The sequence below is a fragment of the Ranitomeya variabilis genome, chromosome 1, assembly GCF_051348905.1.
Source record: "Ranitomeya variabilis isolate aRanVar5 chromosome 1, aRanVar5.hap1, whole genome shotgun sequence".
In the NCBI taxonomy this organism is placed as follows: domain Eukaryota; kingdom Metazoa; phylum Chordata; class Amphibia; order Anura; family Dendrobatidae; genus Ranitomeya; species Ranitomeya variabilis.
This window is the reverse complement of record NC_135232.1, coordinates 832,793,094-832,923,189: the sequence shown is the minus strand read 5'-3', so window position 1 is coordinate 832,923,189 and position 130,096 is coordinate 832,793,094. Positions and strand designations below refer to the sequence as shown.

The window sequence follows — 130,096 nt, the reverse complement described above, 5'->3', positions numbered from 1 at the left end:
CCATGCTTGGTAGTAGGAATGGTGTTCTTTGAGTCATAAGCAGCATTTATTTTCCTCCAAACATGGCGAGTTGAGTTAATGCCAAAGACCTCAATTTTTGCCTCATCTCACCACAGCACATTCTCCCAATCACTCACAGAATCATCCAGGTGTTCATTGGCAGACTTCAGACGGGCCTGCACATGTGCCTTCTTGAGCAGGGGGACCTTGTGGGCACTGCAGGATTTTAAACCTTTAATGTGTTACTAATGGTTTTCTTGGTGACTGTAGTCCCAGCTGCCTTGAGATCATTAACAAGTTCCCCCCCCATGTAGTTTTACGCTGATCTCTCGCCTTCCTCATGATGATGGATACTCCACGAGGTGAGATTTTGCAAGGGGTCCCAGATTGATGTCAATTGATAGTCATTTTGTATTTCTTCCATTTTCTTACTATTGCACTAACAGTTGGCTCCTGCCCACCCAGCGTCTTACGTATGGTTCTGTAGTGGTTCTGTAGCCCTTTCCAGCTTTGTGCAGGTCTACGATCTTGCCCCTGACATCCTTATAAAACTCTTTGGTTTTGCCCATGTTGTAGAGGTTAGAGTCTGGCTGACTAATTGAGTCCGTGGACAGGAGTCTTTTATAAATGTGACTGTAAGACAGCTGTCTTTAATGCAGGTAATGGTTGATTAGGAGCATCTAACTGGTCTGTAGGAGCCAGAAATCTTAATGGTTTGAAGGGGATCAAATACTTATTTCTCACTGCAAATGCAAATATATTTATATAATTTATACAATGTGCTTTTCTGGATTTTATTTTTTATATTCTATCTCTCAATGTTAAAATTAACCTATCCTTAAAATTATAGACTGTTCATGTCTTTGTCAGTGGGCAAACTTATAAAATCAGCAAGGGATCAAATAATTATTTCCTTCACTCTATGTGAAACCATAAAACCATTTTTTTTAAATGAGACAATTTGATCAAATAATTTATTATTTAGAAAAATATTTTTATATCTGAAAAAATAGTGACTATTCAGAACAAAAAAGTTCACATGAGTTCATGAAAAAATACACAATTACAAATGTAACAGCAGGGGGAAGTGATTTGGGCAGGAATAGTTGGATGGAGCATTGAGTTTGTAGGACATTGCTTACTTTCACACTTTGGCCACAATCATTATTCATTTCCACACCTTGATCAGCCAATGTTTACTTTTTACACATCACTAATTTAATTAAACTGTACTAATAAAATACCAGGGTATACTAATAGATCACAGACTGCACATGAGTCAACAGTGTGATGCAGTAGCAAAAAAGGCAAGCACAGTTCTAGGATGTATTTAGAGAAGCATGGAGTTTAGATCACATGTCACAGTTATTCCCCTCTACTCCTCCTTGGTCAGGCCTCATCTTGAATACTGTGTCCAGTTCTGGGCACCAAATTTTAAAAAAGACATTGAAAAACTGTAGCAAGTTCAGAGAAGAGCTACCAGGATGGTGAGCATACTGCAAAGTATGTCCTATGAGAAATGTTTAAAGGAAATAGGAATGTTTAGCTTGCATAAAGGAAAGTGAAGAGGAGACTTAATAGCTGTCTACAAATATCTGAAGGGATGTCACAGTGCAGAGGGATCATCCTTATTCTCATTTGTATATGGAAACAAGAGAAGCAATGTAATTAATCTGAAAGGGAGAAGATACAGATTACATATTAGAAAATTTTTTTTTGCCAGTAAGGCCATGTGCACACGTTCAGGATTTTTAGCGTTTTTTTCGCGTTTTTTCGCTATAAAAACGTGATAAAAACGCGAAAAAAACGCTAACATATGCCTCCTATTATTTACAAGGTATTCCGCATTTTTTGTGCAAATGTTGCGATTTTTTCCGCGAAAAAATCGCATAGCGGAAAAAAAAGCAACATGTTCATTAAAAATGCGGAATTGCAGGGATTCCGCACACCTAGGAGTCCATTGATCTGCTTACTTCCCGCACGGGGCTGTGCACACCATGCGGGAAGTAAGCAGATTATGTGCGGTTGGTACCCAGGGTGGAGGAGAGGAGACTCTCCTCCACGCACTGGGCACCATATAAGTGATCAAAAAATAAGAAATAAAATAAAAAATAGTCATATACTCACCCTCGATGTCCCGCGCAGTGTTCCCGCCTCACCGCTGCACGCTGCCGTTCGGTTCCTGTAGCTGATGTGCGGCGAAGGACCTTGCCGATGACGTCACTGTCCTGTGATTGGTCGTGAGCGGTCATGTGACCGCTCACGTGACCGTGACGTCACGGAAGGCCCTGCGCGCACACACCAGCTATAGGAAGACGAACGGACGCCGCTGATGAGATGTCTGGGTGAGTATAAGCATTTTTTTATTTTTTTAATTATTTTTAAACATTCTATCTTTTACTATAGATGCTGCATAAGCTGCATCTATAGTAAAAAGTTGGTCACACTTGTCAAACAGTATGTTTGACAAGTGTGACCAACTTGTCAGTCAGTTTTCCAAGCGATGCTACAGATCGCTTGGAAAACTTTAGCATTCTGCAAGCTAATTACGCTTGCAGAATGCTAAAAAAACGCGAAAAAAACGGGAAAAAAACGCAAAAAAAAAAATGCGGATTTCTTGCAGAAAATTTCCGGTTTTCTTCAGGAAATTTCTGCAAGAAATCCGCAACGTGTGCACATGGCCTAAGGGTGGTTGAAGAGGTGGGTGTGGCTTGGATGAAGACTGTGGTAAGGTTTGGAATGAAGTGGGACGTTATTAGGTCAAGATCGCAGGTGGTTATGCAAAGTCTTCAGCTGAGATGAGAGGAGCGTGTGGGGGCTGGTGGACGTAGGAGAGAACTTAAAGTACTGAATAGCTGTTTAGAATGGTGAGACAGTTATGATATGAGTCATGAGAAGTCGGTTTGTTTTGCTGCAGTGAGCAATTGCGCAGCATTTTTACAACTTCTGTTACTGGACGGGTTACTCCACTCCCTTTCTTTGGCAGCTGCACAGTGGTATGCTTTGTAGATGAGGGCCAGAAAGAACATGTACTCCAGTAGATGGCAAGCGCTGCATCAAGTGGCCTCTGCTCCTCTTCCTCCACCTTAACATCACACACAGTACAGTCCTCAGATGTGGCACCCCAATTACCCTTGTTTTCCCCCACATCACAATTCTCCCACCACCCAACTGACTGTAGGGAACCCTGGGAACAATGAGTCATCAAGGCAAAAACATTAGCAGCCTTGCAGCGCTGGAGTCCTGGGTTCCAACCCCACAAAGGACAGCATCCCCAAAGAGTTAGTATGTTCTCCCCATGTTTGCAAGGGTTTTCTCCCAGTACTCATTTTTCTTCTCACACTCCAAAGACATACTGATAGGAATCTGATGGATCTGTAGTGCGCGCCAGTTTTTTTGACTCCTCAAGTGCTTTCAATACCTTACAGCCGTCCTTACTATGTAATAAGTTGACTGATATGCCGGTAGATGAGGGGATGGTGAACTGGATAAGTGACTACCTGACAGACAGGCCACAGTTTGTAAGGATGGGGGAGGTGGAATCTGGCAGTGTACGGAGCAGTGTTGGAGCCCCTCAGGGTACAGTGTTGTTGCCCTTCCTCTTCACATTGTATATAGCTGACTTTCAGTATAAATCAGATTTTTGTCACCTCCAGAAATTCTCAGATGACTCAGTGATTGTAGGAGGCATTGTGGGGGGCCAGGGGGAGGAGGAATATAGAAGGGTGGTTTCTGACTTTGTGGATTGGTGCCAGACTAACTGTCTTGAACTAAATGTAAAGAAAACCAAGGAGTTGGTGGTGAGTTACAGAAAGAAAAAGGATAATTACTTACCGATCAATATTGCTGGCCAGGAGGTTGAGATTGTTGAGAGCTACAAATATTTTGGGGATTCACCTTGACAGTAAACTTGATTGGAGGTATCATACGGAGAAGGTTTACAAGAAGGGAATGAGCAGACTGTACTTTCTTCAGAAGCTCAGGTCATTCAATGTGTGCAATAAAATGCTGGAAATGTTCCACCAGTCCATTGTGGCAAGCACCATCTTTTTTGCTATCATATGCTGGGGCAGTAGTGTGCGAGTAGCTGACGCTAATAAGCTCAACAAACTTATCAAGAAGGCAAGCGCGGCTGTTGGCCTCCATCTGGACTCTTTTGAGGAGGTAGTGGAAGATAGGATTCAGATGAAGTGTAGGGCTATAATGATCAATAATACACACCTACTATACGAGCTGTTCTTGAAGCAGAAGAGCACATTCAGCAGCTGCCTAATCCTACTAAGGTGTAGGCAGGAGAAATTCAGGAAATCGTTTGTACCTACTGCTATGGGGATGTATAATAATTTCCTAAGGGTGGTAAACAATCATGACTGATTGCTGGTGTACTAATGTCAATTAACAGTGACTTATATACACCTGAACTACCCACGTTTATTTGTTTTGTAATGTTGGTATACCTGTGCAAGATTTGTGTCCTATTATTTTATGTACTGCTGTTTGTATTGCTGTTGTAATACTGTAATTTCCCCCCGGGATCAATAAAGTACATCGTATCGTAAATTTAGATTGTGAGTCTCAATGGGGACAGTGCTACTAATGTCTGAAAAGCGATGTGGAATTATTGGCGCTATATAATGATTAAAAAAAAATAGTAAATAAAAATTGATGCCACATTTTTGTGTTATCTGCCCCAAATTTTTGGAAATATTTTCCCTACAAGTTGGGTCTCCTTCATTTGTGTTGCCTGAATTTGGATACAGTAGAATCTGAGCAGAAAAGAATGACAACCTCAGATGTGGCCAAATTTTTGGAGCACAGTAGTAACAGAACAAATTTATATTTTAGCATGTGTACCCCTGTATAGAGAACAATACGTTCACCAAAGAATGAAAAGAGGAAATGTAGCCTGCTTTGGGTAGCATAATAGTAAGAAAGACAATTTTGATTTTATCATGTGTACCCCTGTATGGAGAACAATATCAGCACTCAAAAATTTCAAACTGACAATCTAGCCTGCTTTATAACTTTACTAACAGAAGAAAGCATTTTTTTTTTACACAGAAAAAAATTGTTGCTTTATTTTTATCTGCATGAGCTCTGCAGACAGCTTAATTTCACGGCTAAAAATTTACAACGTGGTAGATGGCGGGCTGTATCACATTCATCAGCATAAAATGTGTTTTGTTTTATAATCTGCATGAGTTATGCAGACAATTTCACCACCACTGAATGACAAGGGGATATAATTTTTCTTACTGTACAAGAGCTCTACACACAGAACAATTTCACTGTTACAAAATTACAACATGGGATATGGCGGGCTGTATCACATTTAGCAACATAATTTCTTTTTTTTTATGTGCATGAGCTCTGCAGACAGCTTAATTTCACCACCACAATATTACTAAGTGGGATATGGTGAACTGTATCACATTTAGCAACACATTTTTTAAACAAATCTGCATGAGCTCTGCAGACAGTTGAGTTTACCGCCAATAAATAACAAGGTGGGATATGGCATGGTGAATCATGATAGCAACTGACCCCCCCCAAATTGTTTTCCTTGCCAAAAGCTCAAATCACAGAACAATGTCACCACACCACTATATGAGAAGGTGGGATATGGCATACTGTATCACATTTAGCAAGTGAAAAAAAAAGCTTTAGAAAGGTCTACTCGTGTATGTAGCACAATAGAAGCAATGCACAACACACTTGTATGAAATGTGCCCTGCTGGCTTTATCTGTGGATCTCACTAATGGCACAAAAAAAAGACTGCTGGAAGGTCGATTTCACAGCCACACAGGACACTACCTAGCTAAATTATGTGACTAAGAAACAACCACCTAGCTAACTAGCTAACATCTTGCTGCTAACACTGCCAGCGTCAGGAGCAGCCTCTCTGTTACAGCATCAAAATAGCGGTAACACAAGATGTCCGCTCTTTATATGGAGAGGGACATGTGATTTCAGCAGCCAATGACACAAGCCGTTGTGTCAGGACATTGTGCATGTTTTCTACGCCCCAATTGGCTAGCCGCAATGTGCACAAATAAAGTTAGAAGGAAAAAAAAAAAGTTTACAAGCATGCCGCTCCTCTGAGCCTTGAAAATCCCATATCCTCCTCAAACACGTGCCCCATGCTTATCATACCACATCATTATCCTAGTCAAAGTGCTCAAAATACTTTAGTGGCAACGCAAATATTTTCCCGCACTTTTACCGAATGTTTCCAATTTTTTCTGATTTTATAAAATTTTGCTCGTGTTTCCAATCACGAATCCGAATGTGGCATATTTGTGCCGAATTTATGTTTGGCGATTGTTTTTCTAACAAATTCGCTCATCACTATATAATAATAATAATAATAATTTTATTTATATAGCGCCAACATATTCCGCAGTGCTTTACAAATTATAGAGGGGATTTGTACAGACAATAGACATTACAGCATAACAGAAATCGCAGTTCAAAACAGATACCAGGATGAGGCCCTGCTCACAAGCTTACAACCTATGAGGAAAAGGGGAGACACGAGAGGTGGATGGTAACAATTGCTTTAGTTATTTGGACCAGCCATAGTGTAAGGCTCGGGTGTTCATGTAAAGCTGCATGAACCAGTTAACTGCCTAAGTATGTAGCAGTACAGACACAGAGGCTATTAACTGCATAAAGTGTATGAGAACATGATGCGAGGAACCTGATTATGGTTATTTTTTTTTAATAGGCCACACAGGGATGGTTAGGTTAATGCATTGAGGCGGTAGGCCAGTCTGAACAAATGCGTTTTTAGGGCACGCTTAAAACTGTGGGGATTGGGGATTAATCGTATTAACCTAGGTAGTGCATTCCAAAGAATCGGCGCAGCACGTGTAAAGTCTTGGAGACGGGAGTGGGAGGTTCTGATTATTGAGGATGCTAACCTGAGGTAAAACTATACATGAGGAATAACACTATCTATAGCCATTATTTAGCTTGCATTCTGCATTTTCACCACTTCTCCCCTCTGCAAAATCTCTTTAAATTTTCAATTGAGTCTGAGCTGGAGGGGGGAAACTAGCTGCTATGAGCTCTCCCATACACAGCACACAGAGAAGGTTTCCTACACACTTTAATTAGGACACAGACTGAAGCAGCAGAGGTGTGGAGTAATGTAAAGAGCCATAAATCAGTGTATATGTGAATCCAGCTCTGGGATCAACCAAATCATTCACTAACTTTAGCACAATCTGCATGCCTTGTCTGCCTTTGCCTGATTTCTGACTCTGCAGAATGGAGACAGTGATTAGAACACTATGTCCTCAACTCATCGCCCATAAAGTGGCGCAAAAGCTTTTAAGAGTCATAAAATACTGACGCAACTCGGAGTCGCACCAAAATTTTGTGACATTTTTGACATTTTAACACCAGTTTCTTCCAGCTCCACCAACATGGGTGAAGCTGTGGTGAGACATGGAGTGCAGAGGAGGCATGGCACCACAAATTGTCTAATTGATCACGAGCTGTGGCATTCCCTACACCAGAAATCTCACTCCAGTTCATTCACTTGCCAATTTTCCTGCCGGTCCTGATGAGGAGACGAGGTGAAGGCAGACGCTCCTGATGAGGTGCATGCCTCTTCATGAATCTGGAGCATCTGCCTTCACCTTGTCTCCTCATCAGGACCGGCAGGAAAATTGGGTGTGGGGGCTTCATGGCTTCATAAGAGAGGCGATATAGGGAACATTGTTGCCTGATGGACCCCTTTTTTACGTTCAGGAGAGGTGGTAACATCACGAGTGGGGTCATGGTTGTCAGCCACCTTATAAAATCAGCCCCAGGACCCAAAAATGCCAGACAGCCATGGCAGCTACGCCCAAGTACAAGGATGGTCCATGCCCAGGGTGTAGTTACCTCGCATATGATTCTATGGCGCGTGCGGACTCTACAGGTTGATGATATTGTCAGGTTGTCAGGGACATTCTTTTATTCATACTGGAAGCATCATATGGTGCTAGAAATACTATTATAAACCACTGGTATCCAATTCAGAAGAGTTTGGATCTGATTTGTATAATCGCCTCCCCTGATCTGGCTTGGTGGAAGGGGTATAAGCCATCTAAATGTGAGAATTAATTTTAATGTATACTATTTCTCCCAAACTGTTTGTGATGTATTTTTTTTTTCACTTTTGCCCCTCCATTATCATCCTGAAAGAAATTCTGTAAATGTGCCTGATGATTGTGCCTTTGTGACCAACAAGATGCAGGAAACATAAATTCCCTACTATTTCCTTGTTCTGGTATCAGAGTACTGGTCATTGTACCAGGAGCAATTGTGACAGTAGGTTTACGCTGGGTTATAGGTTATGCTGAATATGCTGTCATTTTCTATGTGACCACTAGAGGGTAGTATTTAACCACTTAAGTTTACAAGCGTAACCGTGAGGCAAATTAAACGCGACGAAACCTGGTGACGTCATCATACATGCCAGCAGTTGCTAAGGCAGCCAAGTTGCCATGGTAACCAGCACGCGAGTGTATACAAACTGGTTAGTGCCGTGTACAGCCTAGGTATTGCAGAAGGACTCGCAGTATCCTTCCATGTGTGCTCCTTCTGCCCTGGCGGTATACTGTTAGCAAACTATGTGCCATCTCTAGCCCTAGTATAGCCATGTCTAGAGGGACAGGACTGGAAAGTATTTCACAACCTCCTCGTTATCCATGGTGAGTATATACTGTATGTATACTGATAATACTTTAATATTCTGCAAGATAAGTAGAAAGTAGTATTATTACTATTACTGTCTTATCACAGCGTACATTGTTCTATCCATATCTATCTATCTATCTATCTATCTATCTATCTATCTATCTATCTATCTGTCTATCTGTCTCTGTCTGTCTGTCTATCTATCTATCTATCTATCTATTATCTATCTTTCCCATATCTATCTATCTATCTATTCCATATCTATCTATCTGTCTATCATTTATCTATCTCTCTATCTATATGTCTATCTATCACATATTTATCTATATTTATAAGATTTAAAACACCTTGCAACAAGGGGTCCTCTCCAATTCCGTATGTACAATTTAATAATGATAAAAAAAAAATCACCACAAGAGACAGTGCTTCACAATTCAATAGCATATATTCTTCATTATTTCTTAAAGGGAAGGTGCCATCAAAACATTTTTTTTACAGCAATTGTAAAAATGTAAAGAATTAATGTTTACATTTTCTTAAAAAATATCATTTGTTTATAATTTAGTAAAATATGAAAAATAATTAGAAAAGTTTTGGAATTTCCACTTTTAAACACTAGGGGGAGCAGCTGCTGAAATTTCAGAAAAACCTAGTGTACAACTAGCTCACATTACTGCACTGCAGTAATCATGGGCGGAGTCTGCTGACGTGTGTGATGTCTCCTCTCCTTCCCTTCTAGGTGTTTGCTAAGGGATAAGAGGATGATATTCAGGAACCCAGTGAGCAGCCATTTTGTTGGTGACTGCAGAGTAAGGCTTCTTTCACACTAGCGTCGGGCCGAGGTTCCTGACGCTAGCGTTGTCTCCGCCGCACAACGGGGGCAGCGGATGCATTTTTCCAGCGCATCCGCTGCCCCATTGTGAGGTGCGGGGAGGTGGGGGCGGAGTTCCGGCTGCGCATGCGCGGTCGGAAAAAGCGGACCGTCGGGAGCAAAAAACATTACATGTAACGTTTTTTGCTCCCAACGGTCCGCTACAGCACGGCGCAACCGTCGCACGACGGTTGCGACGTGTGTCATTGCGTCGCAAATGCGTCGCTAATGTTAGTCAATGCTCAAAAAACCGCATCCTGCAAGCACTTTTGCAGGATGCGTTTTTTAGGCAAAACAATGCATTTGCGACGTATTGCAGTTAACGCCAGTGTGAAAGTAGCCTAAGGCTGCCGTCACACTAGCAGTATTTGGTCAGTATTTTACCTCAGTATTTGTAGTCAAAACCAGGAGTGGAACAATTAGAGAAAAAGTATAATAGAAACATATGCTCCACTTCTGCATTTATCACCCACTCCTGGTTTTGTCTTACAAATACTGATGTAAAATACTGACCAAATACTACTAGTGTGATGGCAGCCTTAGGCTACTTTCACACTAGCGTTGTTGGCTGTACGTTGCAATGCGTCATTCAGGAGAAAAAACGCATCCTGCAAAGTTGTCTGCAGGATGCGTTTTTTCCCCATAGACTAACATTACCGACGCATTGCGACGTATTGCCACACGTCGCAACCGTCGCCACAAAAAAAGTTACATGTAACGCATGCGCGGCCGAAACTCCGCCCCCTCCTCCCCGGACTTTGCAATGGGGCAGCGGAAGCGTCGTAAGACTGCTTCCGCTGCCCACGTCGGGCATTTCTTTCACAGCAAGCGTCGGTACGTCGGGCTGACGCACTGCAACGGGCCCCTACTGACGCTAGTGTGAAAGCAGCCTAAGGCCATGTGCACATGTTCAGGATTTTTCGCGGTTTTTCACTATAAAAACGTGAAAAAAACGCGAAAAAACGCTAACAAATGCCTCCTATTATTTACAGGGTATTCCGCATTTTTTGTGCAAATGTTGCATTTTTTTCCGCGAAAAAATCGCATCGCGGAAAAAAAAGCAACATGTTCATTAAATTTGCGGAATTGCGGGGATTCCGCACACCTAGGAGTGCATTGATCTGCTTACTTCCCGCACGGGGCTGTGCACACCATGCGGGAAGTAAGCAGATTATGTGCGGTTGGTACCCAGGGTGGAGGAGAGGAGACTCTCCTCCACGGACTGGGCACCATATAATTGGTAAAAAAAAAAAGAATTAAAGTAAAAAATGGTGATATACTCACCTTCGATGGCCCCGGAGGCATGCTGCCGCTTCCGTTCCTTTAGATTGTCTGTGTGAAGGACCTGCGATGACGTCGCGTGTTATGATCCTTAATGGCTGAGGATCACAAATAGACCAGCAAGTGAATAAACTAAGGACGAGCTCTAGGGAGATGGTAACTGGACTGATCGCGAATCTAAACCTATCCAACACAACTAGAGGTAGCCGGTGAACGTGCCTAAAAAATTCCTAGATGTCTCGAGCCAGCCTGAGGAACTAGCTACCCCTAAAGAGAAAGAAAGACCTCGCTTGCCTCCAGAGAAATAATCCCCAAAGATATAGAAGCCCCCATCAAATATTAACGGTGAAGTAAGAAGAAGGCACATACATAGGGATGAAATCAGATTCAGCAAAAGAGGCCCACTAGTACTAGAAAGCAGAAAATAGAGCAGGGGTCTATGCGATCAATAAAAATCCTTACAAAATATCCATCCTGAGATTTCAAGAACCCACACACCAACTAACGGTGTGTGGGGAGAAACTCAGCCCACTAGAGCAACCAGCAAGCGAGGGCATTAAATTTTAGCAAGCTGGACAAGAAAACATGATAAACACTGCTGATCAAAAAATGAGCAAACAAAACTTAGCTTATCCTGGATGGACTGGGAACAAGGTAGTCAGAAGGAATCTGAGTAGCACTGATTACATCGACAGCCGGCCACAAGTGGAAGTAAAACAGAGCTATATAGGAACCTCCCAGAGGATAACGAACCAGCTGATAGCCAGAGACCAGCAGGATAACAGACAAAGCCACCAGGGGGAGCCCAAAGCAAAAGTCACACCATACCACCAGTGACCACAAGAGGGAGCCTGAAAACAGAGCTCACAACAGTCGCGGTCTTGTGATTGGTCGCGTGACCGCTCACGCGACCAATCACAAGCCTCGACGTCATCGAAGGTCCTGCACACACACCGGCATCTATAGGAACGGACGCCGCTGAGGAGATCGGCTGTCTGCAGGTGAGTATAAACTTTTTTTAATTTTTTTTATTATTTTTAAACATTCTATCTTTTACTATTGATGCTGCATAGGCAGCATCTATAGTAAAAGTTAGTCACACTTGTCAAACACTATGTTTGACAAGTGTGACCAACCTGTCAATCAGTTTTCCAAGCGATGCTACAGATCGCTTGGAAAACTTTAGCATTCTGCAAGCTAATTACGCTTGCAAAATGCTAAAAAAACCGCGAAAAAAACCGGGAAAAAAACGCAAAAAAAATGCGGATTTCTTGCAGAAAATTTCCAGTTTTCTTCAGGAAATTTCTGCAAGAAATCCTGACGTGTGCACATACCCTTATACTGACAAGTAGACAGTCACCGAGGATGGCAGGCAGCAAGGATTCTTGGAGATATGTGGTGGAGGGAGCAGAGTGACAGCAGCACAGAGTATTTCAGGAAAGCAGTGTGCTGGTCTATGGGGGCACCATGTTCAGTGCACGGAGCAGCCAGGGATTTACATAGAGCGCTGTCTCTTATACACATGGATGGACCGTCTGCTTGTCTGCTCCACAGAAATCCAGGAAACATTTCTGCGGATTGATGGCCTGTTCTGATCCAGACATTGCATGCTAAGACCCCATTCCCCTCCTCAGATCCTGTCTTCTTCATCCTGTCCTGGTGATGTGTGAGAGCGAGGCGACAGGCGCAGTCTGGGGTGACGCTGGGAAGGAAATGTAGCCATATAGTAACGATAAAAATGAGACCCCTCTCTTCAGCTGCCTCACCAGCCTTCCCCTGACTGCACATAACTGGAGGTCATGCTGCCCCCTCTATTACCCCAGACCCGCGTGCAGGTGCTCAGCCAGAACCACCATAGAATGGGTCCGCTTTCTGAAGATAATACTGCCATAGTGTTCTCACATAATACCGCCATACAGATCACACATAATACCGCCATATAGATCACACACAATACCGCCAGTGTTCTCACATAATACCGCCAGCAGACAGTATCACAGTATAGAATTAGATACACAACTCAGCATAGTATCACACAGGATAGGATTAGATACATGGCTCAGCAGACAGTATCACACAGTATAGGATATACACGGCACAGTATAGGATATACACGGCTCAGCATAGAATCACACAGTATAGGATTAGATACACGGCTCAGCAGACAGTATCACACATTATAGGATTAGATACACGGCTCAGCATAGTATCACAAAGTATAGGATTAGATGCATGGCTCAGCAGACAGTATCACACAGTATAGGATTAGATAGACAGCTCAGCATAGTATCACACAGGATAGGATTAGATACACGGCACAGCAGACAGTATCATACAGGATAGGATTAGATACACTGCTCAGCAGACAGTATCATACAGGATAGGATTAGATACATGGCTCAGCACAGTATAGTCATAGATACATGGTCTGATGTCCTGTGAGGAGCTGCAGTGAGAGTCAGGGTCGGAGCAGCACAGAGATTCTCTCCCTCCCCCCTCTGTTACCTCTCTGTAGCTCCTGATAGAGGACATCAGACCGCAGCACTTCACCCTCTCTAGCGATTCTAGAGATTAGAGCCACACACCAGGCAGCATAGGACAGGGAACGGCCGCTGCTGACAGTGTGAAAGGAGAGGCAGCTGGAGCTGTCCCTCCTATAATAGCGCAGCTCTCAGTCACAGTGGAGCTCACAGGTACACTCACTGTGGGCTGAAGAAAGATGGCGCCGACCTCCTGCCTCTGCTGTGATGTGGAGACAGCCCAGGGGGCGTGGCCAGATCACAGCAGGGAGCAGCTTATAATGCTAGGTATCGGGTCGGACGCCGACCGCAGACTCCTATGCCCAGGGCTGCCGTATTTGCAGAGTGTAAGTGTCGTGCAGCTACACTTACACTCCTGCAAAGCAAAATGGCGGCGCCCAGTGGCTGCAAAAATAATTAATAATAAAAAAGATATTAAAGTTTAAAAAAATAATTTTGTATTAAAAATAATTGTTTATATAAACAATCATTTTTAATACAAAAACAAAATTGTGGCATCTTCCCTTTAAGCACACCAATTATAATGATACAAGAGGAGCAGTAAATATACTTAAATTTTGGTTGTTATGGTTCAGAAAGTCCTTTAGAAATACCTGTAAAGGGCTTCAAGGAGATGTTGGCAGAGGCACAGGTATATCCAGATAGAGATCATACTTGCTGCGTTCAGGGGCCATTCCCATTTTTTAAGGGGTGATCTCTTGCTGTATCCACCTGTGCCTCTGCCAGTGTCTCCTTGAAGCCCTTTACAGCTATTTCTAATGCCCCTTTCACACATACACATAAAACTGGTACCGGAAAAACAGTACCGGTGTCATCAGTGTGTCCAGTGTTTTGGATCAGCGTATCATCAGTGTGTCACCAATGTTTTTTTCAGAATGGCAAAAGAAACAGAAATCACAAAGCTTCTCCTATACTTTCCAATGCTAAACACTAACACCGCGGATGGCACAGGATGCCGTCTGTGTGCTGTGCGCGTTTTTCACGCACCTGTAGACTTATATTGGTCCTTGTCATTTGTGCTGCCGGAGAAAAAACAGAAAAACAGACATGTCTCCATGTGATTCACACAGACACACGGTCCATGCGAACACTCTGACATATGAAGATCAACATACCGGTAGGTTAAAATGGGTACGTGTGTCTTCTGTGAAAAAATCGGCTGCCACCCGTACTGCAAACACGGACATGTGAAGGGGGCCTATAGAACGACTTTCTGAACCATAATGACTGAAATGTAAGTATATTTGCTGTCATTGTCGCTTCATTACTGTTGATGTATCTGTGTCCTGGCGTTTTTTCACTTTTTTTTTGTTTTTATATTGAGAATTACAGTCAGCACAAGCATGCAATAGATGCAAAGTCTTGTAAGATTCCAACCTCTTCATGTATACTTCTCTAAGGGGAAGCACTCCAAACCCCAAAATCATGTGTAAAGGACTTTATTCAGCCCATGTGGCAATGTTTTGGCTTAAATACATCAGAATTGTTCTCAAAGCTTGAAAAAAGCATGGAGAAAGATTCTGATATATTGAACCAAAATATTACCACATAATAAAGTCCATTACACATTATTTCTGGATTTGGAGTGCTGCCTGTTATTAAATTATCTATCTGTCTACAGATCATTCGTCTATCTATCAAGAAGCCAAACAGTGTATCAGCATACTGTATGTGCGAATATGTATGCAAATATTATATATTTGTGAAATGTAACCCTTTCACAGCCTTTGACGTATATTTACGTCAAAGCTCATGTCCTTGCCTTTGATGTGGGCTCACACAATAATCCCACTTCTTTCCCACACATGATGGCTGATTTATATCAGCCATCATGGATGCTGCTCCGCCCGCGGCTGTTAACCAGTTAAATCCCCCTGTTAATCAATGACGCCAATTTAACACGCACTGGCTGGAAGTTTCTTCATTCATCCTGCCCATCGGCCCCTGTCATGTGATTGCAGGGCACTGATGTGTTGTTATGATGGAGGAGAGTCTGCTGATGACCCTGTGCCTGTTATTGCGGTCCTCCTGTGAACACTGGCCCGCTGCTGAAGCTCTGCTATGTGTAACACAAGCGATCCGACGATCACAGCTTCAAGTCTCCTAAGTGGACTATAAAATATAAAATAATAAAACACAAAAGTTTAATTCACCCCCTTTTTCCCTATTAAAAATAAAACAACAATAATAATAATAATAATAATAATAATAATAAAAAGTACACATATTTGGTATTGCTGTGTTCATAAAAGTCTGATCTATCAAACTATAAAATAAATGAATCCGATCGGTAAACGGCGTAGCGAGAAAAAAATCAAGCCACCAGAATTAATTTTTTTTGGCCGTTGTAACATTGCAATAAAATGTAATAAGAGGTGATGAAATTGTACCTACCCCAAAATGATATCAATAAAAACATTAGCTCAGGGGGCAAAAAAATAAGTTGTCACACAGCCCCATGTACTGAACAATGAAAAGTCTATAGGTCTCGGAAAATGGTGACATTAGCAACATTTTTTTATTACAAATTTCTGATTTTTTTTCTTTTTCACTACTTAAATGAAAAAAACCCACAAACCTATACATGTTTGGCATCTGCGTACTCGTACTAATCAGGAGAATCATATTGCCAGGTCAGTTTTACCATAAAGTGAATATGGTAAATAAAGCCCCCCAAAAACAATTGTAAAATTGCACTTTTTTTTGCAATTTCAATGCACTTGGAGTTTTTTTCTCCGTTTTCCAGTGCATCTCACATGATAAAATGAAAGGTGCCATTCAAAAGTACAACTTGTCCTGCAAAAATCAAGCCCTCCTACAGCTATTAGGACAGAAAAAAAGTAAGAGCTTTTGAAATAAGGGGAGAAAAAAAAACGAAAGCGTAAAAACAGAACATCGCAAGGTCATTAAAACCCCTTCATGACCGGAGCTTTTGTCAGTTTTGCATTTTCGTTTTTCGCTCCCCTCCTTCCCAGAGCCATAACTTATTTTATTTAATTTTCCGTCAATATAGCCATGTGAGGGCTTATTTTTTGCAGGACGAGTTGTACTTTTGAACGAGACCATTGGTTTTTACCATGTCTTGTACAAGAAAATTGGAAAAAAATTCCAAGTAAGGTGAAATTGCAAAAAAAGTGCAATCCCACATCATTTGTTTGGTTGGCTGTTTTGCTAGGTTCACCAAATGCTAAAACTAAATGCTAAAACTGCCATTATAATTGTCCAGGTCATTACGAGTTCATAGACACTAAACATGTCTAGGTTCTTTTTTATCTAAGTGGTGGAAAAAAATTCCAAAGTTTGCTTAAAAAAAAAAAAACCCTGGGTGAGGGCCTATTTTTTGTATTGTCTACCTGTGTGTGATTCTGTGGTATATGTATGCACTCCATTTCTATTGCAGGTATAAAGAGAGGCTGAAACAAAAATTTCTAAAAGAAGCCAGCCATAAATTGAACTATTCTGGTGCTCTCAATACCCACCAATGGAAATTCTTACCAAAAGGACTTGACGATTTTCGAGATGGCTTTCCCTCAACTATCGGTACTCTTCATGTTCCCACGACAAAGAGGCATGCTCTTTTCCTGCAGAATATTGATACTGACTCAGAAGCTTCTCAGAAACAAGAAAAGAAGTTTACAAAAGAGCAAGCTTACTTCTCTAAGCTTCTTCCACAGCAGCAAGCGCGCAGGGAATACATTGCTGGGATAGAATATGGCCTGGCGCAACACCCACTAGCTCTTTACCCTCACCTGGAAGAAGGAGTACCACCCGACGTAAGAACTATAGTCTACAGTGCAACTCGTTCAAATATCAGGGTCCAGTAAAGTCCATGACTGTAGGAAAAAAGGATCACGCCTTCCAATGTTAATGTTATTGTTACACATAATGAATCTCACTTTTTAGTAATGGGAGGAGTTTTTTAAAATGCTATTTTAAAGTTAGACAGGTAGAAACTAGATAATTTAATAAAACTAACTAGAATAGGTACACAAAGATAGAGAATTACATGAGGAAGTTCGACCTGGAAAGATGCTACAAATCCTATTGAAAAACAGGGAAACAGTTTAAAGTAGGGTCCCGATTCATTAAGGCTACTTTCACACTAGCGTCGTGCACTGCACGTCACTATGCGTCGTTTTGGAGACAAAAACGCGTCCTGCAAAAGTGCTTGCAGGATGTGTTTTTTCTCCATAGACTTTTATTAGCGACGCATTGCCATATTGCGTCGGACCATCGCCACCAAAAATGTTTTTTTGGTGCGTCATCTGCAGCATTTCCGACCGCGCATGCGCAGCTGGAACTCCGCCCCCTCCTCCTCGCACCTCACAATGGGGCAGTGGATGCATTGAAAAACAGCATCCGCTGCCCCCGTTGTGCGGCGCTTCCACATTATGCGTCGGTGCGCCGCAACGTTGCATTGCGACGTGCAGTGCACGACGCTAATGTAAAAGTAGTAGCCAAAGACTAGTGATGAGCGAGTGTGCTCGTTACTTGAGTTTTCCGAGCATACTCGGGTGTTCTCTGAGTATCTTGGGCATGCTCGTAGGTTGTTTTTGTCTCCGCAGCTGCATGATTTGCAGCTTAGACAACCTGAACACATGCAGGGATTGCCTGTTTGTTAGGGAATCCCCACATGTATTCAGGCTGTCTAGCAGCTGCAAATCATGCAGCTACGGGGACGCCCAAGATACTCAGGGAACACCCGAGCATGCTCGGAAAACTCGAGTAACGAGCACAATCGCTCATCACTAAGTAAGACTGATGTTTTGGAGTGGTATGCTACAAATTTATTAAGAGGTGCACGCCACGTAATGAATACAGCACATCTTCTAAGTGGCATGCGCCTCCTTGTGTCATGCCTGAAATGCTATTCCAGTAGTTGGAGTAACATTACTAGCGTAACTAACGCTAACATTGATGAATTTGACGGGCGGTTACTCCCCAACATCAAACAATTTTTGCAGATGAACAAAACTGGTGTGCAAAGGCCAAAAGTCACATTTTTTTCTAAGCAACTGCATGTTAAGCACACATTTTGGGACCTTTCAAAGAGTGTTATGCCAGTCTATGTGCTCGCAAATAGACAATCTTTATCAAAAGAATAAAAAAAAAAAGAAAAGAAATTGAACAGTTTGAAATTAATTTCCATAGGGGAGACAAAATATGTATGTAAATGAGGAGATAGCTCCATAATACTAATAAATGAAGAACTAATAGATGAAAGCGCAATCAGGAGGTGTAACTCAGTAAATATGAAAGTTATATATGTACAGCATAAGTATCTATTACAGCCGATAAACATATTAGCTCCAAGATGAACAAGTAAGTAAATAGCAAAGAAAAGTAAATGCTATTTGGAGTTCCACCACAAGGTAAGAATGGGGGTGGGCATATAATTGATGCAACCGGGGGCACAGGACGTAAGGGGGCCTACATCTACCTCCAAAGCAGTTGGAATTGTGCATTATGCTGAGCTATTGGACTGCAAAGGCCGCATATCCTGTTCTTGCACAGGGAATCTCTTCCGTCTGTGTCTGCCACTGGTTAAAGGGAACCTATCACCCCGTTTTTTTCGGTATGAGATAAAAATACTGTTAAATATGGCCTGAGCTGTGCATTACAATAGTGTAGTTTGTGGACCCCGATTCCCCACCTATGCTGCCGAAATACGTTACCAAAGTAGTCATTTTCGCCTGTCAATCAGGCTGGTCAGGTCGGATGGGCGTGGCTTCTTCCCCCAGATATTGCGTAGTTTTCCGTTGGTGGCGTAGTGGTGTGCGCATGTCCAACGTCCCCAATCCTGCACGGGGGGGGTGAAAATAGCAGCGATGTCCGTTATTCCATTGGTGGTCGGTGGGCGCGGCCATCTTCCTTTGGCCGCGCGTGCGCAGAAGCGGCGCTCTGCTGGCCGCGGCTTCAGGAAAATGGCCGCCGCGATCTCCATCTGCGCACGCGCGGCATCCCGCGGCCATTTTCCTGAAGCCGCGGTCAGCAGAGCGCCGCTTCTGCGCACGCGCGGCCAAAGGAAGATGGCCGCGCCCACCGACCACCAATGGAATAACGGACATCGCTGCTATTTTCACCCCCCCGTGCAGGATTGGGGACCTTGGACATGCGCACACCACTACGCCACCAACGGAAAACTACGCAATATCTGGGGGAAGAAGCCACGCCCATCCGACCTGACCAGCCTGATTGACAGGCGAAAATGACTACTTTGGTAACGTATTTCTGCAGCATATGTGGGGAATCGGGGTCCACAAACTACACTATTGTAATGCACAGCTCAGGCCCTATTTAACAGTATTTTTATCTCATACCGAAAAAAACGGGGTGATAGGTTCCCTTTAAGAAGGTATACATCTTTGAGCTAATGTACTTTTGCCATATATCTACAGTGGTGTGAAAAAGTGTTTCCCCCTTCCTGATTTCCTATTCCTTTTTTTCATGTTTGTTGCACCAAATAAATTTTAATATTAGACAAAGATGACACACATAAACACAAAATGCAGTTTTTAAATAAAGGTCTTTATAATTAAGGGAAAAATACATTTTAACCTACAGGGCCCACCACACTACCACCACCATATTTGATTGTTGGTATGATGTTCCTTTTCTGAAATGCTCTTTTACTTCTGCGCCAGATGTAATGGGACATTCCAAACAGTTGAATTTTTATCTCATCAATCCAGTATTCTCCCAAAAGTCTGGGGGGACATCAAGATGTTTTCTGGCAAAACTGAGAAGAGCCTTTATGTTCTTATTGCTAAGCGGTGGTTTTCGTCTTGGAACTCTGCCATGCAAGCCATTTTGCCCAGTCTCTTCCTTATGGTGAAATCATGAACACTGACCTTAACTGAGACAAGTGAGTCCTGCAGTTCTTTGGATGTTGTTGTGGGGTCATTTGTGACCTCTTGGATGAGTTGTTGCTGCGTTTTTGTAGTAATTTTGGTTTGTCGGACACTCTTGGGAAGGTTCACCACTGTTCCATGTTTTCGCCATTTGTGACTAATGGCTCTCACTGTGGTTCGCTGGACTCCCAAAGCTTTAGAAATGGTTTTATAACCTTTTCAAGAGTGATAGATCTCAATTAGTTTGCTTCTCATTTGTTCCAGAATTTCTTTGGATGATGTCTTGCTTTTGAAGATCTTTTGGTCTACTTCACTTTGTCAGGCAGGTCCTATTTAAAGGGAACCTGTCACTCCCACAGGCGTTTTTAACTAAAAGAGCCATCTTGTGCAGCACTAATGCTGCATTCTGTCAAGTGGCTCTTTTAGTTCTGGTCCCTGCCAACGCTGCAATAATCGCTTTTATAATGTGCCCCACATACCTCGATTTAAACCTGGGGGCAGGTCTTTCCCCCTAACTCACTCACCACAGCCGTTACTCAAAGCCTCTGCGCGCCAGGCGCCGCCTACTCTTCCTTCATTAGCGTCCCTGGTGGCTGTAAGTTCGAAGGGCGGTGCAACTGCGCATACCCGAAAAAAACCTTACGGCGCGGGTGCCGGGGATGCTAATGAAGGAAGAGGAGGCTGCGCCCAGCGCGCAGAGGCCCTGAATAATGGCTGTGGTGCGTCTGTGTTAGGGGGGAAAGACCTGCCCCCAGGCCTAATTTGAGGTATGAGGGGCACATTATAAAAGCAATTATTGCAGCGTTGGCAGGGACCAGAACTAAAAGAGCCACCTTGACAGAATGCAGCATTAGTGCTGCACAAGGTGGCAATCCCTTCAGATGGATTACATCGTGGGAAGTGATCTGACATCAGAAGGTATGTATCTTGTGCGTTTATTATTTTGCCAAGCGAGGGCCTGGAAATGGATTGAGAGAACAATAAATTATTACAACAACCGCTGTGTTTATTTCATTAAAATACTTTTAAATCATGTGTGTGTGTGTTTATTAACCCTTTCAAACAATTGGATTAATAATGGATAGGTGTCATAATTGACGCCTTTCCATTATTAATCTGGCTTAATGTCACCTTACAATAGCAAGGTGACATTAACCCTTCATTACCCCATATCCCACCGCTACAGGGAGTGGGAAGAGAGTGGCCAAGTGCCAGAATAGGCGCATCTTCCAGATGTGCCTTTTCTGGGGTGGCTGGGGGCAGATGTTTGTAGCCAGGGGGGGGGCAATAACCATGGACCCTCTCCTGGCTATTAATATCTGCCCTCAGTCACTGGCTTTACCATTCTGGCGGAGAAAATTGTGCGGGAGCCCACGCCAATTTTTTCCGCCATTTAACCCTTTATTTTAGCAGCTACAGCGCTGAAATTTTGCACATACACACTACTAACATTAGTAGTGTGGAATATGCAAAAAAAAAGGGGATATGAGATGGTTTACTGTATGTAAACCATGTCTCATATCCTGTCGGGTTTGTGCAGGAGAAATGAAAAGCCGGCAATTGAATTACCGACTTTTCACTAACACCGGTGCGTATTTCTCGCAAGTCACACTGCTGGTCCGTGTGGAATCCGTATTTTTCTCGCCCCCATAGACTTTCATTGGCGTATTATTTGCGCAATACGCTGACAAACGCAGCATGCTGCGATTTTGTACGGCCGTAGAAAGCCGTATAATACTGAACCGTAATATACGGCAGATAGGAGCAGCCCCATTGAGAATAATTGTGCCGTATGTTATGCGAGTTTTACGGACGTAGTGTCTGCGCTCTTACGTCCGTAAAACTCGCATGTGTGACCCCGGCCTGACAAACATGGAAAAGAATAGGAAATCAGGAAGGGACAAACAATTTTTCACACCACTGTATCTGGAGGTGGGTACCAATCCACCAGGAGGCAGTTTCTATAACTTCTTATTGTGTTTGACGTCCGATTTTGCTTGTTTATTCCTCTAATAATATTTACTGAGCTAACTTTCCATCTATTATTTATATATTGTAGTGCAGTGGTGTTCACACCGTGCAGTAATGAGGCAGTGACCCAATAAAGTTCAAAAGCAAAATGTCTTTAACCCCTTCACCCCCGGAGCTTTTTCCCTTTTTTCGTTTTCGGTTTTTGCTCCCCTCCTTCCCAGAGCCATAACTTTTTTATTTTTCCGTCAATATGGCCATGTCAGGGCTTATTTTTTGCATGACAAGATGTACTTTTGAACAATACCATTGGTTTTACCATGCCATGTAACAGAAAACGGGAAAAAAATTCCAAGTGTGATGAAATTGCAAAAAAAGTGCAATCTCACACTTGTTTTTTGTTTGGCTTTTTTACAAGGTTCACCAAATGCTAAAACTAACCTGCAATTATGATTCTACAGGTCATTACGAGTTCATAGACACCTAACATGTCTAGGTTATTTTTTATCTAAGTGGTGAAAAAAAATTCCAAAGTTTGCTAAAAAAAATATATAAAAAAAAAAAATTGTGCGATTTTCCGATACCCGTAGCGTCTCCAATTTTCATGATCTGGGGTCGGGTGAGGGCTTATTTTTTGTGTGCCAAGCTGGCATTTTTATTGATACCATTTTGGTGCAGATAAGTTTTTTTGCTCGCCCGTTATTACATTTTAATGCAATGTCGCGGCGACCAAAAAAACGTAATTTTGGCGTTTTGATTTTTTTTCTCGCTACGCCATTTAGCGATCAGGTTAATCCTTTCTTTTTATTGATAGATCGGGCAATTCTGAACGCGGCAATACCAAATATGTGTAGTTTGATTTTTTTTTTTAATTGTTTTATTTTGATTGGGGCGAAAGGGGGGTGATTTGAACTTTTATATTTTTTTTATTTTTTTTATATTTTTAAACACTTTTTTTTTTTAATTTTGGCATGCTTCAATAGCCTCCATAGGAGGCTAGAAGCATGCACTACACGATCGCCTCTGCTACATAGAGGTGAAGTACAGATCACCTCTATGTAGCAGAAATGGTGGTGTACTTTGAACGCCGACCACAGGGTGGCGCTCAAAGCAATCGGCCATCAACAACCATAGAGGTCTCAAGGAGACCTCTGGTTGTTATGGCAATGCACCGCTGACCCCCGATCATGTGACGGGGGTCAGCGGTGCGAGAACTTCCGGCCGCACGGCCGGGAGCGCTAGTTAAATGCCGCTGTCAGCTTTTGACGGCGGCATTTAACTAGTTAATCATTGCGCGCACATGTCAGCTGTACAAAACAACTGACATGTCGCGGCTTTGAGGTGGGTTCACCGCCGGAGCCCACCTCAAAGCGGGGGATCTGCCAACTGACGTACTATTCCATCAGCTGGCAGAAAGGGGTTAATGTCCAAAAACTCACAAATGAAAAGCAAACGGTATCCTCTGGATTGCAGCCAGAGCATCAAGGCAGTCCGTATCCGAGACTGGTTGCCGTGCCACCTTGTCATGCTGAGGGGCACCAGGCATTTTGCTTCCTTTGGCTATGTGTTCACTTCACACAAGCTGGATGTTGCAGAGCGACCTGCTCTGCAGCTTTCAAACCAACACTGACACACTAGTTGCAGGGTTTTTAAATAGAATCCGTGGCAATGAGCCACTTGTACGACCTGGCTGGAGGAAGCTGTTCCACCACTTCGTCCCGGATTTTATGAACCAGGTATAACAACTCCTGGTTGACAGCCATGCGGGGGAAGACCACATCTGCACCCAGTTGCTGAGCCACCTCATTTATTTCTACCACTCTTTCTTGTGCCTGAGCCAGAGTGGGATCCTGGAGCTGAGCTGTCCCAAACGTACTAGTGAATACTTTCAGCTCGGGGATCGACGGGGTCTCCTCAAGCTCTCCTGCCAATACCTCTAGGGGAAACCTATTGGGGTTACACTCTGTCCCTAGCTTGGCGACCCCTACTGCAGGTATCCCTGACTTGGGATCTTCAGGTTCCGGGCCCGGTATAATATTTACCCTGGGAGGGTTAACCCTGTGCTCACCCAGGGACCAGAACAGTCTCTTCCCAACACAGTCCCATATGGATGTGTCTTCACCACTCCTACCACATGTTTTATCTCTCCACATGAGGTGGAAAAAGTAACCTCCGCAGTCGGATACTCTCGGAGTTCACCAGGTAAACAAGCAACACCCACTTTTTTCCAGTGGGTTCTAAGCTTGAGATTAACGACCCATGTACCAGTGTCTCTAGCCTTCCTGAGTCCAAGAGGACCTCGGCCTGGTGTCCATTTACACGCACCTAGCACAAAAGGCCTGGGCGTACATTGACACACGCCAAGTAAACACGAAATCCATGGGTTCAGCTGTCAGGGGCAGTTGGCAGCCACAAGTCCTGGCCCTTGGCACCGCCAACACCTAATAGCTGCGACAAGACTGGACCCCTGGATCAGTAAGGGCTTTGTCCTGATTGGCCAAAGCAGAGTGTCATGGACCTTTCCCTGGTTCCTGGGCTGGCGGGGCCCGACGTGATAACCGGAGTGGATCAGAGTCCGATATAAAGTCAGTGGCCATGTTCCACTTAATCAGGCTGACCACCTGGTCTAGGGTGCCAGGATCCCCTTGACCCACCCAACGCTGTATAGCGGGTGGCAGAGTTTTTACTAGCCGATTGACCACCACCCTCTCTACCATCTTTAAAGGGGTTAAGGTCTCTGAAGCCATTTTTTTAACAGCTGTAGCAAGTCATATGCCTGAGACTTGGCGGGGCGAGACTCCGCAAAGGACTACTGGAACACCAGTTGGGCCTGCACATATGTATTAACCCCCAGTCAGACAAGGATCTCACCTCTGAGTTTCTCATAGTCAAGAGCATTATTGAGTCTGAGGTCCAAGTAGGCCTTCTGGTCATCTCCCATTAGAAAGGGGGCCACCACTTCAGCCCTCTAGGACATTGGCAAGCTCTCCTGTTCTGCTGTGCGCTCAAACACGGCGAGGAAAGCCTCCAAATTGTCCTAAGGACTCATTTTCCTCAAGGCTGACCGAACTTTATAGTCCTCCAATCGAATCGTGGTCACTGGTGGCGACGTCTCTCGCAGGGCCGCAATCTGTTGTAGAATCAGCTCATTCGTTTTCTGCTGCTGCTGATGATTGTGCTGCTGCTGTGGCAATTGGTGCTTCTGCTGCTGTTGCTGCTGCCACTGACGTGGCAGCTGCTGCTGCTGAATGAGGGCCAACTGCTTAAGTATTCCTCCATCTTGTTAGCAGACTGTAGCTGTAGCATTGCAGGCTTAATCACTGACATTAAGCACGATTTGGGGTATGCCTCAGTTTACACCGCCCACATTCTCCACCATATTGTAGTTCGTCGGTGTTTACACTGTGCGGTAATGAGGAAGTGACTCAGTAAAGTTCAAAAGCAAAATGTCTTTAATGTCCAAAAACTCACAAATGAAAAGCAAACGTTATCCTCCGGATCCCAGCTGGGGCGTCAAGACAGTCCGTATCTGAGACCGGTTGCTTTGTTTTTCTTCCCTTGGCTCTGTGTTCACTTCACACAAGCTGGATGTTGCAGCATTTTTAAATGGAATCTGTGGCCATGAGGAACTTCTAAGACCCAGCTGGAGGAAGCCTTTAAGGTTTTTCTTAAATCTGCCTTGGCCAAATAGCTTGTCCAAGACCAAACTTACTTTTATTCTGCACTGCAACCACAGCTATGTCTGTGACTGCAGTGCACTCCAGCAGTTCAATATGTATTTCGATCTCCACTCTGTTCTTGTCTGTCTTCTGTGTTCACTTTCCTTGATTTATCTTCTACTTAATGGGAACCTGTCACCCCCCAGGCGTTTGTAACTAAAAGAGCCACCTTGTGCTGCACTAATGCTGCATTCTGACAAGGTGGCTATTTTAGTTCTTGTTCCTGGCACTGCTGCAAGAATCGCTTTCGAAATTTGTCCCTCATACCGTGAAATCACCAGGGGGGCAGGTCTTTTACCCCCTTATCCAGATGCCTCACAGCCATCACTCATGGCCTCTGCGTGCCGGGCACCGCCTCCTCTTCATTAGCGTCCCCGGCGCCTGCGCTATTTTTGTTTTTTTCGTGCATGTGCAGTTGCGCTGCCCTTCGAACTTACAGCGCAGGCGCTGGGGACGCTAATGAAGGAATAAGAGGTGGCACCTGGCACGCAGAGGCCTTGAGTGACGGCTGTGAGGCGTCTGGATTAGGGGGGAAAGACCTGCCCCCCTGGCGATTTCACGATATGAGGGACAAATTTCAAAAGCGATTATTGCAGCAGTGTCATGGACCTGAACTAAAAGACCCACCTTGTCAGAATGCAGCATTAGTGCTGCACAAGATGGCTCTTTTAGTTACAAATGCCTGGGGGGGGGATGTGACAGATTCCCTTTAAGCAGGCTAGCTCCTCCACCCTGTGTCAGTCGTACACTTACTGTTGTCTGTGTAACATTGATCCATCTGTGCTCTGTGCCTGACCCAGCTTGACTTCATTCTCTTCCCGGACTCAGACCCTTTGGTTGTGACCTAACTTCTCTTGTACCTGCTTCCTGTAAACTGTTTTGTCTCTCTGGCTTTCCTGACCTCGGCTCGTGAATTGGATTTTGTCTGACTTCTCCTTGTTGTACTGCGCCATATCCTGGACCTGACCTCAGATTGTTTGACCTCCCTTTACTTATTCAGTAAGTAGTACATATTTTTATTATCTGTCATTGTAGTCTTTTTCTCCACTTCTGGGACTAATATTTACTATAGTGACTCACGTCACATTAGGATTGATCGTTTTTCATTTTTCATATTCCCACCTATGGTTCCGTTACGTAGTTTGTGTGATCAGGTGGCGAATCTGTCTCAGTCCAAGATTTGGCCTTGGAACAACACAAACTGGCATCCTCACAGGATCAGTTACAGGGCCAAGATTTCAGGTACTCTTACTGCCCCTCAGAATCTCTCTCCTCCGACCGCTATTATGACTTCTGAACCATCTGACGTATCTTTGAGCCCCCCTGAACCTGGTATAGCACTCCCTGAGAAATTTTTGGGAGAAAAACATCAGTTCAGAATTTTTAAAGAGAGTTGTAAATTATTGTTTTCCTTGCGCCCCCTGTCATCAGGGAATGAGTCACAGCGGGTGGGTTCCTGGACCTGACCTCAGATTGTTTGACCTCCCTTTACTTATTCAGTAAGTAGTACATATTTTTATTATCTGTTATTGTAGTCTTTTTCTCCACTTCTGGGACTAATATTTACTCGCTTCACAATATGCTTCTATGCGCACCTAATTCCCCTCACTGCCTCACAATATTTATTGCTATTATGTAGCTGTCTCCTCTGGTGAATATGTTGCCCCTTTTCTTCCCTGTGGAATTAAAATGTAACCTGTTCAGTTTCTTTCTTTTTTTCATCAGATAATTTTTCTTAGGCCGGTTTCACACGTCAGTGGCTCCGGTACGTGAGGTGACAGTTTCCTCACGTACCGGAGACACTGACACACGTAGACCCATAAAAATCAATGCATCTGTTCAGATGTCATTGATTTTTTGCGGACCGTGTCTCCATGTGCCAAACACGGAGACATGTCAGTGTTTGTGGGAGCGCACGTTTTACACGGACCCAATAGAGTCAATGGGTCCGCGTAAAACACGGACCTCACACGGACATTCTCCGTCTGGGGTCCGTGTGCGTGCAGGAGACAGCGCTACAGTAAGCGCTGTCCCCCCCACATGGTGCTGAAGCCGGTATTCATATCTTCCCTGCAGCAGCGTTTGCTGTAGAGAAAATATGAAGAATAGTGTTAAAAATAAAGATTTAGGTGTCCGCCGCCCCCCCCCCCTGTGCGCCCCCCCGCTGTTCAGAAAATACTTACCCGCTCCCTCGCTCCTTCCTGGTCTGGCCGCGCCTCCTACTGTATGCGGTCACGTGGGGCCGATCATTTACAATCATGAATAGTCGGCTCCGCCCCTATGGGAGGTGGAGCCACATATTCATGACTGTAAATGATCGGCCCCACGTGACCGCATGCAGGAGAAGCCGCGGCCAGACCAGGAAGCAGCGAGGGAGGCGGGTAAGTATTTTCTGACCAGCGGGGGGGGGGGGCGCACAGGGGGTGGGGGGGCGGCAGACACATGGATCTTTATTTTAAACACTATTCTTCATATTTTCTCTGCAGCAAACGCTGCTGCAGGGAAGATATGAATCGCAGCTTCAGCACCATGCAGAGTGGGTACCACACGCTCCGTGTGGTACCCACTCGCCATACGGGCGGCACACGTGTGCCGCACGAATGGCCTCCGTGAGTTCCCAGGCACACGGACACGGATAACTCCGGTACCGATTTATTCCGGTACCGGAATTATCTGGACGTGTGGGACAGCCCTTAACAAAATTACACAATAACATTTTTTTTACAAAGAGAGATCAATAGAACACAGAGATTTTCAATGTTACATGGTATAATCATACAGGGTGGGCCATATATATGAACACACCAAAATAAAATGGGAATGGTTGGTGATATCAACTTCCTGTTTGTGGCACATTAGTATATGAGAGGGGGAAACTTTTCAAGATGGGTCGTGACCATGGAGGCCATTTTGAAGTCGGCCATTCCAACTTTTTTTTTTCCAATGGGAAAAGGGTCATGTGACACATCAAACTTATTGAGAATTTCACAAGAAAAACAATGATGTGCTTGGTTTTAACTTAACTTTATTTTTTCATGAGTTATTTACAAGTTTATGACCACTTATAAAATGTGCTCAAAGTGCTGCACATTGTGTTGGATTGTCAATGCAACCCTCTTCTCCAAGTTTTTCACACACTGATAGCAACAAAGCAGAAGAAATGCTAGCACAGGCTTCCAGTATCTGTTGCTTCAGATGCTGCACATCTCGTATCTTCACAGAATATTCAATTGCCTTCAGATGACCCCAAAGATAAAAGTCTTAGGGGGTCAGATCGGGCCATTCAACTGGCCCACGACGATCAATCCACTTTCCAGGAAACTGTTCATGTAGGAATGCTCTGACCTGACACCCATAATGTGGTGGCGCACCATCTTGGGTGTCAGGTACAAGCATTCCTATCCATCAAATGACCGTTTTTTTTTAACTGAGCATGCTCTGATTTTTTGGGGGATCCAATTAGCTGGATCAGCTAGTCGGATCTCGCGAAAAAACGGATCTGTCGCATCAGTTTTTCACAATCTGCGACGGATCCGTTTTTTTTCAACATTCGATGGATTGTGACTGATTTAAAAAAACTGATGTGTGAAAGCAGCCTAATAATGCCTGGCTACTTTTTTTGTAGGTATAATTTTGATTGTCTCCTTGCTTTTCTATAGAATCCGAAGGATGAAGCTAGACCAGACATTTGCTAGAAATGTATCATAGTGGCACACTGTACAATGAATTAAGCACATCTTGCTAGACATGATGAGCTCATTTATCTTCTTTATCTCACTTACAGAAGTCTGCGACATTTTGCAAATCCCGTTGCCATGTCCTAATTTATCGCACATCATATATGTCATTTTTTGGTGCAATTTGAGGAATAACTTGTAATTGTCCCCCAATATAGATACTATAGTTATGTATTACACATTCAGTATTTTACAATGCACCCTCCTTATTGTGTTCCTCAGCTTTGCTCGTCAGATGGATGCAATGTATGGTAATTTTGTGTGACATGATCACTTTTGAGCTAGCTTTTGAACTTCTATTGGCAAATCTGGCAAAAGAGATCACATAGATACCTTGAGCATTTTAGCAAAAAATGCATTTATTTTCTTGTTTGAGATGTGAATTTAACTGTACACCTATTATATAATTTGTGAAGCTATTTGAAGATATTGTGGGCATCTTGGACCCTGAGATGAGACTAAAGAGTGCTTCAGGATTCTATGAAGGTATACCAGAAGAACAGGAGGTAGAGAATTTCCTTGCGCCACCAGAGGTCCTGGAAGTACAAAGTGTGAAATCGCGTGATGCAAGCACAAGGCAATCCTCCATGTAAGATTTCATAGTTTTAAACACCATGTATATTGTAGACAGCAATATATAGGCGGGTTTATGCTGTGTAAAATTGCACGAAACTGAAGTGTAAATGTAGAGGAGGAGATTATGGTCATGTTTAAAGGCAGCTAATAAGATGTCTACTGAATACATATTCTTTAAATACACAAACTTTTACAGATTTGCAACTAAAACGTACTCTTTGCATGTCTATGATGATATATAAGATTTTATTCTTAATAGTGATGAGTAGTGATGAGCGAACATGCTCGGATAAGGTGTTATCCAAGTGTGCTCGGGTGTTATCTGAGTGTCTTCGGCGTGCTCGAATAATTTGTTTGAGTTCCTGCATCTGCATGTATTGCAGCTGTTTGACAGTTGTACCACATGCATGGGTTACCTAACAAACAGGCAATCCCTGCATGTGTTGTGGCTGTCAAACAGCTCCAAGACATGCAGTCGCAGAGACTCGAACGTATTTCGCTGAAGACACTCAATAAGCACACGAGCATGCTCGAATAACACCTTATCCGAGCACGTTTGCTCATCACTATTAATTATGTTATCTTGCACAAAGTTATTATTATTTTCCCTTTGGGCTAAGCATTCATTTATGTTTCTTATCGGTTCTGTCATTTCATGTTTCTCTTAATCTTATTGTCGCAGGAGTGACCCATCTAGGCCCAAAAATCCATATAAATGGCTGTATATATCGCTTTCTAACCAAGAGCCTATTCCTGAAGAGAGAAAATCTAAGACAATACGGCCGTTTACTCCTGTGCTAAATGAAAATGTCAAGCAAATGACCAAGGAGTTTTGTGAGTGGGTGACTTCTTTGGTAAGTACATGAGTAAATAATGAAATCATACACGAGAGCTAAAAGGCCCTGCTCTAACATATTCTTTTTCTCCTTTATGTTTTCATAACAAAGGGTCAAATATTATAACACTTGTGATTAGTAATTGTGACATTAAGGGTTTTTTCTCAATTTATGTCTTCAGGAGCGCACCACTCCATTCTCTCCCGTCTTCTTTCTTGCCAAAAGCTTTGAACCCCTGATGTTGCACAGTTCGGTCTAGTAGCATGTTTGTGCCACTGGCCAAAAACTGGCAGCATGGGAAAAGCCTTTGGGCAGAGCAGCACTTCAAGCTGTACAGCAAAGAACTTGCAAGCACTGCAGGCTTTGTGGTCGCAACTTAGGACGCATTGTATGCCCCAAGTCTGCAACACAAATTGTATGCTAAAGTTTCTCCTGTTACCCTTGTGAAAATTAAAAAATTGGGGCTGAAAAACATTTTTTGTGGGGAAAATGTAATTTTTTTTATTTTCACAGCTCAACGTTGTAAACATCTGTGAAGCACCTGGGGGTTCAAAGTGCTCACCACACATCTAAATACATTCCTACATTCCTTGAGGGGTCTATTTTCCAAAATGGGGTCATTTGTATGGGATTTCCACTGTTTAGGCACATCAGGGGCTCTCCAAAGGGGACATGGCATCCGCTAATGATTCCAGCAAATTTTACATTCAAAAAGTCAAATGACGCTTTTTCCCTTCTGAGCCCTGCCCTGCGCAATCAGTAGTTTTCTCTTTCATATAGGGTATCGGCGTACTGATGAGAAATTGCACAACAAAGAAAGTGCTAACCATACATCGAGGTAAGTTCCCTCTGTGGTCTAGTTTCCAAAATAGTGTCACTTGTTTGGGACTTTCACCATTTAGGCATATCAGGGGCTCTCCAAACATAACATGGTGTTTGGTTTTTGTTTCAGCAAATTTTGCATTCAAAAAGTTAAATGGCGCTCCTTCCCTTCCCAGCTCTGCCATGCGCACAAACAGTGGTTTTCACCCACATATGAGGTATCTGCATATTCAGGAGAAGTTGCACAATACATTTTGGGGTCAAATTTTTCCTGTTACCCTTGCGAAAATAAAAAAATGGGTCTAAAGTAATTTTTGTTGTGAAAAAAGTTAAATGTAAATTTTTTTTCCACATTCCAAAAATTCCTATGAAGCACCTGAAGGGTTAATAAACTTATTGAATGTGGTTTTGAGCACCTTGAGGGATGCAGTTTTTAGAATGTTGTCACTTTTGGGTACTTTCTATCATATAGACCCCTGAAAGACACTTCAGATGTGAAATGGTCCCTAAAAAATGGTTTTGTAAATTATGTTGGAATAATAGGAAATTGCTGGTCAACTTTTAACCCTTATAACATCCTAAAAAAAAAAAAATTGTTTACAAAATTGTGCTGATGTAAAGTAGATAAAAAGTAGATATGTGGAAAATATTATTTATTAACTATTATGTGTGACATAGCTCTCTGATTTAAGAACATAAGAATTCAAAGATGCTTATTTTCCTCACTGTATATACAGTGTGGGCCATTTATATGGATACACCTAAATAAAATGGGAATGGTTGGTGATATCAACTTCCTGTTTGTGGCACATTAGTATATGGGACGGGGAAAACTTTTCAAGAAGGGTGGTGACCATGGTGGCCATTTTGAAGTCGGCCATTTTGGACCCAACTCTTTTTTTCCAATGGGAAGAGGGTCATGTGACACATCAAACTTATTGAGAATTTCACAAGAAAAACAATGGTGTGCTTGGTTTTAACATAACTTTATTCTTTCATGAGTTATTTACAAGTTTATGACCAGTTATAAAATATGTTCAAAGTGCTGCCCATTGTGTTGGATTGTCAATGCAACCCTCTTCTCCCACTCTTGACACACTGATAGCAACACCGCAGAAGAAATGCTAACACAGGCTTCCAGTATCCATTGTTTCAGATGTTGCACATCTCGTATCTTTGCAGCATAGATAATTGCTTTCAGATAACCCCAAAGATAAAAGTCAGGAGAGCTTGGTGGCCAATCAACTGGCCCACGACGACCAATCCACTTTCCAGGAAACTGTTTGTGGGAATGCTCAGACTTGACACCTGTAATGTGGTGGTGCACCATCTTGGGTATCAGGTCCAAGCATTCCTACATGAACAGTTTCCTGTTGATAAAGGCACAGTGTGAGCTGAAACATTGCCCCCTGTGTGCATATATATATATATATATATATATATATATATATATATATATATATATACAGGGGAAAACAGTTTAATCTGGTGTAGGTCCACCATTGTCGGCGATTACAGCCTCAATTCTCCGAGGTATGGATTCATACAAGGTGTGAATTGTTTCCAAAGGAATTTTAGCCCATTCTGCAGTTAAAACACCCTCCAGTTCTTTGAGCGACGATGGCAGTGGAAATCGACGTCTAACTTGAATCTCTAAAATGGACCATAAATGCTCAATAATGTTGATGTCTGGGGATTGTGGGGCCAGATGAGATGCTCATCTTCATTAGAATGTTCCTTGTGCCATGCTTTAATGATTCTAGCTGTATGAATTGGTGCATTATCATCCTGAAAGTTGGCATTCCCTTCCGGGAACAGTGCTTGAACAATTGGATGCACTTGGTCGCCCAAAATTCTTAAATAATCTCGGCTGTTAATTCTTCCATGAAGGGATATCATTGGCCCGGCGGATCTCCACAAAATAGCACCCCAGATCATCACAGAACCTCTGCCATGTTTTACGGTTGGGAGAAAGCAGTCATCAAAGCAAAACGTGGCTACTTTGAAGAACCTGGAATATAAAACATAATTTCAGTTATTTCACACTTTTTTGTTAAGTATATAATTCCACATGTGTTAATTCATAGTTTTGATGCCTTCAGTGTGAATGTACAATTTTCATAGTCATGAAAATACAGGAAAACCTTTAAATGAGAAGGTGTGTCCAAACTTTTGGTCTGTACTGTGTATATGTATATATATATATATATATATATATATATATATATATATATATATATATATATATATAAAAAACTTTTTGTTTCTCCAGCGATCAGTCCAATGGTGGAGTAAAATATACCTTTTATTTATCCATTAAAAAGTTCCAGATATCTTCAGTTACAATATTGCATACATTCAATCCCTTATGGATGACATGTTTTGACACCACATGTGTCTTCCTCCAGGTCCAAATGAGTACTCTACAATTAGACTGATTGCTGGAGAAAAAAAAAGTTTTTTCTTTACATGTGAGGATTTGTCCCAATCCGTTCTCCGTGCGAACTGTAACCACAGGTTGGATGTATTCCTGTTTCTTCAAGGCGGTAAGCTGGCTTTGCCAAAAACTCTTTTAAATATATATATATATATATATATATATATATATATATATATATATAGTAGCATGGCTAAGGGTTATGGTCGACGGGAGGTATGTGTCACAGAGTTGGCTTGTCTCTGTGATGTAACCCGGAGTGTTTTCCTGGGTGTGGTTATAGCTATATAATGTAGGCTACTGCTTAACACAGTACCTGTATGTGGGGAGGTGGAAGCCTCCAGTGTGTGTTGAGGCTCCAGGACTAAGCCTGAAGTACTGGTCACTTATACCTTCTTTTGCCTGAGCTAAACGCAATTTGTCTTTCCGTTATGTTTTGTGGGTTTGTGAAGCAATAAACCCTGAACTTTTAAAGGAACTTGCCTTGTGATTGCCACCCGCTGCACTTGAGCAAGTACAACCACTACAATATACTGTATATTACACACACAGGTGCTTAGAATATCATCAAAAAGTTAATTTATTTCAGTTCTTCAATACAAAAAGTGAAACGCATATTATATAGAGCAGACCTGGGCAAAGTGCGGCCCGCGGGCAACATCCGACCTTCTGGCTGTTTCAGTCCAGTCCACAGACCAAGACAGCCGTGGGGCAGGAAACCAGACGTCCATGGGCCGCACAGTGCCGCCCGATCGCTGTCTCCAAAACTATGTTGCGCCACTGACTCCTTTGGTGGAGGAGGGGCCTCCAGCCACTTCCTCCACCAATCAGCATGTGAAACAGCTGACACGATGAAGTATTTTCATCGCGTCAGCTTTGTACTGCGGAGAGTCAGCGCACCAGAGGCAGGGAGAGAAGCAGAGAGCTAGGAAACCTGAATGACGTGAGTATATGGTGTTCTTTTTTTTTTCATGTGTATGGGATGTTTGGGTGGGCATGGGGAGGTTGTGGGGGTGGCATAGTGCTGCAAATGGGGGTGACATGGTGCTGCACGTGGGGGTGACATGGTGCTGCACATGGTGCTGAACATGGGGGTGACATAGTGCTGCACATGGGGGGGTGACATGGGGCACGTGGCGGTGACATGGTGCTGCACATGGGGGTGACATGGTGCTACACATGGGGATGACATGGTGCTGCACATGTGGAGGTGACATGGTGCTGCACATGGGGGGATAACATGGTGCGGCACATGGGGGTGACATGGTGCGGCATATGGGGGTGACATGGTGCTGCACATGAGGGTAATATGGTGCTGCTCATGGTGGTGATATGGTGCTGCATATGGGTGTGACATGGTGCTGCATATGGGGATGACATGGTGCTGCATATAAAGTGACATGGTGCTGCATAATGGGTGTGACATGGTGCTACATATGGGGGTGACATTGGGCGCATGGTGCTGCATATGGGGGTGACATGCTGAACATGGTGCTGCATGTGGGGGTGACATGCTGCACATGGTGCTGCATATGGAGAAGACATGCTGCACATGGGGAGGCTATGGGGGCGACATGCAGTTTATATATGGAGGCTGTGTGTGGCTCATGCAATGTATATAGGGAGGCTGTGTGGGGCTCATGCAGTATATGGGGAGGCTGTGTGGGGCTTATCCCGCATATGAGGGAGGCTGTGTGGGGCTCATGCCGCATATAAGCGGCTGTTGGGGGGCTCATATGATATACAGAAGGGGCTGTACTTGGGTTCAAACGATATATAGGGGGATGTTAGCATACTTAATTCTGCCCAATATTAAGTGATACAATTAATATTAATAAAATTATCAATAATATAATAATTATAATATATCAATATTAATATTGAGCAGAATTAATTTCGGCCTATTGGTTCGAAAACAGTCACGGTCTCTCGTGTGGCCCCTCGGGAAAATTAATTGCCCACCCCTGATGAAGAGTCATTACAAACCGAGTTATCTATTTCAAGTGTTTATTTCTGTTAATGTTGATGATTATGGCTTACAGCCAATGAAACCCCAAAAGTCATTATCTCAGTAAATTCGAATAATAAAAAAAACACCTACAAATGCTTCCTAAGCATTTGAAAAGGTCCCTTAGTCTGTTTCCATAAGCTCCACATTCATGGGGAAGACTGCTGACTTGACAGATGTCCAGAAGGCAGTCATTGACACACTCCACAAGGAAGGTAAGCCAGAAAAGGTCATTGCTGAAGAAGCTGGCTGTTCACAGAGTGCTGTATCCAAGCATATTAATGGAAAGTTGAGTGGAAGGAAAAAGTGTGGTACGAAAAGGTGCACGAGCAACCGGGATAACCGCAGCCTTGAAAGAATTGTTAAGAAAAGGCCATTCAAAAATTTGGGGGAGAATCACAAGGAGTGGACTGCTGCTGGAGTCATTGCTTCAAGAACCACCACACACAGACGTATCCAGGACATGGGCTACAAGTGTCGCACTCCTTGTGTCAAGCCACTCATGACAAATAGACAACGCCAGAAGCGTCTTACCTGGGCGAAGGAGAAAAAGAACTGGACTGTTACTCAGTGGTTCATGGTGTTTTTTTGCATTTCATTTGGAAATCAAGGTCCAAGAGTCTGGAGGAAGAGTGGAGAGGCACACAATCCAAGCTTCTCAAGGTCTAGTGTGAAGTTTCCACAATCAGTGATGGTTTGGGGAGCCATGTCATCTGCTGTTTTATCAAGACCAAAGTCAGCGCAGACGTCTAACAGGAAATTTTAGAGCACTTCATGCTTCCCTCTGATGACAAGCTTTTTGGAAAATAGAAATTTCATTCTCCATAAGGACTTGGCACCTGTCCACACTGCCAAAAGTACCAATACCTGGTTTTAAAATAACAGTATCAATGTGCTTGATTGGCCAGCAAACTCACCTGACCTTAACCCCATAGAGAATCTATGAGGTATTGTAAAGAGAAAGATGAGACACCAGACCCAACAATGAAGATGAGCTGAAGGCTGCTATCAAATCAACCTGGGCTTCCATAACATTTCAGCAGTGCCACAGGCTGATAACCTCCATGCCAGGCCGCACTGATGCAGTAATTGATTCAAAATGAGCCCCGACCAAGTATTGAGGGCATTTACTGAACATACATTTCAGTAGGCCAACATTTTGAATTTTGAAAAATCATTTTTCAAGCTGGTGTTATAAAGTATTCTTTTTTACCGAGATAATAACTTTTGGGTTTTCATTGGCTGTAAGCCATAATCCTCAACATTAGCAGAAATAAACACATGAAATAGATCACTCTGTTTATAATGACTCTATATAATATATGAGTTAAGCTTTTTGTATTGAAGAACTGAAATAAATTAACTTTTTGATGATATTTTAATTTTGTGAGAAGCACCTGTGTATATATATATTGTAGGATATTGTATGACTATAGGGATCATTATAGAACTGTGCGTGTGGTAGACTTAAAAGTATCTGGACACTTTTATTCTTTACCTAAATGCATGTACTATACGTGCATTTTTTGTAAAATACATATGTATTTACATAAAAAAAAATGTTTCTCAAATCATTTCAGGGTATTTGTGTATTGCATTTTTGATGATTTTTTTTTCTCTGTGTTTTGTTGTGCAAAAAAACAGCTTTTTACAGTGTGTAAAAAAACATAAAAAACGCATGCAAAAAATGCAGCAAAAGTGCAACGCATTAGTATTTACATCAGGCTTTTCTACTGCAAATACTGAACGCTTGTGACAAATGTTTGCACATGTAAAAACACATTCTCTGAAATTATAGATATATAGCCTTTCTTACCACTAATTAGTCCTTTATGATTCAGAAGAATTTTCATTGTGGGTATAAATAGCATGTGGTCTATATTTTAGCTACACATTTACTCTTTATACTTTACTTTAGTATCTATCTGTCATTGAGCAGTTTTGCATCTTTTGAAGTCATAGATTATGCTGAAAACAAATGGATGACACAGTACCCCACTCTAACTTAAAATGGTGACAAAGCTGTGCACACATTGAGAATGCACAAATTTGTACATTATAGTGGTTCCTATTCTTGAAATATTAATAATAACACATCAGATTATTCCAAGTCTTTATATATATTTATTAAGAGTGTGTATTTGCATTCATATTCAGGGAGGGGAGCCATGCAATGTCAATGAATCCACCATCTTCAGTTTATTTGCCAGTGGGTATGAGACAAAGCCTGCCCTCAGTGTCCCTATCCATGTGGTAGAGCTCAACAATGTACCTCCGGAACTAAGAATGTCGGTAGGAGTCTCTCCGCAACACGGCACAGCAAAGACCTCAGCCTTAAGGAACGAATGCCAATCTCGGGTAAATCCAGTGAGTCAACTGTGAGCACATTTCGTGAGAAATCAAGCAAATGCAGATCCTATGAAATATATTATTACAGTATTTGCTTTTTCTGCACAGTTCTGCTTTCATGTATATTCTGTACTAATCCTTTGTAGGTAAAATGAAGTACTTTTTAAATTAAATAAATCACAATGAAGCTTGAACTACATTTTCCTAAGGAACATGCTGTCATTTGTACCTCTCTCTGCTCCTTTCCTATTCCCATGTGCAAACTGCTTCCCTCTCTATTCCCGTGCCGTGACTCTAGTTTTTCATGCTACTCCTTCTTGCACTGTTCCCCATCCTTCCTGCTAGTTCTTCTGGTCCTTCATGTACACTGATTTTTCTACTGGAGCTTTTGCTTATTTCTTCCTTTGGTCATCCAAAGCCATTTGCTTTTTTCATATTGCCTTCATATTATTATTATTATTATTATTGTGCCATTTATTCCATGGCTCTTTACATGTGAGGAGAGGTATACATAATAAAAATAAGTACAATAATCTTGAGCAATACAAGTCACAACTGGTACAGGAGGAGAGAGGACCCTGCCCGCGAGGGCTCACAATCTACAAATTTGCCTTTACCCCAATACTTCATCTGGTCTTTCATGCACTCTGCTACTGTCCGATTTACACCTAATCCTTCCTGCAGATCTCTTTTTCCTTCCTTCCTGCACTCTCTGCTTCTTTGTTTCTTCCTCATACGTTTATTGCGCATTCTAGTCCTTTATCTAGTCCTTCATGCCACCATTTTCCTATATGTTCACTACGTTTCCTGCTCTTTTCTTTCATCTTTTGTAGCTCCTGCTTCCTCCTCCATCTGTCTTGATCTCTGTTCCTTCCTCTCATTTTCTAGGGATTAATCACTGTGATTGAATACTTTAATTAGCTCCGTAATTAAAGTGGCGTTAGATGATTTGAACATTTTACTTCTGGTTATTTTGTCTTTTTTCTTGCATTATAAGCATACATTGAAAGGCAAGTGCATCTTCTATAACATTTCCTTTTTATAGGAGTCCACATACCATCCAAGTTGGGTCAAAACTAGATATGGAGCTTGGTACCTTGATCCTAAAACATGGAAGAGACAGAAAGTCAATGACCCAATGAAAGACCCGACAATAGAAGACAACGAAAAGGGAGGACATTCAGTAGAAAGGCTAAGTCAAATGGTATGGTATATTCCGTTTCTGTGTCTTTAAAAACATATGCTCCTCAACATTGACATTGTATCATCAAGAAGGAAAAATAGTGGAATTATGGAATTCAAAGAATAGATTGACATGTTAATGATATGCAAATGATAAAAACAACATTTGTAAAGCATCTTGATTTACTTATTATCGAGGTTACTCTCTTTTGGCATGCTATCAGTGAGGTTATTAATGGTTGCCAGAACTGTTCTGCTATGCTAAATACACAAGGGCCCGCAAGTCATCAAGATCCGCTGCTGGCATCTTCCTTTACTATTGCCAACCAATGACAATTCAGATGTGCTCAATCAGAGACAAATCCAGCAATGTTGCAGGCCATGGTAGCAAGTTTCGGTCACTCTGGCTACTTAAAGTAGCACAAGCAAAATGCAAACTCCAAGAAGGAAACAAGCCTTTATATATTCTGAAGTGCACGTTTAGAGACCGAGTTAGGCTACTTTCACACTAGCGTTTTTTGCAATCCGTCGTTTTGCCGAAAAAACGCATCCTGCAAAAGTGCTTGCAGGATGCGTTTTTTCCCCATAGACTAACATTAAGCGACGCATTGCGACGGATTGCCACACGTCGCATCCGTCGTGCGACGGATGCGTTGTGCTTTGGCGGATCGTCGGCACAAAAAAACGCTACATGTAATGTTTTTTGCTGCCGACGGTCCGCTTTTTCCGACCGTGCGTGCGCGGCCGGAACTCCGCCCCCACCTCCCCGCACCTCACAATGGGGCGGCGGATGCGCTGGAAAAATGCATCCGCTGCCCCCGTTGTGCGGCGTATACAACGCTAGCGTCGGTAACCTCGGCCTGACGCTAGTATGAAAGAAGCCTTAACGTTATTATTTGGAAACTTGTTTAGTGACACACTACAGCATGTTACAGCTTGTAAACATTTATATATTTTGAAAGAACTACTGCATTGGACATAACCAATGAACAATTCCAGTTGCTTTTGTGATTTAACTTACCATGGAATCTTTAATCAATTTTTATTTAACCAATTTATATAGGATGAAAAGCTTCTGCAGCTTCATGGAACTATTGCCTTTAAAGAGTTTATTGAGAAGAAGGGCTATAGAAAACCAGAGGTGAGTGTTGCCAGTCCCATTTGCTATAATTTTTCATCTAATGTTATATTTTAATAACTTTATCTAAATTCTACTTTATATAAAAATAGGTAAATATGATAATCTTTGGGTGATTATATTTTCACAGCCCAGTGTAAAATTAGTTTTTTGAGGTTATCTAGTTTTCTTTACTGATATATATAGGGACTGTCCACAACTTGGACAACCACTTCTGAACTGCTTTCTATCGCGAACATCATTCTCTCACGACACACATGCCGCGGATGCGACAGTAAAGGGAGGCTCCGCTTTCCACCCACTTGTCCACTCACTTATCACAATAGGCCATCAATGATCTGAGCACACCCCACAGACAGTCCCCACATACACGCCACACTTTACGCTGCCACCACTCACTGTTTTGCCAAACCAGAGAGACACTTGTACTGGGCAACACATTAGTACACATGCACAAGCAGCTTTCCTAAGCTCCTTAATGGTTCACTACTTGCACTCTGGCTGCAAGGTAACACAACCAAGCTATTCTATTGTGGGTACGTTAGAGCAACAAGAACAAACTTAATTCTAAAAAAAAGTACAGTTCTTAAGGTTACAAAATATGAAATAACAAAAGCACATACATACCGGCAAAAACAATATAAAAGAAAAGGGATAAAATACAGATACGTCTTCGAAATTGGATCTGTTAACGCTTCTAGCGGAGGAGAACACTACAAGAGAAGTGGACAGATCTGCAATACACATTGCTTCTCCTGTGTTCTGTCACAGATATTATTTAGATGACATGTAATAAATGGTCTCAGCAGACCCCTCACTTCTCCCTCTGCTGAGGCAAGAGGTGGACGGCTGATTAGATTCGATCCTAATCCAGTTTTAGCCCTCATTTCTGCTGTGGGTCATATTTTTTCCCAGGAACATCGTAGAAAAACAATATGTCCATCATCTTACTGAACATCTTCAAGCATTCCATACATGCCATACATGAATATGATATATCTATAATTCAGAGAGATATTGTGCTCCTGTGGGTTGGCAGCTAACAAACTTTTGCAATTTTACTCACAGATGCGAATATGCTCCCTGATCATGGATATATTCATGAATTCTGTAAAACTAGAATTATAATACAAAAAACATAAATTATTGTTATATCTTGTCCTGACTATGCAGTGCAGACAGAGCAGCTGCACAAGATGAAAGGCTTGACGCCCCTTCGATTAACACTTTATGTGCCAGTGGAGACATGTAGAGACACATCTGCTGGCCTAAATGGTTATCCAACAGCTACCTGTTAAATACTCTGTATACACACTGCTCTTCATCAGATAACCTGCTTCAATTAGGCTACTTTCACACTAGCGTAGTTTTGCCTACGTCACAATGCGTCGTTTAGGAGAAAAAACGCATCCTGCAAAGTTGTCTGCAGGATGCGTTTTTTCCCCATAGACTTACATTAGCGACGCATTGCAACGTATGGCCACACATCGCATCCGTCGTGTGACAGATGCGTTGTGTTTTGGCGGACCGTTGGCACAAAAAAAGTTCCATGTAACTTTTTTTGTGTGTCGAGTCTGCCATTTTCGAGCGCACCCCCTCCTCCCCGGACATTACAATGGGGCAGCGGATGCGTTGAAAAACTGCATCCGCTGCCCACGTTGCTACTTTAACACACTGTCCGTCGGTACGTCGGGCCGACGGTTTGCGACGGCCCGTACCGACGGACTAGTGTGAAAGTAGCCTTACCTGTTCACAACAGATGATGCAGGCAGTGATCCAATGCCCCCAACTTTTGTTCTGTATAACTCATAACCCCACTTATGACACTGTATTTGTCCAAGAAAAGTGTAAGCAGTAAAGACAATTAGTGGCCACTGATAGCCTGTTCTGGAGTAGGAGAGGTAAGTATGTTTTTTTTAAAATTTTATTTTAAACAGGGCAATACAGTTTTGAAGAATCCTACTTAAACAAACCCTTGAAATCACTGGATGAAAGTTAAACCACTTTCCAATATACTTTTGCCCTGATTCATCAAGACCAGTATTTTACACACCAATGTTGATTGAGGGAGTGCTGGAGAAAAATGTGACAAATTCACTTCCTTACTCCTCTCCTAATGATTTTTTTTTTTAAAGAGTAGGCCAGCCAGTGTGAATCGGCACGTTCGAATTGACTTCTTTACACCATCCTTGATCCCATTTCTGGCACCAAGAAAATTCTGTCTAACAGTAGATTGATATATTTCTTTGAGAGAAACGATTCAGTATAACCTGTTTTTTTATCATTTAAACTTCGGCTCTTTCTGAGATTTTCAGTTCAGTGAGTGGTCCTATCACTGAGTTTTCTTTGTATGCACATTTATAAAAAGAAATCTGCAAGTCACTGTTAGGACCGACCACCGGAATAAAAATTCTAGAAAGAGCAGATGTTTAAAGGATGAAAACACAAGTTATTCTGTATCCTTTCTCACAAAACTATATATCAATTCGTTCAGCTCCTCCTTCTCCATAACATGGTGCCTGGTGACCGGTTCCCTTCCCAGATTTTAAAGGTAATCAACAGAAAATAAGGGGGAGCCGTGAAGCTAGGTTCACGTACTGTACATGCAGTGTTCAGAAAATAAGATTGTAAAGGAAACCCTGAGAAAGCCATGATGGAACCATTCACTATTGTGAGGGCAATAGAATCTTTTTGTATTCGATCTGGCCTCCATAGTGGCTGTGTTCATCTTTTTTAGATATGTACAAAAGTAAAGTCTTCCAAGTGACTTAACAAAAAAATATAACAGTGGCACTCATTTTCATAATGAATTTACCTTATATACAGTCATGGCTGAAAGTGTTGGAACCTTTGAAATTGTTCCAAAAAATGAAGCATTTCTCCCAGAAAATTATTCCAAATACATGTTTTATTATTCACAAGCTTATTTTCTTTGTGTGTATTGGAACTACACAAAAATGTAGTTAAAAAAAGGAAATTAGACATAATTTCACATAAAACCCCCAAAATGAGACTTCCAACATTTTTGATACCTTCAATTTATATATTTATAAGTAATATATTTATTATATTATAATATTTGGTTGCATACCCTTTGGAATAAATAACTACAAGCAGTCGCTTCCTATATTCATCAACAAGCTTCTTACACCTCTCAACTAGAATTTTTGACCACTCTTCTTTTGCAAACTGCTCCAAGTCACTCATATTTGAAGGGTGCCTTCTCCCAACAGTAATTTTAAGAACTCTCCAGCGCTTTGTTCCCATCCATTTATGGGTGCTTCTTGAAGTATGTTTGGGATCACTTGTCCTGCTGGAAGACCCATGACCTAGGATACAAACCCAGCTTTCTCACACTAGGCGCTACATTGCGACCCAAAACCCTTTGGTAAATCTCAGGTTCCATGATGCCTTGCACACTGTCAAGGCACCCAGTGACAGAGATAGCAAAACAACCCCAAAATATCTTTGGGCCTCCACCATATTTGACTGTAGGTACTTTGATCTTTTCTTTGTAGGCTTCATTTCTTTATTGGTAAACAGTAGAATGATGTACTTTACCAAAAAGCTTCATCTTGGTTTCATCTGTCCACAAGACACTTTCACAGAAAGATTTTGGCTTACTCATGCACATTTTGGCAAACTGCAGTCTATTGTTTTTATGGCTCTATGTCAGCAGTGAGGTCTTGCTAGGTCTCCAGCCATAGGGTTTCAGTTCATTCAAATGTTGAAGGATAGTTTGCGCTGACACTGATGCTCCCTGAGCCTGCATCATGACAGCTTGAATTTCTTAGGAACTTGATTGGGACTGCTTATCCACTATCCGTACTATCCTGTATTGCAACATTTCTTCAATGTTTCTCTGCCTTCCACATCCAGGGAGATTAGCTAGAGTGCCATGGGTTGTAAACATCTTGATTATGTTGTGCACCGTGGACAAAGGAACATCAAGATCTCTGGAGATGGACTTGTAACCTTGAGATTGTTAATATTGTTCAACAATTTTGGTTCTCAAGTCCTCATACAGTTCTCTTCTCCACTTTCTCCATGCTTGTGTGGCACAATGCAAAGATTGAATCACCTTCTCCCCTTTTTAGCTGGTTTCAGATGTGATTTTCATATTGCCCACACCTGTTACTTGCCACAGGTGAGTTTGAAAGAGCACCACATGCTGTAAACAAGGTTGTTGTTTACCCACAATTTTGGAAAGGTGCCAATAATTTTGTGCAGCCAATTTTTGACGTTTTGTGTGAAATTATGTCCAATTTGCCTTTTTTTCAGTTTTTTTCTGTTATTCCAATACACACAAATGAAATAAACATATGTATAACAAAACATACAGTTGTGCTCAAAAGTTTACATACCCCAGCAGAATTTTTGCTTTCTCTGCCCTTTTTCAGAGAATAAGAATGATAACATCAAAACTTTTTCTACTCATGGTTAGTGGTTGGGTGAAGCCATTTATTGTCAAACTACTGTGTTTTCCATTTTTAAACCATAATGACAACCCAAAGCATCCAAATGACCCTGATCAAAAGTTTACATACCCTGGTGATTTTGGCTTGATAACATGCACAGAAGTTGACACAAATGGGTTTGAACGGTAACATCCTCACCTGTGACCTGTTTGCTTGTAATCAGTAATGCAAAAGAATTGTCAACTGATATACGGGAAAAAGTAGTTGAACTGTATAAAACAGGAAAGGGATACAAAAAGATATCCAATGAATTGATAATGCCAGTCAGCAGCGTTCAAACAGTGATTAACAAATGGAAAATCAGGGGTTCTGTAAAAACAACCATGGTCAGGTAGAACAACAAAAATGTCCACAACTGGCAGGAAAATTGTTCGGGATGCAAAGGAAAACCCACAAATAACATCAGCTGAAATACAGAACTCTCTGAAAACTATCAGTGTGGCTGTTTCAAGATGCACAATAAGGAGGCACTTGAAGAAAAATGGACTGCAAGGTCGAGTCGCCAGAAGAAAGCCATTACTGCTCAAATGCCACAAAGTATCTCACCTACAATACGCAAAACAGCACAGAGACAAGCCTCAAAACGTCTGGAACAAGGTAATTGAGTGATGAGACCAAAATTGAACTTTTTGGCCACAACCATAAACGTTACATTTAGAGAGAGGTCAACATGGCCTATGATGAAAGGAACACCATTCCTACTGTAAAGCACGGAGGTGGATAGCTGATGTTTTGGGTATGCGTGAGCTACAAAGGCACAGGAAACTTGGTCAAAGTTGAAGGAGAGATAAATGCAGCATGTTATCAGGAAATACTGCAGGCAAATTTGCACTCATCAACCTGGAAGCTGCTCATGGGACGTACTTAGATGTTCCAACATGACAACGATCCAAAACACAAGGCCAAGTCAACCTGTCATTGGATAGAGCAAAATAGAGTGAAGGTTCTGGAGTGGCCATCTCAGTCTCCTGACCTTAATATCATTGAGCCACTCTGGGCAAATATCAAGCGCGCAGTTCATGCTAGACAGCCCAGGTATTTACAGGAACTGGAGGCTTTTTGCCAAGAAGAGTGGGCAGCTTTACCATCTAAGAAAATAAGGAACCTCGTCTACAACTACCACAAAAGACTTCAAGCTCTCATTGATGTTAGAGGGGGCAATACACGGTAGTAAGAATTGGGGTATGTAAACTATTGATCAGGATCATTTGGATGTTTTGGGTTGTCATTATGATTTAAAAAGAGAAAACACAGTAGTTTGACAATAAATGGCTTCACCCAACCACTAACCATGAGTGGAGAAAAAGTTTTATCATTCATATTCCCTGAAAAATGGCCAAGAAAGCAAAAATTCTGCCTGGGTATGTAAACTTTTGAGCACAACAATTTTGTGGGAGTAATACTTCAATTTGTAGAACAATTTCAATGGTGCCAACACTTTCGGCCATAACTATCAGTACACTGTGAACAAGTCCAATATCCAATACCTTGACATATGTCTACATGTACAAATGACTCACATTCCAGCTCTGTAACACCCTATAACAGCATTGAGGATAGTGTTAACAACTGTTCCTTTTTTAAAGGCACTGTGACCCTTGGAACTGTGATTGCTGGGTTTCCTCCCTTATTTACAGACAGCCTTGGCGTAAAGCCATTTCCTTACATGAAAATAGAGTAAATGTGGTTAGAAGATTTAGTCTAGTGCCACCAATCAGTTCAAAAATGAAAAATAGCAAGGTAGGGCTGTAGTTACATAAATAATAAATAATAAAATATAACTTTTAATCTTATCTGTTTAAAATGAGCTGTAATATCTCATAAAATCCATATAATACACAACAAACAACATTTAAATACTCCTTAGTGCTTCAATCATGCACTATATTCTCCAGCACAATGCACTTTTTATCAATATATGGGATATTGCTTCCCCCAAAGCGAAAAAAAAATGCTTCTTAAAGTGGTCCAATCTATGTCTGAATATGCCACTTATATTAACCGTTGAGATACAGGAACAATCTCACCAAATAAAGTCCCTTGTTTCACGGTCTGAGTCAGGGTAGGTTGCGATGCTTCTATTCATGAGGGGGCTCTCCACTTGCCCTTTTCGAGACCTCATTACTCTAAGTCTCATCCAACTCTCCCGACGTCCTCCTTCATAACAGAATCTCCCGACGCGTTTCTTATTTCCCAGTCATCAGGGGAGAGGTCATTCAATATAGCGGCAAGTGTGCCATACACCATACAGGCATGCACACTTAGGAGGGTAGGTCACCGCGCGTACGATGTCTTACTTTTATACTGAAGTGTCCATCTCTCTGCGCGTGTGGATTGCCGGAGCTCCATTTCCGGGTGCCTGGCGGTCACATGATCTACGACGCAATGCGCTCCCTTCGGAGGTGTGTCATCATGAAACGCATGATGGCACGCAAACTTCTCCACATGTAACTAAGGAGTCGCATAGTTAATCTGCAGCTTTCATTTTAATGCGGCGCATAATACCAAGCCAGCATCATTACCGGTCCGGAGGATGGTAGAATTCACTCCTTCTCCGGAGGGAGCAGAAAAAAGTGCCTGCCATGTATAACCTTATTTCACCCCTCCAATCCTCCTAACAATTCATTATATATTTTGTATACAGGGGGGAGGGTATATTCCCATATTTCTTTAATGCATCCTACAACCTCCAATCCTTGGAGGGAGGATCTAGTAGGCAATGTCTTTATGGTTTCCTAACTTCGGGTTTTCAACACATCTATCCCAGTGATTCCTCCAGGAATTTTCCCAGAGCTAATAAAGCCATATCCATTTCTTTTGATTTTTTAATTACCAATGATTTTTAATCAAAGATTTTTAATCAATGATTTTTAATCTTTTTTAATCTTTTTTAATCTTTTTAATCAGAATTCCTATCCTAGGGGTTATATAGGGGGGTTTCCCCTTCAGGTTACAAGATATAGGGGAGTGGTAAATAGGGTCCTTTACTTTAAAGAGGTTCACCTTTAGTTGTTTCAAATGTATATTTGGTTCCAGAAATTAGTCTTAGAGGGGGAGTGACGATTGGAGACCTAGTGGGCCTTGGGCTTGCTACTTCACCCTAATACATCCCTAATTTCCTTCCTACCTTGTCAGTGGGGGTTGGCACCCTAAAAACGAGAGCTGGCGCCCCCAACTCCACGGCGGCTGTCCCTACATAATCCTATCATTCCCTATCTTAATCAGTATTCTACCTATGTGCCAGAAAAAGGAACGCCATAAGTGTGATAGATCAGGATAGAATAGAGAGGGGTTTCTTTTAGAGGAATGAGACAGGGGGGTCGTTAGCAACACTAATTATAAAAATTGATATATGTTGCCAGGGTTACCGTTTTTATAAGAAACAAGAAAAAGTCAGGTTCTCATTGAGACCCAGGGGTTGCTGTGTTTTTAGACGAAATATCCACTTCGTCTCGCATTGCAACACCCTCCTGTCCCAGTCTCCACCCCTTTTTGGTGCCTCTATCTTATCAATCCCCATGAATCTCAAGCCCGATACATCCCCATCATGTACAGTGGCGATGTGTCTTGCCAGGGGTGTATCTCTCCCCAAGGCAATGTCCCTCAGGTGTTCTCCCACTCTTCTCCTCAATTCACGTGTGGTCTTTCCCACATATTCCATGCCGCATGAGCATGTTGCCTTATATATGATTCCTCTAGACCGGCAATTTATAAAGTGGCGAATTTTGTATTCCTGGTTGGTAACATTGCTTTTGAAGTATTGGCCCGTTTTCATTACTGGACAACCTACACATCCCTTACATCTGTAACAACCTTTGATTTTATTGGTCAACCACATTTCATTTTTTGGAGGAGTAAAGTGGCTCCGTACAATCCTATCGCTTATTGATCTCCCTTTTTTATAGGTGATCAGGGGATAGGGTCCCACCAGGTCTCCAATGTCATCATCCATCCTCAAAATTGACCAATGTTTTGTAAGGATTGACCTAACTTTATCCGCTCCCGAACTATAAGTCGTAATGAATCGACTTTTCAAGTCTCCCTCTTCTCGGTTTGTTGGATTCAATAAACCCGTTCTATTCATGCCTCTCGTTTCTCTATAAGCTTTCCTGAGTATCCCATCCGGGTACCCTCTATTTTGGAACCGTTGACGTAAATCCGTCGCCTGTTCCCTGTAATCCATTTCTGAAGAGCAGTTTCGGCGAATTCTTATGTACTGCCCTTTGGGGATGCCCTTTTTCAAGGGAGGGGGATGGTGACTCTCCCACCTTAAAAGGGCATTTGTAGAGGTAGGCTTGCGGTATGTTTTTGTATGAATGTGCCCTTCAGCTCTCTTTTGGATGCAGAGGTCTAAGAAAGGGAGTTGGTCCTTATTATATTCAAAGGTGAATTTTAGGCCTAAGGGATTTACATTCAATTTAGTGACAAAGTTAACCAACTCCGATGTTTCTCCATTCCAGACTAATAAAACATCGTCCAGATATCGTGCCCAGAATATTATCTTTGAGCATTCATCCTCATAATCATCCCCAAAGACTATTGTCTCCTCCCACCAGCCCAGGAGCAAATTTGCGTACGATGGCGCACAAGAAATGCCCATCGCAGTGCCCCTGAGCTGGTGGAAGATTTTGCCATTGAATGTAAAGATGTTTCTTGTCAGACAGAATTCAAGTAACTCGAGAACAAACCTGTTGTGTTCCTGACACTGTTGACCTCTACCCTTCAGAAAATATTCTACCGCCCTTATTCCATCAGCATGGTTGATAGATGAATATAGGGCTTCAACGTCTATACTGCAGAGTATAGATTCTCGATCTAGGGTTAAGCCATCTAGTTTTCTCAAAAGGTCCGTTGAGTCCCTAGTATAGGAGTTCAGAGCTGATGCAAAAGGTTTTAAAATCTTGTCTAGATATATCCCCACACAGTAGCTAACGCTCTCAATTCCAGATACTATTGGCCTTCCTTTTAAGGGTAGTAAGCCCTTATGCACTTTCGGGAGGCAATAGAACGTTGCCATTGTTGGGTGTTTCGGATATAGGAAATTATATTCATTTTTATCAATAAGTGATTTGGTAAGTCCTCTATCTAAGATCTCTTTTAGAGTTCTGACAAAGGTGGGAGTGGGATTACTTGATAACTGTTGATAAGACTCATAGTTGTTTAGTACATTCTCACACATAAGTTGATATTTCGTGACATCCATTATTACTATATTCCCACCTTTGTCTGAGGGCTTACAAACTATATTCCGATCTTGCTCTAAATTCAACAGCGCCTCCATTTCTTGCTTAGATAGATTAAAAGTAGTCCCCCTATTCCTTTTCTTGGCTAGGTTTTCCAGATCTTTCATTACTAATTCAAGGAATACATCCAGTGTGGATTGATCTCCTGAATTAGGGGGCATTTTATGGCTTTTGGCCCTACAGTCTGTAAACGGGCCCTCCCCTGTATGTTCTGGTAAAGGGTCAGATAGCCCATAGAGTAATCTTATATCTGGTAGCAATGTGTCTGGAACATTCATCTCCATACTTGTGCGTTTATCTTCCCTAATGAAGTGCTTCCTCCACTTCAATTTTCTCACAAAGAGATGCAAATCTTTCACGCTCTCAAACAGTTGAAAATCGGATGTAGGTACAAAGCTCAAACCTCTATTTAGCACCTGTAATTCTGTATCATTCAAGACCTTTTCAGACAAATTAATGATCTGATTGGGTTCGGCCTCTGTCAGTTGCTTGTTCCTGGTTTGCTTCTCAGGAAATAGCCCTGATCTAAAAAACGGTTGTTGGTTATTCTGTCCCCTGGTCTACTTCTTTGATTTCCCCTCCCTCTTTGTCTCCCCCTAGGTGGTTTCGTACGTATCTCTGAATCCGAGAGGTCCGTATCCGTAGAGGATATGTCCGTCTCAAAATTTCTGTTAGAATTACTTTGGAAATTCCTATTCACTGGGATGTTGTATGCTTTATTCTCTTTAAATTCTTGTAGGTCCCGTACAAAGTTACGATGCTTCCTTTCTTTTATATTATATTGGTATCTTTCAATTACGTTTTGGAGAAGGGTCTCTTTTGAGGCAAAGTCAGGCTCCGTTGAGAATTTTTTTGTGATCTCTATTTGTTCTTTCAACTGATCACTAGTTTTTGATAGAGTCTTTTTTTCTTCTTCAAGAAGGATATTCATAAACCTCAAGGAGCCTGCCGTTGCCTCTTTTTCCCACCGTTCTCCCAGGAGGCACCCCCTGTACCTAAATCCTGGTTGCAGAGTTATTCTCAGGTGTCTTGGAACTATTCCTGCCTTTATATAGTTTTCCAAACTCTGCACTTCCCACCAACTAGAGACTTGGTTCTTGTAGATTCTAGTTAGCTCTTTAAAGGCGTTATTATAGGAAGGAGTATATTTTGGTTGTATAAAGGTATTCTCTGAGAAAACCTCTTTTACCTCTGCCACCCAGGTGTCTGTGTTGATTCCCTTAGTCAGAAAACCGGCCATGCCGTTATTTAGTAGATTTAGTCTAGTGCCACCAATCAGTTCAAAAATGAAAAATAGCAAGGTAGGGCTGTAGTTACATAAATAATAAATAATAAAATATAACTTTTAATCTTATCTGTTTAAAATGAGCTGTAATATCTCATAAAATCCATATAATACACAACAAACAACATTTAAATACTCCTTAGTGCTTCAATCATGCACTATATTCTCCAGCACAATGCACTTTTTATCAATATATGGGATATTGCTTCCCCCAAAGAGAAAAAAAAATGCTTCTTAAAGTGGTCCAATCTATGTCTGAATATGCCACTTATATTAACCGTTGAGATACAGGAACAATCTCACCAAATAAAGTCCCTTGTTTCACGGTCTGAGTCAGGGTAGGTTGCGATGCTTCTATTCATGAGGGGGCTCTCCACTTGCCCTTTTCGAGACCTCATTACTCTAAGTCTCATCCAACTCTCCCGACGTCCTCCTTCATAACAGAATCTCCCGACGCGTTTCTTATTTCCCAGTCATCAGGGGAGAGGTCATTCAATATAGCGGCAAGTGTGCCATACACCATACAGGCATGCACACTTAGGAGGGTAGGTCACCGCGCGTACGATGTCTTACTTTTATACTGAAGTGTCCATCTCTCTGCGCGTGTGGATTGCCGGAGCTCCATTTCCGGGTGCCTGGCGGTCACATGATCTACGACGCAATGCGCTCCCTTCGGAGGTGTGTCATCATGAAACGCATGATGGCACGCAAACTTCTCCACATGTAACTAAGGAGTCGCATAGTTAATCTGCAGCTTTCATTTTAATGCGGCGCATAATACCAAGCCAGCATCATTACCGGTCCGGAGGATGGTAGAATTCACTCCTTCTCCGGAGGGAGCAGAAAAAAGTGCCTGCCATGTATAACCTTATTTCACCCCTCCAATCCTCCTAACAATTCATTATATATTTTGTATACAGGGGGGAGGGTATATTCCCATATTTCTTTAATGCATCCTACAACCTCCAATCCTTGGAGGGAGGATCTAGTAGGCAATGTCTTTATGGTTTCCTAACTTCGGGTTTTCAACACATCTATCCCAGTGATTCCTCCAGGAATTTTCCCAGAGCTAATAAAGCCATATCCATTTCTTTTGATTTTTTAATTACCAATGATTTTTAATCAAAGATTTTTAATCAATGATTTTTAATCTTTTTTAATCTTTTTTAATCTTTTTAATCAGAATTCCTATCCTAGGGGTTATATAGGGGGGTTTCCCCTTCAGGTTACAAGATATAGGGGAGTGGTAAATAGGGTCCTTTACTTTAAAGAGGTTCACCTTTAGTTGTTTCAAATGTATATTTGGTTCCAGAAATTAGTCTTAGAGGGGGAGTGACGATTGGAGACCTAGTGGGCCTTGGGCTTGCTACTTCACCCTAATACATCCCTAATTTCCTTCCTACCTTGTCAGTGGGGGTTGGCACCCTTAGGGTGCCAACCCCCACTGACAAGGTAGGAAGGAAATTAGGGATGTATTAGGGTGAAGTAGCAAGCCCAAGGCCCACTAGGTCTCCAATCGTCACTCCCCCTCTAAGACTAATTTCTGGAACCAAATATACATTTGAAACAACTAAAGGTGAACCTCTTTAAAGTAAAGGACCCTATTTACCACTCCCCTATATCTTGTAACCTGAAGGGGAAACCCCCCTATATAACCCCTAGGATAGGAATTCTGATTAAAAAGATTAAAAAAGATTAAAAAAGATTAAAAATCATTGATTAAAAATCTTTGATTAAAAATCATTGGTAATTAAAAAATCAAAAGAAATGGATATGGCTTTATTAGCTCTGGGAAAATTCCTGGAGGAATCACTGGGATAGATGTGTTGAAAACCCGAAGTTAGGAAACCATAAAGACATTGCCTACTAGATCCTCCCTCCAAGGATTGGAGGTTGTAGGATGCATTAAAGAAATATGGGAATATACCCTCCCCCCTGTATACAAAATATATAATGAATTGTTAGGAGGATTGGAGGGGTGAAATAAGGTTATACATGGCAGGCACTTTTTTCTGCTCCCTCCGGAGAAGGAGTGAATTCTACCATCCTCCGGACCGGTAATGATGCTGGCTTGGTATTATGCGCCGCATTAAAATGAAAGCTGCAGATTAACTATGCGACTCCTTAGTTACATGTGGAGAAGTTTGCGTGCCATCATGCGTTTCATGATGACACACCTCCGAAGGGAGCGCATTGCGTCGTAGATCATGTGACCGCCAGGCACCCGGAAATGGAGCTCCGGCAATCCACACGCGCAGAGAGATGGACACTTCAGTATAAAAGTAAGACATCGTACGCGCGGTGACCTACCCTCCTAAGTGTGCATGCCTGTATGGTGTATGGCACACTTGCCGCTATATTGAATGACCTCTCCCCTGATGACTGGGAAATAAGAAACGCGTCGGGAGATTCTGTTATGAAGGAGGACGTCGGGAGAGTTGGATGAGACTTAGAGTAATGAGGTCTCGAAAAGGGCAAGTGGAGAGCCCCCTCATGAATAGAAGCATCGCAACCTACCCTGACTCAGACCGTGAAACAAGGGACTTTATTTGGTGAGATTGTTCCTGTATCTCAACGGTTAATATAAGTGGCATATTCAGACATAGATTGGACCACTTTAAGAAGCATTTTTTTTTCTCTTTGGGGGAAGCAATATCCCATATATTGATAAAAAGTGCATTGTGCTGGAGAATATAGTGCATGATTGAAGCACTAAGGAGTATTTAAATGTTGTTTGTTGTGTATTATATGGATTTTATGAGATATTACAGCTCATTTTAAACAGATAAGATTAAAAGTTATATTTTATTATTTATTATTTATGTAACTACAGCCCTACCTTGCTATTTTTCATTTTTGAACTGATTGGTGGCACTAGACTAAATCTACTAAATAACGGCATGGCCGGTTTTCTGACTAAGGGAATCAACACAGACACCTGGGTGGCAGAGGTAAAAGAGGTTTTCTCAGAGAATACCTTTATACAACCAAAATATACTCCTTCCTATAATAACGCCTTTAAAGAGCTAACTAGAATCTACAAGAACCAAGTCTCTAGTTGGTGGGAAGTGCAGAGTTTGGAAAACTATATAAAGGCAGGAATAGTTCCAAGACACCTGAGAATAACTCTGCAACCAGGATTTAGGTACAGGGGGTGCCTCCTGGGAGAACGGTGGGAAAAAGAGGCAACGGCAGGCTCCTTGAGGTTTATGAATATCCTTCTTGAAGAAGAAAAAAAGACTCTATCAAAAACTAGTGATCAGTTGAAAGAACAAATAGAGATCACAAAAAAATTCTCAACGGAGCCTGACTTTGCCTCAAAAGAGACCCTTCTCCAAAACGTAATTGAAAGATACCAATATAATATAAAAGAAAGGAAGCATCGTAACTTTGTACGGGACCTACAAGAATTTAAAGAGAATAAAGCATACAACATCCCAGTGAATAGGAATTTCCAAAGTAATTCTAACAGAAATTTTGAGACGGACATATCCTCTACGGATACGGACCTCTCGGATTCAGAGATACGTACGAAACCACCTAGGGGGAGACAAAGAGGGAGGGGAAATCAAAGAAGTAGACCAGGGGACAGAATAACCAACAACCGTTTTTTAGATCAGGGCTATTTCCTGAGAAGCAAACCAGGAACAAGCAACTGACAGAGGCCGAACCCAATCAGATCATTAATTTGTCTGAAAAGGTCTTGAATGATACAGAATTACAGGTGCTAAATAGAGGTTTGAGCTTTGTACCTACATCCGATTTTCAACTGTTTGAGAGCGTGAAAGATTTGCATCTCTTTGTGAGAAAATTGAAGTGGAGGAAGCACTTCATTAGGGAAGATAAACGCACAAGTATGGAGATGAATGTTCCAGACACATTGCTACCAGATATAAGATTACTCTATGGGCTATCTGACCCTTTACCAGAACATACAGGGGAGGGCCCGTTTACAGACTGTAGGGCCAAAAGCCATAAAATGCCCCCTAATTCAGGAGATCAATCCACACTGGATGTATTCCTTGAATTAGTAATGAAAGATCTGGAAAACCTAGCCAAGAAAAGGAATAGGGGGACTACTTTTAATCTATCTAAGCAAGAAATGGAGGCGCTGTTGAATTTAGAGCAAGATCGGAATATAGTTTGTAAGCCCTCAGACAAAGGTGGGAATATAGTAATAATGGATGTCACGAAATATCAACTTATGTGTGAGAATGTACTAAACAACTATGAGTCTTATCAACAGTTATCAAGTAATCCCACTCCCACCTTTGTCAGAACTCTAAAAGAGATCTTAGATAGAGGACTTACCAAATCACTTATTGATAAAAATGAATATAATTTCCTATATCCGAAACACCCAACAATGGCAACGTTCTATTGCCTCCCGAAAGTGCATAAGGGCTTACTACCCTTAAAAGGAAGGCCAATAGTATCTGGAATTGAGAGCGTTAGCTACTGTGTGGGGATATATCTAGACAAGATTTTAAAACCTTTTGCATCAGCTCTGAACTCCTATACTAGGGACTCAACGGACCTTTTGAGAAAACTAGATGGCTTAACCCTAGATCGAGAATCTATACTCTGCAGTATAGACGTTGAAGCCCTATATTCATCTATCAACCATGCTGATGGAATAAGGGCGGTAGAATATTTTCTGAAGGGTAGAGGTCAACAGTGTCAGGAACACAACAGGTTTGTTCTCGAGTTACTTGAATTCTGTCTGACAAGAAACATCTTTACATTCAATGGCAAAATCTTCCACCAGCTCAGGGGCACTGCGATGGGCATTTCTTGTGCGCCATCGTACGCAAATTTGCTCCTGGGCTGGTGGGAGGAGACAATAGTCTTTGGGGATGATTATGAGGATGAATGCTCAAAGATAATATTCTGGGCACGATATCTGGACGATGTTTTATTAGTCTGGAATGGAGAAACATCGGAGTTGGTTAACTTTGTCACTAAATTGAATGTAAATCCCTTAGGCCTAAAATTCACCTTTGAATATAATAAGGACCAACTCCCTTTCTTAGACCTCTGCATCCAAAAGAGAGCTGAAGGGCACATTCATACAAAAACATACCGCAAGCCTACCTCTACAAATGCCCTTTTAAGGTGGGAGAGTCACCATCCCCCTCCCTTGAAAAAGGGCATCCCCAAAGGGCAGTACATAAGAATTCGCCGAAACTGCTCTTCAGAAATGGATTACAGGGAACAGGCGACGGATTTACGTCAACGGTTCCAAAATAGAGGGTACCCGGATGGGATACTCAGGAAAGCTTATAGAGAAACGAGAGGCATGAATAGAACGGGTTTATTGAATCCAACAAACCGAGAAGAGGGAGACTTGAAAAGTCGATTCATTACGACTTATAGTTCGGGAGCGGATAAAGTTAGGTCAATCCTTACAAAACATTGGTCAATTTTGAGGATGGATGATGACATTGGAGACCTGGTGGGACCCTATCCCCTGATCACCTATAAAAAAGGGAGATCAATAAGCGATAGGATTGTACGGAGCCACTTTACTCCTCCAAAAAATGAAATGTGGTTGACCAATAAAATCAAAGGTTGTTACAGATGTAAGGGATGTGTAGGTTGTCCAGTAATGAAAACGGGCCAATACTTCAAAAGCAATGTTACCAACCAGGAATACAAAATTCGCCACTTTATAAATTGCCGGTCTAGAGGAATCATATATAAGGCAACATGCTCATGCGGCATGGAATATGTGGGAAAGACCACACGTGAATTGAGGAGAAGAGTGGGAGAACACCTGAGGGACATTGCCTTGGGGAGAGATACACCCCTGGCAAGACACATCGCCACTGTACATGATGGGGATGTATCGGGCTTGAGATTCATGGGGATTGATAAGATAGAGGCACCAAAAAGGGGTGGAGACTGGGACAGGAGGGTGTTGCAATGCGAGACGAAGTGGATATTTCGTCTAAAAACACAGCAACCCCTGGGTCTCAATGAGAACCTGACTTTTTCTTGTTTCTTATAAAAACGGTAACCCTGGCAACATATATCAATTTTTATAATTAGTGTTGCTAACGACCCCCCTGTCTCATTCCTCTAAAAGAAACCCCTCTCTATTCTATCCTGATCTATCACACTTATGGCGTTCCTTTTTCTGGCACATAGGTAGAATACTGATTAAGATAGGGAATGATAGGATTATGTAGGGACAGCCGCCGTGGAGTTGGGGGCGCCAGCTCTCGTTTTTAGGGTGCCAACCCCCACTGACAAGGTAGGAAGGAAATTAGGGATGTATTAGGGTGAAGTAGCAAGCCCAAGGCCCACTAGGTCTCCAATCGTCACTCCCCCTCTAAGACTAATTTCTGGAACCAAATATACATTTGAAACAACTAAAGGTGAACCTCTTTAAAGTAAAGGACCCTATTTACCACTCCCCTATATCTTGTAACCTGAAGGGGAAACCCCCCTATATAACCCCTAGGATAGGAATTCTGATTAAAAAGATTAAAAAAGATTAAAAAAGATTAAAAATCATTGATTAAAAATCTTTGATTAAAAATCATTGGTAATTAAAAAATCAAAAGAAATGGATATGGCTTTATTAGCTCTGGGAAAATTCCTGGAGGAATCACTGGGATAGATGTGTTGAAAACCCGAAGTTAGGAAACCATAAAGACATTGCCTACTAGATCCTCCCTCCAAGGATTGGAGGTTGTAGGATGCATTAAAGAAATATGGGAATATACCCTCCCCCCTGTATACAAAATATATAATGAATTGTTAGGAGGATTGGAGGGGTGAAATAAGGTTATACATGGCAGGCACTTTTTTCTGCTCCCTCCGGAGAAGGAGTGAATTCTACCATCCTCCGGACCGGTAATGATGCTGGCTTGGTATTATGCGCCGCATTAAAATGAAAGCTGCAGATTAACTATGCGACTCCTTAGTTACATGTGGAGAAGTTTGCGTGCCATCATGCGTTTCATGATGACACACCTCCGAAGGGAGCGCATTGCGTCGTAGATCATGTGACCGCCAGGCACCCGGAAATGGAGCTCCGGCAATCCACACGCGCAGAGAGATGGACACTTCAGTATAAAAGTAAGACATCGTACGCGCGGTGACCTACCCTCCTAAGTGTGCATGCCTGTATGGTGTATGGCACACTTGCCGCTATATTGAATGACCTCTCCCCTGATGACTGGGAAATAAGAAACGCGTCGGGAGATTCTGTTATGAAGGAGGACGTCGGGAGAGTTGGATGAGACTTAGAGTAATGAGGTCTCGAAAAGGGCAAGTGGAGAGCCCCCTCATGAATAGAAGCATCGCAACCTACCCTGACTCAGACCGTGAAACAAGGGACTTTATTTGGTGAGATTGTTCCTGTATCTCAACGGTTAATATAAGTGGCATATTCAGACATAGATTGGACCACTTTAAGAAGCATTTTTTTTTCGCTTTGGGGGAAGCAATATCCCATATATTGATAAAAAGTGCATTGTGCTGGAGAATATAGTGCATGATTGAAGCACTAAGGAGTATTTAAATGTTGTTTGTTGTGTATTATATGGATTTTATGAGATATTACAGCTCATTTTAAACAGATAAGATTAAAAGTTATATTTTATTATTTATTATTTATGTAACTACAGCCCTACCTTGCTATTTTTCATTCATAAATGTGGTTAGAACAAATAGAAACAGATCAGCAGTGTGACGACACAGCTTTTATTCTTAATTATGCTAGACATGTTGTTCAGTAGGTCTAGGGACATGAGCCATTGTTCATATGAGCCTGTATATTGACTCTTGTATGTTAATCTGTGGAATGCCCGCTGATTATGTATAGTATCAGCCGCCTGTGGTTTACTAGTCTACAAATCTTGGAGGACAAATACACAGGTTAATTGAACAATCAATGTTTGTATCAGCCCCGGCAGTTTATACTCTACAAAATTTAGAGGACAAACATGCAGGTTCACTGAAAAATAGAACAATGAGGCATTACCTCCCCCCACCTTCCTCCACTCCTGTGGGGGAATGCCCTGAATGAGAGCTGTGAGTAAAAAGGGGCCTTTCTCCCTCTTCAATGAGACTCTACAGCACATCAACTGAGAAACCATGGCTCCAACTGGTGGAATACAGATCTGCTCCACTGCCCATCATTGAACTCACAAAGACGTTTGGAGAATACAGGTTGGGACAATCAGATCATCTGGCCACATACCTCACTGTACTCGGTCAGCTTCTTAAGCTTGCTGCTACCTCCTCTCCATGGGTGCCTGCCAAATGCGGGGTGCTACTTGTTGGGGTAGTTGGCACTGGATGCCCCAAAGTCTCAGATGTTCTAATCCTTGTTGAGCCAGCGGAAAGGTGAGACTCTGTCATTTGCACCTTTTTGTGTACAGACTGGGTCTTTTGAATATGTTATTGACAGTTGGTGATCCAATAAAACCCACTGACCCTTGTGTTTCTACACTTTGTGGCCATGGTGGAATACTATTCAGCCCACCTGATCCAGGGGTGCTGCAGGTGACTGGTGTTTGCAGTCACAATCCAAGGACTCCACAACCAGGGAGGCATATAGACAGATCAAGCAGACCATAGGTTAGGCAAACACTGCAGGTCTCAAACACCACCATGTCCAACCTCACCAGCTTGGTCTTGGGAAGCGAATGTGAGTGGATATAAAGCCTCAACAGTAAACAGCAACTAGAGGATGTCTGTCAGCTTCTACGGATCGAATACTGGACCACTGACACTCAGTCGGCTTTGATCCAGGAATTGGTCTTTTGGGATACCCAGAACATCATGGAGGATGATGAGGTTGACAAAGCGTAATTGAACTGCTTGCCAAATCAAGGATCTAGTGGCAGTATGGAATCAAATACCCAGTCCCAAGTAGCCCGAATCCAGGAATTATTGGTCGTATTAGAACCCGGAGTCTCAAGTAGGGAGAGGACTTGTATATTATGGTATCAGTTTTGGGTGTTCTAGTTCCCCGACCACCAGCGCTGGCCCCTACAACCTTGATGGTCCACCACCAAGGAAATCATCTCCGCTACAGAGATGTTCCAGTATTTAACGAGCATATTGGTTGAAGAACATCTGCAAGGCCTTGAGACCCTGATACTGATGTACCAAGTGCCCACAGCTGATTGGGCCAAATACCTGAGGACTAGTTTAATTGGCCGGGCACAGGATGCTGTCCTGTAGCTTGGGCCTTGGGACTGCCTGGACTATTGAACTATTAAGGATACCCTGTTGGCCCTTTTAACCATCATCCTCGAGAGATATTGCATCAAGTTCTGGACTTTGTCACACCAGAGGGCCTCCTATGTAGAATTTGGCAGTCAACTCCAACTGCATTACAATGTTGTCTCGATGGTCGGGCTGCCCACTCTGCTACTGCCCTCCGGGTTGTTATTGTGCTCGAGCAACTTATGGAGAAGATGGCCCCAGAAATACGAGAGGGGGTAGCCAACCGGAAGCTTGACACCCCAGAGCAAGTAGCCGGATTGGCCGACAAGTTTACAAGTTGCCAATCGACCCCGCTGGAGACCCGATATGCCCACCGATCTCAGGAGACCCCTCATCCAAAAATTCAAGCTGCCACCAGCCTTTCGAGCAGGACTATCCTGATGCCCATCAGAGACCCCACCAGGACAAAGGTTTACAAATAGGACCCATGAATTGCCCAACCCACGGTTTTGTTATTCATGCGGGCGCCTTGGACACATGGCCAAAGATTGTCTCCAGGGCCTCATGCCTGGAGCCAATCTGCCAGCCTATACGGTCAATGTCTGCCCCTGGGGCTCTCCCCCCCCTGTGATACACCAGCAGCGGATGAAGTGATATACCCAGTCCACACTATATGGCAAACTGGCCACTCTACACCAGCCAACCTCCATCGACACATCAAGTCTGTCAAGGTTGGTGACATCCAGGTCCAGAGACGTCGGGACACTGGGTCTTCCATCACCCTGATCAGTTTAGATATTGTCCCCCCAGAACACCATTTACCAGGCCGCCAAGTGGCCATCTCTCTGGCTGGAGGTCAGCACTCTGAGGATGGGTGCATTTATCAGGACAATTCACTGGCTGATTTACAGGACAAGGAGCTACAGGAGTTGTTCCAACGGTAGGGGCGGATTCATTCCATCGAGCTGAAGAATTGCAGGTGGAGCTTCCAGGATCTGTGGGATGTGGACGACGCTGTGTTTAGACGCAATGGATACGAGTTCGGTTCTCGTTGGTTATGTGTGGTGTTTCCTAGGGCAAATGCGGAATCAGGGGGTGGATATGGAGAACCCCACAGGAGAAATTGACCCCAGTCCTGGCAATCTGAATACAGAGTCCTCATCTCAGGGGAGTTGGCAGGATCTGAAACATCTTATGAGAGAAGCTGGAGACGTCTGCTATGCTGATATTCACAAGGATGGAATGGGGATTGTGGAGTTTATTCGCAAGGTAGACATGGAATATGCCTTAAAGAAACTGGATGATACAAAGTTTTGTTCTCATGAAGGTGAAACCTCTGACATCCATGTCTGAATTGAAATAAATGCCAATGGATTGTCACAATAAGTAGAGAAGGATGATAATAAGCCTATCACTTCTGGCAGCTCCGTCAACAGCAACCTACACCAGGATCCAGCAGTCTCTGGGGCTAATTTAGAAGGATGTATTGTTCAGTAGGTCAAGGGAAATCAGCCGTTGTTCATATACGCCTGTATGTTGACTCTTGTTGTATATTAATCTGTGGAATGCCCCCTGATTATGTGTTATATCCTCTGCCTGCTGTTTACCAGTCTGCAAATATGGAGACAAATATGCAGGTTAATTGAACAATTTGTTTGTTAATTTGTTGAATGCCTGCTAATTGCATATTGTATCATCCCCTTTTGTTTACTAGTCTACACAACTTAGAAGACAAATATGCAGGTTAATTGAACAATACAACAATGATTGATAACCTCACCCCATTTTCCCCCATTCATGTGGGAGAATGCCCTGAATGAGAGCTGGGGGAATAAATGAGGCCTTTCTCCCTCTCCAGTGAGACTCTAGAGCACATCAGCTGTGGAACTATGGCTCCAACTAGTGGAATACAGATCTTCTCCACTGCCCATCACTGAACCCATTGGAGACATTTGGAGAACCCAGGTTGGGACAATCAGATTGGCTGCCCAAATACCTCATTGTACTTGGTCAGCTTCCTAAGCTTGCCACTACCTCCTCTTTGTGGGTGCCCGCCAAAAGCGGAGTGTTCCTGGTTGGGGTAGTTAGCACTGTATGTACCGAAGTCGCAGATGTTTAATTCCTGATGAGTTAGCAGAAGGGTCAGACTCTGTAATTTGCACCATTTTCTCTACTTGCTTGGACTGTACTACAGTCATGGCCAAAAGTATTGACACCCCTGCAATTCTGTCAGATAATACTCAGTTTCTTCCTGAAAATGATTGCAAACACAAATTCTTTGGTATTATTATCTTCATTTAATTTGTCTTAAATGAAAAAACACAAAAGAGAATGAAGCAAAAAGCAAAACATTGATCATTTCACACAAAACTCCAAAAATGGGCCAGACAAAAGTATTGGCGCCCTCAGCCTAATACTTGGTTGCACAACCTTTAGCCAAAATAACTGCGACCAATCACTATCGGTAACCATCAATGAGTTTCTTACAATGCTCTGCTGGAATTTTAGACCATTCTTCTTTGGCAAACTGCTCCAGGTCCATGATATTTGAAGGGTGCCTTCTCCAAACTGCCATTTTTAGATCTCTCCACAGGTGTTCTATGGGATTCCGGTCTGGACTCATTGCTGGCCACCTTAGAAGTCTCCAGTGCTTTGTCTCACACCATTTTCTAGTGCTTTTTGAAGTGTGTTTTGGGTCATTGTCGTGCTGGAAGACCCATGACCTCTGAGGGAGACCCAGCTTTCTCACACTGGGCCCTACATTATGCTGGAAAATTTGTTGGTAGTCTTCAGATTTCATAATGCCATGCAAACGGTCAAGCAGTCCAGTGCCAGAGGCAGCAAATCAACCCCAAAACATCAGGGAACCTCCGCCATGTTTGACTGTAGGGACCGTGTTCTTTTCTTTGAATGCCTCTTTTTTTCTCCTGTAAACTCTATGTTGATGCCTTTGCCCAAAAAGCTCTACTTTTGTCTCATCTGACCAGAGAACATTCTTCCAAAACGTTTTAGGCTTTTTCAGGTAAGTTTTGGCAAACTCCAGCCTGGCTTTTTTATGTCTTGGGGTAAGAAGTGGGGTCTTCCTGGGTCTCCTGCCATACAGTCCCTTTTCATTCAGACGCCGACGGGTAGTAGGGGTTGACACTGTTGTACCCTTGGATAGCAGGGCAGCTTGAACTTGTTTGGATGTTAGTCGAGGTTCTTTATCCAACATCCGCACAATCTTGCGTTGAAATCTCTTGTCAATTTTTCTTTTCCGTCCACATCTAGGGAGGTTAGCCACAGTTCCATGGGCTTTAAACTTCTTAATGACACTGCGCACGGTAGACACAGGAACATTCAGGTATTTGGAGATGGACTTGTAGCCTTGAGATTGCTCATGCTTCCACACAATTTGGTTTCTCAAGTCCTCAGACAGTTCTTTGATCTTCTTTCTTTTCTCCATGCTCAATGTGGTACACACAAGGACACAGGACAGAGGTTGAGTCAACTTTAATCCATGTCAACTGGCTGCAAGTGTGATTTAGTTATTGCCAACACCTGTTAGGTGCCACAGGTAAGTTACAGGTGCTGTTAATTACACAAATTAGAGAAGCATCACATGATTTTTCGAACAGTGCCAATACTTTTGTCCACCCCCTTTTTTATGTTTGGTGTGGAATTATATCCAATTTGGCTTTAGGACAATTCTTTTTGTGTTTTTTCATTTAAGGGTACTGTCACACAGTCACACTTTGGACGCTACGATGGCACGATCCGTGACGTCGCAGCGTCGTATGAGTATCGCTCCAGCGTCGTAGACTGCGGTCACACGTTGCAATCGCGGCGCTGGAGCGATGCTGAAGTCCCCGGGTAACCAGGGTAAACATCGGGTTACTAAGCGCAGGGCCGCGCTTAGTAACCCGATGTTTACCCTGGTTACCAGCGTAAACGTAAAAAAAACCAAACCGTACATACTCACATTCCGGTGTCTGTCCCCCGGCGTTCTGCTTCTCTCCACTGTGTAAGCAGCAGAGCCGGAAAGCACAGCGGTGACGTCACCGCGTCACCGCTGTGCTCGCTTTCCGGCTGGCCGGCGCTCACAGTGCAGAGAAGCGGAGACGCCGGAGGACTGACACCGGAATGTAAGTATGTACTGTTTTTTTTTTTTTACTTTTACGCTGGTAACCACGGTAAACATCGGGTTACTAAGCGCGGCCCTGCGCTTAGTTACCCGATGTTTACCCTGGTTACAAGCGAACACATCGCTGGATCGCTGTCACACACAACGATCCAGCGATGTCAGCGGGTGATCAAGCGACGAAAGAAAGTTCCAAACGATCTGCTACGACGTACGATTCTCAGCAGGATCCCTGATCGCTGCTGCGTGTCAGACACAGCGATATCGTATGGATATCGCTGGAACGTCACGGATCGTACCGTCGTAGCGATCAAAGTGTGACTGTGTGACAGTACCCTAAGACAAATTAAATGAAGATAATAATACCAAAGAATTTGTATTTGCAATCATTTTTAGGAAGAAACTGAGTATTATCTTACAGAATTGCAGGGGTGTCAATACTTTTGGCCATGACTGTATATGTTATTGACTGTTGGTGATCCAATAAAGTGTTACCACAGTGTGTTACCCTCACCCTGTGTTGTCTTAGGGTACCGTCACACAGTGCAATTTTGATCGCTACGACGGCACGATCCGTGACGTCGCAGCGATCGTATGATTATCGCTCCAGCGTCGTAGACTGCGGTCACACGTTGCAATCACGGCGCTGGAGCGATGCCGAAGTCCCCGGGTAACCAGGGTAAACATCGGGTTACTAAGCGCAGGGCCGCGCTTAGTAACCCGATGTTTACCGTGGTTACCAGCGTAAAAGTAAAAAAAAACAAACCGTACATGCTCACCATCTGATGTCCGTCCGGTCCCTTGCTGTCCGCTTCCTGCTCTGACAGATCCGGCCGTACAGTGAGAGCAGAGTGCAGCGGTGACGTCACCGCTGTGATCTGCTCTCACTTTCCGGCCGGCAGACAGTCAGAGCGGGAAGCGGACGGCAAGGGACCGGACGGACATCAGATGGTGAGCATGTACGGTTTTTTTTTTTTTACTTTTACGCTGGTAACCACGGTAAACATCGGGTTACTAAGCGCGGCCCTGCGCTTAGTAACCTGATGTTTACCCTGGTTACCAGCGAACGCATCGCTGGATCGCTGTCACACACAACGATCCAGCGATGACAGCGGGTGATCAAGCGACGAAAGAAAGTTCCAAACGATCTGCTACGACGTACGATTCTCAGCAGGATCCCTGATCGCTGCTGCGTGTCAGACACTGCGATATCGTAACGATATCGCTAGAACGTCACGAATCGTACCGTCGTAGCGATCAAAATTGCACTGTGTGACGGTACCCTTAGTAGTATTCTTCCCACAGAAAGGAGTGCAGGTGTTAAGTGGTTTGAGCCCTGGCCTGCATGGTCTTTCTACAGACAGCCAGGCTAGTGGAGGAGAGCACCCACTAACAGTTGTGTTTCCACAATCAGTTAGTATCTTAATTCCAGGGTAAGTGTGACAAATCCACTATCCCCCAGGGGTCCACACCTTTGTTTTTCAATGCATGAAACAAATGACTGGGATTATTGAACAACATTTACTACATCGCCTTTTTATGGGGAAAAGTCAAGACTGATGAAGTCCTGCACACTTGTAATTAGATGGACAATGTCTGGAGGGTAGGGGGGGAGTGGTTGCTAATAAGTGCTTATAAGGAAACAGATCAGATAGGCTCACAAATGTTAGGTTGGACATTTACAACATGTAGTAAATCCACCATACATCTTAATAACCCTTCTCTCATATAACAGTCATCTACAGAGCTGCCACTGCCTGCAGCAGACATTCACATTCAGGAAACTGGCTGATGTCTTGCAGCCCAACATTTGACCAGCAAAACGCACTGATAGTCCAAGTGGTACTGTGAATGTGGACTATCTTTTAGAAGAATAAAGGTGTCTCAGTTCATTTGATATAATTGATTATTAAATAAATATTATTTTGCAGAGGGGTATTTACTTGACACATAAGTGACAATAAAGGCTTAAAAATGGATCCACATTTCAGCCTGTAATGTGTTACCATATAAAAAAAAACCTTTTTTAATAATATGGTGGTGCTTCTTACAATCCATGTGTCTTATTGCTTACCGAAGATGGTGGCTGCGGTGAAGCAGGATCCCAGGGTCGCTGCTGGTGGAGGCTGGAGGGGGCGATGCTGCGGACCCCAGACTGGGAGAAAGGGGTATTTGGATGTGCGACGCTGTGGGTGTTTGGTGTGCGGGGGCCCCGCCAACATTTTGTGAAAGCCCGGCGCCCCCGTACTTTCATGGTTTATTTTGCGGTGGACTCTGGGAAAATGGCGGCCAGGGCGGCACATGTGCAGGTGGAGATCTTGGCGTTGAGACCTCATCTCCTGAGATCTTGGTGCTGAGATCTTGATCTGTACATGCGCTGCTCTCAGCAGCATTTTCCCGGAGTCCACCGCAACGTAAACCATGGAAGTGCAGGGGACCCGGGCTTTCACAAAATGTCAGCGGGGCTCCCCCGCACCACCAAACACCCCCTCATCCCTGCAGCAACGTTCCACTCTTGCCTCCTCCAGCAGTGACTTTGGGACCCTGCTCCAATGCGGCCAGTAATGTATATTCGAATTATAAGACGCACCCCCATTTTCCTCCCAAATTTGGGGTAAAAAAAAGTGCGTCTTATAGTTAGAAAAATACGGTATTTGCTGTGAACGTTGGATTCAAGAAAAAGGTAGAGAAAATTGCATATCCCAATCCCTTGTATAAAAACATTCAAATTTTATTCCACAGCATGTTGCCCCTTTAGTCCAGCACTGCACATGCTCAATATTCACTTGTGGAAACAGGAAGCATCTTTCACTTATTGTACCATCACATCTGTGTCAAACATGTTCCCAAGTCACATTACATAACACTTCAATTCCTAAAAAATTGTTTAATTTCTCTTTCAGTTTCTCAATAAACTGTTCTTTAAGAAGGATGGTGCCACCTCGGACAGCACAATTGTAACTGAATCCCGAACAGCTTCTGCAAGAAACACCTGGTACCGGTCCAGTTCAGCCTCTACCCATGAAGATAGTATAATAAACTAAGTAAACATCGTACCGATAGAGTAATTAAAATGACAAGCAGAGTAATAAACATTGGAAAAAGCAAAACTAGTAGTTTTAAGAGACTAATTTCACAACAAATTATCATAGTGAACTTCTAAAGTAGTAGCATTTTCTCTAAATGGCATTATGTATACAATCTATTTTTGGATGCACTTATTTACAGGGGTTGTCCACTTATGTTATATTCATTATCCTTTGGATATGTAATGACTATAAGATCAATCTGTCATCTGTCACCGGCCTCCCCACCGGATCAACTGTTGTCATCTCTGATGGAGCAAAAGTAAACAGGGCACAAAGCGGCTAGCCAAAGCTCCATACAGTATTTAATGGCCGCTGCCAGATACTGCAGATCAACTCTGAAGAGAATGGGAGCTGATCTGCAGTACCTGGCAGCAACCACTAAAGTGTGGTGTTCCACCCTATACACTGTGTATATCAGGCCACTGCTGATAACAACTGTATGATGGGGTTGCCGGGTGTCGGAACCTAGCTGATTTTGCATTGATGATTGATACTAAAGATGCACTACCTAGGTTAATATGATTAATCCCCAATCCCCACAGTTTTAAGCGTGCCCTAAAAACTCATTTGTTCAGACTGGCCTACCGCCTCAACGCATTAACCTAACGATCCTTGTGTGGCCTATCGTAAAAAAGAACAAAAAACAAAAAAAAAACCATAATCAGGTTCCTCGCATCATGTTCTCATACACTTTATGCAGTTAATAGCCCTCTGTATCTGTACTGTTACATACTTAGGCAGTTAACTGGTTCATGCAGCTTTCCATGAACACCTGAGCCTTACACTATGGCTGGTCCAAATAACTAAAGCAATTGTTACCATCCACCTCTCGTGTCTCCCCTTTTCCTCATAGGATGTAAGCTTGCGAGCAGGGCCCTCATTCCTCCTGGTATCTATTTTGAACTGTGATTTCTGTTATGCTGTAATGTCTATTGTCTGTACAAGTCCCCTCTATAATTTGTAAAGCGCTGCGGAATATGTTGGCGCTATATAAATAAAATTATTATTATTATTATTATAGGTCATCTGTATAAAAGTAATGAACAGTCCCTCTAATATTCAAAAACGGAAGTGCATCCTACCAGGAGGAATAATAATTAGAAATTTGAGTCCCAATCCCAGCTTTTGCTAAGAAAAATACAAAACTGAATTGTGAGGATCTGAGGTTGTGGGTTATAAGAATCACCTAAGCAGGTTAACGATGCAACTATTTTTATTCCATACATCCATGGTTGTACAACAAATCCATGTAGATGACCAAAATACAATGTCCTCCATCCACAAGTTCCCAATCTGAGATTGGTAGTTCCACTGGCCCCATTCCAGGCGATACCCACTGTCTCCCAACTTTTGGTTGGCCCACAGCTTTTCATATCTCCAGCCGGTATAGTGTGCAGTCACAGCCTATGTTCCTCCAGACGATGGATATCACGACTGTAGCTCATGGATATCCCTCCAGCCGGTAACCGATCTCCAAAACTCCCTAGACCATCCATCCCAGCTTGGATCCTCTCACTTCGAAGCCCCCCCAACAACTGCTTGATTCAATGTTGTCTTTTTCTCCCTCCCCCTTAAACATGTTCATTTAGCTCATAGAACAAAGGATATTCCATCAGCTGGGACTGTATGTGAAACCCCTGTGATGACGGCTCCCATGGGTCTACTATCTCCATCCACACATTGGGCCTCAGTTTGGGAGTGCAATGGGCATGAGACCTTCATACAGATGAGTTTGATAGAGTCTGGCCTTAGGTTTACATAAGATCTAGCCTGCTCGCCTTCCTCTGTTGGCTGCCATTGTATAGAAACATTCATTCCTGAGGATGAACTGATGAGCAAGCAAATAACGATTAAATTACAATAATATTGATGTAACGGGTGCGCCAGTGATGGAAAAAGTCTCTATCTCTTAGAGCTGTAGACTCCGCTCTACGTCCGTTCGTCCTATAGTCTTTAGTAAGCGGCCATATCCTCACATGAATAAAAATTATAATGTGTCAACAAAACCTAAAACAGGTCTAGAATACTTGGATAGGCCATCAATAATCAATATCTGCTCGTTAGGATAATCGGCTGTTTGGATAGGCCACATCTTCCCAACTGCATGTTTTTTTCTATCAGCATGGACGTCAATACGTCCAGCACATGTGCACACGGATTATATAAAGTGTGACATCTCTGTTCTGTCCGTGTGACACATACCGCCATAGAATGCAGAATAGAAATGACAGATGTTTAATTGTTAGCAGGGACGGTTTTAGACAAAGTGGGGCCCTGAACAAAAGATTAAAGTGGGGCCCCAAATGCTAACATATTGCACCATCACACAGAAACATTTTGATTGTATTTACATGCGCTGAGTTCAGATTATCATAAATAATCCAATCACTTGATGAATAGGCAGAATTTTGCTTGTTTAGCATAATGCACCCCATAGTCCTCCACATGGAATGCACCCCACTGCCCTCCATATAGTATAATGCACACCCCATAGTCCTCCATATAGCTTAATGCACACACCATAGTCCTCCATATAGTATAATGCACCCCATAGTCATCCACATAGTATAATGAGCCCAGTAGTCTTCCATATAATATAATGCACTGTACCAGCTGGTATGCAGATGAGCCCTGGCACGTGCAAACTGGACCGGCTGATATACAAAAGACAGCGATAGATAGATAGACATGTAGCTGAAAAATTGGATCAGCACCGTATATAACAACTGTGGGTGCAAGGTCCTCCAAAACAAATATCTAGGGCCCCCGCTGCTCCAGGGGCCCCCAGCCAGTGGCATGTTGCTAATAGCGGCACACTATGCAGCTGCTGTGGAGCCTGTGAGTCAGGGGGCCCCGCCTGGTGCCAGCTGAGCGGCAGCGGGTCACAGGAGGCAGGAGCTGGTTGCAGTGGCTAAAGCCTGTGCCCACTGCTAACGAGAAATGAATATTCACTGTTCCCCATACCCATGGGCATGGAAAGCAGTGAATATTCATTTCACTTTAATAGCGGGCAGTGTTAGCTACAGCCTGCGGCTAACACTGCCCGCCATCAGGGTCGGCAGACTAGGGCCCCCGCTCCTCCAGGGGCCCCCAGCCCATGTGGTCGTTGTGGGGCCTATAAGTCAAGGGTACCCGGCGCCATCATAGATGCCGATACAGTTGACAGCAATAATGTAGGAGCGACCGTCAGATGACGCTCCCTCTCCCATCAATCCCCTCTGCCTCTGACACAGCGGGTGCATGATGATGTCACTTCATCGCGTACCCCCTGTGTGCTGGGCAAACGGCAGTGCAGCTGGTGGGAATTATGTACTTAACAAAAAAAGTGTGAAACAACTGAAAATATGTCTTATATTCTAGGTTCTTCAAAGTAGCCACCTTTTGCTTTGATGACTGCTTTGCACACTCTTGGCATTCTCTTGATGAGCTTCAAGAGGTAGTCGCCAGGAATGGTCTTCCAACAATCTTGAAGGAGTTCCCAGAGATGCTTAGCACTTGTTGGCCCTTTTGCCTTCACTCTGCGGTCCAGCTCACCACAAACCATCTCAATTGGGTTCAGGTCTGGTGACCAGGTCATCTGGCGTAGCACCCCTTCACTCTCCTTCTTGGTCAAATAGCCCTTACACAGCCTGGTGGTGTGTTTGGGGTCATTGTCCTGTTGAAAAATAAAATGATGGTCCAACTAAACGCAAACCGGATGGAATGGCATGCTGCTGCAAGATGCTGTGGTGGCCATGCTGGTTCAGTATGCCTTCAATTTTTAATAAATCCCCAACAGTGTCACCAGCAAAGCACCCCCACACCATCACACCTCCTCCTCCATGCTTCACGGTGGGAACCAGGCATGTAGAGTTCATCTGTTCACCTTTTCTGCGTCACACAAAGACACGGTGGTTGGAACCAAAGATCTCAAATTTGGACTCATCAGACCAAAGCACAGATTTTTACTGGTCTAATGTCCATTCCTGTTCTTTAGCCCAAACAAGTCTCTTCTGCTTGTTGTCTGTCCTTAGCAGTGGTTTCCTAGCAGCTATTTTACCATGAAGGCCTGCTGCACAATGTCTCCTCTTAACAGTTGTTGTAGAGATGTGTCTGCTGCTAGAACTCTGTGTGGCATTGACCTGGTCTCTAATCTGAGCTGCTGTTAACCTGCGATTTCTGAGGCTGGTGACTCGGATAAACTTATCCTCAGAAGCAGAGGTGACTCTTGGTCTTCCTTTCCTGGGGCGGTCTTCATGTGAGCCAGTTTCTTTGTAGCGCTTGATGGTTTTTGCCACTGCACTTGGGGACACTTTCAAAGTTTTCCCAATTTTTCAGACTGACTGACCTTCATTTCTTAAAGCAATGATGGACACTCGTTTTTCTTTAATTAGCTGCTTTTTTCTTGCCATGAAACAAATTCTAACAGTCTATTCAGTAGGACTATCAGCTGTGTATCCACCAGACTTCTGCACAACACAACTGATGGTCCCAACCCCATTTATAAGGCAATAAATCCCACTTATTAAACCTGACAGGGCGCACATGTGAAGTGAAAACCATTCCCGGTGACTACCTCTTGAAGCTCATCAAGAGAATGCCAAGAGTGTGCAAAGCCGTCATCAAAACAAAAGGTGGCTTGTCATGATCTCAAATGGCAAGAGATCATAGCATAAGCATATATAGAAACTAGCTCTTGGAAGATGGGAACTGAGCTGACCATGAACTAAACCTAACACACAACTAGCAGTGGCCGGGTAGCATGCCTACGTTGATTCTAGATGCCCAGCACCAGCCGGAGGACTAAATAATGCTAGCAGAGGAAAATATTAGTCCTAGCTCACCTCTAGAGAAATACCCCAAAAGGAGACAGAGGCCCCCCACATGTATTGGCGGTGAATTAAGATGAAATAACAAACGTAGTATGAAAATAGGTTTAGCAAATTTGAGGTCCACTTACTACATAGCAGAAGACAGAAAGGACACTTTCATGGTCAGCTGAAAACCCTAATCAAAAACACCATCCAGAAATTACTTTAAAACTCTGGCATTAACTCATAACACCAGAGTGGCAATTCCTGTTCACAAGAGCTTTCCAGACACAGTAACGAAACTACAGCTGTGAACTGGAACCAAAATGCAAAAACAAACATGGACAAGAGTCCAACTTATCTAGTAGTTGTCTAGGAGCAGGAACAAGCACAGAGAGGCTTCTGATAACATTGTTGACCGGCAAGCAACTAACAGAGCAGCAAGGTTATATAGCGACTCCCAAATCTTGATGGGAACAGGTGAACAGAGAAGATGAAGACACCAGTTCAATTCCACCAGTAGCCACCGGGGGAGCCCAGAATCCAAATTCACAACAGTGGCTACTTTGAAGAACCTAGAATATAAGACATAATTTCAGTTGTGTGGTGATACGCTACCTGAGTGTGTTGGGGGACACTTGCTTGGCATAGGATTCAAGCACTCAGGCACGGTACCTCACACAAATCTGGTCAAATCTGGTTTATTAAACTTCATAAACCATATGACATACAGTCTATTTCATTATGTCCATGAACTTATCACGACCACCAGTCTGTTCATGCAGCAGATAAACTTCTCTGCCATATATTACAATCCCCTTGTCCGGGGTTACCTTTCAGGAGTTCCACTCCTCTCGCTGACTTCACGTCAGTCCCAGGTCCTCAACACAGACCGTCCAGGTCTACGGTCTCTATGTGCTTCCAGGACGACTCCGCTCCCAGGAGCCTCCAACACTGACCTTCCAGGTCTACGGTCTCTAGGTGCTTCCAGGACGACTCCACTCCCAGGAGCCTCCAACACTGACCGTCCAGGTCTACGGTCTCTAGGTGCTTCCAGGACGACTCCACTCCCAGGAGCCTCCAACACTGACCATCCAGGACCTACAGCACACAGGCCACTCCGTGCCAAAGCCCAACCATGTGCTATTCCGGACATCTGTCCCCACTTGGAACCATCCAACACACAGGCCACTCTGCAGTGTCCAGCCAGGACACATGGAAGTCTGTCCACACTTGCAGACTCCTAAACACTCACACCATGTGCTACACACACCTCCTTTACATAGGTGTAACCACACCCAGGTACCTGTCACTTGGCCAGTCAGGTGAGCGTGACATCACCACAGGTCCTTAAACAGAAAACCATCTTAGGTGTTCAGATACACCTCTTTGGGTGGCTTTGTAGGTGACTGGACCCACCCATCTCTCCAATCACCTGGAAGCCTTCCCAATGTAAACAAAACCCTCAGCAGTAGATATGCTTGAGCAAAACATACCCAGGCTTCCATCACAGGGCCACCCCCCTCTGCGATACATACCGGCCATTCACAACACTGCCAGTCACTGTTTCATCACAATTATGCCTCCAAGTGCATCTTGAAGTGCACACGCAGCGCCCCCTGGATGTAACATTGGTCACTGCACCACAGTTGTTTCACACTTTTTTGCTTAGTATATAATTCCACATGTGTTAATTCATAGTTTTGATGCCTTCAGTGTGAATGTACAATTTTCATAGTCATGAAAATACAGAAAAATCTTTAAATGAGACGGTTTGTCCAAACTTTTGGTATGCACTGTATATATAGTAGTGAGTCAGTCCTGGTGGCCGTAAGACTGCGGGGCTGGATAATATTCTATGGGGTGGGGGTGGGCTACATTATACTCTATTAGGGTCTACATTATATTCTGGTGGGCTGCATTTTACTATATGAGGGGGGCTGCAGTATACCTTATGAGGGGGCTTCATTATACCCTATGAAGGGGGCTTCATTATACCATATGAGGAACTGCATTATACCCTATGAGGGGGCAGCATTATACACTAAGTGGGGGCTGCATTATACTATATGGGGGGCTGCATTATATTCTATGGGGGGCTGAATTATACCCTATGAGGGGGTCAGAATTATACTCTAAGATGGAGGCTGCATTATACTATATGGGGGGCTGCATTATTGTCTATGGGGGCTGCATTGTACCCTATGAGGGGGGCTGCATTATACCCTATGGGGGCTTCATTATACGCTATGAGGGGTCTGCATTTTACTATATGAGAGGGGCTACATTATATTCTATGAGGGGGTTGCATTATACTCTATGGAGGGCTGCATTATATTCTTTGTGGAGGGCTGAATTATATTATATGAGGGGTGCTACATTATATTCTATGAGGGTCTACATTACCTTCTATAGGGGGGGCTACCCCATTCCCTGCTATATCATTAAGATGTGTACTACCTTATATTATACTCTGATATTAGTGTGTTTTACCACACAATTGGTAGTTTTATATTTATTTCTATGTAGCTACATAGTGACCCCGAAGAATGATTTCCTCTAGTGGGCCCAAGGTGCTCCAGTCTGACACTGGTAGTATGAATAAAAATAAAAAAGCAGGCAGCACTCCAAAAATGTGTGAAGAAAAGTGGACTTTATTAGCCCATATGGTGTGGCAATGTTTCGATTGTGACCAACCTTTTTCACGCAGTGAATAGAAAAAAGCAGGAAGTATATATAGCAGCATTTCAATATGTTACAATTACTATCTCATTAATGAAAAGTACATAAAAAAAACAGTGTACCGTTAGATGCTATTGGTAAATAATACAATACACAGTATTACAAAACATGACTATTAAAAATGTGCTCAATAGGAGAATACATACATATAAAGTGCCAAGTGCATTGATGATGTATAAGTGATCACATGGGTATCGTTAGAGAGGTATGACTTACTCACCTGTGGACATAATATTAATTGCATACATAAAGTGCCAAAATCGGCGTCTGGAAACATGCAACTGCGCATCTCCCTGTGCGTCATAATAAGCCAGCCAATCAGGGTGTCTGCTGCATGTGCAGTACAGGTACCAAGTGTGCGGTCGCCATCTTCTTTCAGGGAAAACGTTCCCAAACAGGATCTGGCGACATACAGAGCACATTTAAAGGTACAGAGAGATTTTAAGAGCCATTTTCACATGTGGAATAGTACCCATGACTTGGTGTAAAAGCGTGTTGCTGGGGTATACAGGGGAATATAATGTACCTGCGTGCACTGTTACCACCCCAGGAGCCCTGCAAAGCATCACTCCCTATAAGGGACGATTACAGAAGCTAGAGGTGCTAGACATCAGTCGAGTCCCAGTAAGCACTCAATCTGATCTGCACCACAAGGAGGGAGTGCAGTGACAGGGATTGCATCTTATATACAGGTGCTTCTCACAAAATTAGAATATCATCAAAAAGTTAATTTATTTCAGTTCTTCAATACAAAAAGTGAAACTCATGTATTATATAGAGTCATTGCAAACAGAATGATCTATTTCAAGTGTTTATTTCTGTTAATGTTGATGATTATGGCTTAGAGCCAATGAAATCCCAAAAGTCATTATCTCAGTAAATTAGAATACTTTATAACATCAGCTTGAAAAATGATTTTGCATCAATTACTGCATCAATGCGGCGTGGCATGGAGGTGATCAGCCTGTGGCACTGCTGAGGTGTTATGGAAGCCCAGGTTGCTTTGATAGCAGCCTTCAGCTCATCTGCATTGTTGGGTCTGGTGTCTCTCATCTTCCTCGTGACAATGCCCCATTGATTCTCTATAGGGTTAAGGTCAGGCGAGTTTGCTGGCCAATCAAGGACAGTGATACTGTTGTTTTTAAACCAGGTATTGGTACTTTTGTCAGTGTGGACAGGTGCCAAGTCCTGCTGGAGAATGAAATTTACATCTCCAAAAAGCTTGACGGCAGAGGGAAGCATGAAGTGCTCTAAAACTTCCTGGTAGACGGCTGCGCTGACTTTGGTCTTGATAAAACACAGTGCACCTATACACCTGTAGATGACATGGCTCCCCAAACCATCATTGTAATTGTGGAAACGTCACACTAGACCTCAAGCAGCTTGGATTGTGGCCTCTCCACTCTTCCTCCAGACTCTGGGACCTTGATTTCCAAATGAAATGTAAAATCTACTTTCATCTGAAAACAACACCTTGGACCACTAAGCAACAGTCCAGTTCTTTTTCTCCTTGGCCCAAGTAAGACGCGTCTGGCATTGTCTATAGGTCCAGAGTGGCTTGACACAAGGAATGCGACACTTGTAGCCCATGTCCTGCATACCTCTGTGTGTGGTGGCTCTTGAAGCAATGACTCCAGCAGCAGTCCACTCCTTGTGAATCTCCCCCAAATTTTTGAATGGCCTTTTCTTAACAATCCTTTCAAGGCTGCGGTTATCCCGGTTGCTTGTGCACCTTTTTCTACCACACTTTTTCCTTCCACTCAACTTTCCATCAATATGCTTGGATACAGCACTTTGTGAACAGCCAGCTTCTTTAGCAATGGATTTTTGTGGCTTGCCTTCCAAGCATGATCGCAGTGTTCCGGCGGTATAGGAAAGCATCACGCAGGGAGGGGGCTCCCTACGGGCTTCCCTGAGACCCCCGGAGCAACGTGATGTGATCGCTTTGCTCTGAGGCTCTCCTACCTCCTCCTTCCTGCAGGCCCCGGATCCAAAATGGCCGCGGGGCTGCATCCGGGTCCTGCAGGGAGGTGGCTTACCAGCGCCTGCTCAGAGCAAGCGCTGGTAAGCCTGCAGGAGTGCACGTCACATCGCTGATCTGACACAGTGCACAGCAAAGTGTCAGATCACCGATCTTACACTATAACATGATGCCCCCCTGGGGCAATGTTATAGTGTAAAAAAAAAATATTCACATGTGTAAAAAAAATTTTTTTTTTAAATCAAAAAAAAAAAATATATATATATTGTTCCCATAAATACATTTATCTAAATAATAAAAAAAAGCAATAAAAGTACACATATTTAGTATCGCCGCATCCATAATGACCCGACCTATAAAACTATCCCACTAGTTAACCCCTTCAGTGAACACCATAAAAAAAACGAGGCAAAAAACAACGCTTTATTGTCACACCGCCAAACACGTGATCAAAAAGACGGATATAAATAACCATGGTACCGCTGAAAACGTCATCTTGTTCTGCAAAAAACGAGCCCCCATACAGCATCATCAGCGAAAAAATAAAAAAGTTATAGTCCTCAGGATAAAGCGATGCAAAAATAATTATTTTTTCTATAAAAGTTTTTATTGTATAAAAGTACCAAAACATAAAAAAATTCTATAAATGAGGTAACGCTGTAATTATACTGACCCGAAGAATAAAACTGCTATATCCATTATACCAAACGCGGAACGGTATGAACGCCCCCCCAAAAGAAATTCATGAATAACTGTTTTTTGGTTATTCTGCCCCACAAAAATCGGAATAAAAAGCGATCAAAAAATGTCACGTGCCCGAAAATGTTACCAATAAAAATGTCAACTCGTCCCGCAAAAAACAAGACCTCACATGACGCTGTGGACCAAAATCTGGAAAAATTATAGCTCTCAAAATGTGGTAACGCAAAAAATATTTTTTTGCAATAAAAAGCGTCTTTAATGTGTGACGGCTGCCAATCATAAAAATCCGCTAAAAAACCTGCTATAAAAGTAAATAAAACCCCCTTCATCACCCCCTTAGTTAGGGAAAAATTAAAAAAATGTATTTATTTCCATTTTCCCATTAGGGCTAGGGTTAGGGCTAGGGTCGGGGCTAGGGTTAAGGCTAGTTAGGGTTGGGGCAAAAGTTAGGGTTAGGGTTGGGGCTAAAGTTAGGGTTAGGATTACATTTACGGTTGGGAATAGGGTTGGGATTAGGGTTAGGGGTGTGTCAGGGTTAGGGATGTGGTTAGGGTTACCCTTGGGATTAGGGTTAGGGGTGTGTTTGGATTAGGGTTTCAGTTATAATTGGGGGGGTTTCCACTGTTTAGGCACATCAGGGGCTCTCCAAACGCGACATGGCGTCCGATCTCAATTCCAGCCAATTCTGCGGTGAAAAAGTAAAACAGTGCTCCTTCCCTTCCAAGCTCTCCCGTGTGCTCAAACAGGGGTTTATCCCAACATATGGGGTATCAGTGTACACAGGACACATTGGACAACAACTTTTGGGGTCCAATTTCTCCTGTTACCCTTGGGAAAATACAAAACTGGGGGCTAAAAAATAATTTTTGTGGAAAAAAAAGGATTTTTTATTTTCACGGCTCTGCGTTATAAACTGTAGTGAAACACTTGGGAGTTCAAAGTTCTCACAACACATCTAGATAAGTTCCTTGGGGGGTCTAGTTTCCAATATGGGGTCACTTGTGGGGGGTTTCTACAGTTTAGTTACATCAGGGGCTCTGCAAATGCAATGTGACGCCTGCTGACCAGTCCATCTAAGTCTGCATTCCAAATGGCGCTCCTTCCCTTCCGAACTCTGCCATGCGCCCAAACGGTGGTTTCCCCCCACATATGGGGTAACAGCGTAATCAGGACAAATTGGACAACAACTTTTGGGGTCCAATTTCAACTGTTACCCTTGGAAAAATACAAAACTGGGGGCTAAAAAATCATTTTTGTGGGAAAAAAAGAATTTTTATTTTCACGGCTCTGCGTTATAAACTGTAGTGAAACACTTGGGGGTTCAAAGCTCACACAACACATCTAGATGAGTTCCTTAGGGTGTCTACTTTCCAAAATGGTGTCACTTGTGGTGGGTTTCAATATTTAGGCACATCAGTGGCTCTCTAAACGCAACATGGCGTCCCATCTCAATTCCAGTCAATTTTGCATTGAAAAGTCAAATGGCGCTCCTTCGCTTCCGAGCTCTGCCATGCGCCCAAACAGTGGTTTACCCCCACATATGGGGTATCAGCATACTCAGGACAAATTGTACAACAAATTTTTGGGGTCCATTTTCTCCTGTTACCCTTAGGAAAATAAAAAATGGGGGTGAAAAAATCATTTTTGTGAAAAAATATGATTTTTTTTACGGCTCTGCATTATAAACTTCTGTGAAGCACTTGGTGGGTCAAAGTGCTCACCACACATCTAGATAAGTTCCTTAGGGGGTCTACTTTCTAAAATGGTGTCACTTGTGGGAGGTTTCAATGTTCAGGCACATCAATGGCTCTCCAAACGCAACATGGCGTCCCATCTCAATTCCTGTCAATTTTGCATTGAAAAGTCAAACGGCGCTCCTTCCCTTCCGAGCTCTCCCATGCCCCCAAACAGTGGTTTACCCCCACATATGGGGTATCAGCGTACTCAGGACAAATTGTACAACAACTTTTGGGGTCCAATTTGTTCTCTTACCCTTGGGAAAATAAAAAATTGGGGGCGAAAAGTTCATTTTTGTGAAAAAATATAATTTTTTATTTTTACGGCTCTGCATTATAAACTTCTGTGAATCACTTAATGGGTCAAAGTTCTCACAATACATCTAGATACGTTCCTTGGGGGGTCTAGTTTCCAATATGGGGTCACTTGTGGGGGGTTTCTACTGTTTAGGTACATTAGGGGCTCTGCAAACGCAATGTGACGCCTGTAGACCATTCCATCTAAGTCTGCATTCCAAATGGCACTCCTTACCTTCTGAGCTCTCTCATGCGCTCAAACGGTGGTTACCCCCACATATGGGGTAACAGCGTAATCAGGACAAATTGGACAACAACTTTTGGGGTCCAATTTCAACTGTTACCCTTGGAAAAATACAAAACTGGGGGCTAAAAAATAATTTTTGTGGGAAAAAAAAAGAATTGTTATTTTCACGGCTCCTCGTTATAAACTGTAGTGAAACACTTGGGGGTTCAAAGCTCTCACAACACATCTAGATGAGTTCCTTAGGGGGTCTAATTTCCAAAATGGTGTCACTTTTGGGGAGTTTCAATGTTTAGGCACATCAGTGGCTCTCTAAACGCAACATGGCGTCCCATCTCAATTCCAGTCAATTTTGCATTGAAAAGTCAAATGGCGCTCCTTCGCTTCCGAGCTCTCCCATGTGCCCAAACAGTGGTTTACCCCCACATATGGGGTATCAGCATACTCAGGACAAATTTTAAAACAACTTTTGGGGTCCAATTTATTCTCTTACCCTTGGGAGAATAAAAAATTGGGGGCGAAAAAATCATTTTTGTGAAAAAATATATTTTTTTATTTTTACGGCTCACCACATCAGGCACATCAGGGGCTCTCCAAACGCAACATGGCATCCCATCTCAATTCCAGTCAATTTTGCATTGAAAAGTCAAATGGCGCTCCTTCGCTTCCTAATTATACTGCTATAAGATGAAGCTAAATATCCGGGCAAGCCAAATGCAGCTGGGAGAAAACGATCTCTATTCTCCCCACCAACATTCGATATTCAGGCATGGGGGCAGGGGCAGCTCAGTCACCGCTCTGAGTATACACAGTGGCCGCTGTAATTGCGCCAGACTGACATTGGCTCTACACTGCGGCCGCTGTCAGTCAGGGCTGGGGCGCAGTTACAGTGGCCGCTCTATATACTCAGTCTGCACCAGCGTCCCCCCCCCGCCTCCATGACTGAATACCAAATGCTGGCAGGGAGAATAAAGATCATTTTCTCCCGGCTGCATGCAGGGGTCGGACAGCAACATAACATTGTTAGCCTGCAGATTAACCCCATATCTGCAGGTTAACAGCGTTATTTCTAGTGATAGATTCCCTTGAAATTCTATATTGAGACCATTTGGTTTAAGGGTGTTAAGTCTGTGTATCCATTCAAGTTCTCTTCATTTAAGGAGACGGATTCTATCTCCTCCTTTTTTGGGGATGGACAGTATCTAGGAGTATAAACCTAAGCTGTTTCTCCGTATGTCCCATTACGACAAAGTGTTTGGGGACTGGGAGATCCAACCTTTTCTTCCTTATGGTATATCAGTGTGGTTGATTCTCATTTTGAAATCCCACGTGGTTTCACCGATATACCATTAGGAACATGGGCACTGGTGTAGGTAAATGACATAATCAGATCTATAGACATGCTGTAGATAAATAGATCTGCCATGCTTGTGTAGTTTACTTTACTTGTGTTTAGCTGATTAATAAATGAAAAAATGACAACAAGCCAAGGTAAAGGAGGCAGCTACGGGCTTATATTATCAGGCTGGGAAGGCCCCTGGTTATTAGGCCCTTTCCAGTCCAGCACCCTACGATAGCATTCGCCTCAAACTCATCCGTGGATGAACCCGATGTCCCGGCAGATGACTCGGAAAACCGGGACAAATAGACGGGCTTTAAGAGAGAAACGTGAAAGGTGTCGGTGATATCAAGGCGCGGAGGAATAGCCAAACGGTAGACCACAGGGTTGACCTGTTCCAGAACCTTCAAAGAACCAATGTAGCGAGGTACAAACTTAGTGGACTCAACTCGCAGCCTGATGTTACGGGCGGAGAGCCACACTGAGTCGCCAGGAGCAAAGGTTGGAGCGGGGCACCGGTGTACATCAGCAGAAACCCTCATTCTCTTCTTGGAGGCCCGGATGGCATCCTGTGTGCGGTCCCAAATGTCACGTGCCTCCACCGCCCAGTCTGCCACCCTAGAATCAGTGGATGACACGGGCATGGGCAGAGGGACACGCGGATGCTGGCCGTAATTAAGGAGAAATGGAGTCTGCCCGGTAGAGTCGGCTACGGCATTGTTCAAGGCAAATTCCGCCCAAGGTAGCAAAGATGCCCAGTCATCCTGCCTGGCGGAGACAAAATGTTGCAAGTATGTGACCAGAGTCTGGTTGTCCCTCTCTACCAACCCATTCGTCTCGGGATGGTATGCAGAAGAGAGATTCAGCTCCATGCTAAGTAAACGACAGAGCTCTCTCCAAAACCGAGATGCAAAGTGAGGACCCCGGTCACTGACAATTTTTTCAGGCATGCCATGGAGACGGAAAACATCTTTGACGAACAACGCCGCTAAAGCCCGTGCAGAAGGTAACTGTGGAAGCGGAAACAAGAGCACTATCTTAGAAAAATGGTCGGTGACTACCCAGATAACTGTACAGCTACGAGACTTGGGTAAGCCTACCACGAAGTTTATCCCGACCATATCCCAGGGCCTGTCTGCCACCGGCAGAGGGTAAAGTAGCCCAGCAGGCCATTGCCGAGGAGACCGATTCTTAGTGCAGGAGACACACGCCTGAATATAGTCCCCTACGTCACGGGCCATATGCGGCCACCAGTACATCCTCGCCAAGAGCTCAGATGTCCTCTTGGTCCCAAAATGTCCACCCACCCTGGACGAGTGAGCCCAAGAGAGAACCTCCGGTCGCAAATTAGATGGAAGGAAAGTCTTGTCTGGGGGCACAGACTCTAGCGAAACCGGAGCCACAGTTCTCAGGCTCTCTGAAGGGACAATAAGCCAAGGCTCCTCCTCTGATGACACTACAGAGCGAGAGAGAGCGTCGGCACGAATGATCTTCTCCCTGGAAACAAAATGGAGGGTGAAATGGAACCGGGAGAAGAACAGGGACTATCTAGCCTGGTGAGAATTTAGCCGCTGGGCTGTCGGTAAATACACCAAGTTCTTGTGGTCTGTGAACACTTGGAAGGGAAAACGAGCTCCCTCCAGGAGGTGTCTCCACTCTGAGAAAGCCAACTTCATGGCTAGCAACTCCCTGTTCCCGAAGGAATAATTCCTCTCCGCTGGTGAAAAGGTCTTGGAGAAGAAGAAGCAAGGATGCTTCCGACCTTGAGAATCCTTTTGGAAGAGAACTGATCCAGCAGCAACAGATGAGGCATCCACCTCCATAATAAATGGCTTATCTACATCGGGGCGATGTAGGATGGGAGCTCTAGCGAAGTGTGACTTAATCGAGAGAAAGGCCTTTGAGACCTCCTCCGACCACAACTTGGGATTTGCTCCCTTCTTGGTGAGAGCAACCAAGGGAGCTACCAAAGTTGAGAATTGGGGAATGAACTGGCGATAGTAATTAATAAACCCCATAAAGCGCTGCACCCCTTTGAGAGAATGGAGTTCCTGCCAGTCCATCACAGCCTGTAGCTTGGCAGGATCCATAGCCAATCCCTGGGCAGAGATGATATACTGTAACCAAGGAAAGGTAAGGACTCCTGCTGAAACACACACTTCTCCAACTTGGCATAGAGGGAGTTAGCCCGTAGGAGGTCGAAGACCTTGCAAACATCTCTCCGGTGGGAGACAATATCTGGAGAGTAGATGAGAATATCATCCAGATAAATTACGACCGAGGTGGAGAGCATATCCCTGAAGATGTTGTTAACAAAGTCTTGGAAAATGGCTGGGGAATTACAAAGCCCGAAGGGCATCACCAGATATTCATAGTGCCCATCCCTGGTGTTAAAAGCCATCTTCCATTCGTCCCCCTCACGGATGCGAATCAGGTTGTAAGCACCCCGCCGATCTAATTTAGTAAATACCCTTGCTCCCCGTAGCCTATCAAAAAACTCAGATATCAGGGGTAGTGGGTACTTATTCTTAACGGTAATGGCGTTAAGACCCCTGTAGTCTACGCATGGATGCAGTTCTCCACTCTTCTTCTGTACGAAGAAGAACCCAGCCCCTGCAGGTGACACTGACTTCCTTATGAATCCTCTTGCCAGATTCTCTCAGATATACTGGGACATTGTCTCCATCTCCGGAAGAGATAACGGATAGACTCAACCCCGGGGAGGCTCTGCACCAGGCAAGAGGTCAATAGGACAGTCATAGGGGCGGTGAGGCGGAAGGGTCTCCCCAGCCCTTTTGGAGAACACGTCTGTTATGACCCCAATGGCGAGGGTCTCAGAGGAACAAGTAAGTCTGCGAAGTACAAAAATCCAGCTCATAGGGCAGTGGTAACTGGGTTGACCATATATCTACTCCTAACGCCAACACTAGAAGTAGCCGGGGAACATGCCTACGTTGGTCGCTAGATGTCTCGCGCCAGCCGGAGGACTAACTACCCCTAGAAGAGGAAAACAAAGACCTCTCTTGCCTCCAGAGAATAGACCCCAAAAGTTGGATACAAGCCCCCCACAAATAATAACGGTGAGGTAAGAGGAAATGACAAACACAGAGATGAACTAGGTTTAGCAAAGAGAGGCCCACTTACTAATAGCAGAATGTAGTAAGATAACTTATATGGTCAACAAAAACCCTATCAAAAATCCACACTGGAATTTCAAGAACCCCCGAACCGTCTAACGGCCCGGGGGGAGAACTCCAGCCTCCCTAGAGCTTCCAGCAAGGATAGGATACAGATTATGTACAAGCTGGACAAAAATGCAAACAAAAACAAATAGCAAAAAGCAAGAAAGCAGACTTAGCTTAATCTAGCAGGAACCAGGATCAGTAGACAAGAGCACAACAGATTAGCTCTGATTACAACGTTGCCAGGCATTGAACTGAAGGTCCAGGGAGCTTATATAGCAACACCCCTGACCTAACGACCCAGGTGAGCATACAAGGAATGGCAGACATTCCCAGAGTCAAATCACTAGTAACCACTAGAGGGAGCCAAAAGGTAAATTCACAACAGTACCCCCCCCTTAGTGAGGGGTCACCGAACCCTCACCAAGACCACCAGGGCGATCAGGATGAGCGGTGTGAAAGGCACGAACCAAATCGGCCGCATGCACATCAGAGGCGACCACCCAGGAATTATCCTCCTGACCATAGCCCTTCCACTTGACCAGGTACTGAAGCCTCCGCCTGGAGAGACGAGAATCTAAGATCTTCTCCACCACGTACTCCAACTCGCCCTCAACCAACACCGGAGCAGGAGGCTCAGCAGAAGGGACCACAGGCACAACGTACCGCCGCAACAAGGACCTATGAAATACGTTGTGAATGGCAAACGACACCGGAAGATCCAGGCGAAAGGATACAGGATTAAGGATTTCCAATATCTTGTAAGGACCAATGAAGCGAGGCTTAAATTTGGGAGAGGAGACCTTCATAGGAACAAATCGAGAAGACAGCCATACCAAATCCCCAACGCGAAGTCGGGGACCCACACCGCGGCGGCGGTTGGCAAAACGCTGAGCCTTCTCCTGTGACAACTTCAAGTTGTCCACCACATGACTCCAGATCCGCTGCAACCTATCCACCACAGAATCCACCCCAGGACAGTCAGAAGGCTCCACATGTCCCGAGGAAAAACGAGGATGGAAACCAGAGTTGCAGAAAAATGGCGAAACCAAGGTGGCGGAACTAGCCCGATTATTAAGGGCAAATTCAGCCAACGGCAAGAAGGTCACCCAATCATCCTGATCAGAAGAGACAAAACACCTCAAATAAGCCTCCAGAGTCTGATTAGTTCGCTCCGTTTGTCCGTTAGTCTGGGGATGAAAAGCGGACGAAAACGACAAATCAATGCCCATCCTACCACAAAAGGATCGCCAGAACCTGGAAACAAACTGGGATCCTCTGTCCGACACACTATTCTCAGGAATGCCGTGCAAACGAACCACGTTCTGGAAGAACACAGGAACCAGATCAGAAGAGGAGGGCAGCTTAGGCAAAGGAACCAAATGGACCATCTTGGAGAAACGATCACATATCACCCAGATGACAGACATGCCCTGAGACACCGGAAGATCAGAAATGAAATCCATAGAGATGTGTGTCCAAGGTCTCTTCGGGACAGGCAAGGGCAAGAGCAACCCGCTGGCACGAGAACAGCAAGGCTTAGCTCGAGCACAAGTTCCACAGGACTGCACAAATGACCGCACATCCCTTGACAAGGAAGGCCACCAAAAGGACCTGGCCACCAGATCTCTGGTGCCAAAAATTCCCGGGTGCCCTGCCAACACTGAGGAATGAACCTCGGAAATGACTCTGCTGGTCCATTTAGCAGGCACAAACAATCTGTCAGATGGACAAGAGTCAGGCCTACCAGCCTGAAATCTCTGCAACACACGCCGCAGATCAGGAGAAATAGCTGACAAGATAACTCCTTCCTTAAGAATACCCACAGGTTCAGCGACTCCAGGAGCATCAGGCACAAAGCTCCTAGACAGAGCATCGGCCTTCACATTCTTAGAACCTGGTAAATACGAGACCACAAAGTCAAAACGGGAGAAAAACAATGACCAGCGGGCCTGTCTAGGATTCAGGCGTTTAGCAGACTCGAGATACATCAGATTTTTGTGATGAGTCAAGACCACCACACGATGCTTAGCACCCTCGAGCCAATGACGCCACTCCTCAAATGCCCACTTCATGGCCAACAACTCCCGATTGCCCACATCATAATTTCGCTCTGCCGGCGAAAACTTCCTGGAGAAAAAGGCACAAGGTCTCATAGTAGAGCAACCAGGGCCTCTCTGCGACAAAACGGCCCCTGCCCCAATCTCCGAAGCATCCACCTCCACCTGAAAGGGAAGTGAGGTGTCAGGTTGGCACAAAACAGGCGCCGAAGTAAACCGGCGTTTCAACTCCTGGAAAGCCTCCACGGCAGCAGGAGCCCAGTTAGCTACATCAGAGCCTTTCTTGGTCATATCCGTCAATGGTTTAACAACGCTAGAAAAATTTGCGATAAAACGACGGTAGAAGTTAGCAAAACCCAAGAACTTCTGAAGACTCTTAACTGACGAGGGTTGAGTCCAATCATGAATAGCTCGGACCTTGACTGGGTCCATCTCCACAGCAGAAGGGGAAAAAATGAACCCCAAAAAGGGAACCCTCTGTACACCAAAGAGACACTTTGAGCCTTTAACAAACAAAGAATTTTCACGCAAAATCTTAAAAACCATCCTGACCTGCTCCACATGCGAGTCCCAATCATCAGAAAAAACCAGAATATCATCCAGATAAACAATCAAAAATTTATCCAGATACTTCCGGAAAATGTCATGCATGAAGGACTGAAAAACTGAAGGTGCATTAGAGAGCCCAAATGGCATCACCAAGTACTCAAAATGACCTTCGGGCGTATTGAATGCGGTTTTCCATTCATCGCCTTGCTTAATGCGCACAAGGTTGTACGCACCACGAAGGTCTATCTTGGTGAACCACTTGGCACCTTTAATCCGGGCAAACAAGTCTGACAACAGCGGCAAAGGATACTGAAATTTGACAGTGATCTTGTTTAACCCCTTCCTGACATCCGACGTACTATCCCGTCGAGGTGGGGTGGGCCCCCATGACCGCCGACGGGATAGTACGTCATAGCCGATCGGCCGGGTGTCGGCTGCATATCGCAGCTGACATCCGGCACTATGTGCCAGGAGCGGTCACGGACCGCTCCCGGCACATTAACCCCCGGCACACCGCGATCAAACATGATCGCGATGTGCCGGCGGTGCAGGGAAGCATCGCGCAGGGAGGGGGCTCCCTGCGGGCTTCCCTGAGCCCCCCGCAGCAACGCGATGTGATCGCGTTGCTGCGAGGGTCTTACCTCCCTCCCTGCCTGCTCCAGACCCGGATCCAAGATGGCCGCGGATCCGGGTCCTGCAGGGAGGGAGGTGGCTTCACAGACGCCTGCTCAGAGCAGGCACTGTGAAGCAGCCTGCACCTCTCGCAGATCGGTGATCTGTCAGAGTGCTATGCAAACTGACAGATCACCGATCTGTATTGTCCCCCCCTGGGGCAAAGTAAAAAAGTAAAAAAAAAAATTTCCAAATGTGTAAAAAAAAATTAAAAAAAATATTCCAAAATAATGAAAAAAAAAAAATATATATTATTCCCATAAATACATTCCTTTATCTAAATAAAAAAAAAAAACAATAAAAGTACACATGTTTAGTATCGCCGCGTCCGTAACGACCCCACCTATAAAACTGCCCCACTAGTTAATCCCTTCAGTAAACACCGTAAGAAAAAAAAAAAAAAAACGAGGCAAAAAACAACGCTTTATTACCATACTGCCGAACAAAAAGTGGAATAACACGCGATCAAAAAGACATATATAAATAACCATGGTACCACTGAAAACGTCATCTTGTCCTGCAAAAAACAAGCCGCCACACAGCATCATCAGCAAAAAAATAAAAAAGTTATAGTCCTGAGAATAAAGCGATACCAAAATAATTATTTTTTCTATAAAATAGTTTTTATCGTATAAAAGCGCCAAAACATAAAAAAATGATATAAATGAGATATCGCTGTAATCGTACTGACCCGAAGAATAAAACTGCTTTATCAATTTTACCAAACGCGGAACGGTATAAACGCCTCTCCCAAAAGAAATTCAGGAATTGCTGGTTTTTGGTCATTCTGCCTCACAAAAATCGGAATAAAAAGCGATCAAAAACGGTCACGTGTCCGAAAATGTTACCAATAAAAACGTCAACTCGTCCCGCAAAAAACAAGACCTCACATGACTCTGTGGAGCAAAATGTGGAAAAATTATAGCTCTCAAAATGTGGAGACGCAAAAACTTTTTTGCTATAAAAAGCGTCGCTGGTTTCACACTTGCGTTTTTGTCTGCAGCGTTTTTTGCACAAAAAAACGCATGCGTTTTTTCCCTATATTTAACATTGAAAACGCATGCGTTTTTTTTTGTACACGTTTGGTCGCGTTTTCAAACGCATGCGGTTTTTTTCTGCATGCGTTAATTTTCAGAAATACAACCTGCAGTATTTTCTTGCGTTTTTAAGCACATGCGTTTGTTTGCGTTAAAAACGCATGCATTTTTATCGAAAAAAAAACAGAAAACACACTGAAAAGCCACCCACCACCATCATTGTGATAAAGGGATCCAAACCCTAACCCTAACTCTACCCCTAACCTCACCCCTAACCGTTTAATGAACATTTTCTGACAGTCATAGTGCCACGTATTTCAGTGCCACGTATTTCAGTGCCACGTATTTCAGTGCCACGTATTTCAGTGCCACGTATTTCAGTGCCACGTATTTCAGTGCCATGTATTTCAGTGCCATGTATTTCAGGGCAACGTATCACATATTTCAGTGCCACGTGTTTCAGTGCCACGTATTTCAGTGCCACGTATCACGTATTTCAGTGCCACATATTTTAGTACCACGTATTTCAGTTGCACGTGTTTCAGTGCCACGTATTTCAGTGCCACGTATTTCAGTGCCACGTATTTCAGTGCCATGTATCACGTATTTCAGTGCCACGTGTTTCAGTGCCACGTATTTAAGTGCCACGTATCACATATTTCAGTGCCACGTATTTCAGTGCCACGTATTTCAGTGCCACGTATTTCAGTGCCACGTATTTAAGTGCCACGTATCACATATTTCAGTGCCACGTATTTCAGTGCCACGTATTTCAGTGCCACGTATTTCAGTGCCACGTATCACGTATTTCAGTGCCACGTGTTTCAGTGCCACGTGTTTCAGTGCCACGTATTTAAGTGCCACGTATCACATATTTCAGTGCCACGTATTTAAGTGCCACGTATTTAAGTGCCACGTATTTCAGTGCCACGTATTTCAGTGCCACGTATTTCAGTGCCACGTATTTAAGTGCCACGTATTTAAGTGCCACGTATTTCAGTGCCACGTATTTCAGTGCCACGTATTTCAGTGCCACGTATTTCAGTGCCACGTATTTCAGTCACGTTTAGGGTTAGGGGTAGGGGTAGGGTTAGGGTTAGGGCTAGGGTTGGAGGTAAAGTTAGGGTTGGGGCTAAAGTTAGGGTTGGGGCTAAAGTTAAGGTTGGGGCTAAAGTTAGGGTTAGGGTTTGGATTACATTTACGTTTGGATTAGGGTTGGGATTAGAATTATGGGTGTGTCAGGGCTAGGGGTGTGGTTAGGGTTACCGTTGGGATTAGGGTTAGGGGTGTGTTTGGGTTAGGGTTTCAGGTAGAATTGGGGAGTTTCCACTGTCCAGGCACATCAGGGGCTCTCCAAGCGCGACATGGCGTCCAATCTCAATTCCAGCCAATTCTGCGTTGAAAAAGTAAAACAGTGCTCCTTCCCTTCCGAGCTCTCCCGTGCGCCCAAAAAGGGGTTTACCCCAACATATGTGTTATCAGCGTACTCGGGACAAATTGAACAACAACTTCTGGGGTCCAAGCTCTCTTGTTATCCTTAGGAAAATAAAAATTTGGGGGGCTAAAAATCATTTTTGTGGGAAAAAAAAGATGTTTTATTTTCACGGCTCTGCGTTATAAACTGTAGTGAAACACTTGGGGGTTCAAAGTTCTCACAACACATCTAGATAAGTTCCTTGGGAGGTCTAGTTTCCAATATGGGGTCACTTGTGGGGGGTTTGTACTGTTTGGGTACATCAGGGGCTCTGCAAATGCAACGTGACGCCTGCAGACCAATCCATTTAAGGCTGCATTCCAAATGGTGCTCCTTCCCTTCCGAGCTCTGTCATGCACCCAAACAGTGGTTCCCCCCCACATATGGGGTATCAGCGTACTCAGGACAAATTGGACAACAACTTTTGGGGTCCAATTTATCCTGTTACCCTTGTGAAAATACAAAACTGGGGGCTAAAAAATCATTTTTGTGAAAAAAAAAAAGAATTTTTATTTTCACGGATTTGCGCTATAAACTTTAGTGAAACACTTGGGGGTTCAAAGTTCTCAAAACACATCTAGATAAGTTCCTTGGGAGGTCTAGTTTCCAATATGGGGTCACTTGTGGGGGGTTTGTACTGTTTGGGTACATCAGGGGCTCTGCAAATGCAACGTGACGGCTGCTGACCAATCCATTTAAGTCTGCATTCCAAATGGCGCTCCTTCCCTTCCGAGCTCTGTCATGCGCCCAAACAGTGGTTCCCCCCCACATATGGGGTATCAGCGTACTCAGGACAAATTGGAAAACAAATTTTGGGGTCCAATTTATTCTGTTACCCTTGTAAAAATACAAAGCTGGGGGCTAAAAAAATCATTTTTGAGAAAAAAAAAAAAAATTATTTTCACGGCTCTGCGTTATAATCTGTAGTGAAACACTTGGGGGTTCAAAGCTCTCAAAACACATCTAGATAAGTTCCTTAGGGGGTCTTCTTTCCAAAATGGTGTCACTTGTAGGGAGTTTCAATGTTTAGGCACATCAGGGGCTCTCCAAACGCAACATGGCGTCCCATCTCAATTCCAGTCAATTTTGCATTGAAAAGTCAAATGGCGCTCCTTCCCTTCCAAGCTCTGCCATGCGCCAAAACAATGGTTTACACCCACATATGGGGTATCAGCGTACTCAGGACAAATTGCACAACATTTTTTGGGGTCCAATTTCTTCTCTTACCCTTGGGAAAATAAAAAATTGGGGGCGAAAAGATCATTTGTGTGAAAAAATATGATTTTTTATTTTTACGGCTCTGCATTATAAACTTCTGTGAAGCACTTGGTGGGTCAAAGTGCTCACCACACATCTAGATAAGTTCCTTAGGGGGTCTACTTTCCAAAATGGTGTCACTTGTAGGGAGTTTCAATGTTTAGGCACATCAGGGGCTCTCCAAACGCAACATGGCGTCCCATCTCAATTCCAGTCAATTTTGCATTGAAAAGTCAAATGGCGCTCCTTCCCTTCCAAGCTCTGCCATGCGCCAAAACAATGGTTTACACCCACATATGGGGTATCAGCGTACTCAGGACAAATTGCACAACATTTTTTGGGGTCCAATTTCTTCTCTTACCCTTGGGAAAATAAAAAATTGGGGGCGAAAAGATCATTTGTGTGAAAAAATATGATTTTTTATTTTTACGGCTCTGCATTATAAACTTCTGTGAAGCACTTGGTGGGTCAAAGTGCTCACCACACATCTAGATAAGTTCCTTAGGGGGTCTACTTTCCAAAATGGTGTCACTTGTAGGGAGTTTCAATGTTTAGGCACATCAGGGGCTCTCCAAACGCAACATGGCGTCCCATCTCAATTCCAGTCAATTTTGCATTGAAAAGTCAAATGGCGCTCCTTCCCTTCCAAGCTCTGCCATGCGCCCAAACAATGGTTTACACCCACATATGGGGTATCAGCGTACTCAGGACAAATTGCACAACATTTTTTGCGGTCCAATTTCTTCTCTTACCCTTGGGAAAATAAAAAATTGGGGGCGAAAAGATCATTTTTGTGAAAAAATATGATTTTTTATTTTTACGGCTCTGCATTATAAACTTCTGTGAAGCACTTGGTGGGTCAAAGTGCTCACCACACATCTAGATAAGTTCCTTAGGGGGTCTACTTTCCAAAATGGTGTCACTTGTAGGGAGTTTCAATGTTTAGGCACATCAGGGGCTCTCCAAACGCAACATGGCGTCCCATCTCAATTCCAGTCAATTTTGCATTGAAAAGTCAAATGGCGCTCCTTCCCTTCCAAGCTCTGCCATGCGCCCAAACAATGGTTTACACCCACATATGGGGTATCAGCGTACTCAGGACAAATTGCACAACATTTTTTGGGGTCCAATTTCTTCTCTTACCCTTGGGAAAATAAAAAATTGGGGGCGAAAAGATCATTTTTGTGAAAAAATATGATTTTTTATTTTTACGGCTCTGCATTATAAACTTCTGTGAAGCACTTGGTGGGTCAAAGTGCTCACCACACATCTAGATAAGTTCCTTAGGGGGTCTACTTTCCAAAATGGTGTCACTTGTAGGGAGTTTCAATGTTTAGGCACATCAGGGGCTCTCCAAACGCAACATGGCGTCCCATCTCAATTCCAGTCAATTTTGCATTGAAAAGTCAAATGGCGCTCCTTCCCTTCCAAGCTCTGCCATGCGCCCAAACAATGGTTTACCCCCACATATGGGGTATCAGCGTACTCAGGACAAATTATACAACAACTTTGGGGGTCCATTTTCTCCTGTTACCCTTGGTAAAATAAAACAAATTGGAGCTGAAATAAATTTTGTGTGAAAAAAAGTTAAATGTTCATTTTTATTTAAACATTCCAAAAATTCCTGTGAAACACCTGAAGGGTTAATAAACTTCTTGAATGTGGTTTTGAGCACCTTGAGGGGTGCAGTTTTTAGAATGGTGTCACACTTGAGTATTTTCTATCATATAGACCCCTCAAAATGACTTCAAATGAGATGTGGTCCCTAAAAAAAAATGGTGTTGTAAAAATGAGAAATTGCTGGTCAACTTTTAACCCTTATAACTCCGTCACAAAAAAAAATTTTGGTTCCAAAATTGTACTGATGTAAAGTAGACATGTGGGAAATGTTACTTATTAAGTATTTTGCGTGACATATGTCTGTGATTTAAGGGCATAAAAATTCAAAGTTGGAAAATTGCAAAATTTTCATAATTTTCGCCAAATTTCCATTTTTTTCACAAATAAACGCAAGTTATATCGAATAAATTTTACCACTAACATGAAGTACAATATGTCACGAGAAAACAATGTCAGAATCGCCAAGATCCGTCAAAGCGTTCCAGAGTTATAGCCTCATAAAGGGACAGTGGTCAGAATTGTAAAAATTGGCCCGGTCATTAACGTGCAAACCACCCTTGGGGGTGAAGGGGTTAAAAGCCGATAGTCAATACAAGGCCTCAAAGATCCGTCCTTTTTGGCCACAAAAAAGAATCCCGCACCAAGAGGGGAAGAAGAAGGACGGATATGCCCCTTCTCAAGAGACTCCTTGATATATGAACGCATCGCGGTATGTTCAGGTACCGACAAATTAAACAGTCTCCCCTTAGGAAACTTACTGCCAGGAATCAAATCTATTGCACAGTCACATTCCCTATGAGGAGGCAGTGCACTGGACTTAGACTCGCTGAAGACATCCTGATAATCAGACAAATACGCCGGAACTTCCGAAGGCGTAGAAGAAGCAATAGACAAGGGCGGCGAATCTCCATGAATTCCATGGCAGCCCCAACTTGACACCGACATTGCCTTCCAGTCCAAGACTGGATTATGGGTCTGTAACCATGGCAAACCCAAAACAAACAAATCATGCATCTTATGCAGAACAAGAAAACGTATCACCTCCCGATGTTCGGGAGTCATGCACATGGTAACCTGTGTCCAAAACTGCGGTTTATTTTTTGCCAAAGGCGTAGCATCAATACCCCTAAGAGGGATAGGATTTTCTAATGGCTCCAGAACAAAACCGCAGCGCTTGGCAAATGACAGATCCATCAGACTCAGGGCAGCACCTGAGTCTACAAACGCCATGACAGGATACGATGACAGTGAGCAAATCAAAGTTACAGATAGAATAAATTTAGGTTGCAAATTACCAATGGCGACCGGACTAACAACCCTAGTAAGACGTTTAGAGCATGCTGAGATAACATGTGTAGAATCACCACAGTAGTAACACAAGCCATTCTGGCGTCTATGAATTTTCCGCTCATTTCTAGTCAGGATTCTATCACATTGCATTAAATCAGGTGCCTGTTCAGACAACACCATGAGGGAATTTGCGGTTTTGCGCTCCCGCAACCGCCGGTCGATTTGAATTGCCAGGGCCATGGAATCATTCAGACCTGTGGGAATGGGAAAACCCACCATCACATTCTTAATGGCTTCAGAAAGGCCATTTCTGAAATTTGCAGCCAATGCACACTCGTTCCACTGGGTCAGCACGGACCATTTCCGAAATTTTTGGCAATACACTTCAGCCTCGTCCTGGCCCTGAGACATAGCCAGCAAGGCTTTTTCTGCCTGAATCTCAAGATTGGGTTCCTCATAAAGCAAACCGAGCGCCAGAAAAAACGCATCAATATCAGCCAATGCCGGATCTCCTGGCGCCAGCGAGAAGGCCCAATCCTGAGGGTCGCCCCGTAAAAAAGAAATAACAATTTTCACTTGCTGAGCGGAGTCTCCAGATGAACAGGGTCTCAGGGACAAAAACAATTTACAATTATTCCTGAAATTTCTAAATTTAAATCGGTCTCCGGAAAACAGTTCAGGAATCGGTATCTTAGGTTCTGACATAGGATTTCTGATAACATAATCTTGTATGCCCTGCACACGAGCAGTAAGCTGGTCCACACCTGTAATCAAGGTCTGGACACTCATGTCTGCAGCAAACACAAGCCACTCAGAGGTAAAGGGGAAAAGAAAAAAAAAATGAGAAAGAGAAAAAAAAAACTCAGAATTTTCTTTCTTATAATCCCGCTTCTGCAATGCATTTAACATTTAATACTGGCCTGGCAAACTGTTATGACCCCATTGGCGAGGGTCTCAGAGGAACAAGTAAGTCTGCGAAGTACAAAAATCCAGCTCATAGGGCAGTGGTAACTGGGTTGACCATATATCTACTCCTAACGCCAACACTAGAAGTAGCCGGGGAACATGCCTACGTTGGTCGCTAGATGTCTCGCGCCAGCCGGAGGACTAACTACCCCTAGAAGAGGAAAACAAAGACCTCTCTTGCCTCCAGAGAATAGACCCCAAAAGTTGGATACAAGCCCCCCACAAATAATAACGGTGAGGTAAGAGGAAATGACAAACACAGAGATGAACTAGGTTTAGCAAAGAGAGGCCCACTTACTAATAGCAGAATGTAGTAAGATAACTTATATGGTCAACAAAAACCCTATCAAAAATCCACACTGGAATTTCAAGAACCCCCGAACCGTCTAACGGCCCGGGGGGAGAACTCCAGCCTCCCTAGAGCTTCCAGCAAGGATAGGATACAGATTATGTACAAGCTGGACAAAAATGCAAACAAAAACAAATAGCAAAAAGCAAGAAAGCAGACTTAGCTTAATCTAGCAGGAACCAGGATCAGTAGACAAGAGCACAACAGATTAGCTCTGATTACAACGTTGCCAGGCATTGAACTGAAGGTCCAGGGAGCTTATATAGCAACACCCCTGACCTAACGACCCAGGTGAGCATACAAGGAATGGCAGACATTCCCAGAGTCAAATCACTAGTAACCACTAGAGGGAGCCAAAAGGTAAATTCACAACACACGTCCGCCTAGGACCAATAGTGCTTATCAAGAGAGGAAAGATCTGCGGGCACCTCAGTTGAAGCAACATGAACGCACTCCCTCTGACATCTACCCTCACATGATTTACTCCATCCAAGAATTCTCCCTGAGGACCACTCTATGTGAGGAGAGTGGTAGCGTAACCATGGTATCCCCAACAGGACCTCATCAATTCCCTCGGGAATGACAAGTAGGGAAATAATCTGATGAGATGGAGACATGGAGAGAGTGAATGGAATGGTTTGGTGTCTAATCTGTGAGGGTAGTGTCGACCCATTTACCACTCGAACGGTCACAGGTTTGGCGAGCATCACCAGGGGTATTGCGTGACGCTGGGCGAAAGCAGATGACATAAAGTTGCCTTCCGCCCCGGAGTCTATGCAAAGCTCTACCATAAGAGTGGATGGGCCTATGGTAATTATCCCCTTGAAGAACAATTTAGAGGAAAATGTCTCAGTGTCTATGGTACCACCTCCAACTACCACTAGACGCCGACGTTCCCCCGACCGCTGAGAACACCTGGAGGCAAGATGCCCTGACTGCCGGCAAATATGACAGACCTTAAGTGCATGAGCGGACCGGGACTTGGATACCGCTCGTGACCCCTCTATGGCCTCATGTGACTTACACATCTGGACCAGAGATTGCAGAGGTTTGGCGAAGGTGGGAGCCAGACGAAACCTCTGCCTACACTGGGCTCACTCCAACCTTCGCTCGTGAAAACGAAGGTCGATGCGAGTTGATATAGCTATAAGCTCCTCCAGTGTGGCGGGAATCTCCCTAGCGGCCAAAGCGTCTTTCACATGGTCAGCCAGCCCCCTCCAAAATACCGGGATGAGAGCTTTATCCGGCCACTCTAGCTCAGAGGCTAGAGTCCGGAAACAGACGGCAAAATGGATGACCATGGACGACCCCTGAGTCAGAGCGCTCAAGAACTGAGAAGCACTCTGCACCACATGATCGTCACGCTCCCACAGCGGTGTAGCCCACTCCAACGCCCTGTCCGACAGAAGAGAGATTATAAATCCCACCCTTGCCCGCTCTGTAGGAAAACGTGCAGCCGAGAGCTTGAGGTGTATACCGCACTGGCTCACGAAACCCCTACAGGTTTTACTGTCACCAGAGTATTTATCTGGCAGCGGGAGATGGGATAAAGTCAGAACAGAGGTGGCAGTGGATAAAGTTGCTGCAGCCGTGCTCGCTCGAGAGTCACCAACCTGCCATCCAGCTGCTGGATGTACCTCTGCAATCGCTGTTTGTTCACCATTACTTAGCCAGACCCTGGCGCTAGTATGCTGTTAGGGCTAGCGGAACGCACCGAGTATAGGAAGGAAACAACAAGGTGCCTTCGCAGCCCGGGGTCCACCGTGCAGAGACATCTGCTGCAAAGTAATTGGCGGCACTATATGGCGGTATAAGCAAACTCTGTTAACTTCACAGAATCGCAAAGATATGAAAACGCTGTGCCCTGTTAACCTCACAGAGGATCACAGCTACCTAAATGAGCAAAGCAAAGAGTGGTCATGCAGTCAGCATACCACACAAACAACTCCTCACCGGAGGTGCCAGTATTCTAGGGGCTTATTTCAGCCGGGTCCTGAATCCAAGCATACAAAACTCCTCACCGGAGGTGTCGGTATTCTAGGGGCTTATTTCAGCCAACCCTAACCACATGCAGACATGACCACCAAGTAGCAAAGCTCATAACACAGGTTGATACTAGCGCATGGCCATGCGAACCTTATATAGCTACAGCAGACAAGGACCTTCCTAGTGGTCCAATGGGAGCTGCTACAGGGCCTGAGCATGTAACCCCCGACCTCCAACGAGAGATCCTCTCGTAGGCATGCTCAGTGTGTGCAAAGCAGGACTTAGTCCCAGAAAAGCCTGCTCGCCGCTGACCAGTGCAGGCTACAACAGCAGAGCCTTGAAAGGCAGTAGTAACCCTTTGCACAGTATCAGACTGAGTGAGACACTGGGTCCAACATCTCTGCTGAGCAGGCTCCACTGCGGCTGATGCAAAATGGGAGACTGCAGCAGACATGGTTCAAGATTCCCCCTGTGCAGCAGCTGGAACCTGACTCCCAACAAGCCCTACACCCAATCAGCACTGGCATCTCTGTCCCCACCTTTGGACAAATCATACATCAAGAGGATGTCAGGGTTGCAGCTGATCTCTGATTTCCTGTTGATGTTTGATTTGTCTGAGAGCAGTGACAGTGACACCAGGCTCATGTCATAACCTCTGCACAAGGGCCCTGGGAATGTGAGAGCTGACATTGCCACAACAGCTCTGGCACCAGTTGAGTATAGGCTTTTTATAGTTTATTGGTGCCAAACATTTAGACTGAGAAGGGGTAGTCTGTCAAAATGATTGATGTCAATGGGTGAGTGTGATGTGTGCCTCGGATCCAAAACTGACATGTCTCCATTTTTGCGGACAGAAGCCTGTGGCAACCCAATAGACTATGATAGGTACATGTTCTGTCAGCAAAAAACATGGATAGAACACGTACGTCTGAATGAGGCCCTAGAAGTAATTCCGCCTTATGTATCTCAGACCATTATTTGTTGAATTAATTATATTTTTACATTTCTCTCCATGATGTCCAGGTGAGGGTACAACACTCTGGTACAGGAGGTGCTGGAGAACTGAACGGCTTCAGCTCGGCCTCATTCCTCGCACATTCTCCAGCACATTATGAGATTTTGAAAAATCCAATCTAAATTGTAGGAGTGAACTTCACTAAAGGTCGCCCAATTTCTACCCTCTTCCATGTGGCACATGGTCTAACCAAGCGTGCGCTCGTATTTTAGCTATGTATTCCGCAGGTACCCCCGTGCTGAGCTGCCCTTTCTGCCGGTAATGACCTGGCTGTGCCCCATGGCGGAGTGCGGACCGTCACTGACACTGGCAGCCGGTGAGATGCGGTGGCCGCCTCTGGCAGCTGATCCTGTTAGTGAGAGCCGGAGAGAGGGTGGATCTCCAGCAGCTGATCCTATATTAGATGGAGGGGAGGAGACCACGGGGCTGTGCGCACTGGGAGGATCCGGGACGGTGCAAGAAGCGCCTCACTTGGACAGTCCCATACAAGGAAGCCTGCTCTCCGGCTCACTCAGCAGCATGTGGCCAGTTCTGGCGATAGGGATCTTCACAGCGATTGTCGCGTGGATCTGGTACCTGGGAAGTGGAGAGAGAAAAGAACCGGGGGCTCCGGTGCAGAAGCACGAAACTGCTGTGCCCGCGGAGAGTGTGCAGTGTGAGCCCGGTCCGGAGCATGTACGCCCAGCCTGTGGCGAGCAGGAGAGCGCACAGTCCAAGTCCAGGCTGAACACGCAGCTAACTACTGCAGAGCCCAACCTCAGCGGCGCTGATCCCTGCGAACATGGGGTTCCCTGCCCCAAAATCCACGAGGTTTTGCACCCTGGCGTCTTCGAAGCCCAGAATGACACTAAAGAGGAACATCTGGCTGATGTGGATCCGCTTGACCTGAAGGTACAAAGCAATATAGAGGCTGAAACCAATACCTCTCCGAGTGTGCTGGCGGAGGTCGGTGCTGGCGAGCGGCTGGCGGAGGTCGGTGCTGGCGAGCGGCTGGCGGAGGTCGGTGCTGGCGAGCGGCTGGCGGAGGTCGGTGCTGGCGAGCGGCTGGCGGAGGTCGGTGCTGGCGAGCGGCTGGCGGAGGTCGGTGCTGGCGAGCGGCTGGCGGAGGTCGGTGCTGGCGAGCGTCTGGCGGAGGTCGGTGCTGGCGAGCGTCTGGCGGAGGTCGGTGCTGGCGAGCGGCTGCCGGAGGTCGCAAGGAGAGTGCAGCTTCAAGGAGACACACAGGAGCATACAGCCCCGGCGCTATCTGCCGACATAAAGCAGCGCCCCACAGATCTGGAGCCGGACTTCCAGGAGCACCTGCCAGATGCCACAGAGAGAGACCAACAAGCCGATCTACTGGGGGCTCAGGCCAATGCACAGGGCTGCCCTGGGGTGGGCACCCACAGCACAGGGGTCTTGGCTGCAGGGAGCACACTTAGTGATGGTGACCAGGAGTTTGGGTTACAGGTCGGTGAAGACGTTGTGTGTCCTCCAGTAATGGCTCCTGCAGCTGAGCGCGTCCTTAGTGACTCCGGTAGCACCAGCAGGTCGGATCTGGGGAAAGCGCCTGTGCACCAGGGTGACGGTGAAGAGAGGGTGAATGGAGAAGCCGAAACTGGACCAGGTGGGTTGGAACGGTTACCGGCACTGACAATGTGTTATCTAAAATGTAGGAAAGTTGTGTGGGTTTTTTTTTTTTTTTTCTCTTTGAAATCGATGTATGTGGTGACACATCATGGAGCTCTTTCTTATACTGCCCTACTGAGCTTGTAGTTGGGCAACGTCTGAACTTATACTCAAGCTGCAGAACTGTTTCTCAGGCGCATCCTCAGTGTTTTGTGCTTAGTTTTTGGAGCAGAAACTAAAATCTTGTTTTGAGAATTTTTTTTTTTTTCTTCTGTTTTTGCCTGATAGATCTCGCATTCATTTGATTGTAGTTTATCAGATACCGATGCATGCAGTTTTTATTACATGTTTATATTGCATGTGTTTATAATACATTCTCTCCAAAAGAGGCTTAAACGTGCTGACTGATTTATAGTTGGCTAGCACATGGACAGTACACTGGCCCATGTTTAAGAGCCGCTCTTCTCTCAGCCCAACCATGAGAAATAAATTGCAGCCTGTAGGTTTTTCTTCCTAGTCGAATTTTTGTGTAGCTGTAGGAAAACTGATTGCATAGGGGTGTAGAAGGGGGAAAAAGGGTGAAAATCTGCTGAGGAAAAATCATTGGTTTTTTTGGATGAAGCGTGGATGATTTCTTATACGCTAGTTTGCAGGGGCCCTTAGTTTAATTTTGGCTGTGCTTGGTGGGATCGTCTGTGTATGGAGACCACCACCACCAGGAGATGATGGTAGAGGGAAGATCCAACACAGTATGGCCGGATTCGTCTGGACTCCAGGGGATAAGCCATTGCCAGGCTGCACTTTTTAAACTTCCTTTTGAAGAATTAACCAACGTGTCTTATTGTAGCTGAGCTTTGTGGTCTCGCTGCAATGAGGTTCTAAAGTAGAATTGTTTGTTCATATAAATGGTTCATGGATGTCATGAAGGGTTAATGCAAATGGAAAATTACTCCCTGCATAGTAACTACTCATTTTCATTGTTATGCCATGTTTGTAGAATGTGTGGGGTTTTTTTTTTTTGGTTTTTTTTTTTCCCTGCAAGCTTACAAAAAATGCTGCTTTACTGCATTTTTTTGGAAATTGTGGCAAGAAACGTCCCACTAACGCATTGTATGAACGTGGCCCTGCAGTAAAGGCCAATTTCTTTTGACCCAGTGAATATCCTGTTTTCATTGTTAAAGAAGCACTGACTTTAAACTTTTTATTGCCTAAACCTGTGTCTTCCCGGTTTCCGTCTCCACTGGGGTCCTCTTCGGGGGTCGCTTGAGTTCCTTTCTGACTTTCTTAATGGCACTAGTGCAGTGTTTCTCAACTCCAGCCCTCAAGACGCCACAACAGGTCATGTTTTCAGGATTTCCTTAGTATTGCACATGTGGTGATTTCATCACCTGCTCAAGCATTAATTCCATTGCCTATGCAATACTAAGGAAATCCTGAAAACATGACCTGTTTTGGGGTCTTGAGGACTGGAGTTGAGAAACACTGCTCTAGGGTCTATGAATGAGCCAGAAGTATTTTACAATGTAAGACTATGGAGCCACAGGCTTATGTTGTAAAAGTGACTTCCATATCACATACATATCCTAGTTGGACCCTCCAGTTCTAAGAGGACCGGAGAGGTGCTGAAAACCAGGGAACGGGAGTATATTACTGCACTCTCCTAAATCTTTGTATGTCAAATGTAGCAGCAAGTAAGGGAGGTATTCTTTATAGAACCTGTAGACCGTAAAGAGTGACACTTATTTATTTATTTTTTTCACTCTGATTAGCTAGTCACCAAGCCATCTATATACAGGTGCCCTAAACTGTGCACACCTCCATTCACATTAGATCACCCCCTCCACCCAATCCACCCCCCTTCCCCTGTTCCGGTTTTCTGGCATAAACATTTTGAAAATTAGTGTTGTGAATCAAGACCGCCATGAACAGTGCCGGTGTTGATGAATTGGGTCCTCAGTGACTTTTGACTTGTTGGACAGTAAAAATATTGGAAAACGAGTATTGCACATGCAGTAGTTATAACTTATAATGAATGCACCCTGCCACAGGACATGACTGCCAACAAGCTAACCACACATTTAATGCCCACTTGCCATGCAGGGTTTTCGTAACACTAGGTAACAACCTCAGCCTAATTATGGCATCTATTAGTGGTTTTCGTCATTTTGAAAATCTAGAATTTTAGACTGTCATACTTCTGGAAATTACTTAACGCTATATTCAAGCTTCATTCACGAAGGATAATTGGAATACTTGCTCTCTAAAGTGTTGGTATTGCGTTTTTTTTTCCTGTAAAAATGCCATGTAAGATATATATTTTACAACACCATATAAAATAATGGTAGTACAAGAAATTTTATGTATTATTTGCTCTTTTTAACTAGGTGGTCAACTGGAAAATTCATCTTTTGTGAAAGAAAATGCCATCAACGTCTTGGAGAGTAAAGAGACCTTAAAGCAAGAGTCGCATCGTGAGATCAGCATGTCAAGTGATATTGATCAGTTTATTAAAGATGAAAGTCTAGAGAAATGTGACATCAAGAGAACATCTGAGTGCAATGACATTGTAAAGCCTTCTACTAGATCACACGAAGATGCTGACATCTCTGATGGCAGCTTAAATACATCTTCTGAGGCATTATGTGATTTCCAGAAATTAGGAACTTACCCGGAGAGTTCTTCAATGGAGATGCACAACCTGTTCAACCAGGAGAAGGCTGTGTCTGGTCTCAGCAGTTCAAACAGCAACGAGAAGAACTCTGTTTACGGGTCATCAGAAGCAAATATCAATGAAGCTGACAATCAGAAGACCAAAAAGGTTGCTACTATTCAGCCCATGCCACAGAATGTGAATTTTGGCTTAAAGGTCCACTACATTACACACTCTGACTCTCAAATTATTGCGGTCACTGGAGATCATGAGAAACTTGGCAAATGGGAGACGTATGTCCCCCTGACCTCTGGAAAGGATGGCTTTTGGTCACATGCCATGACATTGCCTGCAGACACTAATGTTGCTTGGAAGTTCATAATGGTTGAAAATGGAAAGATTAGACGTTGGGAAGAATGTAACAATAGACTTCTGAAGATTACACATGAAGATATTGAAGGTCAACTATTCTGGGGTTACCCAATAATGTAATATCAGTAGGGAACCACTGCTTTATATCTAGCACATGTATGTAGTCCTTCTGACTCTTAAAGGGGTTTGCCATGAAAAGTATTCCTCACTTCTCCACAGAATAGTTGACAAATATCTGATTACTAAGTTTCTCAGCTGGGAAAACTTATAATTTTAAAGCAGGGGCGCCCATTCTCCTCTTATCCATTCTGCAGCTGGGGATGGCCGCAATTGCATGCTGCCACTCCCGTTCGTTGCTTTTATGGTCATTGTCATACACAATGAATGGAGTGCTAGTGAGCATGTCACTGTTAATTTCTGAGCGGAGAAAGTGCTAGTTGTCCAAGAAGTGAGACCTTCAGCCATCAGACACACTTGCCTATTGTCTGGAATGTGTGTAACAAATGACTTTTCATGGTAATACCTATTTAGGTCACAAAGAAGAACTTGTGTTTGCATTTCACTATTACAGTTTGTCAGCAGTTTAATGATTACCTGGCATTGCATAGTTATTGAAACATCGACTTATCAAATAACCTTTTTAACCTACATTTTTAGATGTTGCCTTTTTTAGCATGCTGTCAGCTTTAATTTCAAGAGTGATAATCAAATGTATCTAAGTTATTAAATAAAATACAGTTTTTGTTCCTGCGAATTTGATCTTAATGCAATTTTTTTGGGGTGTTTTTTTTAAATATTACTTATTAGCCAATAGCATAGTAAAACTTGTGATATTTTGTTCAGAATCTTTATTACAAGTGGGTGAGGTGTTAATGTAAAGTAGATGTCACATTAAAGCACTGAATTCAACCTTGTTGCTGTGTTCTTCATGGCTTTAACGTTTGCAGCTAGATGGACATATTCTTTCAATACACGTCATAGTCATTCGACTCAGTATTTTATTGACCTGCCTTTTTCCCATGTTAGAGATGAGCTGACCGATTCATGGGACTATGGTCCAGTGTCCATGTCAGTCATATCTGACAGACAAGAAGCCGGTGAATTTCTTGCCTTCAGGTATCCCTGGGGCGTCACATGGATATCACGTCAGCCCTGGCTAGTGCAAACCCACACTGGGGACACCGGAAGGAAGGAGATTTGCGGGCCTCATGTATAATTCTCGTGCTGTAGTCCCACAAATCAACTTGCTCATCTCCAGTTGCGACGTCAAATACTGTAATCTAAGTTGACAAGCTCAGTACTGACTCGGGCCTGACGCAGATTCCTTTAAAAAGGACATGTTCAGGACCTCCAAATATCGACAGGGCTGAATGTTCCTGTAGATGCTTCCCCACCATAGTAATTACAATCCACGTTGTTTTGTGAAGAGTAATAGAAGTCCACTTGTCTGATCATACCGCTGTTTAGCTGTCATGGTTGCCCCTGTTCTCAATCCCAGAGCACAGTAACTCGTGTCCCGTGCGTGCAGCCATTCACATTATAGGTGCAGTTTAAACTATTCCCTGTTAAAGACATCTCATTTGTCTTGCAGGGAGGATGATCTTGTGATCCTAATGGCCCATTCTGTAAAATGAGCTTGCTGTTTATAGTGATCCCGGTAAATCCTGTGTCTAGAGAGGAGGATAAAAAGAGCAAGAATGCTTTCTTAGACCCCTTTCACGCATTCTGATATTACCGATACTAGAAAACCAGTACCGCTGTTAGTATTGCGTGTGCGTCATCCACATGCTGTCCATGTGACGGGTACCGAAATAGAAATTGCAGGTGTTTAGCTTGTTAGAGATAGCTATGGGGTAGATTAACCCCTTCACCCCCAAGGGTGGTTTGCACGTTAATGACCGGGCCAATTTTTACAATTCTGACCACTGTCCCTTTATGAGGTTATAACTCTGGAACGCTTCAACGGATCTTGGCGATTCTGACATTGTTTTCTCGTGACATATCGTACTTCATGATAGTGGTAAAATTTCTTCGATATAAGTTGCGTTTATTTGTGAAAAAAACGAATATTTGGCGAAAATTTTGAAAATTTCGCAATTTTCCAACTTTTAATTTTTATGCCCTTAAATCAGACATATGTCACGCAAAATACTTAACAAGTAACATTTACCACATGTCTACTTTACATCAGCACAATTTTGGAACCAAAATTTTTTTTTGTGACGGAGTTATAAGGGTTAAAAGTTGACCAGCAATTTCTCATTTTTACAACACCATTTTTTTTTTTAGGGACCACATCTCATTTGAAGTCATTTTGAGGGGTCTATATGATAGAAAATACCCAAGTGTGACACCATTCTAAAAACTGCACCCCTCAAGGTACTCAAAACCACTTTCAAGAAGTTTATTAACCCTTCAGGTGTTTCACAGGAATTTTTGGAATGTTTAAATAAAAATGAACATTTAACTTTTTTTCACACAAAATGTATTTCAGATCCAATTTGTTTTATTTTACCAAGGGTAACAGGAGAAAATAGACCACAAAATTTGTTGTACAATTTGTCCTGAGTATGCTGATACCCCATATGTGGGGGTAATCCACTGTTTGGGCGCATGGCAGAGCTCGGAAGGAAAGGAGCGCCATTTGACTTTTCAATGCAAAATTGACTGGAATTGAGATGGGACGCCATGTTGCATTTGGAGAGCCCCTGATGTGCCTAAACATTGAAACCCCCCACAAGTGACACCATTTTGGAAAGTAGACCCCCTAAGGAACTTATCTAGATGTGTGGTGAGCACTTTGACCCAACAAGTGCTTCACAGAAGTTTATAATGCAGAGCGGTAAAAATAAAAAATCATATTTTTTCACAAAAATGATATTTTCGCCCCCAATTTTTTATTTTTCCAAGGGTAAGAGAAGAAATTGGACCCCAAAAATTGTTGTGCAATTTGTCCTGAGTACGCTGATACCCCATATGTGGGTGTAAACCATTGTTTGGGCGCAGGGCAGAGCTCGGAAGGGAAGGAGCGCCATTTGACTTTTCAATGCAAAATTGACAGGAATTGAGATGGGACGCCATGTTGCATTTGGAGAGCCCCTGATGTGCCTAAACATTGAAACCCCCCACAAGTGACACCATTTTGGAAAGTAGACCCCCTAAGGAACTTATCTAGATGTGTGGTGAGCACTTTGACCCAACAAGTGCTTCACAGAAGTTTATAATGCAGAGCCGTAAAAATAAAAAATCATATTTTTTCACAAAAATGATCTTTTCGCCCCCAATTTTTTATTTTCCCAAGGGTAAGAGAAGAAATTGGACCCCAAAAATTGTTGTGCAATTTGTCCTGAGTACGCTGATACCCCATATGTGGGTGTAAACCATTGTTTGGGCGCAGAGCAGAGCTCGGAAGGGAAGGAGCGCCATTTGACTTTTCAATGCAAAATTGACTGGAATTGAGATGGGATGTCATGTTGCGTTTGGAGAGCTCCTGATGTGCCTAAACATTGAAACCCCCCACAAGTGACACCATTTTGGAAAGTAGACCCCCTAAGGAACTTATCGAGATGTGTGGTGAGCACTTTGACCCAACAAGTGCTTCACAGAAGTTTATAATGCAGAGCCGTAAAAATAAAAAATCATATTTTTTCACAAAAATGATCTTTTCGCCCCCATTTTTTTATTTCCCCAAGGGTAAGAGAAGAAATTAGAGCACAAAAGTTGTTGTGCAATTTGTCCTGAGTACGACGATACCCCATATGTGGGGGTAAACCACTGTTTGGGCGCATAGCAGAGCTCGGAAGGGAAGGAGCGCTATTTTACTTTTCAATGCAAAATTGACTGGAATTAAGATGGGATGCCATGTTGCGTTTGCAGAGCCCCTGATGTGCCTAAACATTAAAAACCCCCACAAGTGACACCATTTTGGAAAGTAGACCCCCTAAGGAACTTATCTAGATGTGTTTTGAGAGCTTTGAACCCCCAAGTGTTTCACTACAGTTTATAACGCAGAGCCGTGAAAATAAATTCTTTTTTTTTTTCACAAAAATGATTTTTAGCCCCCAGTTTTGTATTTTCACAAGGGTAACAGGATAAATTGGACCCCAAAATTTGTTGTCCAATTTGTCCTGAGTATGCTGATACCCGATATGTGGGGGGGAACCACTGTTTGGGCGCATGACAGAGCTCGGAAGGGAAGGAGCGCCATTTGGAATGCAGACTTAAATGGATTGGTCTGCAGGCGTCACGTTGCATTTGCAGAGCCCCTGATGTACCCAAACAGTACAAACCCCCCACACGTGACCCCATATTGGAAACTAGACCCCCCAAGGAACTTATCTAGATGTGTTGTGAGAACTTTGAACCCCCAAGTGTTTCACTACAGTTTATAACGCAGAGCCGTGAAAATAAATTCTTTTTTTTTTCACAAAAATGATTTTTTAGCCCCCAGTTTTGTATTTTCACAAGGGTAACAGGATAAATTGGACCCCAAAATTTGTTGTCCAATTTGTCCTGAGTATGCTGATACCCGATATGTGGGGGGGAACCACTGTTTGGGTGCATGACAGAGCTCGGAAGGGAAGGAGCGCCATTTGGAATGCAGACTTAAATGGATTGGTCTGCAGGCGTCACGTTGCATTTGCAGAGCCCCTGATGTACCCAAACAGTACAAACCCCCCACAAGTGACCCCATATTGGAAACTAGACCCCCCAAGGAACTTATCTAGATGTGTTGTGAGAACTTTGAACCCCCAAGTGTTTCACTACAGTTTATAACGCAGAGCCGTGAAAATAAAAATTCTTTTTTTTTTCACAAAAATGATTTTTTTAGCCCCCAGTTTTGTATTTTCACAAGGGTATCAGGATAAATTGGACCCAAAAAGTTGTTGTCTAATTTGTCCTGAGTATGCTGATACCCCATATGTGGGGGGGAACCACTGTTTGGGCGCATGACAGAGCTCGGAAGGGAAGGAGCGCCATTTGGAATGCAGACTTAAATGGATTGGTCTGCAGGCGTCACGTTGCATTTGCAGAGCCCCTGATGTACGCAAACAGTACAAACCCCCCACAAGTGACCCCATATCGGAAATTAGACCCCCCAAGGAACTTATCTAGATGTGTTGTGAGAACTTTGAACCCCCAAGTGTTTCACTACAGTTTACAACGCAGAGCCGTGAAAATAAAAAATCCTTTTTTTCCCACAAAACTTATTTTTTGGCCCCCAGTTTTGTATTTTCCCAAGGGTAGCAGGAGAAATTGGACCCCAAAAGATGATGTCCAATTTGTCCTGAGTACGCTGATACCCCATATGTTGGGGTAAACCCCTGTTTGGGCACACGGGAGAGCTCGGAAGGGAAGGAGCACTGTTTTCCTTTTTCAACGCAGAATTGGCTGGAATTCAGATCGGATGCCATATCCCGTTTGGAAAGCCCCTGATGTGCCCGAACAGTGGAAACCCCCCAATTATAACTGAAACCCTAATCCAAACACACCCCTTACCCTAATCCCAACATTAACCCTAACCACTCCTCTAACCCAGACACACCCAACCCTATTCCCAACCGTAAATGTAATCCAAACCCTAACCCTATCTTTAGCCCCAACCCTAACTGTAGCCCCAACCCTAGCCCCAACCCTAGCCCTAACCCTAGCAATAACCCTAGCCCTAACTCTAGTCCTAACTCTAGCCCTAACCCTAACCCTAATGGGAAAATGGAAATAAATACATTTTTTAATTTTTTTATTTTTCCCTAACTAAGGGGGTGATGAAGGGGGGTTTGATTTACTTTTATAGCGGGTTTTTTAGCGGATGTTTATGATTGGCAGCCGTCACACACTGAAAGACGCTTTTCATTGCAAAAAATATTTTTTGCGTTACCACATTTTGAGAGCTGTAATTTTTCCATATTTGAGTCCACAGAGTCATGTGAGATCTTGTTTTTTGTGGGACAAGATGACGTTTTTATTGGTAACATTTTCGGACACGTGACATTTTTTGATCGCTTTTTATTCCGATTTTTGTGAGGCAGAGTGATCAAAAACCAGCTATTCATGAATTTCTTTTTGGGGAGGCGTTTATACCGTTCCGCGTTTGGTAAAATTGATAAAGCAGTTTTATTCATCGGGTCAGTACGATTACAGCGATATCTCCTTTATATCATTTTTTTAATGTTTTGGCGCTTTTATACGATAAAAACTATTTTATAGAAAAAATAATTATTTTGGTATCGCTTTATTCTCAGGACTATAACTTTTTTATTTTTTTGCTGATGATGCTGTATGGTGGCTCGTTTTTTGCGGGACAAGATGACATTTTCAGCGGTACCATGGTTATTTATATCAGTCTTTTTGATCGCGTGTTATTCCACTTTTTGTTCGGCGGTATGATAATAAAGCGTTGTTTTTTGCCTCGTTTTTTTTTTTTTTTTCTTACGGTGTTTACTGAAGGGGTTAACTAGTGGGCCAGTTTTATAGGTCGGGTCGTTACGGACGCGGCGATACTAAATATGTGTACTTTTATTGTTTTTTTTATTTTATTTAGATAAAGAAATGTATTTATGGGAATAATATATATATATTTTTTTCATTATTTTGGAATATTTTTTTTTTTTTTTTTTTACACATTTGGAAATTTTTTTTTTTACTTTTTTACTTTGCCCCAGGGGGGGACAATACAGATCGGTGATCTGTCAGTTTGCATAGCACTCTGACAGATCACCGATCTGAGAGAAGTGCAGGCTGCTTCACAGTGCCTGCTCTGAGCAGGCTTCTGTGAAGCCACCTCCCTCCCTGCAGGACCCGGATCCGCGGCCATCTTGGATCCGGGTCTGGAGCAGGCAGGGAGGGAGGTAAGACCCTCGCAGCAACGCGATCACATCGCGTTGCTGCGGGGGGCTCAGGGAAGCCCGCAGGGAGCCCCCTCCCTGCGCGATGCTTCCCTGCACCGCCGGCACATCGCGATCATGTTTGATCGCGGTGTGCCGGGGGTTAATGTGCCGGGGGCGGTCCGTGACCGCTCCTGGCACATAGTGCCGGATGTCAGCTGCGATATGCAGCTGACACCCGGCCGCGATCGGCTGCGCTCCCCCCGTGAGCGCGGCCGATCGCGTATGACGTACTATTCCGTCCTTGGGAAGTAGGGCCCACCCCACATGGACGGAATAGTACGTCTAATGACAGAAAGGGGTTAAATAATGGTTAACTAGTGCCTGTATGTGTAGCTTACTGTACATGGATTAATCTAACAAATTAAGAAAAACTAGGTTGGGTCCCTGCATTTTTTGCTAACTAGCAAAGGTAAGTCAAAAAGGTGTAGACAGATCTCAGGCTGGGATGGCCCATGGTTATTGGGTCCTTCCCAACCTAAAAATACCAGCTTGCTGCTGCACCAGAAGTGGCGCATCATAATTCTGGCGCTTGACCTTTTTTCTTCCCGATTGCCCTGATGCAGTGGTAATGGGGCTTGGGTGTTGATGTCAATTGTGAATTCTCAAACATAGCTGGCATCAAGCCCTGAAGTTGGTAATGGAGAGGTGTTTATCAGACACTCCAATTACTAACTTAGTAATAAACAAATACCGTATAAGCTGAGATTTTCAGCACTTTTTTTTTTGCGCTGAAAACGCCCCCTCGGCTTATACACGAGTCATTGCCAATGGGGGAGCAGAAGACGACATACTCGCCCTCCTGGTGTCATCCCTGCATCTCGGGCGCTGGCATCTCTCTTTCTGTGTTCAGCGATCAGTGATACCCCTCATTAAAGTAATGAATATGCACGCAACTCCACTCCCATAGGCGTGGAGCGCAAATTCATTACTTTAATGACCGGTATCGCTGACCGCTCAACACAGGAAGGAAGAGATGCAGGGACTAATAAGCAGCACCAGGAGGGTGAATAGGATTAGGGGAGGGTGAGCCATGCGATATTCACCGGTCCTCGTTCCACAGCCGCGCTGTCTTCCGGGTCCTCTGGCTGTGATGTTCAGGTCTGAGGGCACAATGACGTGGTTAGTGCGCGCCCTCTGCCTGAACAGTCACCGCAGAGCCGGTGATGCTGAGGAGCAGCAGGCAGCGACGAGGTAAGTGACTTTTTTTTTTTTTAATTATCGCAGCAGCATTATATGGGGCATATTTTAATATGGAGCATCTTATGGGGCCATCATTAACCTTTTATGCAGCATTAGATGGGGCATGTTTTTGTATGAGGCATCATTATTCGGGATGAGCGTGTATACTCATTGCTCGGGTTTCCCTGAGCACGCTCGGGTGGTCTCCCGAGTATTTGGATGTGCCCAGAGATTTGGTTTTCGTTGCCACAGCTGTATAATTTACGGCTGCTAGCCAGCCTGAATACATGTGGGGGTTGCCTGGTTGCTAGGGAATCCCCACATGTATTCAAACTGTCTAGCAGCCTCAAATGATGCAGTTGTGGCGACGAAAACTAAGGGCTTGTGCACACGCTGCGGATTTTTCCACAGCGGAATTGATAAATCCACAGTGCAAAACCGCTGCGGTTTTTACTGCTGATTTATTGCGGTTTCTAGTGCGGTTTCCACCTGCAGTTTTCTATTGGAGCAGGTGTAAACCCACAGCGGAATCAGCACAAAGAATTGACATGCCGCGGAATATAAACCGCTGCGTTTCTGCAGCATGTGCACTGCGGATTTCGTTTCCCATAAGTTTACATTGTACTGTAAGCTTATTGCAGTACGGTTCCGCAGTGAAATCCGCAGCGTGTGCAGCTACCCTTAATCTCAAAGTACTCGGAGACCACCCAAGTATGCTCTGGAAAACCCGAGCAACGAGTATACTCACTCATCACTAATCCTTTGTGCAGCATTATATGGGGTGTATTTTGTATGGAGCATTATATGGGGCTCTTGATTCAATATGGATATTCAAAAACTCTTAACCTACTGATGTCTCAATCTTACTTTTATTGGTGTCTGTGTTTATTTTTGAAGTTTACCAGTAGCTGCTGCATTTCCCACCCTAGGCTTATATTCGATTCAATAAATTTTCTAAGTTTCTTTGTAGCAAAATTAGGGGTCTCGGCTTATACTTGTGTTGGCTTATGCTCAAGTATATACGGTACTTAATTAAAATAATCTTGCCGACCACTATCCCTGGTTTACTAATTTAATTAAAAAACAAGAAAAAAAAAACCCTGCAGGTCTCAAGTAACCTAGGAAATGAGATGTAATCCACAAATGGAAACCTGAAGAACATAAAAAGAGAAACAAATACACTGTTACCCCAATTGCCACCACAGTAGCCAGAAATGGTGCATCTAATGTGATGTGCCACTTCTGGGGCGGCTGTGGGCTGTTACTTTTAGGTTGGGCCCAATAACCATGGAGCCTGAAAATATCAGCTGTCTGATTTATCGTTACTTGTTATCAAAAATGAAGTGACCCCACTTTTTTTTTTACTAAATCCATGTACAGTAAGATACAAGGCAACAAATTATCTCTCCCAGGGATATCGATAGCTTTGCGCATCTTTAACACCTAATCATCGGTAATTTCCATTCTGTACTCTTCGGTGCATGGCACTCGGATGACACAAGTACATGATCAATGTGCATATTTGTAGTACGTAATGTCCGTGGTTTTTTTTTTTTTTTGCAGCAGTCCAGATGACATGTCTACGTGTGGGTCCCACAGACACACGGTCCGTGTGAAAACAAATTGTGTGTCCGGTATGGGTGAAAAATTACGCCACATATGGCTATGCACAGATTTGGTGCTGAAAATATACATCATTTTACAGTATCAGCAGAGTGAAAGATATTTCTGAAATGCCGCTTATTTTTTCTTTGTAAATTGAGATCTGCAGCTTGTGAATTCAGATGCAGGTTTTAACCATTCTAATGAGTGGGGGAAACTACACATGTAAAAAAATGTATTTATTCAGTCGCCATGACAGCACAACGAGAGAGGGGATCCGCCCTTCAGGGACATTAAACCTCAGGCATAAAAAGGGCGGCACCTCACTCCCCCGCCAGTTGGTTTCCTGTCCCTGACGGGGAACCTCTTCAGGCAGACCCTATGAAGAGGGTTGAAGATTAAAAGAAGAGATCCCACGTCTGACAGACCGATGCAGGTAGCGGGGGTCCCCTACCTCGGTCTAATCAGGTTGTGGAAGCACCACACGGCAGGGGCACTGTCTGTGTCGGTGACAGCAGAGAGAAGCGGCCTCTGGGGGTAGCCGACTTCTATTGTGGGCCGCATGTACCTGGTGAGTATTGGGGCTGCTTTCCTGGGGTCGTGCCTGCCGGTGCCTCAGGGGATCTGTGCGCTATTCCACGGGCGCGCTGTCTACTCCGGGCGGCACTGGCGTCTCCTCGCGCGTGTCGGCCGGCGTTGCTGCAGTCGCAGCCGGAAGTGACGTTTCCGGATGTTGCGACGGGCGGCACGGCTTGATGACGCGACGGGGCATGCGCAGTAGTGCCGTCCCCGAGTAATGGCGGCGCCCTGTCGTCCGGATGGCGCCGGATCTCAGGGGCGTTGCGGGGGGGCCCTGGGGAGCGTGCCCTATTTGCACTTAGTGCAATTCGCACCACCTGGATTCCCTGCTGTCCCCCATCAGGGGGTGGTACCGTGGGGGTTTATTAAGGAGCTCGTGTGAGCTGCAAGCTGCTCCTGATTCTTCATTTCTGCAATGGATTCGTCGGACGGAGCATTGCGGCAGCAGCAGCAGCAGCAGCAGCAGCAGCAGCAGCAGCAGCATGAATTGGAAGAGCCTCAGGTCAGCTCCCAGCAGCGGTCTAGTGGCAGTAGTCGCGCTGGTGGAGCTAGATCGGCTCAGAGATCATCAAAGTCCTCAGGCCGTAAGGAACCTCCGGCTGATAAGGACCCCCCAATTACGGTACCATTCGCTACAGGGACGGGTAAGTGAGCTACGTGAAAGTATGCCTTCTGATTGCTGTCCCTCCTTGTATTCCCTCTCTCCTTATTAGGGGAGAAAATGTACCTCCAAATCCAAGCATAGGGAGTGCGCCATATGTACGGAGCCACTTCCAGAGGGACATAAAAAGAAGCTGTGCAAATCCTGCATACAGCATCTATTGGAGGAGGAGGCCCCTGACCTAACGTCTACTCTTAGGGACCTGGTTAGACAGGAGGTCAGAGATTCCATGAATTCCAGCTCTCAAAAAAAGGTCACCAAAAGAAGGAAAGAAATTTCATCCCCAGTGTCAGATGTGGATTCTGAGTCAGGCGGTGTGAGCTCGGATTCACTTCCGTCTTCATCATCCTCTGAAGGAATAGAGTCCAGCCGAGCCTGTCTGTCGCTAGATAGGGTTAATCATCTAGTGAAAGCTGTTAACAACACCATGGGGATTGAGGAAACTCAGTCTGAAAGTTCTATTCAGGACATCATGTTTAAAGGCATAGACCGTAAATCCAAAAGGTTTTTTCCGGTAGTAGAAAAAATCAAGTCACTGATTACGAAGGAGTGGAAAAAGCCCGAAAGGAAGGGGTCACTACCACCAGCTTTCAAAAGAAGGTATCCTTTTGAGGAAGAGGCTTCGTCTTCTTGGGACAAGGTCCCAAAATTAGATGCTGCGGTGGCCAAGGCGTGCAAAAAATCGTCTCTCCCTTTTGAGGATTTAGGCAACTTGAAAGACCCGCTTGATAGGAAAGCTGATGTGTTCCTTAAAGGAGCTTGGGAGACATCTGCGGGATCTCTGAGACCAGCAATTGCGGCCACCTGCACGGCCCGGTCGTTGATGGTGTGGCTAGGCCACCTGGAAGACCAACTTAAAGATAAAACTCCTAGAAGTGAGATCCTGTCATCTATGTCCATAATTCAGGATGCGGCAGCCTTCCTTTCCGATGCATCAGCGGATTCCGTCAGGCTGGCCGCAAGATCCTCAGCCTTATCCAATGCAGCCCGCAGAGCACTCTGGATAAAATGTTGGCCAGGAGATTTGCAGGCCAGGTCAAAATTATGTGGCATCCCCTGTGAGGGGGTTCATTTGTTTGGTCCAGTGCTAGATGAGCTGCTTGAGAAGGCTGGTGACAGTAAAAAACGATTCCCTTTTTTGGGAAGACCCTTTTACAGGAAGGATTACACCAGAGGATGGTCTTATCGCCGAAGATCCGAGAGGGAGCCGAATAGAGATTCGACCAGATATTACAACAGCAGACGAAGAGGTAGAGGTTATATGTTTAACTCCTCTCGAGACTCCAAAAAACCTCAATGACTGGCGGACCAGGTGGGTGGTAGGCTTCTAGCCTTCTATCCAGCCTGGTTGAAGATCACCAATAGTCCATGGATCCTCAGTATCATCAAAGAGGGCTTAGAGTTGCAGTTCCATCAGATGCCTCAGGACAAATTCAAATTAACTCCTATCCGTTCTTCTTCCGCAGAACAATTGGCTTTGGAGTCAGAAGTCCATGATCTCCAAAAAAAGGGGGTTCTGATTAAGGTACCCACAGAGGAACGAGGTAAGGGGTTTTACTCCCCTTTATTCCTGATTAAAAAGCCAGATGGGTCGTATCGCACCATCATCAACCTTAAAGGCCTGAATGAATTCTTGCTGATCCCATCCTTTAAAATGGAATCTGTGAAAACAGCAATAAAGCTACTTTTTCACAATTGCTTTATGGTCGTCTTAGATCTGAAAGACGCCTATTACCATGTCCCAATACATGTAAATCATCAGCGCTTTCTCAGGGTGGCGGTTTCTCTTGCCGGCACGGTACAGCACTTTCAGTATCGAGCACTCCCTTTTGGTGTTGCAGTTGCACCCCGGGTTTTCACTAAGATCATGGTAGAGGTTATGGCACACCTTCACGAACAAAACATACTAATAATTCCATACTTAGATGACTTGTTAATTGTGGGACGTTCAGAGTCACACTGTAAAGACCAGTTGGGAAAAGTGATAACAGCATTACATAGCTTAGGATGGGTTATTAATCTCAAAAAATCGCGTCTTCAGCCCGTAACATCACAGGAGTTTTTGGGTCTTATTGTAGACTCGGTTCAGCAGGAATGTCGCCTGCCGGACTCGAAAGTCCACAGTATTCACCGACTGGTCACCAGAGCAATTAATAATCCTGTAATCTCCTTAAGGGGGGCGATGTCACTTTTGGGTTCTCTTACTTCGTGTTTTCCGGCAGTACTCTGGGCACAATTTCACACTAGGACTCTGCAGTGGGATGTGCTACATAATTTTCGTCGGCTGGGCGCTAGCCTAGATAACAAATTTTCTCTATCGGTTGAGGCCACTGATTCACTAGTTTGGTGGACACACATTCCAAATCTTCGTCGAGGAGTACCCTGGTCAAATCGGGTCACGCGAGTAGTGACAACTGATGCTAGCCCCACGGGTTGGGGGGCTCACTGGGAAGATAATTGCGTGCAGGGATTGTGGTCCCAGCCTGAGCGAGCGTCATCCTCCAATCTAAAAGAATTGTTGGCGGTAGAACGTGCCTTAAACGAGTTTCTTATACCTCTACAGGGTAGACATGTCAGACTACTCTCTGACAACCAAGTGACCGTTGCCTATATTAACCACCAGGGAGGTACGCGGTCTAGATCATTAATGGATGTTGCAAATCGTATTTTTCAGATGGCCGAGAATCACCTGCTCTCCCTTACAGCGCTCCACATAAAGGGAAAACTAAATACCAGGGCCGATTATTTAAGCCGCAACGAGCTCAAACAAGGGGACTGGTCTCTGAAACCGGCTGTCTTCAATCAGATCGTACAGTTATGGGGATGTCCGGAAATAGATCTCTTTGCCAATCGTGGAAACAGAAAACTACATCACTTCTGTTCCCTAAGTCCAGGGGACAACCCATACGCAGTCGATGCTCTCTCAATCTCCTGGAACTTCAGGCTCGCCTATGCTTTTCCCCCTCTAAATCTGATTCCTTTAGTTCTGAGGAAAATTCGGGAAGACAGGGCCCGAGTGATTCTGATAGCCCCGTTCTGGCCCAGAAGATCGTGGTTCCCATGGCTGAGAAACATGTCCATTTCCCAGCCATGGATCCTACCAGAGATACCAGACCTCCTCTCCCAGGGTCCAGTCCTACACCCACGAGTAACCAACTTACACCTAACAGCGTGGAATTTGAGAGGTCACTTCTGAAGGGGAAGGGATTCTCTAAAAATCTTATCAATACACTGCTAAAAAGTAGGAAAGCCTCCACGACTAACATCTATGTCAGGGTCTGGAGAAGATTCCTTTCAAGTTCGGGGGCACAAATTGATCAAAAACCTAATATTACGCAAATTTTAGAATTTTTACAAAGGGGCCTAGAGATGGGTTTAGCCACCAGTACCCTCAGAGTTCAGGTTTCAGCCCTGGGGGCGCTATATAATACTGACTTAGCCAATAATCACTGGATATCTAGATTCTTCAAAGCTGTTACCAGATCCAGGCCAGTTATTAAACAAAGAATAGTCCCATGGGACCTAAATCTCGTGCTCTCAGCTCTAACACAAGCCCCGTTCGAACCTATTGATACTGTTCCAATCAAAATCCTGTCGGTCAAAACAGCCCTCTTAGTTGCCCTCACGTCTGCGAGAAGGGTTAGTGACCTACAAGCATTGTCGAGACAGCCTCCATATATGCAGTTTAGGGAAGATAGAGTGATTATGAGACCTGACCCCCTTTATCTTCCAAAGGTTGCCTCAAAATTTAATAGATCCCAAGAGGTGGTCCTACCTTCTTTCTGTTCTAATCCCTCTAATGATAAGGAACATCGGTTTCATTGTTTAGACGTACGTAGGTGTCTTCTCAGATACATTTCAGTAACAGACACCTGGAAAAAAGATCACTCCTTATTTGTATCCTACCAGGGAGTTAGGAAAGGGCTTAGAGTATCGAAAAATACACTATCCAGATGGATTAGGGAGGCGATATCTCTTGCTTATACCGCAGGTGGCGTGGAAATTCCGGAAGGTATAAAGGCTCATTCCACTCGAGCGGTAGCCACATCCTGGGCTGAGAGAGCTGACGTGTCGATTGAAGACATTTGTAAGGCGGCCACATGGTCTTCTCCATCCACCTTTCTTAAGCACTATAGATTAGATCTAGGTGACTCCTCCGACCTCACATTCGGGAGAAGGGTGCTGGAGGCAGTAGTCCCTCCCTAGTCACTTTTTAACTTCTCTGAAAGTCTCTCGTTGTGCTGTCATGGCGACTGAATAAATACGTACGCTACTTACCTGGTAGCAGTGTTTTTTCAGGAGCCATGACAGCACCCTTATATTCCCTACCCTTTTCTTTATTGGGATCGACACTTCCTGTAGTAATTCCTAAGTTTACTCACTGGGTGAATTGTACCATATTTAATATTGTTGTGTATTACTAACCTAAAAGGTCCGCTTGTACTCTGTAAACCAACTGGCGGGGGAGTGAGGTGCCGCCCTTTTTATGCCTGAGGTTTCCTGTCCCTGAAGGGCGGATCCCCTCTCTCGTTGTGCTGTCATGGCTCCTGAAAAAACACTGCTACCAGGTAAGTAGCGTACGTATTTTTCCGCAGCACTTTTCTTTCGAATACATCAAGATTTTTCAGCTGCACATTCTGAACATCATCACATACCCTAAGGCTATGTTCACACTAGGTGGTTCTTCAGCATTTTGCCTTTTTTATGCAAAGTTTCAGCTGTGTTTTACAGTACCAGCAAAGTCTGAGATTTCAGAAATCTCAAGAACAGTTGTTTTTTAGTTTTTTCATCAGTATTTTGTGTTTTGCATGTTTTTTTTTTGCACAGTAGACCGTGTCAGTTGTCAGATTTTATTCAGCATTTTTCACCATTGAAACTAATGGATAGTGAAAAATCACTGAAAATCTGCACCAAAAAATGCATGTATCAGATTTTACAGCATTTTTTTTGTGCCAAGACCTGATTAAACAAAATTAAATTGTTTAGTTTTTTTACACTGAACTTTATCAGCATGCACAAGAGACAAATGTAGGATGACAAAAACGCAGTAAAAAAAAAACCTCAAGAAAAAAAACAAGCAAAACCTGCTTTATCTGCAGCTTCTTTCCTGCCAAGATCAGGTTTTGCTACAAAAAAGACCTAGTGTGAATATAGCCTTATCATTTTGCTTGCAAATATTGAAAAACTTTCACAATTGGTGCAGAATCCAACCAGAGGAGCAGCACTTTTAGACCTAATACTATCTAATAGACCTGACAGAATAACAAATCTGTCGGGCATCTAGGAAATAGCGACCACAATATTGCACAGTTTCACCTGTCTTTCACTAGGGGGACTTGTCAGGGAGTCACAAAAACACTGAACTATAGGAAAGCAAAGTTTGACCAGCTTAGAGATGCCCTTAATCTGGTAGACTGGGGCAATATCCTCAGAAATAAGAATACAGATAACAAATGGAAAATGTTTAAGAACATCCTAAATAGGCACTGTTAGCGGTTTATACCTTGTGGGAATAAAAGGACTAGAAATAGGAAAAACCCAATGTGGCTAAACAAAGAAGTAAGACAGGCAATTAACAGTAAAAAGAAAGCATTTGCACTACTAAAGCAGGATGGCACCGTTGAAGCTCTAAAAAACTATAGGGAGAAAAATACTTTATCTAAAAACTAATTAAAGCTGCCAAAAAGGAAACAGAGAAGCACATTGCTAAGGAGAGTAAAACTAATCCCAAACTGTTCTTCAACTATATCAATAGTAAAAGAATAAAAACTGAAAATGTAGGCCCCTTAAAAAATAGTGAGGAAAGAATGGTTGTAGATGACGAGGAAAAAGCTAACATATTAAACACCTTGTTCACCACAGTATTGGACGTGGTATATCTCGATTTTTCCAAAGCATTTGATACCGTGCCGCACAAGAGGTTGGTACACAAAATGAGAATGCTTGGTCTGGGGGAAAATGTGTGTAAATGGGTTAGTGATAGAAAGCAGAGGGTGGTTATAAATGGTATAGTCTCTAACTGGGTCGCTGTGACCAGTGGGGTACCGCAGGGGTTGGTATTGGGACCTGTTCTCTTCAACATATTCATTAATGATCTGGTAGAAGGTTTACACAGTAAAATATTGATATTTGCAGATGATACAAAACTATGTAAAGCAGTTAATACAAGAGAAGATAGTATTCTGCTACAGATGGATCTGGATAAGTTGGAAACTTGGGCTGAAAGGTGGCAGATGAGGTTTAACAATGATAAATGTAAGGTTATACACATGGGAAGAAGTAATCAATATCACCATTACACACTGAACGGGAAACCACTGGGTAAATCTGACAGAAGGACTTGGGAATCCTAGTTAATGATAAACTTACCTGGAGCAGCCAGTGCCAGGCAGCAGCTGCCAAGGCAAACAGGATCATGGGGTGCATTAAAAGAGGTCTGGATACACATGATGAGAGCATTATACTGCCTCTGTACAAATCCCTAGTTAGACCGCACATGGAGTACTGTGTCCAGTTTTGGGCACCGGTGCTCAGGAAGGATATAATGGAACTAGAGAGAGTACAAAGGAGGGCAGCAAAATTAATAAAGGGGATGGGAGAACTACAAAACCCAGATAGATTAGCGAAATTAGGATTATTTAGTCCAGGAAAAAAGACAACTGAGGGGCGATCTAATAACCATGTATAAGTATATAAGGGGACAATACAAATATCTCGCTGAGGATCTGTTTATACCAAGGAAGGTGACGGGCACAAGGGGGCATTCTTTGCGTCTTTAGGAGAGAAGGTTTTTCCACCAACATAGAAGAGGATTCTTTACTGTTAGGGCAGTGAGAATCTGGAATTGCTTGCCTGAGGAGGTGGTGATGGCGAACTCAGTCGAGGGGTTCAAGAGAGACCTGGATGTCTTCCTGGAGCAGAACAATATTGTATCATACAATTATTAGGTTCTGTAGAAGGACGTAGATCTGGGGATTTATTATGATGGAATATAGGCTGAACTGGATGGACAAATGTATTTTTTTGGCCTTACTAACTATGTTACTATGTTACTATGAATAGAAAGTGATCACAAACTCCAATGGTACCCAAAACTTTTAGTTCATGCTGCAAAAAAAAGCTTTCATAGAATATGTATGCTTTTCTGTATATCTATAATCTATTTGTCTCACAAATAGTGTAATAAAAAGCAATAAAAAAAATCACATAAAATCCAAACTGCTATCAATAAAATACACATCACAGCTCGTCCTTGGAAAAAAATAAGGCCTTTCGTGGCTGTCAACAGGAAAATAAAAAGCGTTAACATTTTTTTTTTGTTTTACAAATTATTTTTATTGTGCAAGAATAGGAAAATGTAAATAAAACATAAAATTGGTATCTTGCTAACTATTAACCCACATAATAAAGTTAATATATCACTTAATATACCACTCAGTCAACATTGTAAAAATTGACCAACCCTAACTGGCATAACAGTGTTAACTATCACTTTGTCATCAGACACAGATTTATTTAGTGAAAACATGGAGAATAAATAATCAAAACACCCCGTGACACATTCATAGAGTTCTAGTTTCCAAAAATATGGTCACTTTAGGATATGGGGGGTGGTTGTAGAGTTTTCTCTGACCTAATAGCTCAGGATCTCTGCAAATGCAAAATGAAACTATTGTAGCAAAATTGGCACATCTTTCCTTCTGAGGCGGGACATGCTCCCAAACATAGTATGCAACATTATATAGGCCCCAATTCATTAAGATTAGTGTATCGTACTCCAGTCTTGAAGAGGTTTGTGCACAAATAAGGTACCCTGAAATAATTTAAGAGGTACACATCACTTACTGAATTTGGTGCATCTCATCAGTGGCGTGTGCTTTGCCAGAAATGTTACTCCAGACCTTGACTGGAGAAATACAGCTTCTATTGATAAATTTTACTTGTGGGTGTAGCCAGGCTCTATCCAGCTCTGCTAATTTTGGAGGAACTGTCCGAAATCAGCGGGTAAATGCTAAAAACTGCATTTTTTTTTTTTTGCACAAAAATTTTGCAGCTTTTCAATAGTGTTGTATGCCACTAAGGCCAGGATCACACATGTGAGAAATATGTCTCGCATGTTAATACCCGACACTGCTGCCGGCACTTAGGAGCGGAGCGGGCAGTAGCATGTATTGCTTATACTTATAATTAAACCCATAGGGAATTTCCATACTATGTAAAAAATATGTAAAAAAAATATTTAAGGTTTTTTTTTCTAAAAATTTGGAGCTAAAATAATATTTTTTTAAAAAAAGAATTGAATTTTTTTTCTTTACACTTTGGATTAGATCATGTGAAGCCCCTGAAGGGTTAGCAAACTTCCTAAACACAATTTTGAATTCTATTATGGGTAGTGTTGAGCGATACCTTCCGATATCGGAAAGTATCGGTATCGGATTGGATCGGCCGATACCGGCAAAATATTGGATCTCGCCGATACCGATACCCGATACCAATGCAAGTCAATGGGACGAAAATATCGGAATTAAAATAAAGCCTTTCTTTCCTTGTAGGTTCATTCTACATGAAGGAGAACAACTAAGAATAATGTAGGATGTATTGGGGGAGGTGGCGGAGACATTAAAGGCATATAGGTTTAGCCCAATCAAATAGAATAGCAGGAATTTAAATTTTTTTTTTAAGACGTTCGGAGTTACAAACATATTGACTATGTTAATATTTTTTTTATTTTGTCAGATATTGATGTTTCACTACTTCCATGCCCTTCACCTTCTTTTTTACTTCTCCAACACTTTCTTCTTCATCATCCTCAGCAGCAGCATCTTTGAAATCAACTTCTTCTTCACCTTATTCATGTTCTTCTTCATCTTCTACCTATTATTTTTTTTTGTTACATTCTTCATATTCTTTTTATTCAACTATTATTCTTCTTCATATTCTACTTCTTCATCATATTCTTATTTGTGACAGGCATTCCTGTAGTTGTTATCCATAAAAGTTTGAAGATTACACCTTCCGTTCTGCCTGTCACAAAAGAGTTACATTTGTCCACGTTCAGTTTGGCCTGCAGCATCAGGCTTTATCCAGGGGCACCACGAGGAGGAACGGACTCACCCCCATACACTGCGTAGTCTGTTGTGAACTGTGTTTTTGGGCTCCCTCTTGTGGTCACAACTGGTACTGTGTGAGTGCTGTCTTTGGGCTCCCTCTGGTGGTTCTTTGTGTCATTCTGCAGGTCTGAGGCAGGATCAGCTGTCTCGTTATCTCTTAGCTGGTTTCCTATTTAGTTCACCTGGACTCTCAGTTGTTGCCTGCTGTCAATGTCTTCAGTGCTATTTTGGAGCTCTCCTGCAGTCCTTCGTTATCAGTCTCTTCAAGAGAAGCTAAGTTTTGCTTGGTTCATTTTTTGACCATCAGTGGTCACATGTTTCTTGGTTTATTTTTGTCCAGCTTGCTAATATGTGATTTCCTTGCTTGCTGGTAGCTCTAGGGGGCTGAGTTTCTCCCCTCACACCGTTAGTTGGTGTGGGGGTTCTTGTATTCTCAGCGTGGATATTTTGCATAGGGTTTTTTACTGACCGCACAGTTCCCTATCTGTCTTCTGCTATCTAGTATTAGCGGGCCTCATTTGCTTAATCTGTTTTCATTTCTACGTTTGTGTTTTCCCCTTACCTCACCGTTATTATTTGTTGGGGCATCCTATATCTTAGGGGTGATTTCTCTTGAGGCAAGTGAGGTCTTACTTTCCCTCCAGGAGTAGATAGTTTCTCAGGCTGCGTCGAGACGTCCAGGATTTTAGGCACGTTCACCGGCTTCCTTTAGTGTGTTGGTTAGGATCAGGTTTGCGGTCAGTCCAGTTACCACCTCCCTAGAGCTCGTGTCTATGTTCATAAACTTAGCTAGTCCGTTTTGTGATCCTCAGCCACTAGGATCATAACAGTACAGCAGGCCAAAAAAGTGTTTAATGCATCGCAGAAGTGGGATAAGAGAAGCCCTGAGTACAATTTTTTTTTTCTCTCTATCTTTGCTGCAGTCTGTCCAGCTTCTCTCATCCCCTTAATCTCTGGGTGGTTTTGTGTTCAGCTGCAGACATGGATATTCAGAGTCTGACTTCTAGTGTGGATCATCTTGCTGCAAGGGTGCAAAGCATTCAGGATTTTGTTGTTCATAGCCCTATGTCAGAGCCAAAAATACCTATTCCTGAGTTGTTTTCTGGAGATAGATCTAGGTTTCTGAATTTTAAGAATAATTGTAAGTTATTTCTATCTTTGAGACCTCGTTCCTCTGGTGATTCCGCTCAGCAAGTTAAAATTGTTATCTCCTTGTTACGTGGCGACCCTCAAGATTGGGCCTTCTCTCTGGTGCCAGGAGATCCTGCATTGCTGAATGTGGATGCGTTTTTTCTGGTGCTTGGACTGCTTTATGAGGAACCTAATCTTGAGAACCAGGCAGAAAAGGCCTTGCTGGCTCTTTCTCAGGGCCAGGATGAAGCTGAGGTGTATTGTCAAAAATTTCGGAAATGGTCGGTGCTTACTCAATGGAATGAGTGTGCCCTGGCTGCAAATTTCAGAGAAGGTCTTTCTGAAGCCATTAAGAATGTTATGGTGGGGTTCCCCACTCCTGCAAGTCTGAATGACTCAATGGCTTTGGCCATTCAGATTGATCGGCGTTTGCGGGAGCGCAAATCTGCGCACCATCTGGCGGTGTTTTCTGAACAGAGACCTGAGTCTATGCAATCTGACCGAGTTCTGACCAGAATTGAGCGGCAAAATCATAGACGTCAAAATGGGTTGTGCTTTTACTGTGGTGATTCAACTCATGTTATCTCAGCATGCTCTAAGCGCGTTAAAAAAATCGCTAAACCTGTCACCATTGGTACTATACAGCCTAAATTAATTTTGTCTGTTACTTTAATTTGTTCTTTGTCATCCTACTCGGTTATGGCTTTTGTGGATTCAGGTGCTGCCCTGAATCTGATGGATTTGTCGTTTGCCAGGCGCTGTGGTTTTGTCCTGGAGCCTTTGGAATTACCTATTCCACTGAGGGGAATTGATGCTACACCATTGGCTGAGAATAAGCCTCAATATTGGACTCAAGTGACCATGTGCATGACTCCTGTACATCAGGAGGTGATTCGCTTTCTTGTGCTGCATAATTTGCATGATGTTGTCGTGTTGGGTCTGCCATGGCTGCAGGCCCATAATCCAGTTCTGGATTGGAAAGCTATGTCTGTGTCAAGTTGGGGTTGCCAGGGGATTCATGGCGATGCTCCTTTGGTATCAATTGCTTCTTCCACTCCTTCTCAGGTCCCTGAGTTTTTGTCGGACTACCAGGATGTATTTGATGAGCCCAGATCTGGTGCCCTGCCTCCTCACAGGGATTGTGATTGTGCTATAAATTTGATTCTTGGTAGTAAGTTCCCTAAGGGACGACTTTTTAATTTGTCTGTACCAGAACATGCCGCAATGCGGAGCTATATAAAGGAGTCTTTAGAGAAGGGACATATTCGCCCGTCCTCCTCCCCTCTTGGTGCAGGATTCTTTTTTGTGGCCAAGAAGGATGGTTCTCTGAGACCTTGTATAGATTATCGTCTTCTAAATAAAATCACGGTCAAATTTCAGTATCCTTTGCCATTGTTGTCTGATCTGTTTGCTCGGATCAAGGGGTCCAGTTGGTTCACCAAGATAGATCTTCGTGGTGCGTATAACCTTGTGCGCATTAAGCAGGGGGATGAATGGAAAACAGCATTTAATACGCCCGAAGGCCATTTTGAGTACTTGGTGATGCCTTTTGGACTCTCTAATGCTCCTTCTGTGTTCCAGTCCTTCATGCATGACATCTTCCGAGAATATCTGGATAAATTTATGATTGTGTATCTGGATGACATTTTGGTCTTTTCTGAGGACTGGGAGTCCCATGTGAAGCAGGTCAGGATGGTATTTCAGGTCCTGCGTGCTAATGCCTTATTTGTGAAGGGCTCTAAATGTCTCTTCGGAGTACAGAAGGTTTCCTTTTTGGGTTTTATTTTTTCTCCTTCTACTATTGAGATGGACCCAGTCAAGGTCCAGGCTATTCATGACTGGACTCAGCCTACATCTGTTAAGAGTCTTCAGAAGTTCTTGGGTTTTGCTAATTTTTACCGTCGCTTCATTGCTAATTTTTCTGGCGTGGTTAAACCCTTGACGGATTTGACCAAGAAGGGTTCTGATGTGACTAATTGGTCTCCTGCGGCCGTGGAAGCCTTTCGGGAGCTGAAGCGCCGGTTTTCTTCGGCTCCAGTTTTGTGTCAGCCTGATGTCTCTCTTCCTTTTCAGGTCGAGGTTGATGCTTCTGAGATTGGAGCAGGGGCTGTTTTGTCGCAGAGAAGCTCTGATTGCTCTGTGATGAAGCCTTGTGCTTTCTTTTCAAGAAAGTTTTCGCCTGCCGAGCGATGTTATGATGTTGGTAATCGGGAGTTGTTGGCTATGAAGTGGGCATTTGAGGAGTGGCGACATTGGCTTGAGGGAGCTAAGCATCGTGTAGTGGTCTTAACTGATCACAAAAATCTGATTTATCTCGAGTCGGCCAAGCGGCTGAATCCTAGACAGGCTCGTTGGTCGTTGTTTTTCTCCCGTTTCGATTTCGTGGTCTCGTACCTGCCTGGTTCGAAGAAAGTGAAAGCTGATGCTCTTTCTAGGAGTTTTGTGCCTGACTCTCCGGGAGTTTCAGAGCCGGCTGGTATCCTCAGAGAGGGAGTGATTTTGTCTGCCATTTCCCCAGATTTGCGAAGAGTGCTGCAGAAATTTCAGGCGGATAGACCGGACCGTTGCCCACCAGAGAGACTGTTTGTCCCAGATAGATGGACCAGCTGAGTTTTTTCCGAGGTTCATTCTTCGGTGTTGGCAGGAAATCCTGGGATTTTTGGTACCAGAGATTTGGTGGCTAGGTCCTTCTGGTGGCCTTCCTTGTCGCGGGATGTGCGTTCCTTTGTGCAGTCCTGTGGGATTTGTGCTCGGGCTAAGCCTTGCTGTTCTCGTGCCTGCGGTTTGCTTTTGCCTTTGCCTGTCCCGAAGAGGCCTTGGACGCACATTTCCATGGATTTTATTTCGGATCTTCCAGTCTCTCAGAGAATGTCTGTCATCTGGGTGGTGTGTGATCGTTTTTCCAAAATGGTCCATTTGGTGCCCTTGCCTAAGTTGCCTTCCTCCTCCGATTTGGTTCCTCTATTTTTTCAGAATGTGGTTCGCTTGCACGGCATCCCTGAAAATATTGTGTCTGACAGAGGATCCCAGTTTGTGTCCAGATTTTGGCGGATCTTTTGTGCTAAGATGGGCATTGATTTGTCTTTTTCGTCGGCCTTCCATCCTCAGACGAATGGTCAAACCGAGCGAACTAATCAGACCTTGGAAACTTATTTAAGATGTTTTGTTTCTGCTGATCAGGATGATTGGGTGACTTTTTTGCCATTGGCCGAGTTTGCCCTTAATAATCGGGCTAGTTCTGCTACTTTGGTTTCGCCTTTTTTCTACAATTCTGGTTTTCATCCTCGTTTTTCCTCGGGTCAGGTTGAGCCTTCTGACTGTCCTGGGGTGGATTCTGTGGTGGATAGGTTGCAGCAGATTTGGAACCATGTGGTGGACAATTTGAAGTTGTCACAGGAGAAGGCTCAGCGCTTTGCCAACCGCCGTCGCGGTGTGGGTCCCCGACTTCTTGTTGGGGATTTGGTATGGCTGTCTTCTCGGTATGTTCCTATGAAGGTTTCCTCTCCTAAATTCAAGCCTCGCTTCATCGGTCCTTATAAGATTTTGGAAATCCTTAACCCGGTGTCATTTCGTTTGGACCTCCCAGCGTCGTTTGCCATTCATAACGTGTTCCATAGGTCTTTGATGCGGAGGTATGTGGTGCCTGTGGTTCCTTCTGTTGAACCCCCTGCTCCGGTGCTGGTTGAGGGCGAATTGGAGTACGTGTTGGAGAAGATCTTGGATTCTCGTATTTCTAGACGGAGGCTTCAGTATTTGGTTAAGTGGAAGGGCTATGGTCAGGAGGATAATTCCTGGGTTGTCGCCTCTGATGTTCATGCGGCCGATTTGGTTCATGCCTTCCATGTGGCTCATCCTGATCGCCCTGGGGGTTTTGATGAGGGTTCGGTGACCCCTCCTCAAGGGGGGGGGTACTGTTGTGAACTCTGTTTTTGGGCTCCCTCTTGTGGTCACAACTGGTACTGTGTGAGTGCTGTCTTTGGGCTCCCTCTGGTGGTTCTTTGTGTCATTCTGCAGGTCTGAGGCAGGATCAGCTGTCTCGTTATCTCTTAGCTGGTTTCCTATTTAGTTTACCTGGACTCTCAGTTGTTGCCTGCTGTCAATGTCTTCAGTGCTATTTTGGAGCTCTCCTGCAGTCCTTCGTTATCAGTCTCTTCAAGAGAAGCTAAGTTTTGCTTGGTTCATTTTTTGACCATCAGTGGTCACATGTTTCTTGGTTTATTTTTGTCCAGCTTGCTAATATGTGATTTCCTTGCTTGCTGGTAGCTCTAGGGGGCTGAGTTTCTCCCCTCACACCGTTAGTTGGTGTGAGGGTTCTTGTATTCTCAGCGTGGATATTTTGCATAGGGTTTTTTACTGACCGCACAGTTCCCTATCTGTCTTCTGCTATCTAGTATTAGCGGGCCTCATTTGCTTAATCTGTTTTCATTTCTACGTTTGTGTTTTCCCCTTACCTCACCGTTATTATTTGTTGGGGGCTTCCTATATCTTAGGGGTGATTTCTCTTGAGGCAAGTGAGGTCTTACTTTCCCTCCAGGAGTAGATAGTTTCTCAGACTGCGTCGAGACGTCCAGGATTTTAGGCACGTTCACCGGCTTCCTTTAGCGTGTTGGTTAGGATCAGG

At 43.8% G+C, this 130,096-nt stretch overlaps 2 protein-coding genes across 3 annotated transcripts; both read left to right on the top strand.

Annotated features, from left to right (window-relative positions):
- Window positions 1-8,516: 8,516 nt before the first annotated feature.
- On the top strand, window positions 8,517-69,036 carry FAM47E (family with sequence similarity 47 member E). Of its 2 annotated transcripts, none has more exons than XM_077275765.1 (8): window positions 8,517-8,706; window positions 16,785-17,157; window positions 30,076-30,248; window positions 30,918-31,089; window positions 38,496-38,696; window positions 39,733-39,891; window positions 40,933-41,010; window positions 68,223-69,036. In XM_077275765.1, exons 1-8 carry the CDS (start codon window positions 8,654-8,656, stop codon window positions 68,361-68,363), a joined length of 1,350 nt encoding a protein of 449 aa, XP_077131880.1. In that variant the 5' UTR covers window positions 8,517-8,653; the 3' UTR covers window positions 68,364-69,036. The 2 variants fall into 2 exon arrangements, with proteins under 2 accessions (XP_077131880.1, XP_077131879.1); XM_077275764.1 differs by having other exon boundaries at window positions 38,496-38,705; window positions 68,223-68,470.
- Window positions 69,037-99,975: 30,939 nt separating this feature from the next.
- STBD1 (starch binding domain 1) lies at window positions 99,976-105,078 on the top strand. The gene is made up of 3 exons (XM_077281144.1): window positions 99,976-100,695; window positions 100,885-101,302; window positions 103,689-105,078. Exons 1-3 carry the CDS (start codon window positions 99,976-99,978, stop codon window positions 104,444-104,446), a joined length of 1,896 nt encoding a protein of 631 aa, XP_077137259.1. The 3' UTR covers window positions 104,447-105,078.
- Window positions 105,079-130,096: the final 25,018 nt, after the last annotated feature.

Bases quoted from the DNA above. Each gene is read 5' to 3' on its own strand.
- FAM47E (XM_077275764.1), top strand. From the start codon at position 8,654: ATGTCTAGAGGGACAGGACTGGAAAGTATTTCACAACCTCCTCGTTAT. The intron at 17,158-30,075 runs GTAAGAACTATA...TAATTTGTGAAG, and splicing joins AAGAAGGAGTACCACCCGAC to CTATTTGAAGATATTGTGGG. The intron at 41,011-68,222 runs GTGAGTGTTGCC...TTTCTCTTTCAG, and splicing joins AGGGCTATAGAAAACCAGAG to TTTCTCAATAAACTGTTCTT.
- STBD1 (XM_077281144.1), top strand. From the start codon at position 99,976: ATGGCGGAGTGCGGACCGTCACTGACACTGGCAGCCGGTGAGATGCGG. The intron at 100,696-100,884 runs GTCGGTGCTGGC...CGGCTGCCGGAG, and splicing joins CTGGCGAGCGGCTGGCGGAG to GTCGCAAGGAGAGTGCAGCT. The intron at 101,303-103,688 runs GTGGGTTGGAAC...CTTTTTAACTAG, and splicing joins AGAAGCCGAAACTGGACCAG to GTGGTCAACTGGAAAATTCA.